Source organism: Peromyscus eremicus, chromosome 16_21 (genome assembly GCF_949786415.1).
Source record: "Peromyscus eremicus chromosome 16_21, PerEre_H2_v1, whole genome shotgun sequence".
Taxonomy (NCBI): Eukaryota; Metazoa; Chordata; class Mammalia; order Rodentia; family Cricetidae; genus Peromyscus; species Peromyscus eremicus.
In genome coordinates, this window is record NC_081432.1 from 1,038,939 (window position 1) to 1,181,074 (window position 142,136).

Genomic DNA, 142,136 nt, shown 5'->3' on the forward strand with positions numbered 1-142,136 from the left:
AAGAGGTCACAGTGATCTGGGTGTTACCACCAAAGAGATGGAAAAGAGGAAGACATGCCCTGTGATAGAGGCCTGGAAGACACGGGTGTGTTCTATAGTGGTGTCCTAAAAGACCTCCCACAGTCATGATCCATGTGGATGCCACTTTGCTCCAATGGTCCCAGAGATTCTCCCAGGTACAGCTGTCTGTGAGTGGACAGATTTCAAAGGCGGTGATCAGGAGCACCCAGAGGTCATTCAGAGGCTTCACCTGCAGTTGGCCGTGCGAGTGCATTAACTTCGAAGCCTCACCCATCACACATTGTCCCCTTTCAGCACTCTGAGATTAGTGACCTGGTCTTGAGCTCCACTTCCCAGACCTGACAGACAGAGGAGACTGCAGGGAAGCCCAGCATGCAGTTCGAGGGGTAGAGGTGCTGGGGCTCCGTGCCCCTCTTGGAACCTCCAGGATGGAACGTCTGCAGAGTCAATGTCACTGTCTTCAGATCCTGAGAAAGGATGGAGTTTGGTTGGGGGGAGCCCGCATCCAGAGTCACAGGAGCTGTGGCAAAATGAAGAAGAGGAACAACTTCAGATCAAGACTTGAGTTTCCTGCTTTTCAGAGTCCCTGGGTGCAGCTGGAGACTTTCCAAGTCCCAGGGCAGCCCTGCGCCTATCCCAGTTTCAAAGTTCTGTTTTCTGAGGCCTGGTCTCCCTTGGGCCAGGCTGCCCTCAGTCTTTCAACACAGCTAAGGATGACTTCTGACTCTTGTCCTCTTCTTTCCCCTCGAGTGCTGATTCACAGGTGTGTACCACTGCCCTCCAGCCTCCTCCAGCTTACCACTCACCCCTAACTTCACCATTCACTGTTCTTTCTTTTTAAATATTTTATCTTTAACCCCGTGTGTATATGTGAATGTCTGTGTGCGTACCCATGGAGGACAGAGGCATCAGATCCCCTGGAACTACAGCAGCTGTGAGCCACCCGAAGTGGGTGCTGGGAATCTAACCTGAATATGTGTTCTTAATCGCTCAGCCATTTCTCCAGCACACACCACTGTCCATGCTATATGCAGATTAGAGCTCCCTCCGGTGGTGGTGGGATCACGGTTCTCAGGTCACAAATGAGTCAAGGCTAAGTCAAATTTTAAAGTGGATTCCCTCACACAGAGAATGATAGCAAGGGACTGAACACACAAAGAGGAATATTCAGAACCTCTTGCCCCACCCCACCCTCTGTGTGAGCTCAGCCATTGAATATGACAGTTGATCAAGGCTAGGAAAGTCTTTATTTGTCTTCTATAAAGGCCTGAGCAGTGGTACTTCTGTCTCTGCTAAAGGTTTAGAAAAGGGGGCTCACTCGAGCTCCTCATTTGTGGTCTCGTCTCAGTCTTTGCTGCAGTGATAATTCTCCCTGGCCTGGGTGTGGGGGCTGGGAGAGATGGCGGATGGGGCAGTAGGGATGACAGAGTGGTCAGACTCATGGGGCTGTGCTAGCGGAATGACCCAGGCCCGTCTTACTCTCCTCTGGCTCCCAGACCTGGTTGAATTTCGACTTTGGAAAATCATCCTTTAAAGAGGAGAGGGGAGTGTAGTGAGAAACTGGAGGGAGACAGTGGTGTGAACTTGAGAAACTGGAGGGAGACAGTGGTGTGAACTTGAGAAACTGGAGGGAGACAGTGGTGTGAACTTGAGAAACTAGAGGGAGACAGTGGTGTGAACTTGCCTATTCCATAGCGGGCATCAGAGCCAAACTGATTTCTTTAAAAGCCCAGTACAGGATAGAAACAGCAACCTGAGTTGTCATCACCAGGCAAGGTGGAACACATCAGCAATCCCAGCACTCGGGATGGATATGAGTTCAAGGCCAGCCCAGGCTACCTGAGTCCCTGTCTAAAATAATCAAAATAGGAGAGCCAGGCAGTTGCTGCCAAGCCTAACAACCTGAGTTCAATCCTGGGGACCCACATGATATGGAATGAGAGAAAGGACTCTCGCAAATTGTCCTTGACCTCCCCATATGTATATACACACCAAACAATTCAATTAATATAATTTAATTTTTTAAAAATACAAATAATAAGTAAATAATAAAAGCATTCTTCCATGGCACATTCCCAGGTCTTTACCACCTTCACCCCTTATTTCTGTGGTTAGCATTATGGGCGTCTCTCAACTCCCTTGAATCAGAAACGCACTCACCCAGTGTTACCCATGGGTTCCCTGCAGGCTGGCAATGACCTCCATCTCCAGGAACTTCCCCATGAGATGTCCTGCTTCTGCCAGAGAGCAATGTTGAAAGAACATCTGTCCCAGAAAACAGGCCCCAAAGTGATGGTAGAATGGATGGGGAATGGGTAGTGGGAGTCCATGGTTTCAATGATCCATTGCCATTTGAGAGAGAGAGAGAGAGAGAGAGAAAAAAAAGGGGGGGGGGAGCCAATGCTCAGAAGGGCTGGTCAGCAGGTATCCTCCAACACAGCCTTTGAGCGGACAGAGGTGGAGGGACACCTGTAGGGCTAAGGATCTGCTGAATGGGGGAGGGGATGACCCATACTCAGGGAGAAGCAGTTTGGAAGGTGGATGAGGTGTCTTCCTCTACCCTATGTCTACTACCCATTTCTGACACCGGAAGTGTGTAAGATTCCAACGCCCTTTTCCTAGCTTCTCCTAACTTTGGACTCTAACCTCTTTCTCTTCTTTCCTTGATCCTGTTCATCTCAGGTGAGTGAAACAGAGAACAGTCATTCAGTTCTGACTGAGAGGGTGTCCTGTACATTAGGAGACTTTCCTGAGGTATTGTCTCCACCCTTCCCTGTCAGGTCAGTACTGTGGATGAACAGAGCATTGCAACCTACAGACCTGGAGGTCCCCTCTCCTCCCTGCAGGAAGACCAGTGTGCCAGGCAAGACTCCTACCTGAGGCAGGTAACTCAGGATTATCTTCATCAAACAGGCACCCTAGAAATTGGCAAAAAATACAAAGTAAACTCAACAAAACTTTTGTCTTGATAAGTGTAAGCTGTAAATTAAAAGCAAACACCTAGCAATCATCAATATTATCAGAACACCTACCACTCCTTGGTAAGTAAGTACAGACTACTTTGGTTTTCTGCATGACAGGTCGAGTGGGTTCCTTACTGGCCACTAAGCTGGACTTGGGAAGTGAAACCCTCCACAAGGTGGGAGTTATGGGACTCAGTATAACTCCTCAACTCCCAGCAACTCCTCTTACACAGAAACTCTGCAGGAGGCAGGGAAGTTCCAAGTTCTGTCCAATCCCTTTGGAAGGCATGAAGTAGTCTCCAGCTATTGGATAAATGAATTTGCTAGTCCGTAACATTTATTGGTTGATTGATTATGGTGTTTGTTTTTAGTAAGGGTCTCACCATATAACCTTAGATAGCTTAGGAACAGCTGTGCAGACCAGGCTAGCCTTGAACTCACAGTGATATGCCTGCCCCAGTCTCCTGTGTGTTGGGATTAAAGGCATGTGCCACTACCCATGAGTTCAGCCAAATTTTTACTATTTAAAATCCAAGGTTGAAAACTGAAGGAGTGGGGCTGGAGAGGTCGCTCAGGGGTTAAAAGCCCTTGCTCTTTCAGATGATAAGAATTCGATTCCTAGTACCCAGATAACACTGTCTCACAACCTCTTGTAACTCTGGCTCTGGGGACTCAGACACCCTCTTCTGTCTGCTATAGAACATATACACTGCACATATACACTCACATAGACATAAATAAAAATGAAATAAATCTTTAACGAAGAAGAGACATTTAAGGTTGGGTTTGGACAGATGCCTCAGTGACTAAGGGTCCTTTTGTTCAACAATAAAGATCAGAGTTTTGATGCCAGCACTCAGGTAACAAGAATCTGGGCATGTTTTTGAGTATGCCTATAACTCTAGCACCATGGGATATGAGGATAGAAAGCCAGGAGTTCAAGGTCATCTTCAGTTACACAGCAAGTTCCAGACCAGTCTGGGCAATAGGAGATCTTGTCTCAAAAAGCAAAAAAAAAAAAAAAAAAAAAAAAAAAAAAAAAAGCTTACCACAATGAAAAGGAATTCTAAACTTACCTGTGGCTCATTATTTATCATTTTTGAGGCAGGAATCTCCCTCAATAGACTGGTCTCAACCTCCAGCTGATTCAAGGCAACCTACTTCCTGATTACTGGACAGGTGCAAGCCACCATGCCTGGCTTTCCCTGAGTCAGGGTCTTGCTCTTCAGACCAGACTGTCCTGGAACTAGCAACAATCCCCCTGCCTTAGTGTCCTAGGATTACAGATGCACACCACTATGACAGGCTTTCAGTTGACAGTATTGGGCTAGAGTCGGGCAGTCCAGGCAGCCTCAGGTGTCATGCTAGGTCCTTCAGTCAGGGTCTGACTCTGGGGTGATAATAACTGCCTGCACATCTGTGCCCAAGGGACTGACCTGCAGCAACTGTCTGGGTGGCACTTGCAGTTTTGTCTTGAGAGACCCAGCGAGCTTCCTGACAGAGGTCAGCGGACAGTGACAGTGTTCCATCTACTTGGCTCCCTCCTGCTCCAGCCAGCCCAGCCTGGACAGGATCCTCCTTCGGAATCTTCCTCAGGAGTTTGAATTCCTCAAGGGTCTGTAGTTTCTCTAGATGCACCCTGGCCTGTGGGCAAGGAGAGGGGACCCAGGGGTAAGTCTGGGGCCTCCAATATCCTTCAAGTCCACTGTTCATTCTCAAGTGTATTTAAAGCTTGTACTGAGCACCAATGCACAACAGTGATCGGGAGGCCAGCCTGGTCTGTGTGTAATGAGATCCAGGCTGGCCAAGGCAACGTAACAAGACACTGTCTCAAAACCAAACAAAAGCAAGCAAGCAAACAACAACAACAATAAATAGTCACCTCCACAAGAACCCACCTGCTTCCAGAAGGCTTCTCAGCTTAGAATCTGCCTTCACATTCAGTGTTCTGGGACATACAAAAACAAAAACAAACAGGAAAAGGTGTTAGGTGCTTTTCTGACTGGGGATTGGTCTCTAGTGAGGACCTAGGAAGTGCAGAGCACGGCTGTAGGTCAGTTACTTAGATTCTAAAACTAGTGTGTGCTTTCCTTATACCTCCCAGGGTAGGTGGAGTAGTAAACTTGCGCCCCTGCTCTGTCACAGACCTCTGTGGCAGGACCACGCAACTCTTTATCTTAATTCACTTGCACATTGCCCACTAAACTGTAAAATGTTAGGGAGCGGCTTTTAGAAGTTCTGAAGATGGGTGTGGTGGTGCACACCTTTGGTTCCGTCTCCTTTATCTCCTACCACTCCTTTAATGAATGACCTTCATGCTACCCCACAAGGCCAGAACCTGACAGGAAAACCACAGGCCTCCTTAATAGGGTCTCTGGTGAAGAACAGTTTTTAAAATAATCTTAAAAACCACAGCTGGGGCTGCAATGATGGCTCAGTGGTTAAGAGCATGCACTACTCTTACAGAGAGAGGAAGGGAGTTTGGTTACCAGCCAGCACCCCCACCCCTTCCATGTCAGTATACCCACATGCAACTCCAGCTATAGAGGATTCAATGTCCTTCACATGTGCAATACTTGTACTCACACGTATATACATATAACTAAAATTAATAATAATAATAATAATATGTTTTAAAAATACAACCATTATAATTAAAGATGCATGGCTCTTTAACAAAAAACATACAGATAGTGTTCATCTATTCTGTCTCATACTTTTAAAACTCAGCATTCATTTGCTCAAGACAGATGCCAAGCCAACCTACTATTGCGTTTGGCTGGTGTCTCCTTTAGTCTGTTTTAGCTTGTTTTATTTCCCCCAGCAAGTTTTGTTTGTTTTTGTTTTGTGTTTCTTCAGATGAGGTCTCCCTCTAAAGCCCCTGCTGGCCTGGAACTTGTTATGTAGGCCAGCCTGGCCTTGAACTCACAGGGATCCACTTGCCTCTGCCTATGGAGTGCTGGAATTAAAGGTTAAAACGGAGGGCTGACATGTCCAGCTAACTGTTTCTTTTTTAATGAAGAAAACCAGTTCTCTCCACTTTGAATTTCTCAGGCTGGTGTTTTCAGATTGTGTTCCCATGGTGTTGCTAATATGACTCTGACAGACCTAGATCCGAAGGGATTCGGGTTTTTTTAAACTTCTTTGTGGACGAAAAAGTAAAGAAACTTTGTATTATTTTAAGGGAAAGTACAGCATAGGATTATATTAATTTTCTATTCAAAATCTGAGTTATTGCATGTCTATTTCTCTTCTTTTATGTCATGTTCAGAAGAAAAAAAACCCTAATTTTTTAGGTTGAAAAATCTTGGGTTTTAGCACACTAACAGCTCATTGTTTAACCCCTGTGCATACAAATGTATAGAATCAAAGGGATAATATTGACACCATTATTGACATGACTCAAACATTTTAAGGTAAATTTTTGTTAGGTTTGTTTTTTGAGATGGGGTCTCACTTTGCTGCCCAGTCTGGTCTCCAGCTTGTAGGCACAATCGATTCTCCTGTCTCAATCTATTTGAATAGCTGGAACTACAGATGCCTACAGGCTCAGATAAGTCACTTAAAATAACTGCCCTCTAGTGTGTAAGCTGCCAATCACCCAGATGGGTTCACTTTGTCTCATTTGTCTGTTCACGGGGCAGCCCCCATTTTTGTCTAATTTAATTAATAAATTAATTGAGTCAGTGTCTCACTACGCAGCTCCGGCTGTTCTGAAGGTCAGATGTAGACTAGAGTGGCCAAGAATTCAGATATTGCCAGTCTCTTGATCTGTTAATCCCGATCAAGAATAAAGACCACTGTCACAGTTTAAAGCCAAATTTGAAGCAAGCTTTAATTAAATACTGGCCAGGTGGATGGGTTCTGGCCAGGTCCATACTCAAGTTCTTGGGAAATGGCCCAGAATCACGTATGGCAAGGGCTTAAGAAGGAAAACCCATAATTCATTGCATTTTCCAGCAGGCCCAATCTAGGGCAAGCATACATCCTGACGTATTTCCTGCCTACGTACCTCCTGCCCACATGTGATCAAGCACATCTGGTGCAGATGGGTCAAACAAACCTGTTTAGGGAAGTGAAAACATGTGACTGTTCTCTCCCATAAACAAATGCCTCCAACATTTCAAGAACTATCTGTCCTTGGACAAGGGGCTTGCAGATCAGAGGCATTTTTGTTTCATGGATCTCTAAGGCGTAGTAGTTAAAACTTAAAATGTAATTTTGGCTCTCACCTTTCCTGGAGTCAGTTTGATTCTGTAATGATTAAGGTGTTAAGGCAAAGAAGAAAGGGCAGCCAGGGTGTTCAACAAGGTGCAAATGGACACTTTATGATGGTGACTTCTCTTATGGTCTGTTGATGAGGTCCGGCTGCTTCCAATTGTCCTGTCACATGGTGCCCTGGTGAGTAAGCATGTGCTTCAACTTTGGAGAGCTCAAAGCTTTATTATAGGTTCAGGCATTTGGAAGAGAAGAAACTTTGGGCCTGTATCAGGTGTAACCCAGGCCAAGCGTTAACCTTACCGCCATTCCAATGCTATGGATCAGAGGTAAAGTAAGGACAGAGGGAGTTGCGGGGGACAGCCATAGAGCTCAGGGTGTTCTGGGCAAGAAACCCGAATAACAGGAAGATCTGCTCAGTGACAGAGGCATGAAAGGCGTAGCATCATAGAAGATGACCTCCCTATGTTCATGATCCATGAACCTACATTCCCTACATTTCCTGGACAGACCCATGGATTCTCCTGGGGGTAGGTGTCTCAGTGAGCAGCTGGCATCGGGAGTCACTTGAAATCTCTTTTCAGATGTTCCCAAGAGACTGTGATTACATCAATGCACCACAGCTCTCCTACAGCCTGTGATTAATGCCTCCCTTACCCACCTTTCCCCCAGCCTGGTCATCACCATTCTACTCTCTCCTTCGGCGTTTCCATGCTGCTACTGCTGCTGCTTCCTCCTCCTCCTCCTCTTCTTCCTCCCCTTATTTTTTGAGACAAAGTCTCATGTAGCCCAGGCTGGCCTAAAACTCACAGAAATCCTCCTGTCTTGCTCTGCTGAGTGTTGGGATTACAGGCACATACCACCACATTCTGCATCATTTTCATTCATTCCTTGCTTGTTTATTATTATTGTTTTCAGATAGTCTCATGTAGTGCAGCATGTTCTTCAACACACTATTAGACAAGGATGGTCTAGTCAGGTGTAGTGGCCCATAGCTTTAATTCTAGAATTTAGGAGGCAGAGTCAGGCAGATCTCTGTGAATTCGAGGCTAGCCTGGCCTACATAGCAAGTTCCAAGACAGCAAGGCTACATAGCAAGACCCTGTCTCAAAGTAAAAAACAAGACAAAGATATCCTTGAAATTCTGATTATCCTGCTTCCAATTTCCTTCCAAGTGCTGAGAACATAGGTTTGAGACACCATGCTCAGCTTCTGAGTTCAGCTTCTTATATTTCATCATTAAATGAAATCATCACTTAGTACGTAGTTACTTAGGATCTCTTCATGTCACTCAAGTCCCAAGAATCACCTCACTTTTTTCTGGAATCCTTGTTCTAAAGTCCTCTTGAGCAAGTATTGTATGCTACACACTGACTAACAGTTCCCTGGAGCCAGTGTTGATAGCCTGGGTATAGGATGGGGTTTATCAAAGGACATACTTCAGAGCAGATAATACCCCACGCTAGGTGTCTCCATTCACAATTTTTAACCATTTCTGTGCCATAATGCTTTTCAGATGCATTTTCTTTCTTGGTCCCCCTACCTGCTGGCTCCCCTAAACAAAACTTTTGATGGTTTATACTACTTTCTTTCCCTCCATCCCATGACTATTTCAGGACCGCCTATCCACAGATAACTTTTGGCCTGGGGAATTACACTTCCAGTTTTTCAGGTATACTTTTAAAAAGAAATGGCCTGATGTGATAGTGGTAGGGGAAGGTAGCTTCCTCCTTCCATAAATGGAAGAGTGAAGTGCAGTCCTATATTGTGAGGCAGGCTCCCCATTGTCCCCACAGGCCCCCTGTGGTCCCCACAGAGACAGCTTCTGAAACACGCTGAGGGAGGACTTACTCATACTGCCAAGTATGGGCAGAAAGACAAGTAACCCAGTCAGAATAACTTACTAAGTACACTGGACATGATAGAAAGGTGACAACCAAGGATGCACAGAACATAAACTCAACAAGGACATCAAAACTGGAATAAGGGCCCGAAGGGCACCGGACCCTGTGTGAGGCCAAGTACGGGTTGGAGAGCGGTGTTCTGAACCTGAGCCTGCCTTGGATGTTCACCTGGCTACACCAAGAGGGAGCGTGACTCTGGGCACCAAGGTCAATCAGCACTTCAGCCAAACAGTTTCTGTGTATCTTCAAAGAAATTGGTAAAGGAATGCAGTTTGTTTAGTTTGGCCAAGTCAGAGAGGGAAAGACTCCCAATTCCTAGGTTTTCTGAAGCATTCTTAGTTTTATATGTGCTTATGCTAATAGTGAATGAGTCTGTCAGAACTGCTCATTCTAGACAACTTAAATTCCTTCTCTGGCTGGCACCAGTCTTCAGCCTTTCCCTCCCCCAGCATGAAGCTCCTGGGGAAATTTCAAACTAATTGATGATTGATGTCCATTGTTCAATAGTCTGATGCCCCCCCTCCAAAAAAAAGCCAAAAAGAAAAAACAAACCACAAGTGTCTCTCTTCAGAGTGTCTCATGTCCTTCAAGGGCCATAACTCCAGAACCGTCAGAGCAGAGGAACAAACAGCCAACAGAGAAAACTCAACCATGGTCTAAAGTGTCAGTTATCAGCTTACATGTGACTGAGAAAACAGCACCGGGATTCATTCAGAACTATCGATCTAGATTTAAAAATCAGAAAGATGGGACTGGATGTAGTTCAGGTGGTAGTTCATGTCCAGCGTGCCAGAAGCCCTGGGTGCCCAGACCTGTCATCTAGACACAGTGGGTAGAAGAAAGTTCAGAAGTTCAAGGTCGATCCCTGCTACATACAGGGTTCAAGGCCAGGGTGGGCTACACGAATCCTGGAGAGAATGGAATAAGCCATCAAACATGTCTCTGTATATTCTTCTTTTTAGAATGGGAGATGGAGCCAGTGGGATGACTCATCCGGAGGACACCTGCACCAAGCCGAGTGAGCCCAGATCTATCCTGGAACCCACAAGGTAGAAAGAGGAATTGACTCTCCAAAGCTATCTTTCAACCTTCCTGGGAGACCATGACATGTGGATGCATACATGCTCACATGCTCACACATACACACACACACACACACACACACACACACACACTACAGAAATGTAAAATAATTAAAAATTTTAACTACAAAATGTGGTGTGTTCTATGTATGGTTCCCCCCTGACTATCACTTAATCTATTCCAGTGGTCACCAGCCTGAGGCTGGAGGGACAGTGGGGGCCAAGGATAGCTATGGATGTGGCCTAACACAAAATTAGAATTTTAAATCAGCACGGGAGGTGGTTTACAATTTTGTTTTTAATTTGCAGGCAGAGTTGTTGAAGATGACAACATTGCTTTGAAGTGTCAAAGGGTTACAGCCCTGATTGTAGCCTGTCCTCATCTACAAACTGGCATTGGCACAGGCCTGGCTGACTCTGTATGTAACCTCTGGACCTCAGACCTCAGGAAAGAATGAGCATCAGATGCTCAAATTTAGAGGCAGTGAAGTGGAGAAAGGGCAGCCAGGGTGCCGGGCATCGCCTTAGACCTGCGTCTCAAGCAGGGTACGTCAGATGTTTTCCAAAGGCCTGTTGATGAAGTCTGACTACTTCCAATCGTGTCGTTTCCCAAAGTGCCGCGATGAAGAGCCTTGTGTTTAGTGTTTGGGGTATTCCACTGTCTTCTCTACTCAGGGAAAGAGGTGTGTGTAGGGTGTGTAGGGTGTGTAGGGTGTGTAGGGTGCCCGAGTAGGCCCAAGCTTCATTTCTGCCACTTGCATCTCATTCAGTCATGAGGGATAGGTGGGGAAGAGATTGAGGAACCCACAGCGGAGCAGCCCTAGGGGCTCAGGGTGATAGAGGAGCGGACATCTCGGAGCCCCAAAATGGGGAAGACCTGTCTGTCAAAAGAGGTTTGGAAGGTATAGATGTGTTTCTTAGTGATGGCATCATAGAAGGTGACTTCTCCACGGTCATAATCCACGAAGACGCCCACTTTCTTAACATGGGTGTAGAGATTCTCCAGGGCTTTGCAGTTGGTGTATGGCTGACATCCAGAGGACGAGATTCGTAGTGCCCACAAGCAGCTCCGGGCACTGTAGTTCTGACTCTGGGACCTCAGAGCCAACTCGTTGGCCACGCCCACCATGCCAGCCTCACCTGATGGCCCCTGGATTTCCACCTCCCACACCCTACAGCCTGAGGAGAGGCCTGGGAAACCCCTTGCACAGTAGAAAGGGTAGAATGGTCGAGGTTTTGCCTGCCTATTCGAAGTGCCTCCCAGGAGGTATAAAGTCGCTTTCTTTAGATCCTGAGAAAAGGTGAGGCTTGGGTCAGCTGAGGCTGTGTCCAGGGTCGTAGGGACTGTGGGAAGATAAAAAAGAGTAAAGAGGGATAGCTGCAGGTCAAGTCCTCCAGTACCCTGCTTTTGAGCTTCTCATGATGCAGCTAGAGGGAGAATTTCTCCATGACCTCAGAGAAGTCCTGACTCCTGCCTGTTTGTTTTGGTTTTCTGAGATGGGGTTTCATGTAACCCAAGTAGGGCTGGAACTCACCGTGTAGCTGAGGATGATATAGAACTTCTCATCCTTCAGGCTGCACCTCCCTAGTGCCGAATTATAGATGTGGGTCACCATGCCCATGCTCTCTACACCACCTCTCTCCAGTACCTCTCCCTACTCTCTATCCCCAGGCCTCAACCTTAACCCCTAATTTTATGAGGTGATGTTCTGTGGGTGCAGAGGAAAGTTCCCCCAGTCCACATGGTGGTGGAATCATTTCAGAAAGTGGCCTTGACCCAAGGTCATAACACCCTGAACAATTTGGATCTTATAACAATGAGGCCATGTCTTTGCTGGGGATTATGCTCATTGTTAATAAAAAAATAAAAACTGATGGGCTGATAGCAGGGCAAGAAGAGCTTGGACAAGACAGCCTGACACAGAGAGAATGATGTGAGGAGGAAGGGCAGAGTCAGGAGAGATATGGGAGCTGCTAACTAGCTGCCCAGGAAGCAAGACATGCTAGGAGACAGGTAAAGCCATGAACCATGTGGCAATACCTAGATTAATAGAAATGGGTTCATTTAAGTTTGAAGAGATGGTTAGTAACAAGCCTGAGCTATTGGCTGAGCATTTTTAATTAATATAAACCTCTGTGTGATAATTTGGGAAGTGGCTGCCCATTATTTGGGAGCAGGCAGGTGGAACAGGAAATGTCCATTTACATATGGTGCCCAACATGGGGTGTACATCCACACAAAGCCTAAAAAAGCTTAAAAGGGGGAGGGGTGTTCTATACACACAGAAATGGAGCCAAGAACAGCCTCCTAGTTTGTGTCTCTCATATGGGCTGCAGTACAGAGATACATTCCCTGGCTGCAGTGTGCAGTCTTGAATGAGTGGCATGGGGAGTTCTGCAGTCTCTCACACAGGACACGGTACAGAGAGGCTTCTCCCAGATGCTGCCTGCAGGATTGAGAGCTCCACCAACACACCTGGTGGGTTTAGGGTTTTTGCTCAATGCAGATAGAAAGGGTTAGAGATAGTAAGGACAGATTTAGACGCAAAAAAAAAGCCTCTAAATTGATCACAGTGTATTTAAAAATGTACATAGGGTTGGGAGAGAGAAGAAAAAGATTTATACAGTCATAGATTTTAAAAAATAGTTTAAAAATAAAGTCCTTAAAAAGTAATAGAATAATAAAAAAAAAACAAGCCAAGTAAAAATGGAAAATACACAGAGAGTCTGGATACTGTATGTTATTGTGTTATCTTTGAATTTTTTGGCTGTTAAAAGACTGATTTATGAAAACTGATAGATTAAACCAACCTATATATTTTAAAAATATCTTGACTTCAAATTAAAATTTGAAGGTGTGTTACTTTGAGGAAGAGGTTATGTTTTTATTTCCATAGGAAATGAGAGGCTATGGATTCATTCTGGGTTAAAGAAAATCATGCTTGATCGAGGAAGACCCTTGAAATATTGACTACAGACATGGGAAAATAAACCTAAAGAAATTACAAGATGCCTGCTAAGATTTGCACAACAGTATGTTTTACCTGTTCAAACACATAATAAAAAATCATCATTGGCTGTGATGTATAGCCTATACTTATATTAATACAGATATGTATGTTAACTTTAAAAGTTTATGTCTTTTCAGAGCAAGGGCAACAGACATCAATAAAAATGGCCCAGATGATCCAATATCCAAAACAGCTTCAAGGCTGCTGACTGAGATGATCCAGCCTCACAGAATACTCCAGCCAAGACTTAACAATTATCCTGATTTTCCCCCATTATTTCTATATCATACCCTCCTTTCTTCTTTCAGGAAGAGATTTCTGAATTTGATTTTTTTTTATTTAGTCCTTTTTTTCTATGACCAATAACAATTTGTAATCAACCCCCCTTAAATGAAAACAAACATTTATAACTAATATTTTGGGAATGTGGGTGTAGTTTTTTTAAACTACTTCCTGCTGATTGGGGCTGCCAGTTATTTGGGAGCAGGCAGATGGAACAGGAGATGTCTGTTTACATGTCTTCTCCATTTTCCCATTTCCTGGTTCTCATATGGTAAACAATTGAGGCTATTGTGAGAGGTCAAGGTTCAGCCTGATTTTCTAAAACTGGAACCAGGAGGCGACTCAGGTGCCCCCAAGCCTGACACTTGATTTCAATCCAGAAACACACAGGGTGAAAGACTGACTTCCCCAAGTTGTCCTTTGACCTCCACACATAGGCACACACACACACACACAGAGAGAGGGAGAGAGAGAGAGAGAGAGAGAGAGAGAGAGAGAGAGAGAGAGAGAAACACATATTAGAATGGAATCCCTCAAACACAGAAGAACAGGAAGAAGTGGATATTCAGAGCCCCTTGCTCTGCCCCCACCCTTGTATTATGGCTCAGGCATTGAATGGCAGTTTATCAAAGCTATGAGAGTCTTCATCTGTCCTACTCAAAGGCTCAAGCAGCAGTGATCCTGGCTCTGCTAAGGTTTAGAAAGGGGCCTCACTCTATCTTCATTTGTTGCTCCATCTCAACCTTCGGCCTCTAGCTCTTCATTTGTTGCTCCATCTCAGCCTTCGCTACAATGCTAGTTCTCCTTGGTTGGTGTGGGGGTTGGGAATTGATGGTGGATGTGGGAGTGTGTATTAGAGTGAGTGGTAGGGGTCACTGGGGTAGGTTAAGGGCATGACCCAAGCAGGCCTTACCCATCTCTGATTCCCAGGCCTGGGAGGCAGGGGGATGGGGACGATGACCCCAGAGGAAGACAGTGGTAGGAATTTCTATGGTCTACCAGGGGGCATCAGAGTCAAAGCAATTAGAAGACCAGGACTGGGTGAGAATAACCACCATCCGGGCTTGTCTTCTGTTTTGTTGGAGGTGCTCATTGCCAAACATGGTGGTGCATACTTCTAATTCCAGCACTTGGGAAGCTGAGGCAGGAGAACTACCATGAGTTGACAGATAGTCTGGGCTACATGAGATTCTGTCTCAAAAACAAAACAAAACAAAATCCAAAAAGCAAAAAAAGGGAGTGGAGATAGCTTGGCTGTGCAAGCATGAGGACCTGAGCTGCCATCCCCAGCACCTAGGGAAAAAGCTGGCTGTGGCCACAGCACACCTGTAACCCTGTGCTGAGAAGTCAGAGGTGGTTGGATGGGTGTAAACCTCAGTAGCAAGACAGTCCAAGCTCTCCAGTGGGCTTGAGGTTCAGTGAGAGATCTTGTCCATGAAACTAAGGAAGAGTGTGAAATAAGAAGGTGCTCAAGTCTAGCTTCCATGAGTACACACATGTACACACACACACACATACTCGCGCACACACACACACACACACTGAGAGGGAGAGAAAAAGAGAGGAGAGGTATATGCATGCTCAAGTGTATGTACACACACACACACACACACACACACACACACACACACACACACATACACACACCAGTCAGAGGGAGAGAAAAAGAAAGAATAAATGACTTGTGAGATGGCTTGGCAAATGCAGATGCTGGCTGCCCAAGCCCAGAACTCACATAAAAAACTCATGTAAGGAGAGAACAGTCTTCACAAAATAGTCCTCTGACCTCCACTCTGTGGCCTTCAGCTCTACTGTGCATAAGTATGCACACACAATAATAACCAAGAAAAAAATTTAAGGGAAAAAGGGAGGGAGGGAGGGAGAAGGAAAGGGAGCCGCCCACAACTCTCCTCAGTAAGGAATCTGCTGACTCTGTCACCTAGAGGTTGTCAGTATGCACAGAGCCAAGGCTCACAACCAGCTCCTCCTCCAGGAACATAGAGTAAGGGGCCCAGCTTTGCTCCGGAGCAACGCTGAAGGTGTTGTTGCCCCACAAATCAGGCCTCAAAGTGGAAGGGGATAGAATAGGTCTAGGCATTAGATGGGTCTAGTTTTATCAATACATTGCCATTTGAGGGACAGGAAAGGAGAAAAGAAAGGTCAGTAGGGCAACAGGTACTGCTGAGCTCCAGATGCAGCAAGCAGTAGGGTCATAGACCAAGCAGCAAAGTACACCTGCACATTGGGGTCCCCTGTCAGAGGCTAGGCCTTTCCCAGGGAAGGTGTAGTTTGGGAAGCAGAAGAGGTAGATGCCTGCCCCTCACTCTAGGTCTACCCATCTCTGGCATCTGAAGTCTACGCAGTTCCACAGTCCTTTCTGTGGTCCCTGCTGAGGTGAGTCTTCCTCGTCTTTGTGATCTCTCTCTTTGTTCCTGCGTCTCTCAGGGGAGCTGAGAGCAATTACTCATGCAGGATGTTCTGCATGTTAGGTAGCTCTTCCTGGGGTCTGGTCTCTAACTTTCTTCTGCTGTATCAGAGCTGTGAGTGGACAGAATGTTTTTTTGACCTGCAGACCCAGAGGTCCCTTGTTTCCCTACAGGAAGACCAGTGTGCCAGGCAGGAATCCTACCTGAGGTGGGCAAATCTGAATAATTCTTCTGTAACAGGTGCCCTAGGAATTGGAGAGAGAAAACAAATTTTAGGTTGACAACAAGAGGTTATAGACTGAAAGTCATATTGGCAATGGGCCGCTGAACCAGGCTTTTATCCTAACTACCCTCATAGCTGAACCACTTCAGATGACATCATTACAGGCTGTTGTCTCAGTGCGTCTCCACGCCTCAGCTTTGTTGAGCTGGCTGGGCCCAGTAGGTCAGCTCCAGCTACAGACTGAGCTACCTCCACCTGAGTCTTGTGCAGCAAAGAAATAAATTTATAAATTTCCATTCATTTTTTAACATTTTTAATTAGTGGGAGTGTCACTTTGATTACCTAAATGTAAAATAATAAAACACTTCTATAAGCTTGTTCTTCATTGTTGTTCACACACACTGGCCCTTCCTTCCTCAATCTCCCATTAAAGAGAGAATCCTCCCCTTTGTATTCCTCACTTTCCCCAAACAGCAGTATTAGCAGCACACTTACATATCTCCATTTCCTTTATATGCAGGCTTTCGAGGAATGCACTTTTATCTTTCTTCCCCTCAGTCTTCAGGTTGTCTGTGAGGAGAGAGTGAAGGAGATGGAGGGTCCACAGAGGTTAAACGGGCAACCAGGACCACACAGAGAAGCACTGATTGAAGATGCGGGGAGATGTGGTACTGGGATTTCTCATAGTCTCAGTGGACCAAGAAGGCAGCAAACAGGAAGCGGTGACCTAGGGTCTCTCTGCAGTGGCTCTCCAGCACAGCTCAGTCCAGAACAAATGTATTAGGAGCCATAAACATGAGCCACTGAATTTTGAATTTTCTAGATGACATTTTGAAAACATGAACGACCAGGGCATGCTGACACTCAGGAAGCTGAGACAGTAGGATGACAACTTTTAGACTAGTCCACAGTATGTACTAAGTTTCAGAGTCTGGGATATTTACATAGTGTCTCAAAAGAAAAGAAAAATGGGGGCTGGAGGAGGGCTCAGTGGTTAAAAGCACCAGTGGACCCAGTTCAGTTCCCGGCGTCCACTGGAACTCCAATCCCAGGGGATCTGATGTGCTCTTCCGACCTCCATGGTCAGGCATACACATGATACATACACACAAAACACACACACAAATAAAATAAATAAAACTTTTTAAAAAGAAATGAATTTAAATAATATATTTTCTTTAGCTCAGAATGTTAAAAAGTATTGTCATTTCAGCATGTAGAATAAAAGGTTTAGTGCTACATGGGCACAGTGCTAGATGCTGGAGTCCCAGCTACTCAGAAGGCCCATGGGAAGATCATTGAGCTCTTCCATAAGAGACTACCGTGGGCAACACAGTGAGATTTTTGTATCAAAAATTTTATTGCTATATTTCTGTTTGTCTTTGTTTTCATTGCTGTATTTTACGTAGTATTTTAATATTAAGTCTTTCAGAGTCAATGTGTATTCTTTACCTACACTATGTGTACATGTTGTATTCTGGTGCCCAGGGGTACATGTGGCCAGCAGCGACCAAACTGGGAATGTACTTCTAGCCCATGTTCACTACCCAGTGAACAAGGAAAAATTCTGAGGTAAGAAGTGCTTTGGCCCTGGGATGTAGCTCAGATTGCAGAATGCTTGTCAGGCACACGCAAAGTCCCCAGTTCCATCCTCAGCATGAAACCTGTTACAACATAGCATGAGAAATTTCTGGATAAGGATGCTTTGAAAGTACTCAGCATTCAGCCCAGCTTCCAACAGGCTCAGGGGCTGGCACCAGTCGGTTCAGGCAATGTCTGGGGTGATGGAAAGCATCCTGAGGCAGGTAAGCACAGGAGGTAACAGCCACAGCTCACCTTTTAATTCCTTCAGGCTTTCTGTGATGGACACATGTCGTGCTTTTGCTTCACTGATTTTTTTCTCCAGGTCCACAGGTAGTGGGGTTGGTTTGAGAAACTGAAATTCCTTACTCCTGTGAAGATATGTTGGTCTGAGTGGTAAGTTCAGGGGATAGAGTGTGGGCAGGAAGGGCCTGTGAGATGGTTCCTGGGGTGGAGGCAGAGTGAGAAATACAGTCTAGAGCCAGGGAGCTGAGTGTCCAGGGGCCAAGATGGGAATATGGGACTGACACTTAGACGCGAGGAAATATGGAAATGAAGATGGGAGATGGGTGCAGAGAAGAGAGAAGAGAGAGGGGGTAGAGAGGTAGAGTAGGAAATCCAGGATTCACCCACTTGATCAAGACGAATTGCAGGGGGAGCTGGGAAATAAAAGACTGCTGTAAAGCTGGGTACTGGTGGAAACTCAGGTTTGGTCTTCCCAATCTGCAGCCTAAACAGTTTATAGCCAAGTTATGGGGGGATGCAAACATATTTGGATATACGTTGAATGTCGTATGTGTGAGTGAACAGAAAGCACAGTGCAGTCGGGATGCCCATCATACCTGCTCAAGGTGTCTTTGATGTCCTGGAAGAGAAAGAGAGAACAACATCAGAACTTGCCTGAGTCACAGGCGTCAAGAACGGGTTCAGACTCTCTCCTCCGCACCCCGTGTGTGTGTGTGTGTGTGTGTGTGTGTGTGTGTGTGTGTGTGTATTTCTGTCTCTCTCTCTCCATCCATTCTGAACTGCTACCCCCAAAACTCCTGATAGAGTTGGGACAGTGTTTAAACCTCAGGAGGAACAGGGTGAGGAGAGAAGAAAGAGGGACATTTGGGAGACGGATGTTGCCTCTGATATGGAACCAGGGAGCTCAACTTGGCAGTGTCGGGACAAAGGTGGAGTGGCTCTCCATGGTGACTTTTTAAAGACAAACAAAACAAACAAATAAACCCTAGAAGCCAGGTGTGTTGGTCCCAGCACTTGGGTGGGCTATTATTCCCCCCTCTCAGTTTTTTTTTTTTTTCCTGGAACCATCTTGTATACCTTGGGCTGTCTTGAATTCTCTGTGTAGCCAAGAGCAGTCTCGATCTACTGCTTCTTCTGTATCTGACCCCTGAATGCCAAGATGACAGACAGGAGAGCACTGTCACATCGGTCCCCCCAACATTAATTTTTACTATTTTAAATCTAAATTTAAAAACTGAAGCATTATAAATACTCTTTCAGTTAAATACAACTTTATTGATTTAGTAGGACTAACTACATTTTACCTCAACAACTGATGATTTAGCATCTACACTGAGATGTGTAAAAATAAACTAGAGTTTAAAGAGTAAGAACTAAACCAACACTGAAGAATGTGAAATAGCTCATAAATATGTTAAAGAGGCTGAAATGACTACATTTGGAATACTGGATTAAATAAAATGTTTAAAGTGCTTTTATTAAAATTACTTTTATCTGATTTTTTTTCCTACTTGGCCTGGAATTCCATATGTAGACCAGGCTGACCTTGAACTCACAGATAACTGCCTATCTCTGCCACCCAAGTGCTGGGATTAAAGGTGTACCACTATATCTGATTCTTTTTTTCCCTTTTTAATGTACCTACTAGAAATATAGCTTGAAATATATTTCTTTTTATTGTGTTTCATTTTTAAAGATTTATTAGTTTTTAAGAATAATATTTAAAAATCTTTTATTATTTTTAATTTTTATTATTTATGTATATTTTTTATGAGTGCTCTGTCTGCATGTATGCCTGCAGGCCAGAGGAGGGCATCAGATCCCATTTCAGATGGTTGTGAGCTGCCATGCACTTGCTGGGAAATGAATTCAGGAACTCTGGAAGAGCAAACAGTGCTCTTAACTGATGAGCCATCTCTCTAGTCCTATTTTATTATTTTTAATTGTGTATATATGTGTGTCTGTGTGTGAGTATGCACATGTGAATGCAGGTATCCTAGAAGGCCAGATCTATCATATCTGCTAGAGCTGGAGTTACGGGAGGAGGCCAAAGGAAAACTTGTGGGAATTGGCCCTGCTCTCCTACCATGTGGGTCTTGGGTATTAGTAGCAAATGCCTTTCCACAGTGAATCTGAGATATACTTCTAAGTAACACGTGTGTCCTACATTACAGTTCTAAACTGCAAAGGATGAGGTAGAAAGACCAGAAATTCAATGTAACCCTTGTTTCCATAACACACTCCAGGCTGCCTGGGCTGCATGAGATCCTGTCTCAAAGAACAACAACAAAAAGCCCTAAATTGTCTGTGGCTCTCTTCTTTTTCTTTTCCTTCCTTCTTTTCTTCTTGGCATGCACGCATGCGCAATCGTGTGTGTGTGTGTGTGTGTGTGTGTGTGTGTGTGTGTGTGTGTGTCCAGGCTGGCCTTGAACTCTAGTGTAATCTAGGGAATCCTCCTACCTCTGGAGTACTAGAATTACAGGGGCTTTGGTTAGGACAGTGGTTCTCAACCTTCCTAATGCTGCTGACCTTTAACACAGTTCCTTATGTTGTGGTGACCCCCAACCATAAAATTATTTTCATTGCTACATCATAACTATAAACTTGCTACTCTTATGAATTGGAATGTAAATATCTGATATTTTCGATGGTCTTAGGTGGCCCCCGTGAAAGGGTCTGTGGACCCCCAGAGGGATCAAGACCCACAGGTTGAGAACTGCTGGGTTAGGTGAAAAACAGCAGCAGTTGGTGGATTAGTTCAGGAAGGCAATAAAAAGTAATAAAAGAAAAAAACGTACCTCACACATGAGGCTTATTAGGAGAAAGAGTGTGGTGAGCACTGGCCTTGGGGTGGAAGGGCGTTAGAGAGGAACAGTACCTTATGTCAGAGACAACATGAATGGAGCCTGTGGGGGACGACGGGCTTCCCTTTAAAACCTGCAGAGGAGCTTTATCAAAAGTGGTGGCTCAAAGTGAGAAGGTCAGGGTCAGGGCCGTGGATCTGATGATGGGATTGATGGGAGTCTCAGAGAAACCCCAAAGGAAGGAAAGTATCTGACTTTCATGTCCTTTCAGGGAGTAGTAGGGGTTCTCACAATTTAGTTTTAGGAGAAAAGGGCATGGAGGAGCCAGATATTAGGAGCTGTTAGGCCACAGTATAATACAGATTCTTAAGTCTCTTTCAGAGAGAGAGAGAGAGAGAGAGAGAGAGAGAGAGAGAGAGAGAGAATCTGGAGAATCTGTTCTCAAAGGACTCACCTCCAGTAGCTCCAAGGATGGCAATTGCAACTTATTCTTCAGGGACTTTGAGAGTTTCCTGAGGGAGGTAAGCTGCTCATTAGTCACAGCGACATACTGTTCCAGCTGCTTGGCTCCCTCCTGCTCCAGCCAGCCCAGCCTGGACAGGAGGAAACTCTCTTCCTCTTCCAGTTGCTGACGCAGGTGCTTGAATTCCTCGAGGATCTTTAGTTTCTCGAGGTGCACCTGAGCCTGGGGACAAGGGAAGGGATGCAGAGATGAGGTGGGCATGAGAGGGGTCCTCCAAGCTTCCTTTAAGCCCACAATTCACTTTATTTATTTATTTATTTATTTATTTGTTTGTTTGTTTGTTTGTTTGTTTGTTTATTGGCAAAGTCTCCCTATATAGCCCTGGCTAGCCACAAACCCACTAAGCACAACAGGTTGGCCTTGAATTCATGAGATCCACCTGCCTCTGTCTCCTAAATGCTGGGATTAAGGGCATGTACCACCTGGCACCATTCATGCACCACCTGGCACCATTCACTTTTAAGAGTATTTAAAGGTAACACTGAGACCAGTTTAGAACAGCTTCCTGGGGCATACCTGTGGGAAAGGACAGGCAAGGAGATCAAAGCACTTCCTGCATTCACAGATTTAAGCTCAATGACATTTTCCCCCCTCATTTTACCTTCAAGGACATCAGCCACATATGTTGGTACACATCTATGCAATCTTAGCATTTGGAAAGTGCAGACAGGAGATTCAGGAGGCCAAGGCCAGCCTCCATTCAAGGCCAGCCTGGACTACCTGAGCCACTCTCTCAACAAACAAAATCACCATCAAAAACCCAGGATGAAGTTGTAGTTCAGATGATAGAGTGCTTGCTTAGCATGCATGTAGCCCTGGGTCCTGTCTTCAGCATAATCTGGGCATGCTGCTATAGCCCTGTAATTCCAGTACTGGGAGAAAGACAAAAGGATCAGAAGCTCAAGACTATTCTTTTCTACATAACAATTTCTAGCTTAAGCTACATAATATGCTGTGTCTAGGAGCTGGAGATATGGCTCGGTAAAGGACTTTGTTGCTCTTGCAAAGGACTTAGATTCAATTTCCAGAAGGCACAGGGTAGCTCACAACCATCCTAACTCCAATTCCAGGGATCTAATGCCCTCTTCTGATCTCCATGGATACCAGGCATGCACCTGGTATGCACACATACATGTAGGCAAAGCATTCATTCACATAAAATTAAATCTAAAAAATAAGTAAAAGATTCTTAAATGTCAATGGAGGAAGAAAACAAACAAAAGAAAAAAGATAGAGAGAAGGAAAGAAAGAGAGAATGAGAGAAAGGAAGAAAGAAAGAGAGAGATAAAGAGAGGGAGGGAGGGAGGAAGGGAGGGAGGAGGGAGGGAGGGAGGGACGGAGGGAGGAAGAAGGCTTTTCAGCCTAACTGCCTTCATACTGAATTTTCCGTGGATGTACCAAAAATAAACCAATCAAACCAACAGGACCTAGAGAGATGGCTCAGGGCTTAAGAATGCTTACTGCTCTTCCAGGGAACCTGAATTCAGTTCCCAGCACCTATGAAGAGCAGTTCACAAATGCCTGTAACTCCAGTTCTTTTAATCTCCGCCAGTATTTGCACACACATGGCTTTCACTCACACAGACACACACATATACACATAAATAAAAATAATAAAAACAACCAAAAAAGAAAAAAGCAAGCAAAATCAGGTAGAGACGTTTGGTGGTGTCATGGTCTCTGTCTTTTCTTACTGTGTAATCAGTCTCTAGTGAAAAAGGGCTTGGGTGAGGCAGTGTGTGGGTGGAGGAGCAGAAGACCTGGTTCACCGGTGTAGCACCCAGGCAGGTAGGTCAGTACAGTTCAGGAGCACCGCTCAGGCACCACACCCTCTGCTCTGCCCCTCACCACCATGCCAGCAGGACTTTGTTCCAGCTTGGGATATAAGGAATGCTAGGAGTTTCAACAGAGATGCCTCAACTTCCTCAGAAGTGTTTCGAATGAATATTTCTTACCCTGAACACCTGGATTGCCCCTTCACCTCGCTTTTTCTCTTCAATTATTCCCTTGTCCTTTTGCCCCAAATCCTGGACCTGTGACTCAATCTGCGCCTGTGGGAAGAGGATGCTTCAGTTAGGCTCTGCCTCTAGGGAGGCAGGGAAGATGTCCCCAGATATCATTATTAGCAGCCCCCCTTTCTTTCCCAGAAATTAAACCAATTTTCTCCTTGTACTATGTGGACCTGAAGGTCAAAATCAGGTCCTCAGACTTGGTGGCAGGTGCCTTTACCCTCTGAGTTATCTCCTATGCCCCCAAAGTACTATTCTGATTCTTCTTCTTGCCTTGGTTACAGACCGGCATTTCACAGAACTTGTCTCTTTCAGCCCACTGGGCCTGGCTAAAAAGTGCCAGTTCAAGCAAAGAATGCAGCAGTGGGTGCCAACCAGCTGGAGCAGGCAGCAGCTTCCACGTCCCCAGGTGCCTACCTTGTAGTTCTGGGCAGCCTCATCTATCAAGGTGATATCGTGGGATTTGTGGTCCTTGGTGTCACGACACACCACACAGAGGAACTCCATGTCCTTCTCACAGAAGTAATGGAGCTTTTCCTTATGAATCCGACATCTTGTCTCGTCTCCTTCTGGTTGGATCTCAGCAGGATCTATAGCCTGGATTTTCTCTGCAAGACTAGCCAACAGCTTATTGGGCCGGAACGTATCCTTACTCACGGGGAGTTTGCAGAGGGGACAAAGGAGTTTTTCTGCAGTTTTCGCAACCTGATTGATGCATTGCAGGCAGAAGTTGTGCCCACAGTCAATGGTGACAGGATCCCGTAGAATTTCCATGCAGATGGAGCAGGTCACATCCTCCTGTAGTTTGCTGGCCAGCCCTTGGCCTGCCATGATGGCGCAAAGGGGCTAATTTGGTATCTGAAAGCCCAGAAGTCTGAGTCAGACACTGGTGCTGGGAAGAGAAAATGAAACAGGAAGCAGAGGTTAAAGGGTCTCTCAGTTAGAAGACTCGAGAAGGACAAATGAAGAGGGGTTAAGTAAACGAACGACTGAAAAGAGCAAAACTTAAATGGGGAATATTGTCCAGAGAAGAAAACAGATGGTCAGTCCTACCTCACTGTCTCCCGAGAACAAACAGAAACTGTGAGTTCTTGCTTCCTATAGAGTATGGCTTCCTGGACCTTGAACTAATTAAACATATCTTTCCAAAGCAGTTGTCTGAGAACAAAAGTACAAAGTGTCGGAGTCCACTCGACTGCAGGTAGGGAGTGGAGCTGTTAACTGGCGGCACCAGGAGGGTGTGCTACCACCATGGAGATCTCTCACCTCCCCCACCTGTCTTCTGGTGGGTTTCCCTCCCTGTCTCTGAGCCATCCTCTCTTCTGTTTGGACTTCTGGTTTCTTCCTCTGTCTCTGTACTTTTCAGACCCTGGCTTACCTGATCTGTTTCCTTTCTCTTGACTAGGAAAGTATCAGCTAGTGTCATTCATGTCCCTTCAGTAACTCAGCACCTCGCTTCATAACCTTCCTCTAGCTCCTCTGTGCCCAGGAATACAGTGCTTCTTCCTTCCTGTCCACCCCACCCCCACCTCTCTAAAAATCCAAACTGTTAATTTTTAAACTAATTAAAAAGTTTTAGGTTTATTTATTTTAATGTTATGTGCACGAGTGTTTTGCCTGCATGTAGGTATATACACAATGTGCATGACTAGTGCTTACAGAGGTAAAAGGGAATGTTGGCTCCCCCGTGGAAACTGGAGTTATAGCCTGTTGTGAGCAGACATGTGGGTGCTGGGAACTGAATCTAGATCCTGTGCAAGTGCTCTTAAACATTTAGCCATATCTTCAACCACAATTTTTAAGTTAATTTTTAAAGTCAGCATACAAAGTAATGGGTTTCCTTATAAACCTTTCCTGCCTCCCTCCCTCTCCACTCCCCCCTCCCCACTCCCCCTCCCCTCCTTCCCTCCAATCCTCTCTTCTCTTCTCCTTCACTTTCTTCCTCTCTGGTGCTGACCTGAACTCAGGACCTTTCCCATGTTAAGCAAGCTCTCTTCCACTGAGCAACCTCTCCAGCTCCTGTTAGGGCAATTTTAAAATGTCTGTCTTTGTACTTGGTTCTTATGCACCCCTCTACCACCTCACACCCACTCATTCTCCCCCACACTAGTCCTTCCTTCACATCAACGCCACTTGTATTTCGTTACCCCCTCTCATTCCCACCACCCACTCCTTCCCTACTGCTCATGGTCTCCCAGACCACTGATTGCTATTTGATATTTAAAATTTTAAGAAATACTTTCATGTATTCATTGATAATTTCATCCATGTGTAATTTTATCTTGATCCACACCCCAAGCACTCGTCTTACTTGCCACAGATCCCTCCAATATGTCCCCCTCCCAATTCTATCCTCTTCTTCTCATATACATTGGTTTTTTGATTTTTTTGTTTTTTTTTTTTTTGTTGTTGTTGTTTTTGTTTTTTGGTTTTTGGTTTTTTTTTGTTTTTTGTTTTTGTTTTTGTTTTTGTTTTTGTTTTTGTTTTTTGAGACAGTGTTTCTCTGTATAGCTCTGGCTGTCCTGGAGCTTGCTCTCTAAACCAGGTTGGCCTTGAACTCAAATCCACCTGCCTCTGCCTACTGAGTGCTGGGATTAAAGGCATGAGCCACTACCACCCAGCTATTTATATGTTTAATAGTTGTTTATTTTTATGTATAGGAGTGTTTTGCCTGCATGCATTTATGTGCACCATGTGCATGCCTGGTTCCCGTGGAGGTCAGAAGAGGGGGTAGGATATCCTGGAACTAGAATTATAAATGGTTGTGAGTCACCATGTAGGTACTGGGAGCCAAGCCTGGGTCACCTGCAACAGGTGTTCTTAACCCTTGAGCCATCTCTCCAGGCCCCTATTTGTGTTTTATAGCACACAGTCCAGGTGGTGGGGAAAAAAACACCCTGACTCCAGTTAGTACTAACCGTATGCAAATGGTGTGGGACCCACTGGAGCATGGCAGCTGCAGTTCCAGAACCCCAAAGGAAATGATTCTCCTTCCCCAGCAGGAATTGGCACCAACAGCTCCTCAGTGTGAGGTGGGTCCATGTGAGCCCTTTCCCTTCCAGGCTGGAATGTTGACCGGCCTGATCTTGTACAGGCAACCATAGCTGCTGGGTTCATGAGCGCAAGGCCATTACCAGGTCACACAAGGGTGTGGATGCTTTTGTGGCTATAGCCCCAACAGTCATTTATTCTGATTTGCCAGGGACAGTCCTGGCTTTACTTCTGTCCTGTTATAAATATCAACGGCACTTCCTCTCATTCTCAAAAGTATCCACCCATAAGATAGTGGCCACCTTGATTGTAGCAACTGCTGAAAGCCATACACTTTCAGAAATAACACCCCTTTCAGACCTGTCTGTTTCAATTTAAAGTTGAATTAAAGTAAATGTCTGTGTAAGATTTTATAGATTTCATTCATACTCAGCTGTCAGATCTAGATGTAAAATTTATTTTTAAATTAAATTATTTCTTTAATTTTATAATTTTATCTTTAGAATGTATTACTATTACTATTTTTTTTTTTTAGTGTGAGCTGCCCCTTTGAGTGCTGGGAATCTAACCTGGTGCCCCTAGAAGAGCAGTAAATGCTCTAATCCATCTCTCTAGCTCCCAGAACTTAATTTCTAGGCAAGTTTTGTTTTGTTTGTATAGTGCTTTATAGTGTTTGTATAGTGCTTTAAGAAACAGTGACTGCAGGAGAAGGAGACCCACATGCCTGCCCAAGGAGAAAACATGGGCCCGCCCAACACGATTATGATGAGCAAATATGTGGTGGAGAGAGCGAGAGAGCGAGAGCAACAGAGACAGAGACAGAGAGACAGAGACAGAGAGACAGAGACAAAGAGAGAGATTTTTTTAAATAGACTTTTTTTTCAGTTCCAAACAAAACAGTAACCTATTGAATTAAAGCTGTGGTTCTCAACCTTCCCAATGCTATGCCCCTTTAACACAGTTCCTCATGCTGTGGTGACCCCCAACCATAACATTATTTCTGTTGCCACTTTAGAAGTGTAATTTTATGGAGGAGCATTGTTTCAGTTCCTAAGATCGTTATAAATATGTGTTTTCCAATGGTCATGACCCACAGGTTGAGAACAGCTGAATTAAAGAGTTTTAATTTTAAATGAAGAACACATACCTAGATTTTTAAAGGACTGATTGAAAGATGAGCTTCTTAAGCACTTGGGAATCTTTGAATTCTTCTTGTCGACTTATGATAAAATATTGACACTGCCAAAGAAAATCTCACAATACACCTTTGTAAGAGGGACTTTAACTATACACAGGTCAGTGGCCTTCAGTACTTGATAAAGAATTTAAGGTGAGTCACTGCCCAAGAAAAGTTAAAATGCCCTGAAATTTCATGTAAAAAAAACTCTGAACAGGTCTGTAGAGAAACCATCCTCTGCAAGGGCAGTATGCACTCTTAAGCACAAACTCTGAACAGGTCTGTAGAGAAACCGTCCTCTGCAAGGGCAGTATGTACTCTTAAGCACTGAACCATTTCCCAGCCCTGTTTTTATGTTATGAGACAGCATCAGGTGTAGTTTAGGACGACCTCCTCATCCTCCTGCCTCTACTTCTCAAGGGCTGGGATTATGGGCATGTCTGTCTTGGTGCCATCTCTCCAGTTCAAAATATTTTCTTATACTTTATAATTTTCTATAAATTTTTCTTATAATTTTTGGTGTGAGAATAACCTCCACTGAATTTATGTAAGAAATGTAAGAAGTAATTGTGGCCCGTGATATACACAGTCTTACACATTGCCCTGTACACTCCCAAAGAAGAGCCTTTTTGACTAGACACTGATGAGACCGGAAGGATTTATTTATCCACAAATTTATGTTGTCCAATAGCCCTACAGGTCCTCTGACTTTGCACTTTAGCCTCTGGTGTCAGGTGAGTTATCAGCAGGCAGAGGTATTCCGGGAAAGCCACTTCTCCATGGAGTCAGCTGGCGATAACTGAGCATACATGCACCAGAGACTTTAGTAAATGCAAGCCGCCGCACAAGCCCTCCTCAACTGCCCTTGGCCTGAACCCCAAATGTCAATCCTTACAAGGGAAAGCTTGGCAAAGGAGGGTTGGAGTGAATCAGCAAGGTTAGAATATATTTTGCAAATTTTACAAAAATCAGATGGCCATGTGAACACCATCCAGGGCCTTGGGAAACACCAGTGCAAACGTGAAGAGGCTGGCTGTGGATACCACACATGGCTGTGGTTTGCTTCGGCCCTTGCTGGGCTCCCACTTCAGGCTGACTCCACTCTCAACCTTACCTACCTCCTCCTCCGCACTTGCCAACTCCTTTCGACCCTTCTAGCTCACACATTGCTCTATTTCAAGGAAGTGTGTAATAGCACAGCCTCATGCTTTTGTTGACATATAGGTGTGTCCAACAAATGAGACTGTCACACCCATCCCACACTCCAGTAACTACAGCCCAGATGTCCACACTCCTGTTGTGCTTTCCAGAAGTCCCCTAAGACTGTAAATAAGAATTGTTTACCTGGTGAATGACTAATTGCCTTAATACATTTTGGGTTGATTGGGCTTTTGTTTGTTTTTGTTACGTGATAACACTTAAAAATCTATTCTCAGCCAATTTGAAGAGACTGTGGTCACCACAGTGATGCACCGCAGCTTCCTGATTGTCTCCCAAATGATGGGATCACAGGCATGAGCTACCATGCCCTGATTCATTTTGTTTTATTATTATTGCTATTGTTGTTTTTGGAGATTGTCCTGTGTAGCCCAAGCTGGCCTCCAACTCACTATATAACCTAGAATGGCCTTGACCTTCTGCTCTTCCTCACTTTACCTCCGTTTTGGTGCTGGGATCACAGGCATGAGCCACCCAGCTTACGTTCAGTTTCTTACACTTCACTCTACTTGAGATCACTACTGAGTGTTTGAGGCTGCTTCCTCCAGGTCATTGGGTAGAATTCAGGGGCTCTTGCCAAGAGCTCTCCTTGTCTCCTGAGTCTCACGAGCTGTCTCATTTTCTGGGATCCTTATGCTCAGACTTAAGTGCCCTCTGGATCGTGTCAGGTATTCAACATGTTGGCTGGTAGTTCCCTGGAGCTGGGATTGCCTCCTGGGCAGAGGATGGGGTTCATCAAAGGACACAGTTCCAGGCAGAGAGGATTTTACACAGGCCCACTTTCCTCCTCAGTCCCCCTGCCTCTGCCCCTTTTGAACTTCTCCTGGGCACTTAAACAAAAACTGTGACAGTTCTGTCTCTCTCCATCTGTATATTTCAGAGTTACCTTTCTTCATCTGTGTGTGTGTGTGTGTGTGTGTGTGTGTGTGTGTGTGTGTGTGTGTACTGACCATGCCATAGCATACATAGCATAGGGACATGTAGAGATCTGAGGACAAACTTCAGGAGTCTGTTTCCACTTTCCACCTTGCTGAGGCAGAGCCTGTCTTGTTTCTGCTTTGCAGAGTACTCCAGGCTAGCTAGCCTGAAAGTTTCTGACCCATTCTCCTGTCTGCCTCCTGTCCTGCCGTGAGAGTGCAGGAAATGCACACATGCACCACCACATCCAGCTTTTTAAATGTGTTCTGTGGATGGAACTGAGGTCATCAAACTTGTGTGACAAGCATTTTTATTCACTGAGCCATCTCTCCAGTCTCAGCCATAATATCGAGCCTGGAGAGATGGCTCAGCGTAAGAGCACTTGTTGCTCTTGCACAGGGCCCAGGTTTGGTTCCTAACACCCACATGACTCACAATTGCCTGTAACCCCAGTTACAGAGAATCTGATACCCTCTTCTAACCTCTGTGGACATTAAGTACAAAGCGCACATACATACATTCATATAGAAGAGAATAAATAAAATGTGTGTGTGTGTGTGTGTGTGTGTGTGTGTGTGTGTGTGAGAGAGAGAGAGAGAGAGAGAGAGAGAGAGAGAGAGAGAGAGAGAGGAGAGACAAAGACAGAGATACAGATACAGAGGCAGAGAGACAGAGAGATGGGGGGAATATGAATGAGGACAGGACGATGGCAGCAGCTTCCAAACCTTAAGTGAGAGTCTGAAGTCATGTCCTATCCTGGGAGGCAGCACCACCTACTGTCCAAATAGAAACATCTGCTGAAATGTTTAGCTGAAGGAGCCTCTCCACTGCTTCATTTTAGGCAGAGTTTCAGGCAATTCAGGCTAGAATAATTTAGAAGGTACACGGAACTTGAGTTGATACGATGACATCTAAGAATGCACATATATGAAGTTGGTAAGGAGATCAAAACAGGAATCAAGTGGGTTAGAGCGTAGGGGGCTTCCAGGCCCTGTGTGGGGTTAACTACAAGAAGAGTGAATTCTGAATGCCTTGGCAGTTCACTTCACTGCAGCAGGAGGGAGTGTGATGTGGTCCTCAGGTGAATTAAATCCTCTAGCCCCCTAGTTTTCCTGTATCAGAAAAGGATTAGGAAACAGAAAGTCTTAAAGGATAGTTGCTTCGTTTAGTTTGGCCAAACCAGAGAAAGAAATACTCTTAGTTCCTACCTTTTCAGAGGCACTCTTATAATTCTATAGCCAAGACAAACAGCCAGGGAATATACATATGTCTATTTAGTAGGAAATGAGGCTGGCAGAGCTGTGCGAATCTCTTTTTCTGAATGGCACAAAGCTTCATCCTTTCCCTCCCCCGGTGTGAGGCTCCTGGGAAAATGTTAATTCTTTGGGGTCTATTAGTCTGGTAGCTGGTGGGTGGGATACCCTGACTCTCCTCAGAGCATCTGGTCTCCCACCAGGGTCAAAGTCCCACGCTGGTTGGAGGTGAGAAAGAGCCAACAGCTAACATAGAGAATCCAAGGGGGACCACTAATGATCCAAAGTGTCAGTCATCAATGTACAAATTAAAAAAAAAATCTGAGTGATGGTGCTGGGGATGTAGTCAGCTGTGGAGTACTTGCCTGGCATACATGAAGCCCTGGGTTCCACCCCCAGCACAGGCGGCTCATGCCTGTAATCTCAAAACTTGGGAGGTGGAGGCAGGAGGATCAGAGGTCAAAAGTCATCCTTGGCTTCACAGAGAATTCAAGGCTAGCCTGGACTACATGAGACCCTGTCTCAGCTGTGACCCTCTCACCCCCTCCCAAAGAGAGAGAAATGCTGCTTGCTGTGGTTGTTGTTAGGGTGACAAATCCATTTTATTTGTATTCTGACGACTTCCACATTTCTCTCATAGGACTGCAGACTAGGGAAGGAAGGCTTACGGTGCTCAACACGAGGATAGGTTTAAAAGGTATGAAATGATGCAAAGATACAGCCCTGCCTCCTGGATGCAGAGTGGGCAGCAGCCTTCAGAAGGAGGAGTGAGTAGAACTCCCTAGGGCATCAGTGAAGAACACCTTTGGGTGTGTCAATAAAGATGTTTCCAGAGAGAAGACCTACCCTCAAGTGGGTGGTATTGTTCCGTGAGCTGGGATCCCAGACTAAAAGGGACAAGGGGAGAAAGTCAGCTGAGCACCACCAAGTATCTCTTTCAGTTTCATGATCCACCGGGGTGTGAGCAAGCAGCCTCGTGGTCCGGCTGCCACAGCTTCCAGCCACTCCTGCCTCCATGCCTTCTCCACCATGGACAGTAACCTCAAACTGTAAGCCCGAATAAACCCCTCTCCCTTGGTCACTTCTTGTCAGGTATTAGGTCAGAACAATGAGAAGAGTAACAAATACCTAATGGCATCCCCCAGGCACCGCCACTGTTGAAGCTGAGACCATTAAGGACAGTAGTGAGGAATGTCCCCAGCATCCCCCGGGTGCCATGGTCCTGTGACACAACCAGAACTTCTGGTTCCACATATGTGGGGTTCTGGGGACTCATTCTATACGACATTTCTCAAGTCCTGTGAGATCTGCTGAAAGACACCAAGACTTTCCTCTTCCCGTCAGCAAATACGCCACACCCTGCAGCAAAGTCCATCTCACCGTTCAGTGAGCCCAGCTCATGGCTGTATTTTCCCGATAATTCAGTGCTGAAACAGAGTGAGTCTCTTCCCCTTCTCCCTATTCTTACTGACATGCGAGTATATATAACTGGCACAATTCAAGAAGAACTGCTCATCTGCTGGCCTTCTCCCTAGGTCTAGAGACCAAGAAAATTACCTGGAGTTGAAAAGGAGAAATTTGAGGTAGGGTAGTAAGAGAGCTATTCTGGGGAGGATGCTCAGACAAGAAGTGGGAGAAGGATCTGGAGGCACTTCCTTCTTTGGGTCATCCTTGGAAGTTGTTTGAAAGAAAGGGAAAATGTAGCCTCAAATATTATTATATGCTCTGTCTGTCTGTCTGTCTGTCTCTCTTTCTCTCTCTCTCTGTTTCTCTGTCTCTGTCTGTTTCTCTGTCTCTCATTCTCACTCTATGTTTTTCTCTCTCTGTATTTCTCTCTGTCTCTGTCTGTCTGTCTGTCTATCTATCTATCTGTCTCTGTCTCTGTCTCTCCTGTTCTCTTTTAGCATAACATCACTGCAGTTTTGGAAAACTTGGTGGTTGATACAGACTTGCTGACAAGGTTCCACCTTAAGTGGTTAGGGTTATCAAACAATAACAGTGAGCTGCTAGTGGGGTAGCAGCACAGGAGGGACACATAAAACTCTGGCTGAGTTCTTCCCATCAGCCACACAGCAGAGAAGACTGTCAGCTTGTCCTTGATAGTTTACTTCTGGCCATGACACCATGGCCTAAAATTTTTTTGAACTTTAAATTTGAACTGTAAAAAGATTCCACAGAAAACTTGCAAAAACAGAATTGGGGTTTGGATTACTTGCTTCCTCCAGGTCTATGAAAAATGAAGAATAATTTTAAGTTTATAAAACACTGTTTCTGAAATTCCTGCCTGGTTGTGTTTCTTACAGCCCAGGCTCTGGCATCTCTGATCCAGGGTAGACAGTGACCTGAAGTCCAGGTCTGAGTCCACTCTATCCTACTGCAGATCAACTTCCACTGAGCCCTATCACCTGAGACTGTCTGGCCTTCAAACGACCCAGTGAGGAGGCCGGTGAGGTGGGGGCTATGGTCCCTCTGCACAAGGACAGCCAGGAGGACATCTGTCCCATCTGCCTGGATCCCCTGAAGGAAGCTGTGAGCACCGACTGCAGGCATCTCTTCTGCCGAATGTGCCTGACCCAGCACATGGATAAGGCCTCAGTCTCTGGGGTCCTCAGCTGCCCAGTCTGCAGGAAGCCCTACTCTGAGGGGGTCCTTGGAGATGGTTACATCTGCTACAGCCACCAGAAGAGGGTGTGCAGTTTCTGTGAGACAAGCAGACATCTCCTGTGTGTGGAATGCCTCAGGTCCCCTGAACACCAGTCTCATACTGAGCTCTCCATTGAAAATGCCATCAGCCACTATAAGGTAAGGCTGTGTCACCCCCACCAGCCCCTGCCACTGGCTCCATGAGTTACTGCTTCTGAGCTTGGCTCCTCACAGGGACTCAGTGACTGACACCTCCTTTGAGTCTTCTTCGCCATCAACTTGGAGTCCCGGTCTTTGCTTTCTGTGTGCCTCGCTGCTAATCTCAGGGTTTCCAGGTCTCTGTATGTCTATCTAGGTGATCCTGCCACTGTGATGGCAGAGTCCCAGGAAGCTTGGGCCCCTGGGTTTGCTCAGCTGTATAGATAATCTACTAGATGATGGGATTCTGTACTAGATAATAAGAACCACTTCTGGACTAAGATTATACGGTTCCCTGGTGGGTGGTTCTAGAACCTCGTCTAGACGTGCAATCAAGATTTATCTGTGCTAACAGTTACCTTTAAAATATTTGAAATCTGAAAAGTTGTACATGATGTCCTGTTTCTCCCTTCCCTTCCTTTGTTGATTATGATTGTTGTTTCTTGTTTTATTTAAATTTTTTTCTAAAAATGACTCACACTTTTGGTAGTAAATTCAGGCAACACCTAAATATTAAATAGCAAAACTAAAAATCTTGCCTCTGGGATAGGAGATACTTGAGGGTAGAGGAGCTTGACACCAAGCTTCATTCCAAGTTCAGTCTCTGGAACCCACATGAGGGAAGGACGGAAATGACTCCCACTGACTGTCCACTAAACTCCACACAAGCTCCACGATGTGTGCTCCCTTCCAAATAAATAAATATAATAAAAATAATAATGAATCTTTTCCTGCCTTCCCTCATTCTTAGTCTTCAGGGGTAACCAGCATTAGATTTCTTTTAATCTATCTTTCCAGAAAAACTGTGTGTTTGAATGTTCTCTTTAAAACACACACACACACACACACACAGAGAGAGAGAGAGAGAGAGAGAGAGAGAGAGAGAGAGAGAGAGTTAGAGAGACAGAGAGACAGAAACTAGAGATGTAGCTCAGTGATAGAGTGCCTGCCTGGCATAAATGAAGCCATGGATTCAATGCCCAGTACTTCAAAAAACTAAAACGACAATGAATGCATGAAGGACTCTATTGACTTATCTATTAGCGTATGTACATGTGGTGGTGGGGGTGTGCCACGGCATGCATGTGGAGGTCCGAAGACAACTTTGTGAAGTCAGTTCTCCTTTACCATGTGGCTTGTCAGACTTGGTGGCAAGTGCCTTTACCCACGGAGCCATCTGTCTGGATCCCTCGATTTTTTACTATATCTTGTTTTTATCATCTAAAAATATGTTTTGGACATTTTTCCACTTTTCCCATCAGTGCATCCAGATCTCTTGAACATCTTTCAACAACTGTGTTCTGTCCAATTCTATGGATAAATCACAAGTTAGGAAACTGGGTTACTCACAGGTTATTGTTTTTAGCTTATACAGGATGTTATGATGAATATCTTTTAGTATGTATTTTGGAGAAGTTAAAATACCCAAGATACTTTGGTGAAAATAAAAGATAGAAAACTAACTTTACCTTTTCCAAATTGTAGTAATTTGTCCCACTACCATTTATTAAATGTTTCATATAGATCCTGTCCTGTTCTACTAGTCTGTATGTTCCTGCCTGTATGCAAACCTCCTCCCCTTCCTTCTCCTCCTCCCTATTCCTCCTCCCATAGTACTAAGGATAAAAATTGAATCTAGGGTCTTACACATGCAAGGCAAGTGTGCTATGCTAATATACAGTCTTCTTTCATACTTTTTATTTTGAGATGGAATCTTACTGTTGATTTCCATGCTGCAGCCTCCAGAGTAGCTAAGACTGCAAGCATATGCCACCAGACTCACCATGTTAAACCGTCTTAAGAATTGTACATTTGTAATATGGACAGGCTTTATTGTTTTTTCTTTTTTAATTTATTTTTATTTTTATATTGTATGCATGTATATATGTGCACCATATGCGTGGTACCCAAGGAGGCCTGAAGAGGTCATCAGATTCCCTGGTACTAGAGCTACAGGCAGTTGTGAGCTGCCATGTGGGTTCCAGGTCCTCTGCAGGAGCAGCCAGTGCTCCTAACCATGAAGCCATCTCTCCAGCCCCATTGTTTGTGTTTCTTGAGACGGGATCATACTCTGTAGTCCCAGTTAGTCTGTAATTGATGGCAATCACCCTGCCTTAGCCTGCTGAGTGCTGGAATTACAGATACATAGCACCACACTTAGCTTTTCTTTTTCCAGTTTCCCCCTGCCCAAAACTTCTTTCTAGGCTACATCTTCTTTCCAAACCTTAGTTCTTTCTTTTTTTCTTCCTTTCTTTTAAAACTATCTTTTAAAACTAGTTCTAGGGTTTGAACTCAAGGCCTCACATATGCTAGGATGTGTCCTTTCCCTCAGCTATGCCTCCACCCCATCACTGGCATCTTCTTGCCAGTTGTTCCAAAGATTAATGAGCCAAAGGCATACCTTGGACACTGACTAATCTGCTAGAGAAACTTGTGTCATCTGGGGATGTTAAAATTGAACAGTTCTGAGACTTCTTAATGATGTCATGCCCTTAGAGTTCTAGTCATTTCAAAGTCTCCTGCACAGTGGCCTCACCGCGTCCTATCCTGATGCCTTCACACTGTGGTTGCATCCTCATCCCTAGGAACCCACTCTTAACACCCCATGCCCCTCTGCTTCGGAAGTAATGAGCAAGTCGGCAGTCACTTGGCTTCCATCTATCTCTGTTCTCAACCAGATCTGCATATTAATGTCTGTGACTGAGAATTACTGTTGCCAGGCAGATACAAAGTTTAAGCATCTGAAGCTTCAGGGATGCCCTGGTGGGAGCCAAAGTGGACCCCTCCCCAACATTCCCAACTGCCCTGTATGTGTGCTTCCCTGTCAGGTCCTCTTATCAATGATGAAAGTTGGATTTTCTTTCTCTCTTTTTCTTTGTGGTGTTGGGGTTTGAACCCAGGACCTCACACAAGCCCGGCAAATGTTCTATCATTGAACTACTTCCTCAGCCCTGAAGGGTAAGTTTCCAAAGTCCTCCAGACAGTTGGCCTTTAAAGAACATTGTCACCGTCTGGAAAGACAAATGAGGAAGTCTAAATCGGAACTGAATGTGGAGAATGATTCAGAAAGCTGAAAGGGCAATGTTCTACTGAATTCTGTACCTACTAAGTGCAGAATGTACAGCAGAGGGGGCGGAGCTTCCCGCTGCCATGAGTCAGGTGTGAGAGGACAGGTCTTCTCCATCTTTGTGTGACTGACTCAGGTCTGTACTCTCAGATCATGAAAGGTGTCACGCACGGCATTGGGAGGAAGTACAAAGGTGATTCATGACTACTGACTTCAAGTCCATATTTAAGTAATAACAGGAAGTGTAGAAAAATAAATAAGAATATTTGTTCATTGTCTCCTGCACATACGTAAAAGAACTGATGACAAACAAAACCAACTACACTTATTAGAAAGGCTGACAAGCAATTGAAAGAACTAGTGTTTGTGATCTCAGAAGGAGAATAATGGGTGACTCTTCTTAATGTGATCAACCAAGACCTAATGGGAAGTGGCATCGAAGCTGTACCAGAACAAAGACTGGGCACAGGGAGCAGATGGAGAAACCAAGTCCAGAGAAGTCCCGTTACTTTGGGAGAATTTATAATCAGGGCTTGTTTAAAATTGCTTTAATTACTTTTTCATGTTAGCATACAAAGCCATGGTTCTGGGCCAGGTGTGGTGCTGTTCATCTTTACCCCCAGCACTTGGAGGTTGGAGGCAGAGGCAGTCTGATCTCTGAATCCCAGACTAGTTTGGGCTACATAGTGAAACCCCCAAACAAAAGAAAACAACAACAACAACAACAACAACAACACACACACACACACACACACACACACACACACACACACAAAGTACGCAGGGCTTGGAGACTTAGTGGTTAAGAGGAATATTGCTCTTTCAGAAAACCTAAGTTTGGTTCTTAGCATCCACACCAGGTGGCTTACAACCACCTGTAACTCTATCTCCATGGGATCTGGTACCTTTTCTGGGCCCCTTGGGTACCCACACTTGTGTACATATTTACACACACACACATACACACACAGATAAAGTTAAATCCTTAAATATGTTTATAAAAACAGGGTTCTATCTTAAATTTTAAACATGGTAAATGATACACCTGCACTGGCCTGGTCTTGTTTCATGCATCTAGAGTTATTGGCATTATTTATATTTACTTTCTTTAAAATTGTGTGTGTGTGTGTGTGTGTGTGTGTGTGTGTGAGAGAGAGAGAGAGAGAGAGAGAGAGAGAGAGAGAGAGAGAGAGAGAGAGAATCTTTGGAAATCAAAAAAGAGGAGGGTGCCAGATTCCCTAAAATGGAGTTACAGCAGTTATGAGCTGCTCAATGTGGGCATTGGGAACTGAGCTCAGGTCTCCTGAAGGCCAGCAACCACTCTTAACTGCTGAGTCCTCCCCCAGAAATTGCTTTGTTTTGTTTTTTGAAACAGGATCTCAATACATAGTCCTGGGTGACCTGGAACTCACTGTGTAAAACAGGCTGGCCTCAAACTCAGAGATCCAGCTGCCTCTGCCTCCCCAGTGCTGGGGTTAAAAGTGAACAGCACCACACCTGGTCTTGGTGTTTATTCTTAGTCTCACCCAAGGGCCTGCTGTGGATTCCCTGGGGTACTGCCTCACAATCCAGTTTGATGATAGCTGTCTCTGTCTCTAGGAAAGACTCATCCGCAGAAGCAGGAAGCTCAGAAAAGACCTGGGGGATCTTCAGCGGCTTAAGGCTCAGGAAGAGGAGATGCCATATGCTCTGCAGGTGGGTGTCTGAGTTCCAGGGATGGTCTAGAGTCCTGAAAAACCTCTCCTTTTGTTGTGGAAAACTGTCCCTGGAGCAATCTGTTGTGGAATTATGATCATATAGGCTGAAAACCTGGGTTTGGGGCTTGGCTCTGAGATTGGTGAACAGAATGACTTGGGACATGTGAACCTTCTGACCTCATACATCCTTTCTCTCAAGGAAAAACACCTATTCTCCCGGGTACATGGTGAGAATTAAAATAGATAGTTGGAAATTACTACACATCTTGTCCTTGACGATCACTTTTCTATCCCTCTCGCTCACTTGGGTGAACTCTCTCCTCACTTATAGGGTTAGAAGCAGACATCAAAAGAACATGGTGTGTGTGTGTGTGTGTGTGTGTGTGTGTGTTCTACTATGGCAGGACCCAATATCTGTAGATGTGCTCGGAACTATGAGGTGGGAAGGGAGGTACTTTGTGAAGAATTCAGTTGCTTCCGCAGTACAATGGCTGATGAGGTAAGACCGTGAAGGAAGAGAAGTGGAGGTCAGTATTCCCATCTAGATGTTCAGTGCATCAAGAGCCAGGGACTCTATCATCAAATCTCAGGGTAGCTCCTCTTTTGTGGTCTCAGGTGGATTGGGAGAGCCACAGGCTAAGAGCTGAGCTGCAGAACCAAGATCAAACCAAAGAACACCAACAAGAGGACCTACCAGCGGAGGTGGCCAAGATGTTTAACTTCTCTGAGGCAGTAACACAGCTCAACATCCTGGCTTCTGGCCTGGAAAGGATGGCCAGGGAACTGGATGCCAGCACTCTGAAGGTATACTTCTTAAGGCACCCCAAAATTCAGGGAGGGATTCTTTGAATAGTAAACAGTCTACCTCCAGATTCCTTCTGGGAGGTGTAAGGGGAGGTACTCCTGGGATATGTGATGATTTTGGGTGCGTATGTGTGCGTGTGTGTGTGTGTGTGTGTGTGTGTGTGTGTGTGTGTGTGTGTGTGTGGTGAGGGTAGCTTGTACAGGGCTACACCATGATACAACAGAGTGAAGAGCAGAAGAAAGGTGCTGTGCCCTCCAGCTCTCACGGTGGCATGCAGAGTGGCCTTCAGGCATGAGCTAGGAAGGGCATTCAGTGGCAAGAACATAGTAACTGACTGAGATTGTCACCCTTTCTCTCCCAGGATGCCAGTGACTTACTGGACAGGTATGATCCCCTCTCCCTCTGTCCCACACTTGAAGACACATGCGGATCCACATGACACAGATGTATATATGGGCAAAATTAAAGTCAAGGAGACATACTTGGTACTTTCACACTACATGAGCAGTGGAAGATTCAGTAGAATGTATGTTAATTTATGAATGATTTCTTTGTTTTTAGGAGTGCGCCACAGAAATTAGAAGGACTCCTCTCTCATCTTCCTCCAGCCAGCCCAAACCTCAATTAGTTCTTCTGGTGTGTTCTCATCCCCATAACTCTCACCTGAAGCCTTAACCTCTGACACTCAGACACAGTCTCCTTCCTAAGCCAGACTTGAGCTTGTGGCTCCTTGTGGCCGGGCATTTCAGATCTCTATTATGTCCAGGGCCATTTGTACAATCTCCAGATTACCAGTGATCTAGGGGTGGCACCTACTTTCCATGGTCTTATGTGAGCATCAAAGCATCTAGATGGCACAGGTCATCAGAGTGAGGCCATCTCAGCATATGGAGCTTGGCAGGTTTATTGGGGTAATATTTCTTCTGATTCTGATAGAGCCTCCTGTCTGTACTGCCCACATTGTTCATTCATTATGACGGTTACAGACGGATCCAAGGGTGATTTCCACAGTCCTCACCCTCATGTTCACGTACCCGCGTAACCTGGTATCTGTGACATGCTTCTCATCAAAGGAATGTAGCAGCGGTGACGAAGGTCACTGAAGTGACCACATCTCCTTCCACTGAACTCTTGCTAATAGATGCATTTCTAGAGACTCTTCTTGCCAAAGTTAGTGGCGCTGAGAGGGAGCGATACGTGGGCAGCTCCTGGTTTCCTAGAGCAGCCTACATCCTCCCGCTGACATGAATCAGGGGGCCTGGTTTTACAGTAGCAAGAGAATGAATTCTGCCAACACTGTGAGTAAAGCTGGAAGTAGACCCTTCCTCTGGGAATTGGTAGTGCCCCAGCTTCTTACCTGCCTCTGCCATAGTTCCCATAAGGCCTGAGAAACGGTAGAAAATTTCTTTTTTCTTATTTCTACATTTGTTTTTATAATAAACTTTCCTATTTAAACTAACTGGGATGGGTCTCTCTTCTTTGCAATGGAAAGCTTTTATGTCATAAGTGGGGAAAGGTAGGGAGTTAAACCTGTGGGTGTCTGGTAAAGCATGTGGCACTTCTCTGGGGTCTGGGAAAGAGGAATTGGGAGGCTGCAGATTGTAGCTCTTCAAGGGGAAGCAAATGGAGTCCAGCTCCAGCAAGAACAGCCTGGAGGTGGTTCAATGGTTACCTCATGGGAAGTCATCAAATCCACCCCATTTAAAAGGAAGTAAGCTTCAAGGTGCCCTAGGGAGGAGCATATGCTGGTGGGTCAAAAGGAGTATCTTCACTCACTAGTAGTGTTACTTCTTAGCTTAAGAAATACAAATTAAGGCCAGGCAATGGTGGCACACGCCTTTAATCCCAGCACTTGGGAGGCAGAGGCAGGCGGATCTCTGTGAGTTCCAGGAAAGGCGTAAAGCTACACAGAGAAACCCTGTCTTGAAAAACCAAAAAAAAAAAAAAAAAAAAAAAAAAAAAAAAAAAAAAGAAAGAAAGAAAGAAAAAAAGAAAAAGAAAAAGAAAAAGAAATACAAGTTATCTTTCAGAATGGCAGTCACTTATAGTGAGCATAGTCAGCCTCAAAAAACTTACCAGGGCCACACAACCACCAGTTTCCAAATAAAACAGTTCAGAATACTGTTTAAGAGCTCAGAAGTCAGATATGAATTGTAAAGTCCTGGCTGTACGATCATGGGTGAGCAAATAACCAGATTTCACCAGGCCCCAGCTCTCCCCTCTTCCTCTTTCTTATTCACCTCCCCCGACACACACACACACTTTTTCTCTCTTCTCCCTTTCGACAGGGATTAATGCAGCTCAGGCTAGCATCAAATTTGCTGTCTTACTGTGAGACAGAGACTGACCTTGAATTCCTGATCTTTCTGCTTCTACCTACTGAGACATGCATACACTACCACACACAGCTGTCTCTTTCATGCTGAACAGGGCATAAGAAAGACCAGGGAGATGGTTCAATAATAAAATGTCTGCTGTGTAAACATGAAAACTGGGGTTCGGGTCCCCAGAACATGGGCAAAAGCTGAGTAGCTGCCTATAATCTCAGCCCTTGCAGGGAAAAGTCAGAACCCACAAACCAACTATAGACTAACTAGAACTGGTGAACAACTCCGAGTTTAGCAAGAGACCCTACCAAACAAGTAAAGTGGAGAGTGATTGAGAAAGACATCTGACATCGACCTCAGCCCCACCCCCACATATGTGTACATAAAATCATACACACGTGTACCCACACATATAGCCATGCATACACATATACAAAACACACATATAAAAAAAGGAAAAAGGGAGATGATAATAGAATGTATCTCATAGAGTTACCAAAATAAGTACCATAAGGGACATGATGCCTTATAGCAGGAAGGGAACTTCATATACACATACCTTAGAGGTTCATGGTCATTTTAAATACTCAAGTAAAACCAGTACAAAGAAACAGAAAAACACAGTCCATTTTCTAGTGGAACACGAGGCTTAGGGCCTGTGGGTGTGTTTTAGCATTAAATAGATACTTGTACATGCCATTATTTTTCAAACATATATTTTACTGGGAATATTGAACACCCTGGAGAAAGCCACCGAATACTCTCTGATCTCTGCCCCTGACTGCAAGGCCTTTTCTATCTGCTGAGTGGAGGATTGACACCGGCCTTTGAAGGTGATTCCAAGCCTGGGCCCAAGGAGCCTGGTGGCCTTTCCCTTAGAGTTGCACCATGGCTGATTTGTCTTCTCATAGATGCAGTTTATGTCTGAGTAGAGTAAGACTATTAAATAGGCTGTCAGCACAGGGCAGGTTTAGGTAGAATGGAGTGTAGACCCAATAAGAACTAGAAAATTCATCATAGCCACTCTGTAAAGTTAAGAAAAAATGTTTTTATAATGCATAAAATTTTAAATACCACTTTGAGATGATGTAATGGGACACAGGTAAAGCCACAGAACATGTGGTGGTACATAGATTAATAGTTATGGGTTGCGTTAAACTATAAGAGGTAGCTAGCAAGAGGCCTGCCATAGGCCATACAGCTGATAATTAATATTAAGCCTCTGAGTGATTATTTTATAAGTGACTGAGGGACCACAGGGCCAGACAGGACCTGAGAAAACTTACAGCTACAGTGTGTCATTGAGGGTAGGTTTTGAGGTTTTAAAAAGCCCACACCATTCCCAGTTAATCTCTCTCCATCTCATGCTTGTGGATCAAGATATAATCTCTCAGCTCCTGCTCCAGCACCACACCTGTCTGCCTGCTCCATGCTATCTACCATGATGGTCATAGTCTCTGAAACTGTAAGCCCAGATAGACTCTTTCTCTATAAGCTGCCTTGGCCATCGTGTCTTATCATTGCAATAGAAAAGTAACTACGAAGACAATTTGGCTTTTGTTTCTTGCCAGAATTACTTGATCCTGAAGGTCCCTTTTTTTAAAAAATTGAATTCAATGCTTTTTATTTTTATTTGACATTGAACAGACAAGGTTAACACACTCAGATAGCCCAGTTAGTTTTGCTCACACTGGTCTCACTGGGGACAAGACCCTAAAAACACATCTTCAAGATGCACTGTGCCTGGTTCTGGACTCAGAGCCTCTCCTTGTTAAACCAGGTATAGATGGCTCTAGGCCTTTGCCCTCCCCATGAGGAGGCAGGAAAGGAGAGAAATAGCATGCTTTGCACCACTTGACAATGTTGTGAGGGGTCTCCAGGACTGCTGGCCTCCATAGCACCCCTACTTCCTAGACAACTGCTAGTACAGCTTGTGCACCTAGTCATCCCATTCTGTTTGGTAAGACGTGCCGGCCACAGGGGCTCCCCAGGGGGTTCTTCCTGTGGAAGACTGCCACCTTGAACTTGCCACTGTGATCTTCAGACCTGTTGCTGAAGATGGGTTTGTCACTCTCTCGTGGCTTATCCTGTTTTGTACACCAACCAGATGTAGCAGCGGAGGCCAGCATCACTGGTGGGCCCAGAGCCCACATAATCCGAAAAGGACCATGCCACTGCTGATGTCATTGTCTTTCATATTGGCCACCAGAAAACTCCCTGTATTTGGGGTCCTTCCTGCTCAGAGCCTCTGAGTCTGTGAGGACTAAGGTGTCGAGTTTCCCTGGGTCAAGGCCATCCCACGAAATGTGCTTGGCCTAGGTGGGTGGGCATCAGCACTTTGCCCAGCTCATCCACCTCCACTTGGTGCTGGGGCCAATCATCTACTGGTTTCAGCAGCTCTGCCCACTGGCTGATGTTGGTTGGCGTGAAGTTGGCAGAAACAAAGGCACACACTGGTCCTGAAAGTCATGTGAGGAGCCGTGGTGAGACGCCATGTCAGGTGTATGCCTCATGATGGTAGAAAAAAGAAGATGCTTCCTTTTCAAATAATACTCTATTTATTCTTTCAGAATTTCATTCATGTATACAGTGTATTTTGATCATATCGACTCCTCCAGAATTTTTCTTGAAGATATGAATAAATTAACTAATATTTTTGAAAGAAAACAAAATGAAGAGGTGAAGTGTTTTGCTTGAAATCACGCAACTGGTTGATGACTGGACTTCTGGAATCCAGGTCTTCAGGCATACAATCCAGCACTATTTGTACATCTCTAGACATTAATGACAATGGTGGGAACAGCAGCAGCCGGTCCTAGATACCCTGACCATCTGATGGGCACTGGGGAAAGAGCTGGGCAGTGAAGAGACTAAAGGTCCTAGCACCTTGTCCCTTACTGACACATGCCATCCCTATTGTCTAAGGCAGTCATTTTTGTGCCTGGTGACCCAGCCAAGGGTCAGCTCCCCAGGGTGCTTGATTCCAGCTTTGTACTCAGAGGAGGGAAACCGCACCTTCTCGACAGCTCAGGGAAAAACTGGACCCTCTGCCCCAGAGTCCAAACAAGGGAAAGATCTCCCGAGTGAAGGAGGCGGTGAAGGTATAGATATGTTCCTGGGTGACAGCATTGGCAAAAGTCACCCAGCCTACCTCATAGTCAAGCGATACCTGCACCTTCCGGGGTTGCTCCTCTAGGGCCAGCCTTGTGGGGAAGGAGCCCAGAGCGGAGACAAAGCCCCAAGCCAGTCTCACGGCCCAGATTCCTTCCTCCGGTCTCAGCCGCAGCTCTCCTTTCCTCCGCACGTCCTCTCTCACCACCCCTACCGTACAGCTGCCTCCGTGGGCCAAGTCTACACTCACCACCCACGTGTGCCTCCCTCCTGTAAAGCCACGCTGGGCCAGGACACAGGTGGCCCGATCGAAACGCTGCGGAGTGTCCGGTGAGTTCTGCCATTTGTAGGAGAACCGAGCCCTCCGGTGATCTTCGGACAGGAGGAGCTTGGGGTGGGAAGTCTGGGGGTCTAGAGCAACGTGGGCTGTGGAGTAAAACGAGGAACGAGCATGTCAGCGGATGTGTTATGTCTTGCTGGGATGGCCTAAACGCTTCCTTCCATCCCAGCCTGCTCGCGTTAAACCATCTGTGTGTACCGGAGCCTGGGCATCATCAAGGAACTGGTCAGACCTACAGTCTAAAAGTCTGCGTCCTAAAAGAATGCCAAGGGAACGCACGTCACGTTAAAGCCAGAAAAGTCCGTCAGAGACTCCACTGCCCTCTAGAAAGCTATACAGCTCTCGGTGAGCAGTCAAGCCTCCTGCTGGTAAAAAAAAAAAGGGGGGGGGGGCTCCCTAACACACAACCTGCCTCACACATGGGCACCCTCACACACTGCCTCCTCATACACAGCACCCCCACACACTCTATACCCTTACACATGGCCTCCCATCTCCACGGCGTCCCCTCAGGTACAACTTCTTTGTACAGGGGCACACTGGTACTGACACAGCCACTTTCACACATATCCTCCTTACAAGCACTCTCTCACACTTTCTCTCTCAACTCCCGGCCACCCTCACACACAACCTCCTTCATACACAACCAGCCTCACACTGACCTTACACAACCAGCCTCATACTGACCTTACTCACCCAGCCAATCATATATCTGCATGCACACCCTCCCTTCACAGTCTCCTCTCACACACAGCCTCCTTTAGATATGACCTCCCTTCACAGAGCCACCCTCACACACAGCTGCGCTCACGGCCCTACATTCAGCCTCACATACGGCCTTCTCACACACAGGTGGCCTCACGCAGCTTCTATACACAGTGTCCCTTCACACTTTACATACCTCACAGGTGCCTCCCTCACACACACCTTCCCTTTACACCTTCCTCATACGTGGATGCCCTCACACCTCCCTCACAAACAGCCCTCCTGATAGCTTCCTATAGAGTCACCCTCCTACATAGCCTCTCGTGTACACACCGTCTTCCTCATACAATACCTTTTCACACAGTTTCCTCCACACAGCCTCTTCCTGCAAGGCACTCTCACACACGGGCACCTTATACCTAGCCATTTGATGGCTTCTTCACACACTGACACTCATGCACAGCCACCATTACAACTAACCTCCCTCACATACAACTCTCTTCACACTGACACACACACACACACACACACACACACACACACACACAGAGTACTCCCTTATACAAGCACCCCTCACACACAGCCTCTCTCACATACAGTTTCCCTCACACACAGCATTCCTTCACACAAGCCTTTCTCACATACAGTATCCCTTTAAATAAGCACCCCTCACATTCAATGGGCATCGTGCACAGTCACTCTCTCATACACAGACTCCCTTACCCAGCCTCCTCCACACGTGTCTGCCATCATACACAGCGACTCTCATGCATAGCCTCCTCAGATAGCGTTCTCTACCAAACAGCTTCCTCATACACGGCCTCTTCATCACATCCTTCCACACACAGCCCCCTTCACACACAACCACCCCATACACAGACTCTCTCATGCACAGTCTCCTCATTCATAAGTACTCCCCCACGCAATCATGTTTATGCACAGCCTGCCTTTATATACAGCCTCTTCTCATATATACCGTCCTCACACCATTTTCCTCAAGCATAGCACGTCCCCCACACAGCCGCCTCTCACATGTCTACCTTCATACTCAGCCTCCTCTCTCACACAGCCTTCCTCACACAGTCTCCATGCATAGCTTCTCCTTCAGCCTTTTTCTCTGAAGCAGACATTTTCCTCCTTTTGATTCCAACCTAGAGTTTCTTCCCTGCTTTGGTTGAGGATACTATGACTCATTTGTACAGCCTTCCCTCCTCTTCACCTTGGGGTCATGCACTCTCCTTCAGTCATTTTAAACTGTTGGACTCTGACTGCCACTTTTTAGACCCCCCAACTCTCCCTATACATTATGTTTAATATTTCTAAAGTGAAGGAAGTTGGGCATGGTGGTGCATACTTTTAGTCCCAGCACACAGGAGACAGAGACAGATGGATCTCTGTGAGTTCAAGGCCAACCTGGTCTACATAGTGAGTGCCAGGACAGCCAAAGCTACATAGTGAGACCCTATCCAGAAAACACAAACAACAACAACAACAAAACTTCTAAATGGAGAAAACTATACATGCAGACTTACCCATGGGTTAGGGAGCTTTCCCAACAGTTCCACAGCTCTCCTGGGTCTTTGGCTGGCTCATGGGGAACTAATAGTATTAAAGGGGTTCTTTCTGTTCATTCCTGTCTCCCTTGTAAGCGGATCTGTTTCTATAATTTAAAAACTAACATCTGAGAGGGAGTAGAGGTTCCTGATGGTTCTGAGAAAGTGACTCTCAACCCAGACAAAAGTTCCCTTCACCCAGAAGGGGCATCCCTGACAGACCATATTCATTTTTTTGGTCTAATCATTCTGTCCACTGTACATGTGCAGATCTGGAGACCAGATTTATCAGGGATATGTATGTGCCTGTCCTCACTTCACGGCTCTCCTAAGGGCTGTATACAGTCATACCCCAGTATCTGTGAGGTATTTTTTCCAGGACCCCCTTGCATACTAAGCTTCACAAAAGCTCATGTACATCATGTTGAACGGAGTATTATTTACGTGTAAACTACACATACCCTCCCAAATACTTCAACTCATCTCTAGGTTGCTTATGTTACATAATACAATGTAAATGCTACGGGAATAGTTATTATCCTACATTATTTAAGGAGCAATGAGAAGGGGAAAATCTCACCATATTCAATACAAAGCAGTGTTTTTCTATCTGGGGTTGACTGTGGAACCTATAGATATGAGTGTGTATGTATGCTTACAGACACAAGTCACGTGTGTGTGTGTGTATGATGTGTGTGAACGTCTATATAAGTATTTCAGCGCTCAGTGCAGGACCCAGAAGCTTCTCTATTCTCCCCATCCTAATGTGGGCTGCTTACCTGGCTCATAGTCCAACTCAAAGCAGAGTTTTTCTGTAAGAGAGAATAATGACAAGATGATATTTCATTAATCTCAAAACCACAGAACACTCAGTGATGAGGAAATGGAGGCTCAGAAGAGGGAAGGAACAGAGAGGAGAATGGAAGTTGGAGTCCTCTCGACCGGTGCTTCTAAACATGTGCTCGCACCCAAACCCCTCATTTCAAATCCAGACACTCTGGGACAGGGCTGCAGATGCGCATTCTCACAAGCTCCTAGGGGTTACTGATGCTCCTGGCCTGGAGCCCCCTGAGAAGCCTGCCACTCTGCCCGTGAGCAGACAGGCACTGTGCCTGCCATGCTACCTCTCTATCTTTACACACATCTACTCAAGGAAAAGATCAGTGGGTTCACTTTGTTTCCTTTACTAGGAAATAATGTTTGGGCTGGCCAAAAGTCCGCCTTTGGTTAGAGTAAAATCCCCTCTACTGTCTAGTCCATGGGAGTGCTTGCAGGAAGCAGGATTCAGGAATGTCCTCCCAGGGGCATGTTTCTGTGGGTGTGACACTTAGAAATAGGTGGCATTGTTCATGATGTCACAGTTCATGGGGAGCAGAAAGCCACAACTTACATTTCTAACTTTCCTGGCTGGCTGCCATTATGACTCCTTCTGGGAAAGGAGTGGGGCTCAGTTCCTATAAGGATGGCTCAGTTAGTCAGCTAGACCAATAAAAAGAAGTGGAGAAAAATGCTGGGGATGTGAGTCAGTGGTAGAGCACTTGCCTACCATACATAGGCCCTGGGTTCAACTTTCAGTAGTGAAAAAAAAGGAGGGACTGGAGAGATGGCTCAGAGGTTAAGAGCACTGGCTGCTCTTCCAAAGGTCCTGAGTTCAATTCCCAGCATCCACATGGTGGCTCACAACCATCTGTAATGAGATCTGGTGCCCTCTTCTGGCCTGCAGGGATGCACACAGACAGAACATTGTATAATAAATAAATAAATAAATAAATAAATAAATAAATAAATAAATAAATAAATCTTTAAAAAAAAGAAAAAGAAAGAAAGAAAGAAAGAGAAAAAACAGCAGAAGGAAAGCAAAAGAGGAGGGAGAGCCAGCTTCTGCAGTTAGGCAGACACTGTCACTAACTAACACTAAACATCAAAACACACGGCAGTGCACATACTGCTGAGAACGTTCGATGATGGAGAGTGATGGATGTTGCTAATCATTATCCTTTCTACTACTTCACGTCAGTTGGTCACATTTGTTTAACAGGTTGATCCCCCCAGCCCCCAAATCTTCACTTTTATTATTTCTCCTCACTGTGACGTCATCCTGAGCATCAGATTTTACTGGACTTGGCAAATAAGAAAGGTAAGGCACTGAAGCAGATAAGCCATGCTAAAATACATAGTCACTGGCAGTGGAGTCAGGAGGCCATTCCCAAGCCCAGGCTGTGTGCACAGCAGCATGCTGTGGAGGCCTGGGGTCTCCTTACCCAGAAATGTCTTCATCTCCTGCTGCAGAGGGATGGCCTGTTGGGGGAAGTCCCGGATCCTCTGGCCCAGCTCTGGAGATATAGCCTCGGGTTTCCGGCACTTTCTAGTTTCACATCTAGGGCCACAGAAATGACAGAGTCTGGGAATTATTCTTTTTTAAAAATTACTTAATTGTATGTGTCTGGGTATTTTATCTGCATGCATGTATGTGCATCACATGCATTCAGTGTCTGTGGAGACCAAAGGGTATAGGGTCCACTGGACCTAGAGATGGGTGTGGGTTCTGGGAACTGGGTCCAGGGTCTTTGCAAGAGCAACACGTGCTCTTTACCACTGAGCCATCTCTCTAGACCCTAGAATTATTCTTTTCTAATGGTGTCTCCAGGCTGCCATCTTCTTCTAACAAGGCCTGGATCAGCAACCTTCCATCCTCTCAGATGGAACCCACGGCTACACAGTGAGTAGATCTACAGCAGCCCATGAGAACACATTAGGGCGTGTGTAGATTTACACATGGCTGTGTGCCCTTCATGTGAGAGTGTGGTTTATTTGCATGGCAATCACTAGGTGGGTGGAGCATGGATGGCTATCTATGTGAAAAAGAGAAATAGGCGTTGTATCACTAACCTTATTAGAGTGCTTCTGATATCCTGAGAGAGAGAGAGAGAGAGAGAGAGAGAGAGAGAGAGAGAGAGAGAGAGAGAGAGAGAGAGAGAGATTTAGTTTCTGGATTTTCTCTTCTACTTTCGTCATATCCACAAAACACCCCAAATGCCACATTCCTAGCCTTGGACAAATGGGGACCAGAAACCAGCACCCGACTCCTTTGTCTCATAGACAGTGGTATGACCAACTTCTAGTTATAGGCAAAAGTAAGCAAGTTCTGCACCAAGGTCTCCTATTTCCCAGTATCCAAAGCATCCCCCTAAATCATGTTGCTGGAACCCCAATAACTCTCCTCCAGTTCAAGGACGTAATACAGCTTAGGAAGAACTTCCTGGCCAGTGGAGGGGACATTCAAGTTCTGAAAAAAATGTGCTTTGGAAACAGCACCTGGCAGTTGTTCGCACAGTGCTCGGAGCAACTTCTACCTCATTTTACTTTTGGAGCCTCATCTCTTCCCATCTTATAGATGGCAGGAAAGAAGACTGAGGCCAGAGAGCACCATGACCAGAGAATTCTTGAGGAAGCACAGACTAGAATCAACCCCCATGGCCCTGGGTTCCACATCCCATCTGGGATGCAGAGACATGTATATAGGAGGTACCAATCAGGCAATGATCCCAGAGACCTCGGGGGTGAGGGCAGGCTAGGTCTCACCATCAGGAGGCCCCTTGCTGGCCGAGTGTTCTTCTCCTCCAGCTCCTCGATCAGGGCGCTGAACCGACAGATTTCCCCTGTGGCCAGGGAATCAAACTCTTCCTGTTGCTTCAGGATGTCCCCATCTAACCTCTCCAGCTGTGCTAAAAGGACATTCTGTTGTTCCTCTAGGAACCGGCTCAGATGTGCAAACTGGGAAATCACCTGTTGTCTCTTGGTGGCCACCTGAGTCTGAGAAGGAAAGATGAGAGCCACATTGGAATCTTCTCTTCCTCCCCACCCCACCCCCAGTCCTCCTCTCCCCACAGCAGCAACTCATCTCCTCCTACCTTCCTTTCCTTGCACATTCCCACTTCCCTCTTGATCCATACCCACACCTCCCAAGGTTTGGTGGCAAAATCAGAGCCCCCCACTCCCACCTGTTCCTCGACCCCCATATGGATGCGGAGCTGCAGCTGGAGTTCTTCCTGCCTGTCACCCCATTTCTCATGAAGCCCAGCATTCCCTCATTGTCATTACTGTGGCTTCTAAAAGGGGCTCAGAAACACCGGAGATGCCTGGCCTCTTGCCCCACAGGAAGCACACATTGTGCACACACCACTAAGCTGTTAGAGGCAGGATTACACTAATTCCTGCAGCGATTCAGTAAGGAAATGGATCTTAATCTCCATTTCACAGGTGAGTAAGCTAAAGTTAAACAGTCACTCAAGATGGAAGAGTTAACATCAGAGTCAGGATTCAAACTCAAACCGCCTTCAAGTGTCTGTCTGTCCTGTGGCCTCAGACTGGAGAAAAGGGCTGGGCCTGGGGAGGTGGAGACCTACCAGGAGCACTTGTATTCTTTTGTTTTCTCTTGATTGGATTTCTTGAATCTCCTCTCTCTCTTTCCTTAGACACATAAGACACTTCTGTATTTGTTCCTGGGGAGAAGGAGTATAAAATACTAAGACAAAGTAACTACAAAGGGACCTTCAATCTGTAGAAGTGGAATGCCCTGGAGATGAGTGTGAACCTCAGCACCTTGAGAGACTCAGGGTCTCCTTCCTATTCTGATTTTGAGACTGGATTTCATGTAGCCCAGACTTACCTCAAACTCAGAATCTTCCTGCCTCGGGTTTCCAAACATTAGGATCATAGGTCAGCACCACCAGGCCTGGCCTTGAGTCTTGGTCCTCTTGCTTTGTGCTCCAGAGATTTTGACCAGGGTTTACCCCCTTCTCATGAACCCTTCTTCAGGTTAAACAACTACCTTGTTTTGCATGTGGCAAGTATTATCTACGATCTGAGCTCTGTGTGATCTTTGCTGAAACTGAAATTATGTCACCCAAAGGAAATACACGCAAATAACATCTTCCTTATTTACTAGAACCAGTAATCTAGAAATGATACGATGTGAGAAGAAATTTGGATACAAAAATAATTGAAGTACTATTTTATAAATTGTTCTAGAACAGAATTAGGAACAAGTAAACACTTAAATATCCATGTGTGTGTTTAAAAATACCCACAGAAAAGCTGGAGATGTAGCTCAGTCATTAGAGTGCTTGCTTAGCATCCAAACCCTGGGTTCAATTCCCAACACTGCATAAAACATGTGTGGTGGCACATGCCTATAATCCCAGTGTTCAGAGCATAAAGGCAGGAGAAATTCAAGGTCATCCTAGGCTATATAGTTAGTTTGAGGCAAGCCTACATTAAGACCTGGCAGAGAGAGGGAGAGAGAGGGGGGGAGAGAGAGACAGACAGAGAGAGAGAGAGAGAGAGAGAGAGAGAGAGAGAGAGAGAGAGAGAGAACAGAGAAATCCCACTATCAAAAGATCATTAACAAATTGCTACATCATACATCTAAACACTTGTTTGTAACAAAATATGTGGGAGCCCACAAAAGTTTCCTAGTGAGAGCTGAGCTCGCTTTACACCACAGGGCTGCATTAAGGGATGGCTTGACCACATGCATGGTCACCAGGTGTCTGGAAGGGTCTGCACTTGGCTGTGCTGGGGGGAGGTCTTTTGCTCCACCCCTTGGCATTCCTTTAAACATCCTTTAGCAGAGACAGAAGGGACTGGTGGGTTTTGACCCAGGTCCTCTTGAGGCTATCCTGTTTCTGTCTGTCTCTCTCCTCTATATTCCTATCTAAATATTTCTCACTTCTCCCTCAAGAGTACCTTGGGGGAAAAAGTGGGAGCTGGTCTCCCACAAAAATACAGTATAAAAGCAACTAAAACCAGCAATACTCATTTAATGAAAAATAAAAATACATGCCACATATATTCACCCAACTAGCTTATTCACAACAGGAACATTCAGTTACATGCTTCAAATACAACACACTCTGACCACTCCTCCATACACAGGTCATTCGCTCTTGTAAATATACAAACAAGCATGATCATTCCTTAAAATACAAACCTCAAACACACTTAGCTGATACAGGACACACACAAACACACACACACACACACACACACACACACACACACACACACACGTTTGATGGTTCATTTGTTCAGAAAGGATTTACTGAGCTCCTACCATCTATGGTCCACAAGGAAACCACACAGAACTCAATCATAAACCTGTGCTTAAGTCTACTGCCTGTGTGATCAAATCAGTAGGAAAAAGAACTTGAAGTCAGGATAACCCCTTCCACCCCAGAATCCACACCGCCTTTCTACTTCCCTTGGTCCAATCCAGCTCCCACAAGGGTCTCCCAGAGCCCTTTCCTACCCTGCAGGGATCTTCTCCTACCCTGTAGGGACCTGCTGCATCCTCCAGGAAGCGCACAGTGTGAGTCCTATGCTGTCCAGCCTCACGGCACACCACACACAGCTGTGCCTCATCCTCCTCGCAGAAGAAGTAGACTTTCTCCCCGTGTTCGGGACAGGCATCCTCCACCTCCGGGCCTCGCGTGGATGCCAGCTGAAGGCGTTCGATGTTCTCTACCACACTGGCTAGCTGCCAGTTGGGCCGAAAGCTCCCTGGGCGGAAAGGCTCTTTGCAGAGTGGGCAGCTGAGGGACTCCTCCGATTCTGGGCCCGGGATCTCACAGTAGCGAGTGAGGCAGCCTCGACAGAAGTTGTGGCCACAGTCAATGGTGACTGGCTCCCTTAGGGTGCCCTGGCAGATGGGGCAGTTGACCTCATCTGCGAGGCTAGTCACAGAAGGAGCTGAGGCCATGTCAATCCTACCGGTCCTTCTGCTTCCCGGAAGTCACCATCTCTGTGTGGTGGGAAGAATACACTCCACACGCAAACCGTGCCCGGGTACAGACATACTCTCACACACACTTGGACAAGGGGCCCAATTGCATCTCTGGCACCAGCGGCCCTTTGTCTTGCTCTCCCAGGAGCAGACACACTCCTGCCAACAGCAGAGATGAAGAAATAGAAGAGAAAGGCCTAGGAGTTCACAGCATCATCCAGAGATGCCGAAGTTACTCTTTGGACCAGTTCCCATGGCCTGGGGCTCACCGTCCCTTTCTGTCCGCCCGAAGCTGCTCACAGAAAGATGAGAACGTTTAGTCTCTCAGCAGTCCACTGTTAAAAGAGACCTTTCTTTGGGGGCAGGGAGGAGCCTGACTCACAGAGGGCTGTTGCCACCCCAGCTTTGCAACACAGCCACCTGCCTCTAGGGAGATTGGAGGTATCAGCCAGCACAAGGCCTGACAGTCAGGGAACAGGGGCGTGTGGGGACTCAGATAAGGCTCTTGAGCTGGGATATGCACACACAAGCAACCGTGGTGATGCCTCCATGGGCCTTTGACAGGCCTTTAAAGAGGGCTGGAAAAAAACGCATGGGGGAGGAAACATAGAGTCACAGCCAGCACCTTTTACCATGACCTCATATCTAGTGATAGAAGCACTTTAAATGATTTATTTATTTCACCTCTGCTCTATCACATCTTGCTGCTTGTACCTTCATTTTGCACGATCCACCAGGTCACCTCACCCCATCCACGGTAAACAAATAGAGCACAAGTGACTGTGATCCACCTGCAAGCCAAAGCTATGAGTCTTCCAAGTAATGCAGTCTACCAGAAACACAAAGTACAACAGGCACGTCAGTACATGCCTGTGCTCGCAGTGCTTGGTAGAGAGAGAGGGTAAAATCAGGAGTTCAAGACCCACCTCCACTTGCATAGTACCTTGGGGGCTAGCCTGGGCTACATGAAATGTGCCTTGAGAAAAAGAAAAAGAATTCAGTGAAAGCCACATATCGCACACATGCAATATAAAATTGTCTAGTTGTCAATATGAGCTGAGCCACAAAGGAACAGAATTATGAAGGGATGTTATTGGGACAACTGGATATTTTGAATATTGACATTACTCACTAATAGATTGCTAAATTTTTTCTTTAAATTATCTAGTAATTATTAATGTGTGTGTGTGTGTAGTGGGGTATGTATGTGGGGGTGCTGAAATCCCAGCATAAACATATTCGTGCTAATATTCCTTCACAGTATCAATAAGTTTGAATGTTTCTCATAATAAAAGTTGAGAAAATGTAAAAAAAATGAAAAGAAAGATAAAATAAATATTAACAGTATATTTATTTCAATGTTTCCAAAATATTATCCGAACACATAGTCAACATAAAACACTAGCAATATTTCACATTTCCCCGTATTTATGTGAAGTCTTTTATATATACAGCACACTTCAGCCAGAGCTGACCACACACCGCTGCTCAACCAGAATTAGACAGCTGTTCCGGGGTGTATTACTGAGGGAGTAGGCAGGGCAGGAAGGGGGCTGTGGAACATGTGAAGTAGGTAAATGCCAAGGGCTAGTGAGTAGGAGGGCCTGGCTTTGTCCACAGGGACCCTGGCAGCCTGACCTTGGTCTCGGCGATGGGAAGAGCATAGGGCTGGAACCCAAACACTCCAACTGTCCCAGCCTTGTGGCTGTCAGACTCGGACCTCTAGAAATCCTTTTTACCTTTCAGTTTGTATCTCCTTCTCCACACTTGTCCTAGTGGATTGCTATTAAATTGGATGTAGTTCTGGAGTAATTGCTCATGGGCTGAATGCATATTGCTGGAGCTGGGAAGATGGCTCAGGGGTTAAGAATTTGCTGCTCTTGAAGAGGACACGGGCTGGGTTCTCAGCATAGTAACTCAAGGGGATCCAATGCCCTCTTCTGGCCCTTTAGGCACTGCACACAGCGGTGCAATTGACATAAGGGCAAACAAAACAATCATATACATAAGAATTAAAAATAAAAAATTAATGAAAATTTTAAAAAAATTAAAATTGAAGGGCTGGAAAGATGGCTTAGCCATTAAGAGTAGCAGCTGAACTTTCAAGTAGCAGGATGTGAATAACTCACAACTATCTTCAACTTGAACTTCAAGGGATCCATCTGAGAGAAATTACACATGTGGCACACATACACCCCAACACACACACACACACACACACACACACACACACACACACACACACACACACCACTACACTACACTTTTTTCTTAAAAGAAAAAAAAAACAAACCTAAAATTGAAATCCAGTATCACCCAGGTTCTAGGTGGTGCTCAGTCAGCATGGGTATTAGGAAAGATCGCTCGAGCAGGAGATGCAGTCGAGGAAAGGAAGGGCCAAGGAGAGGAACGTGTATGTGGGCCTGCAGTTCTGTTAGTCTCAACACCACAGGCTGGACTTTGATGCTACCACAGACCTCCTAGCCTGAAATTTATGGCTTTCACCTGCTCAGCGTGACAGGAAGCAGCTCCTCCCCAACGGTCCCACCCCTCTGTGGCCAAACGATTCCTGGAAACCCCATTTCCAAGTGACCTCATGGTGCTATACGCTGCTCCCCACCCTAGGGACAGAAGACACAGAAGTGGAGAGCTAGGTCACCTGCCTGCCACTGGGAAACGCTGGGTAGTCAAGGCACCCTGGAGTTTGGACCTGCTTAGCAGCTGGGTGGTGGCCCAGGGTTCTGGGCGTGCCTGGGGCCGAGCCAGGTGACTTCGCTGAGCTGACATTCCTGCTTTTCTTTCAGCCCCGGATTCCTCTGCCTCTGTGACAGTGACGCACTCAAAAGTGACTCAGTTTCAGGGAAAGGAAATTGGAGTGGACAGAGGCTGAAGACTGTGTGGACCGGTAGGGAAAGGCACGGTGATGCCCTCAACCCGGTCCCTACGGGGACTCCACCAAGTAGCCTGTCCTGCCTGCACCCGGCCCCTGCGGGATGCGGTGACCATAGCCTGCGGACACAAAGTCTGTCTACTCTGCGTCCCGCGCACCCCGATGGGGGCCAAGCTGCTATGCCCGCTCTGTCAGGAGGAAGAAGAGGAGCAAACCCAGGCCGCAGTGGCCCTGGTACCCCTGGGTCCCCTGGGCGAGACCTGCTGCGAGGAGCACGGAGAGAAGATCTATTACTTCTGCGAGACAGACGCGGAGCTGCTGTGTGTGTTCTGCAGAGAGGGCCCCGCCCACCAGGCGCACACCGTGAGGTTCCTCGATGAAGCCATCCAACCCTACAGGGTAAGGAGCTCAGGTGCTGCTTCCAGGCAGGCAGGACAGTGACCTGCCGTGGGTGGGTGAAAGAAAGGGGGTGGAGATTTGCGGTCTAAAGACCTCTCAGCCCTCCTCTTTGGTCCTGTCTCCCTGTGGTACCCACACTACACACTTTTCCACCTCCATAGTGCCACCCGGTCCACTTTCTGTCCAAGATGGTGATATGGTGAAGGTCAAGGATTAGGCCTCTGTCAGCTTTGAGTCCCTCAGCTCTGGTGGTTCATCCACAACACAGCACACGGTATGTGCCAGTTGGATTTTTCACGGACTCTTATTCCCTCTGCTTTCCTCTCTCTGACAGGATCGTCTCAGGAGTCGGTTAGAAGCTCTGAGAAAGGAGCGGGACAAAATGGAAGATAGGAAATATCAAGAAGATCAGAAGCTCCAAGAGCTCCTGGTAAAGGCCACACTCCTGTTCCTTTGTTTTGTTTGTTTAAACTGGCCTCAAATTTACTACTTAGCTGATCCTATTGTCTCTACCTCCCAGGGGCTGGGATTACAGGCATGTGCCACCATACCCTGTTTATGCCTAATGGGATATCCAGTCCAGGGGCTTGTGCATGCTAGGCACCAACTAAATTGTTTCCCCATGCTGCTCCCTTGGGGGTTTCCTTCAAAGACTCCTAGTTTGTTACTGGACTGAAAAGAACTTCAGGATTTTCTAACTCATCTTCTTGCAACTCACAAAGGCTTCTGGTGTCTCCGGACATGGAGGCTGGAGGTGTTCCTGATGTCTTTGAATCCAAGACATACTTTATTCTTCTCATACACAGGGGAGAACTGAGGTCTATAAAAGCAGTGCTCCTAACGCCATGTGAGGAAATGACTAGAACTTAGGTCCCTTGACCTGTGTCCATGGCTCTCCTGGCCCAATATATCTACTGGAAACATCACCTTCAGCTGGGAAGCCTACGATAGGTCTCCATTAGTGTCTTGGTTCAGGCTCTGAGGACAGCAGATGAATGAAGCAGCTAGATTTGGCTGCTTCCCACCACTTCCTTCATGATGCAGTAATCAAGAGGAAAATTCACACTATGTATTTCTGGTACTCTGACCAAAGAGAGTATTGAGATAGAAAGCTCTCTCCAGCATCTCTCAAATTCCATCAAAACATGCTTCATATTTCTGATCATGATTCCCTTTTGCCTTAATTTTTATCTAAGAGATTACTGTAATTGGGCTGGGTACATAGTTCAGTATGAAGTGATTGCCTAGAATACATGGAGCCCCAGGTTCAATCCCCTAGCATTGAATAAAATGGAAGTTGTGATACACACCTGTGATTCTAGCACTTGGATGGTAGAGGTAGGAGGGTCAGAAGCTCAAGGTCATCTTTGACTACATCGTGAATTGAGTTTGAGGTCAGCCTGTTATACATGAGACATGGAAACATATCTCAAGAAAAGAAAGATGTTACTACAGTTACTCCATATGAGTCTAAAGAAGATATGGTAGGTGTGCTGGTTAGTTTTTTGTTAACTTGATACAAGCTAGAGTCATCTAGGAAGAGGGGACCCTTCCTAAATGAGGAACTGAGAAAAAAATAAAGCAGTTGAAAAAATGCTTCCATCAGATTGACTGTATGTAGCAAGACTATGGGAAATTTTCTTAATGAATTATTGATGTGGGAGGGTCCAGCCTACACAGGACAGGTGGTCCTGGTTACATAAGAAAGAAGGTTAAGCATACCATGGAGAACAAGCCAGTAAGCAGCATTTCTTCACAGCCTCTGTTTCTAGGTTCCTGTTTGAGTTCCTGTCCTGAGTTCCCTCAGTGATGGGATGGGATATAGAAGTATAAGATGAAATAAACTCTTTCTTCCTCAACCTAGTTTTTGTCATGTTTTATCATAGCAGCAGAGAAGAAAACTGAGAAAAAAAAAGTAGGGTATCATAGCTATGTCTCTAAGAGTTCAATATATTATTACAATCGTTGGCTAAGACAACAGCAAAGCTCTTATCATCAGCAAGTCTATCTTGAGACCTCTTTCTACCATTGTATTTGTAGAAACGAGTCTTGAAACTGCTTATTCCTTGTTTCTTTTAATTAAGTGCACAGATGATCCTTCTGGGAGCCAGTTCTGAGTCCCTCCTCATATCCTCACAGATGCAGGTTGAAAGCAAGAAGCAACAGGTAGAAGCTGCCTTTGAAAGGCTGTCGCAGGAGCTTGGAGACCAGAGGTGCCTCCTGATGACCAGGCTGGAGGGGCTAGAACAGCAGATCTGGAAGGAGAGGGAAGAGTACATCACAAACATCTCTCAGGAGGTCCATTGGTTGGGCACCCAGGTTGAGGAGTTGGAGGAGAAGTGTCATCGACCAGCAAGTGAGCTACTGCAAGTGAGAGACACTCCACAATCCTACCACCCTGTGGGACAGCAGGGGGTTTCACAGAAAGGGTGGTACTGTGTTGCAGCTGGGAGGTGATGGAGAGAGGCAGAGGAAAGGGAAATGGGGAATTATCTCCATTGATAAGGCCTGAGGGAGGGTGTGCTTTCTATGGCCCAAAAGACTACAGAATCTGCTAAGGCATGCATGAGGATAATGTAAAGATGACCAGAACCAGACAATCTAGAGTTTAGTGTCAGTTTCACTATGTCACTTGGGTGAGTTTCTTAGCTTCTCTAAGCATGGGATGATAATAGTTTTTTTTTTTTTGGAGTTGTAAACCATGTAAGAAATAACCCATGTGTGGTGTTCAGCATGGCCTCCAGTGCACAGGAAGAGCTCCATCAATGGCCTTGTGGTGCTTACCACAATCCTGTCCTACATCAGTTCCAACTTGGAACTCAGGCTGGTCTCTGCTCTCCACTATCTCTTAATCACTGGAGGCAGAACCCATTTAAGGATACAGCTGGAACAGAACAATCAGAGCAAAGAAATTGGCTGCAGAGTCCTATACTAGTCAGGAACACAAGGAGAGCAGTGAAATGCATAGTAAGTAATTAAGGGGCTCCAGCACTCTGGGTAGGACCTTTTAGCTGATGTCAAGACAGAAAGATCTATTGTCCCTTATGGGAAAGGCCATGTGGAAACTAAGTTCATGTTTTTGTGTTTCTTCTGTAGGATGTCAGACTCAACCAGAGCAGGTAAGGCCCTCTCCTGTCTTGCCTCCTTTATGTGCATCTTGAAGACACTGCAATTCATCTGTCCCCTTGTGGATGGCCACTCAGAAAAACACTGAGGCCACTTGTTCTCTAACAGCTCAAACTCAGTAAACAGATGGGTTGAAACTGGGCATGGTGGCTCATGCCTTTAATCCTAGGGCTTGGGAAGCTGAGGCAGAGGGATCACCATGAGTTTGAGGAAAGCCTGGACTAGAGTGAGACCCTATCCCCAAATAAATAAATAAGTTGGTATGTTGGTTTCTGAGACATACTTCTTCATCTCAAAGCAAAGTTATATATAATAACCATGGCTTTAGAATGATCCAAGTTTTTTTTTAAAAATTTGCATTTTATGTGTATGGGCATTTTGCCTGCAAACATATCTGTGCACCATGTGCATGCCTGGTACCAGAGGAAACCAGAAGAGGCTGGCAGATCCCCTGGAACTGGAATTACAGTTGTGAGACACCATGTAGATGCTGGGTACTGAACTCTGGTGTTTGGCATGTCCAGCTCCCAGAAGTTATTTTTAACCCATAAAATTACTGGTATTTTATTCAGTACCTAAAGCCATTGGAAAGTATCTCCAAACATGCTTCTTAAAGTGTTAGAACTGAGGTCAAGGATATGGTGGGTCTTACAATGTGATGGGAAGCTGAGAGGAGAATGGCCAATAGCCAATGAGTAATGAGGACTGCAAAGGAACAGAACCAGGGTTTTTTCACCCACACACAAATAAAATGAAGGATTTTATTTTTGGAATTTAAGTTTGATTTCCAACTTGTCTGCAGGTATGAGCCAAAGACTTTTGTGAGTCCAGAGGCCATTTCCTCCGATCTTGTTAAGAAGATTCGAAACCTCCACAGGAAAATACTCGGCCTCCCAAAGATGATGAGGACATTCTCAGGTAAAGGGACTCCTCTATCTTCCATCTGTCTCTATATTTCCCCAACTTCAAAACCTGGTTCAAACCAAGCATGGTAGCACATGCCTGTAATGTCAGCACCAGGGAGCTTGAGGCAGGAGGATCCCAAGTTTCAGGCCAGCCTGGACTATGTAGTGAAATTCAAACAAAAATAAGCAAACACCTTGGGTTAAGCATCTCCCCTCTCTGGAATTTCCCACAAGACCTCACTCTATACAGCTGGGTGATGGTGGTGCATGCCTTTAATCCCAGCACTCAAGAGGCAGAAGCAGGCACTCTGTGATTTCGAGGCCAGCAGCCTGGTCTACAGAATGAGTTCCAGGACAGCCAGGACTGTTTTCACAGAGAAACTCTGCCTCAAAAAACAAAACAAAACAAACAAAAAAAGATCTCATTCTACTGAGAGAGCAATCCCCCAGATTTTGGCCTCCTCTGTCCAAGGCACTGGGCTGAGAGTCCAGGAAAGTGAGGCAATTTCTCTTCTGTCCCTGCCCTCACACTGTAGCCAGGATAGCCCCTTCTTGGGAGTATCTGTAGGAGATACTAAGCCTCACAGATCTCTCTTTCTGCTTTCCTCAGAAAACTTGATGCATCATCTGGAAACAGATTCAGGTAATCAGCAAGGGCTCTTGGGGGTGGGGGGTTCCATTTAACCATTCCACCCATAGCCATAAACAGCAATGAAATGTATTCACCTGGACCCTGATTGCTTGGGATCTTGGGTCTATTAAGCCTTTTCTCCCCACCATAGAATGTAAACAATAACAGAACCTACACTATAAATCCATGTGAGGATTAAATAAATTAATTTACACTAAGAGCTCAGCACAGTACTGGACACAGTGATTGATGCATGTTGTCAGCTACCTGTACAGATATTCATTCAAAATATTAAGCCCCTGAGCTTTGCCTAGAATTATGCTAGAATATCTGTAGATTTGAACAAATATTGTATATTATTAAAAACTAGCATTTTGCTGTGTGTGGTGGCACAGTTACAATCCCAGAACTAGAGGCAGTCAGATTGACCGCCACAAGTTCGAAGTCAGCCTGAGCTTTGGAGTGAGTGCCAGGCCAGCCTCAGCTACTGAGACCTTTTCTGGAGGGGGGATGGGAGGGGATGGGTTCTAGGGCTGTATTAATAGCTTTCTGCTAGAGCTTGCTTGCCTAGAATGCATAAAGCCCCAGTACCACAAAAAAGGGACTGGGAGAGGAAAGGGAAGAGCAAAAATAACATTTGATTTCAAATCGAAGCCTAACTGCTCCCACAAGCACTTGCCTGTTCTTTTATTGATCCCTACTTCAACTTGCTGTAGAAACATCATCCAGACACCTGGTTAAAATGCAGGCTTTTGTTTGGTTGGTCTAGGGTGGGGCCCAAGATTCTGTCTTCTAACAGGCTTCTAGGCACTGTGCTGTGGTCTGGCCACCACACTTTAAGAAGCAAATTCTCAGGCTGAGTTGTCACATCTGTCTTCCAGAAATAGAGGCCTAAGAAGCAGGCAGCATGGACGATGCTCCATCCTGGAAGTGTGTGAGGTCACTCTGGACCCTCAGATTACGAAGACATAATGTCCACCGGAGTGTCAGCTGCACCGTGGGAGTGGCCCCTGAGGTGGCCAGGCTAAGGGGAGAGCAGGCCCTGGGCACCAAGGGCAGCGACTGGGCCATGACACTCTTGCTCTAGCTGGCTAGCACCTACATGTACTGAACCAGGGGACATAGCTGTCCTTCACAGTGTAGATGTGGCCTGGACTACCAGGCTGGGTGAGAGACCCTGCAAACATTCCATACCCGGGCACCAATTGCCAGCTTTCTCTCCACTCTACCTCACCTGGAAAGCAAGTTCCTGCCTGACTTTGAATGACTGTGGTGGAACCAGGAAGTGTGGCAGAGACACCCAGCACCCTGGAACCCAGCCCTGTCCCTAGCATACAAAAGTGAGACTGGAGTTTAGTGTCTTGGGATCTTGTAGAGTGTTTCTTAATTGATGTGTTGAGTAAACTAAGCTCCTTGTAGTCCTGTTCGTGGACATGGTGTTCCCTCTGAGCGGAGAGCCAGAGGCAGGCAAGGTAGGCTACACCCTAGACATCAGTAAGCTATGAGCCAATGGGGTTTAGAAGGGAAAAACAAACAAAAAACAAAACCCCATAAAAGCTTCAAAATGATCACTATAGGGAAACCAGGACTGTTCAGCTTGCATTAATTTATAGGGACTTTTGGACACAAAGCTGGATATGCTTTGGGAGCTCATCAACTGTGGGTGGGCCCCAAAGACCCCTCAGGTCATTTATCTAGGTTTTCAATGTCCTAATAAAGTAGGTAACCCACTGGCCTTTGTGTTTTGTGTCTATTGTGACAGTTCTGATGTTCAAGGCCTCTGAACGATCCGTGTTAAATGACTGGTCCGCAGGGTGGGATGTCTTGAGGTCACTGGGGTGTGCTCTGGAAGAGGACTATGGGAGCCTGGTTCATTGTTTCCCAACTGATGAGATGTGTGACTTGCTCTGTCAAGCACACCTACCAGGATATGTTGCCATGACAGAAGCCAAAAGCACTGAGACTACTCACTGATCATGGACTGCACCTTCAGAACTGTGTGAGCCAAAATAAACTTTTCTAGGTTGCCTCAGGTGTTTTTTTTTTTGTTATTTTGTTTTGTTTTTTATAATTTTTCCTTCCCCTAGGTGTGGCAGCATAAGCCTTTAAATCTGTGAGTCTGAGGCCAGCCCTGACTACACAGTGAGTTCCAGGCTATCGAGGGCTACATGTTGAGATCCTGTCCAGTCCCTTAATTTTATGTACGAATGTATGTTTTGTGTGTGTGTGTGTGTGTGGGGTGTTCAAACATGCCACTCATTGTGGAATGTGCTAGTATGTGGAGTAAGGATATAGATAAGATTTCCAACCCTCCCAACCCCCTGTAAAACAGAAACAGGCCACTGGGAAAGATCATGAGGCAGAGTGCCCCATGGGAATTCTAAACCGGAGTTAAAGGCAGTAAAGCAATCTTCTGACATTTTGAAGGAAAACTATTTTGAAGACTCTTATAGCCAATCCCTTAAGTATACAATTGAGATAAACACTTCTAGATACTGAAGATTTAAAAAAAAAAATTGACTTCCACACTCACCTCAGGAAGTTATCAGATAATGTGTGACCAATTGGGAGAGGAAACACAGGGTCCAGAAACAGGGTCATGGGTTGGGGATGTAGCTGAGGGGCATGTTTGCCTAGGATGCATGAGACCTGGGTGCAAGTCACCAGCATAAACTAGGCATAGTGGCACTGACCTGAAATCTCAGAATTTGGAAGGTAGAGGCCGGAAGTTTAAGGCCAGCCATATAATGAGACTGAGGCTAGCCCCGGCTACAGGCCTCAGGGAGCAAATCCAGAACCCCAAGTCTGATGACAAAAGGGGGTCTAACAAGGATCACAAGGGATCAATCGACGACTCGGGTTCAAGGTCACTTCAGAGGCATCAAGATAAAAGGAGACAGCACCGATGACTGTCTTGAGATTGCTGATCACTAAAAAGAACTTGTAGTTTATTAGTAATAAAGACACAGGAAATGAATTAAAGGAGAAGGAAGAGAAGAGTGATGATTAATTCCAGGAAAAACAAAGGGTGGTGAGGGAGCCACTGTGTATGTACTAGTGACTCAGGCATCGTGTGATATATACAAAGTGTTCAGTCTTGAGACAGTGTGGTGACTCTAAGGCCACCAAGATCCAGAGTCTGGGAGCAGCCTCTCAAGAGTAAAGAAGAGCTTGACACCTGGACAGGCAGAGGAAATGTGGAATGTTTAAGGATAAGAAGAGGGGCATCATTTTGGCTAAGCAGGAGCTGGTGTTCAACTGTGGGCACTGGGTGACTGGACAGAGGGGCTGGTGCTGGGTCAACAGAGAGACACTACAGGGCCTCTCCTCACAGTAAGACCTGGAGTGGGAGTTCTCCAGATTCCTCAGGACTGTCTTCCCTTCTCCAATCCATATCCTAAGAAAGTGATTTTGGACACTCCATGGTGCCAACAGCAGAGGCCTAAAGCTGTTCTGGAGATACTTGCTGGAGACTCTGAAGCAGGGGTAGTTCTGATCTCCTGGGCCTCAGTGTTTTTAGACCCACTAATCAAGAGCAAGATGTTCAGATTGTTTTAAAAACTCTCTTCACAAGGTCTACTCTGCAGAGGTAATCTATTGACCACAGCTCCTGCCTGAGTCACAGTACCTGGATGCTTTTGGAGATACAGATGGCCCTGGGGAGTCCCACCCCTTCTTCAGCTCTGGATTTGGAGGCCATGAGCTTTGCTAATGACACCAGGAGATGATTTCACCAGCACTTCAGGACACAAACTTACACAGCCTTGGATCTTGACTATGTTCAATCCTGCTTCTTCAGATATTTAACTCTGGTGGGGTAGGAAAAGTGAGTTTAAGAAGCCAGGGAAGGTAGGCAACAGAGTGGTTTTTGGGCAAGAGAAACCTCAAATTTGAGGACAGCCAAATGGCTTCAGATGTCACTGATGGTCTCTTTCAATACCTGTGAGCACTGGACAACAACTGAATGAGAAAATGCTGCTGCTGCTGCTGCCCCTACTCAACAGAGAACACAGAGCCAAGACAAACGGGTTCTCAGGAAGGAGGGAGTCATCCCAGAGGAAATGGGCAGGAGAGTGAGAAGTTCAAACAAGAACTACAGATGAAGTGACACACTGAGAGAGATCCTGGCCATGACTGTGAGGAGATGGGTGCCATTTGGATGTGAATGTCCCTCCTCTCTCCTCCTCCTGGTTCTCTGACCAAGAATGTTCATCCATCACACAGTCTTGGGATCCCAGAGAAAGGAAGTTTCCATGGGTACAGTCCAGGCAACCCTTCTTCATCTCAGAGTCCTCGAATCTCAGAGAACTGAAGATTCTGTAGTGTGGCCCAGGCAGGTTCTGGAATTCAGGGTCTCAGCAGGAGGCGTGTTCCTGGCCACTTGAGCCACAGGAAGGGAACCAGGCGCCGGCTGAAGGTGGTCGTGAAGGTATAGATGAGTTCCTGTGACTCTGCATTGGTGAATGTCACAGTACCCCCTTCATAATCCAGGGCAATGCCCACTCTCCGGGGCCGCAGCACTGGGAAGAGCTGGGCCTCGGGGCTCGTGTTGGCCCAGATACCTGAGGAGGAGAGCCGAAGGGCCCACACACCATCCTCTGGTCGCAGGGAGAGGTCCCCTTTCCTCTTCACAGAGTCTTTGGCCACTCCCACCATGCAGCTTTCCAGAACTTCCTCCTCCTCTTCCTCTTCTTCCTCCTCTTCCTCCCCTAGTGATTCCTCATCCTCATCCGTTTCCCAGTCTTCATATCCATCCTCATAGCCAGCCTCCTCCTCTTCTTCCTCCTCTTCCCCTTCTTCTTCCTCCTCCCCCTCTTCCTCATCCTCTGACCAGCCTTCTCGCTCCAACTCCACTTCCCAGTATACCTTGCCCCAGGTGAAGCCCTTGCTGCCCAACACCCCCGGCTCACAGTCAAACTGCTGGGGGTGCAGGCAGTCACTTTGGTACTGGCTGGTATAGGTCACACACTTCCAGTCCTCTGAAAGCTGCAGGTACCCGCTGGCCGACTGTGGGTCCAGGGTGACACTGACTGTGGGACAAGGGAGGAAGTAACAGTGTCAATGGCAGGCTGGGAAGAGGCAGCCAGTCTCCACTGTGCAGGGCTGTCTCACTGCACAGTCCAGAGTGCTATCTACATCACTGTCTCTGTGAACTGTGTCCTCTGGGGGTACTCAGCACACACAGCACAGGTCTGGGCAAGATGATCTCTGGCCTTGGGCTACCACTGCTGTTTGCTTGAAAGGACCATGTGGTCAGGTAGATGAGGACTAGAAATGTAGTCAGAAATGTAAGGGGTGGGGCCACCTTTGGACAATACCAGTGAGGATTCCACGGGGGTTGTTTTGTTTACTCACCTGTCTTATACTCCAAGTCTCTAAGCAGCTTGCCTAAGGATGAAAAAGACAGAACTGAGCTTCAGACCAGCAAACTCATGAACCCATTTCTTACTTGGCATTAATTATGAGACAAGGCTCTACTGGAGATCCCAAGGAGAAAAGATACAGAAGCTACAGCTCTTTGGAAGGATGAGATGGGAGAAGATGAGAAGCCAGGAAACTTTCACATGTGGTCCAGCCTGACCTCCAGCCTGGTGCTGTCCCCAGTGCTTACCCTGGAACTGCCTCAGGCCTCGCTGCAGAGAGAGAAGTTTATCTGAGAATTCTCCTGCCTTTCTTTTAACCATGTGAGGGATGGCTTTCCCAATCCAGAACTTCTTCCGTGGGTACCTGAAAACGTGATGGACACAACAGCCTGTCATTTGGCTCTTGTGCTTTTCTGCCAGTGTTCATGATAACTATAAAGTGAGCAGGAAAGGTTTGATTATCCTTCATCAAGAGACAGAAAAACTGGCCAAAGACAAAACTAGGACATAAGACCGCCAGCAGATCCCACAAGTGAGCACTCTGTCTACCAAGCCAGGCTCTGACTCTCCCACTGTGCTTCAGGTGAAGACAGTGAGGCCAGTTGGACTTCAGAGACCATGCTGGGAGAGAACAGCCTCTAATCCCCAAAGATTGCTCTTTCTTAAAAGCCATGGGATGAGACACGGGCCGCCTTGCCTTTGGCTTCCTATCACTCCCCATCATTTACACAGACCATGGCCACAGAAGTGGGGAGAGGAACAACGAGCAAATGAAACTCTTACCTGTTGGCAAAGTCCTTGGTGTCCTGGCAAAGGAAGAAAACACAGGCACCAAAGTGAATTAAGTAAAACTGCATCTGTAAGTCAGTACCACAGAACAGACAGGCACACAACAGCAAACACAACATACATGGCTTCCTCCCCAAGGGACTGACAGTCTGGTGGGGCTAGAAAACAAGCAATGGGCTGGAGCGACGGCTCAGTGGCTAAGCCATCTCACTGGCTGCTCTTCCAGAGGACCCAGGTGCAATTCCCAGCACTCACATGGCAGGTTACTACCAGCAGTAACTCCAATTCCAGAGAATCTCATGCCTTCTTTTGGCTTCCATAGGCACCAAGCATACAAGTGGTGAACAAACACACATCCATGTACAAACAATATAATATAAAATAAAATAAAATCGACAAACAACGTAACGTAAGGGCAGAAGTAAGCAGAGGTGGCAAGTGACCTGGCCTCTCCAAGGAGACACTTAGCTAAGGTTTGAAGAACGATAAAGTACTAGCTGAGTGCAGACTGATAAGAAATGGGAAAGGCCTTAGAGAGGAGGCAGAGCCAGAGCACACCAGGCAGGATGGGGTGATGGTGGTGAATTTTATTCTATGCACAGTGGGATAAAAGGCAACTATCTCTCAGCACCCATTTTCCCTCCTCTCCACTTTTAAATGTGTGTGTGTGTGTGTGTGTGTGTGTGTGTGTGTGTGTACGCTATATCACAATGTATGTGGAGGTCAAAGGACAACTGTGGGAGTTGGTTCTCTCCTTCCACCATGTGGGTTCTGTGGGTTAAACTCAGGTGACCAGGCTTGGTAGCAGGTGTCTTTCCCTGCTAAGTCATGTTACCTGCCTTCCCCCTTCTTTATAATGCTAAACTCCTTAAGTTCTGGCCTGATAAGTGTCCAGTCAAGAAACTATATTTCCCATATTCCCTACAATCAAGTCTGGTCATGTGACTGAGTTCCAATGGGATTCAGGGGTGAAAAGACCAAGACTTCTCACTCTTTGTCCTTTAAAAAATAAAATAAAATTGCTTTCTAGTTCCTTTCTTTTCGTTGGCTGAATTCTGAACACAGTGATGAATCCAGCTCAAATTGCAGGGCTGAGAACAATATCCCCAAGACTAGATGGTCAGCTAGAAATAAACCAGCTCTTGGATGACTTTATGGATGTCTCTAGACCCACACCTCTGAATTGCTGCAAAGACAGAAAAGGAATTTCTTCTCTAAATGAGTATTGAGCAGAAACTAGCAGAAACCCTAGGTGACAAATCACTTGGCTGCTCCCTGGCAAACAGTTGTAGGAGGCAATGGGAACAGGGGAGGTCACCCTGGTGGCTGCTGTGGAACAGGGAGCTGGAGATGGCAGCAGGGGCACAAGAGAGAAGCTGAGCATCCCAAGACTGTTTTAGAGCGACTCAAGTGGATGTGCTGGCCAAGGATCACTACGGATTGGCACCTTGTGCAGGAGGAAGACAGTGGTGCTGTCTAACAGAGAGGCTTGGAACATCTTGTGAGATGATGCTCTGGAGAGTCTGAGAGCCCCTGAGAGTTCTCGTGTTGACTGATTTTCATCTTCCTTTCACTTATTCCACAAACCTTTGCTAAGTGATTCCTTGTGCCAGGCAAGCACTGATCTAGAGGTTTGAAGTAGCAATAAAGACAAATCCCTACCTGTGTAGAGCAGGCATCCTAGCAGAGGGAAGCAGACAAGAGAAGGGGAAAAAATCACCATAAAAATATATAACATCATACCCTGTTAGTGACAGGTGCTACGGGAGTCAGAGTGTGAAGGGGGATGGGCAGAGGGACAGGCTGGCTTCTGAGAGAGGTACAATTTGGAAAACAAAGGCAATCTTCAAATAGTGGCTGTTAAGGACTGTTCCAGAAGGTTCAGGAGCTTTGCTCCAGGAAACCCAAATACAGACAAAGTCTGCTAACACCAGCATTTTGTGTCATGGCTTTAAACAGATACCCCTATTTTCTCTCCTCAGCACACCCCACCATGGGAGCTTCAGGGGCAGAGCCCTGAAGTACAGACTGGGGCTTCTGCATTGTAGCTCCTCCCAGGGTGGATCAGGGGAAAATGCTCTCTAGACAGACACATTCATGACAAACCCCAGTACTCTCAGCTACACCACTCACAACTCATATCTACACATCCACACACAGAAGGGCTGCTGGGAGTCTGATGTGCTCCTTGAAGGCTAAGAAAGAAGTGGGACAGGGGAAAGGAGACAAGTGACCTAAAGTCTGATAAAGAAATCTAGAGAAGAGGCGATGCCCAGAGCAGCGCAAGGAGACAGGAGGACAGGGGACAAAAGAGAATAGTACAAAGCCTGGGAGCATTGAGCTGGACCTCATTCCTCATCTGCCCCATGGCCTGGACCAGCCAGTCCTCTTACATGTGGACCAGCCTGCTACAAAGAGAGGCCTCCTGTTTATGCAGCCTGTGCTAGGGACTGGCATCACCATCCCTGCCCCCTACGGCTACTCATGTGTCCTGCCACTGGCCTGGAACCCCATTTCCTAGACACCTTTGTGTGTCCTCTGCTGGCAGAAACGTGCATTACCTCAAACCACAGAGTCAGAGGAAATTAGTACAGCCCTTTTCCCAGCTTATCAGGGAAGGATGGAAAGAAAGTCCAGCCCTCACCCTTAAGCCCTTTCAGGGTGGTGATTCCCCTGGAAAGTACTAAGAGGAAGAGGTGTATCAGTGCAACCTGACAGTCTGCTCTCCCTTCGTGTCCTGAGGCACCACTCATACCTGTCAATATGTTTTCTAGGATGATGCTCCGATGTCCAGAAAGAACCTCCCAGCTACCTTCCTTCTCCTCCTGCCCTCCCCTTCCACGCACTTGACAGCCACAGTGCAGCCTTTCCTCAGTCACCTTCTTCACCTCCAGAACCATGTAAGGCATCTGCCAAGTCAGTACCTGCCTTAGCCACATCTGTAATCCCAGCACTCGGAAGGCGGAGACAGGAGGACTGTCTTTAATTTGAGGGTAGATAGTATGGCACAGTCAGGCTCTCTCAAAAACAACAAACACCTGCTTTGTAACAGGGAGATCTCATGGTGTGGAAGGAGGATGGTAACAAACACCTTCAGCTCTATGGCACTTTAAACATTTTTAGACACTTTTTGTAGATGATGATTGTTTTTCTAAAGTGATTCCATGTCAGTGTTTAAGCTTATGTGGAACAGACAAGGGGGATAAAACTGCCATGCCCATTTATTTATTTTAGACAGTAAAACCGAGGACCCAGGAGGAGGAATTTCTTCAAAAGCCTGAGTGGCAGACCGGGTGCTACGCTGTCTCCCATTGGCCCGGCCTCTCACCTGCATCAGCTCTGCGGCGGGCTGCCGTGCCTTGCCTTCCAGCTCGGAGATGACCAGAGTCAACCGGCCAAGCTCACTGACGCCCCGGGTCTTGAACTTCTCCCTGCCCTCAGTGAGGAGCTGCTCCAGGGTGGACAGCTGGTCTAGCAGGTGCTGTTCCCGCTTCTTCAGAAACTGGTGGCCCTGCTTAAATTCCGCCACAATGTACTGTCTCTGCTCCTGCAGCTTCGTCTGTAAGGGCAGAGGGTGTGCGTGTGAGAGACACCTCTAGGAACTGGGGCCCACTCAATACTCTGGTGACTCTTGCTTGTGAATCCTAGTCCTTGAGGTAGGAAGTCACTGGGGTGCTCCTGCTCCACTCTCTTCTCCTTGAGACCTGTCAATCAGTCTATTCCCTTCACTGCTCTCAAAGCCAACCCTGCCTGGCTGCTCTGTCACCATCTGTTCTAGGTGACCAGTATGACTTGGAGCAAAAGGTACCCGATGTGTCCCATTAAGGGCACTTCACCCTTCTAGAAATTATCCATGTATTGCCTCTTTCAGGAAGCTCTGCTTGAGGGATAAAGTCCAAGCTCAACCATTCCCCGCTCCAGCACCCCGACTACTCTGTACACAGTAAGTGCACCCTATCCCTTCCATGTGGGACTGTGCCCTCTCTCCACGGTAAGGCTGGAATGTGAGTACTCAGGGACCAAGTCCTCTCTTGTAGGCTGGAGTCTGCCTGAGTCCTCAGTCCCTCTTGGAAGTGAGGGCATTCAAGCACACCAGGACCTAGAGGTACTTTGTGATCTTGAGCTCTCTCTAGCTTTACTCTCTCTCTCTCACAGCCTGACTACACACTGCTAGGCCTGACCCCAGAATCCCTCCTCTGCCCATTTTCCCAACACACATACTCCCCAAGAACTGTACCCACCTTATCAGCTGTCCCTGTCTAATCAAGAGCACACAATGTGCTACCAGTCTTCTGTACTGCCCATAGAATGCCTGAGTCTCACTAGACAGCCTCAGTCAGAGCTGCTCGGGCCTTCCTTGTCCCCTTCCTCTTGGTCTCTACCCTGAAGTTAGCGACACCCTCCCAAGCACCCCCATCTGCCCTCTCCTCAGGAAATCACATATTCTCTCACTCTTAGAAAGAGAGGAAAAAGTCAGGTTCCTCAATTCCTGTAGGGACAGGGCAGGCCAAACTGCCCTATCTTTGGGTAAGCCCCAGGTGGCCTGAAGCCAGGCCGGCACTTCATACCTCCTAGAAACACTTCCCACCTGCCTGGTCCCTCCCTGGAACACACATCACCTCTCAACCACGACTTCCACGTACCAGCGCAGCCAGAATATCAGCCTCTCCCTTGGCCTGAAAGCCCTGAATTTTTTCTTTGTCCCTCCTTAGGGTGTTCAGGTGGTTCAGGATTTTTTCCTGGGGAAAGACAAGCAGTGGAGAGACATGAGTGTCCTGAGCTGTGGCAGGAGGAACACCAGACAGAACCTTCCCTCTCAGGCCTGAGGGGGCCTGCAGTGTCTTTCTGCCTAAGGACTTACTCTGTGAGGCAGGGCGGCCTTCTCCACCAGGACTGCAGTGTGGGGCCTGTGCTCCCGGGACTCTCGGCACATCACGCACAGCAGCTTGCCGTCATCTTCACAGTAGTAGTGCAGCTTCTCCTGGTGCCGCTCACACAACTTCATGTCCTGTGGCTCTCGGGCCAGCTCTCCCGGCTGCCTGCCATTGTCCACCTTCATCCGCTCAATGTTCTCTACCAGACTGGCTAGCTGCCACACGGGCCGGATGTTCTCCTTCTTAAAGGGCTTCTTGCAGAGCGGACAAACTGGTCGGTTCCCAGATATGGGGCGGATATCACCTGTGCAGCTGCGGCAGAAGACGTGGCCACAATCGATGGTCACTGGGTCCCGCAGATAATCCAGGCAGATGGAGCAGGTCACCTCCTCCTCCAGGCTCCTCAAGGGGGCTGATGCTGCCATTGCACCCTTAGCTTGGGGGTCTCTGTTCCCTGGCAGGGTTTTTCTTCCTCAGAGATCAGACCTGGAATCAAGAGCAGGCTCAGTAAAAGAAGAAGAGCAGCACCCTGCCCAAGACTGTTCAAGCTGAGAACACAGAGGAGCCAGGAAGCGAGGAATCTTCTGTGGCTGTTCTGGGCTGTGCAGCCTCAATTTATCCATCCATAAAATGGAAAGAGAGAGAGAGGCCTACAGGGGATTCAAATCAAATGATTTAAAAGAATTCTGTTGGGGCTGGAGAGATGGCTCAGAGGTTAAGAGCACCGACTGCTCTTCCAGAGGTCCTGAGTTCAATTCCCAGTACCCACATGGTGGCTCACAACCATCTGTAATGAGACCTGGCACCCTCTTCTGTGTACATAATAAATAAATCTTAAAAAAAAAAATTCTGTTGGAAACACTGAGCATAGGCCTGGTTCATAGGAGGAAGTCGGGGAGAGAACCCAGACTCCTGGATCCTCAGTCCCCTGGATCTAAGAACTGAAACTAAAAGTGGCACCGAGAGTGCAGGGTCCTGGCCACCCTGCTGGGCAGGGAAGGTGGCTCTGATATGGATGCACGGAGGTGACCATGCAGGTTTTGCAATGCCAGGACAGCAGCACTATCACTGACAGGTACAATGGGAGAGCTCGGTAGACTCTGCTAACAGAGAGGGTAAATACACAGACATAAAATGCAGCCCATATGGCCCAAGGAGAATACAATGTTGATTCCCTAAGGATCTGGTGTGGTGACATATAGAAGTGTTCTGCAGGGGACAACACTACACAAACATGAGGAATTATACTGCTGAGCATATGAACTAAAACACCCTTGGGTTTAGACCTGTGTGACTTTGAAAAAAATGTAATGAATAAAAAATGTGTATATGCCAACTTGAAATGAAATTCAACTGGCAAATGAAGATGTATCAAGCCCCCAGAATGTTAGCAGAAATGTTCAGGGTGTCTGATCTAATCCCTTGGTTTGCTCCTGAGGAAAAGGGTTGATGCAGTGTTCTCAGTTTAACACACTGCAGAGGCCTGACAATGGGGAAGAGGTGGAGCTATGGGGCTCCTGTGGACAGAAGCCCTTTCTGGCCACCTGTGGGATGCCCTGGAAGTTTAAGGGCCAGGCCAGCTCTGCGTTGTTTTCGTTCATTTGCTAGAGAGAAGAGGATAGCTCTAAGGACAGAATTTACAATTTCCTATGAAGAGCTCAGCTACAAGTCCTTTTTCACATAAACTATGACGCCTTCACCACTAGAAACGCACATTAAACCAGATCATGCTGGGTCCAATGGGTCTTTAGATCTCTTCAAGCTGAATAAAAAGTACTATGTACATTAGAGTTTACACTGCAGGGCTTACAGAAGATCACTGGGTAATCGCTGGAGAAGGGTTAACAGAACTAGATACTGAGGCATAGCAAGACAGCACCTGATTGGTATTCTGTTTAGAATTAGTAAGGCCCCCTTGAGGCTCAAGGAAGTGGGGAGAAAATATAAGCATTTTGCAACTGCCACTGTAACAACACAAATGTCACCAACAAATGTTAAGGCCATTAGGTGAAGGTTTGGGGCAGTCCCCACTGTGGTGGTATTGTGTTCCCCCAAATATTGTACACCCTAATAAACTTATCTGGGGTCAGAGAACAGAAAAGCCACAATATTAAACATAGAGGTTAGGCAGTGGTAGCACACGCCTTTAATCCTAGCATTCCAGAGACAGAAATCTCTCTGGATCTCTGTGAGTTCAAGGCCACATTGGAAACAGCCAGGCATGGTGACTCACGCCTTTAATCCCAGGGAGTGGTGGTAGAAAGCAGAAAGGTTTATAAGGCGTGAGGACCAGAAACTAGGAGCATTTGGCCTGGTTAAGCTTTCAGGCTTCTAGCAGCAGTTCAGCTGAGAGCCATTGGGATGAGGACACAGAAGCATCCAGTCTGAGGAAACAAGACCAGCAGAGGAATTGGCAAGGTGAGATAGCTGTGGCTTGTTCTGTCTCTCTGATCTACCAGTATTGACCCCAATAACTGGCCCCGGGTTTGATTTTATTAATAAGACTCTTTATCATTCATGCTATACTCCACAATGCCACAGTGAATTATTTCCTGATGCCTCGATCTGGGAGCGATCCAGTGGTCACCTTAACCAAGCAACCAAATGAGCCATCACTAAACAGAAACAGTCCCGCACTGGTTTCCTGATGAGTTAAGCAGCATCACCTGGGGCTGGAGAGATGCCTCAGCAGTTAAGAGCACTTGCTGCTCTTCCAGAGGTCCCAGGTTCGATATTCCTAGCACCCATATGGCAGCTCACAGCTGTCTATAGCTCCAGTTCCAGGGAATGTGACAACTTGCCTCTCCAGACATATGGTACACCGACAAAATGCAGGCAAAATACCACACACACAAAAAGAAATAAAGTTAAACAAAAACAAACACTATCATCTATGACGTTTTCTTGCCAAAAATATTTGACTTGACTGACCTTAATCAAGCCTTTAGATTTAACTTCCAGTTTATGGAAAACATACGCAATTTTTAAAAACACTGTGCTAAGTTATCCCAGAGAAGGTGCCAATGGCACCAAGTTAAACCACACCGTGGGGAACAACCAGACAACCCAGAACTGGGGCACCCGCAGAACAGCCCGTCTTTTTAATAGTGAGACGGCTTGGAGGTAAAGGCAACTGCTGCCAAGACTGACAAGTTAACTTGAGTTTGATCCCTAGGATCTACATGGTAGAAGGAAAGAACCAATTCCTGCAAGTTGTACGTACATACACACATACATACACACACACACACACACACACACACACACACACACACACACAGCAATAAAACTAAAAAAAGATCACAATAATAACAAGCAAGCACAAAAGATAAATCTAGCTTGGATTAATTATGGCTTCAAAAGGTAGTTATAACAATCCTTCAGGGACTATCAAGAAAAATAAATGGAAATAATCTTAATGGCATTTACTGAAACTATATGAAAACCTCTGCTTTTTAGCAATGGATGCTACAATATTTAGAGCTTCATAACTACAATTTACATCAAAATGGTTTCACAAAACTATACAAAAAAAAATTGGAAGAAATAAAGGTTATGGTTTTCTGTTGCATTAAAAAGCTCTGTAACTACCAGAATTGTTGAAACCAGATTACCAAAAACCTAATGCTCTGCTGAACTAATGTGGGGTCAGAACAACCAAAGCCCATGCTGACTGTTCAGGGTCTTTTGTTTCTAGGTCACCATAACCTGACAGTCCAACCCCACTGACTGGCTACAAAGACTCCTCTTCATGCTATATGTAAGACCAGAGGTACAAACTCAAACCTTGAATAATCCAGGCTCAAAGTTCAGGTTCTAGAATCCAATAACCAGGTGACCAATAATTTCAGGGCAATGGAATCTGCCATTTATATGTGCTATTTCACACTCAGGATACTCTTCTGAGGAAACTGAGGCTTGGCCCTGTTAACCACAATGCCAAAGAGCATAGGGCTGGGAAGCAGCCCCAGTGCCAAAACTTCAGTCTGATCCACTCCACTTCCTGACCCCAGCACACTGTGGAAAGGGCCCGAGAACAGTTCAGGAAGGGGGCGTGTGTTCTTCGGATGTGGTTGAAAGCACCCTAGCCTTCACTACAAGCTGGCTCCAGCATTCCTGTTAGACAGCACTTCTTGCTTTTCAGTGGTGGAAGCTCAAGCTTGCAGAATTAAGAGAAAAATGCTGGGGTGAGGGTGGAAAGCAGACCACACCCGTTCTCATACCTATTCTGTCAGGCCAAAGGCAAACTGCCCTCCACAAAATCTTGTGTTTTGTTTGATGAGGCGGACCCTCGGTAGTAAGCATCTCAGGCTGGCCTTGAATGCTCTATCCTCCTGCTTTTGCCTCCTGAGTATTGGGATTACAGGTGTGTGCCTCTGCTGGGATTCTAAAAATACCTTTCCCAGGTACCACGATCTCCCATTTTATCATATATACTTGACCTTGTTCTCTCTGATCATCTCCACAGGTTTCTACAATAAGATACAAACATTATGCTCCCCTCCATTCCTGGCTTCAGGTAGACAGAAACCATAGAAAGACAGAGCCACAAAAATCCTAAGTGAGCAGTCCACGTCTTGTTTTATATTGGCAATCTGACACAACCTATAGTCACCTGGAAGATGGAACCTCAATTGGAGAACTGCCTAAATAAGACATGTGGGCATGTCTGTGAGGAACCATCTTAACTGTTTACTGCCACTGTGGGCAATCCTATCCCTAGGCAAGGAGTCTTGGGCTGTACAGCTGAGCATAATTAAGTGAGCTAGTAAGTAGTGTTCCTTTAAATTCTTGCTTTCTTGTATGGATGTACTGACTTCCTTCTGTGATGGAAGGACTGTGACCTGGAAATATAAGCTGAAATAGATTCTTTCCTCAAGTTGATGTGGTCAGAATGTTTTATCATAGCCTCAGAAAAGCAAATCAGAATAGTTCACCACCACTCTCTTTACTGAAATGAGTGTTCTGAATCCACGGAGGGCTACTGCACATTACCTTGTACCTGGTCATACACCCCTGCTCCTGGAGCAGCAGATCTCTAGCCCCTCCAGTAAGCCAGAAACCAGCTACAATTCCACAGAAGCAGGAAGATGCTACGAACAAGGCCTGCAGTATCCTGACACTCAGAGAGAGCTGGGGATGCTCTCTATGCATTGCTGAGTCCCGCTCTGTCCCTTACAAAGTTGAGGCTCTCATAAATACCTAACCTGCAACACACTGGCGGGTGGGGAGGGTGACACTGTGACTTCTGGAAACACAGTGGATCCTGGGCATGATTCTTGGCTGTGAGAATCACTGTGAGCTGCAAACACTCTAAAGAAGTGTCACTGTGAAGGTTCGCACCTCTGAGGCAGACACTCCTGCTACCGCCAGCCCCAAGAGGGATGCATCCAAGCTCTGGCCCCACACTTTTTCACAGCCACTCTGCTCTAGGTGTTAAATCCTCCTCCTACACCTGTGATTTCTTCTGCCCCACATCTACCACCTTACTTCCTGCCTCCTCAAACTCTTACAAGCCAGAGAGAGATCCTAGAAGACAATGAATCCCCAGGTGTGGACTCTAGTGCCCAGCGAGGCAAGTAGAGGGGCCTAGTTTGCAGTCTGACCCTGAGGGTTCTTTCAGTTGCCCTTGCATCTCCTCAAACAGGTTCCTGGGCCTCCCAGCAGGAGCCCCTTCTTCCTGTCATCCCAGAATACTTAGCTTAAGGCTCCATGTCCTGTGAGACTCCCCACTTAACTGTTCACAGGGTGCAGGTTAAGACCCATTTCTCAATCTAAATTAAGTAAATTCTTCCAGAAGTAAACTTCAGCTAGCTATCTCTAACAAACCTGGAGAGGCTAGACTTCAGGGCAAAAAGCAAGTGATCTGGCTATGTGAACTTGAGAAATGGCCACACCCCTGCTGGCTACCGAATGTGATGTACCCCAATATTATAGCCCTAGTTATGGCTATGGGCTGGGTGCCAGGCTGAACTGGGAATCCTGGTGACCATGGTCCCACAGCCCAAACAATGGTGTTTTGAGAACAGTGTAAGGCACTCATACCACCAGGGCAAGGCTTTGACCAGGTTCACTACAGTGGAAACTCCCACAGGGCTCAGACACAGCTGCCAGCTGAGAGACAAGGCTTTAAAATACCCAGTTCTACAACTGACCTCTTGTGTGCCCTGACTTAGGAGAAAGCTGCAAGTTCTTTGTGTTTGTGATTGGAAATTTGTCTCCCATCTCTTGCCTACGACATTCCCCAAAGCCGTCTGGGCTCTGTACCAATACTTATAAAAGGAACCCTTTATCATTGAGGAGTGTCAATACATACCCCATCAATTGGATCTCTGGAGATCAGCCAGGTTTTGGTTAAAAAACAAAAAACTGACAAAAAACCCAAAAAACCCCACAAAAACTCCCAAGGTGATTCGAATGTGTGTCAGTGATGGGGACTCTTGCCTAATCATTAATTACAAGTGGAAAAGTGAAGTTAGAGCCTTGGCTTGGTCTACCAGATGGCAAAGATGATGAGAGACACTTCTCAGTCTGGAGGTCCTTCCACCTTCCACTGCTGCTCTTTATGGCCTGGAAAGTGGACATCCCAGGGAGTCATGTGGAGGAAGAGGCTGGAAGACTGAAGAATCAGACGGCCCAGAGGGAAAGGGTGGTGGGGTGGTGAGCTGGGCATTATAAACACAAGTGTGGATAGGATGGGACACAGGGGCTGAGCAGAGAAGGACAGAGAAGTAGAAACAGATTAAAAGAGCTGGCCGCACTAAGAATTCTGGAATCTATTGGAGTGTGGTAGCATACACCTGTCACCCCAGCACTCGGGAGGCTTAAGCAGGAGGACTGGCACATATTCAAGGTTACCCTGGGTTACACAGCAGGACCCTATCTCCAAACAGAAACAAAAACGACTCCCTGCACTCCCACTCTCCTCCCCTGGCCTTGTACTAACTGTTCCCTCAGGCCCAGCTCAGCCACATAAAGAATTCTGATTTTCATCTGAGCACTCTTGGGAAACCACGGAGGGTTTAAGCATGATTTATCGAGTGCTCACTGTTTCAGGAACTGAGGTAACCTGGAGAACAAGAGGCATCTTGTTCTGAACTGCCATCTAGAGCTGCCATTTCTCCAGTGCCTGCAGCAGTAAGACTCAACATCAGGGACTCTAAACCGAGAAGGGCTTCTCTTAAACCTCTCTCCTCGGCTGGCACTGCTCCACTTACGATGGCCGTCCTCCTTTTTGCCCCTCAAACATACCCAGCTTAGTATAAGTGCCAATGTGCTCATGGTTAAAGCCCCCAAAATGGCTTTCTAGCACCCCAGAGATAAAGTCAAAGCTCTTTCCCTTCCTTTTCTCTAAGAGCCTGCAGTTAACCCAGGCCTACATGTCTCCAGCTCACTTCCTGCTACTCCCACCTTCAACCCCATCTCAATCAGAAGTGAAACCGAGCCCCTCAGGCCTTGGAGTACTGACCTCTTCCCTGCCTCACCACTTTCCTTTCCACTTTGACTCCTTTCCCTGCTGGAGTTCTCAGCTGAACACCATCCCCTCTGGCAACTCCTGACCACACCAGAGCAGCTCTATGTCTCTATCATCAGTTCAGGTATCCGAGGTTCATTCTAGGAGGGTTCAGGAACTAGGTGAGAAAATGGCTGAGGAGGAATCAACTTATTATAATGGTGATAACTGCTCTCTCTCCCTTTTCTTTCACTTTGGACTACGCATCCATAACCAATGTGTGTCCCCACTCCCACATACGCCCTGGTTTTCCATTTCAAAGAATGGAATCACAATTGGAGACAGTCCATTCTGTTTACACTAACATGGCAGTGAGGTTCACTCTTGGGACTGTGCTGATTTTGCTCATTTTCACTACTGTTCTGTGACTATAATTTTTTACTGTTTCTACTTCTGATGGCCATCTGGGTTATTTACAGTTTGGACCATTACAAACACCACCCCTATAACCCTACATGTACACACAGGCACATGGCCATACTCTCAATTTTACTAGAAAGGTCCAAGACACACCAACACCTGGTACCGCTACCTTTACAAATTTAGCTGAGTTGGTGGATAGGAAACAGAATCTCATCGTGTGTGCATAACATGAAAAGAGATACAACATGAAAACAAACAGCAAGAGAGAAATAGTTACAGAGCAAGGAATTTGAAAGCAGGGAAAGACATTGTGCCCTTTGATCTACTAGCAAACGTGGTTTAAAGTTTACCCTCTGGTGATCGGAGGGGCCTACGACCTTCCATTCTTTTTTTCCTGTAGTAACTTTCTCCCCAGTTCATTTCTGGGGAGTCCGTGCTTAGGGTGGAGCTCTCCCTCAGTTCCAGGGTGAAGCAAAAACATCAGTCTTAGGTATATTAATAGCCCACACCCTTTGGTTCAGGGGAAAAACACAAGTTCATTGCAAGTCACAAGGAGACCTAGCTGGGAGAGGGGAAAAATTCTTGTTTTCTCAGGAATTTGCAAGACGTAAAGTCATTTGGCTTTCAGCTCCTAGAGCAATCATCCTGCTGTGCAGACGACTAATCTCTCGATAAGTAAGCCAATCCAGGGAAATGAAGGGGGAAAAGCATTATCTTGACAGCACTATGTAAATCCTGTGCCCAAAGCTAGCCCTACCCTTAAACCTGTTAGTCCCATGAGCCAATATATCCTATTTCTGCTCTACCAGTTTGGACTTGTCCGTCATCTGCTTTGTTTTGTTTTTAAGGGGTGGAGGACCTAACTGATACCAAGAGGAAGTTGCTGGGCTGAAATACACAAACGATTTATTAAAAAAAGCACCTGTCAATTGACTGAGACAGGTGAGCACAACCTCTAGAACACAGCAGCCCTCCAGCCTGCTCTGGGACATCACAGCTCTTCCTGTGGCTCCTAGAATTCTGAGTAGGGAACCCAAGCTTCATCTTCTATCATCCTCTGCAGTTCTCAATCAAAGCCTGTACCAAAGAGTCCTAGTCAGCCACTTGGATTTTCACCCAGCCTCAGCTACACTGTTGTGAAGTACAAAGCTAGAGTTTTGACTTTCCTGGACTTCCATACCGTCATGAAGAAACAAAGGTGTGGATTATGGAGCCATTCACAAAACAAACTGAAAGTAAGGTTCAGCAGGTATACCAGCATATTTAATGTATAAAGGCATTGTTATTATTAGCAGCAACCAAAGCAGAATAAAGATGGCTGAAATCATTGGAGCAGAAATTTGGGGAGGAAAGGTGTGTTTACTTTTCACAAATTGGTTATCAGGCAGGACCATCAATGTAGCGGGGGGTTTGTTGTTGTAGAACAAGGTTTTGTCTGTTCCATTGTAGCCTCAAACTTGCTATGTAGTCAAGGCTAATATTACACTCCTGATTCTCCTTTCTCTAACTTTCAAGTGAGGGGATTCCAAATGGGTGCCACCATACCCAGCTAAACCAGTGTTTCTGAAATTACACGATGGCTTCCTCACAGTTAACGACAGGTTGCTTTCCTATTCTGTCTGTATAGAAAAAGAAGGCAGAGTAATTCTATCCCATGTACACCTCAGTCCAGGCTACTGTACCTAGTCTGTATTGTGAATGGGGAGACCCTGGGGTGTAGGGATCACAACAGAAGGTATGGCACAGCGGCACACAACTTTAATCCCAGCGAGGTGGTGTTAGGGGGCAAAGGCAGGTGCAGCTCTGAGTTCCAGGCCAGCTTGGTCTATGTAAGTATTCTAGGCTAGCCAGGATCTAGTGACACCCTGTCTCAAAAATAAATAAACACAAATGGAGCCAGTGAACTCAAAATCCACCCATAGGTAAGTATGATGAGAAAGTTCTGACTATTTATATAGTGTATGGGGTGGGTAGGTGGGAGAGCATCTAAGCAAGCTAATAGGGAGTTACTATTTTTCAAAGTTGAGAGACCTATAATATTATATCTTGGCATCACTGATATGTGATCAATGTCACATATCAATTAACTGGCAAAATATTCTTCCATGTGGAACATAAACTAAGGATATGTAAAGTAACTGAAGCAACATATTTTATGAGGGGTGGTGTATTAGGGTTCTCTAGAGTCACAGAACTTATGGAATGAATCTTCCTATATCTAAAAAGGGATTTATTGGAATCCGGCTTCAGTTCAGCTAATCCAACAATGGCTAGCTGTGAATGGAAAGTCCAAGATCTAGTAGTTGCTAAATCCCACAAGGCTGGATGTTTAAGCTGGTCTTCTGTATATGCTGGACTCCTGAAGAAGGCTCCAATGACAGTGAAGGAATGGATGTGCTAGCAGGACAAGGGTAAGCAGGCAAAGAGCAAAACCTTCCTTCTTCTATGTCCTTATATAGACTTCCAGCAGAAGGTATGGCCCATATTAAGGGTAAGTCTTCCAGCTTTAATATTTGTATGAAATATTAAAGACCTCAAGACCCAAATTAAAGGCCTGTATCTTCCTGTCACAAGATCCAGATCAAAAGTGTGTATCTTCTACCTTTCAGGGTCCAGACTAGAAGTGGATTAACCCCCTTCAAACCAAAGGACAGCTCAGTGGGTAAAGGCGCCTACTGACCTACACCCACATGATGGAAGGGCGCGAGCTGACACCTGCAAGTTGTTCTCTGACCTTGACACATGCCATGGCACATGTGCCCGTTCACATACTAAATAAACTCCTCTGGGGGAGAGGGGATCTGGCCCAAATTTACACATCCAGCCCTCAATCCTGCTTCGCCTTGCCTAGTTCTCCATAGTCAGAACACAGGGAGAGGCCCTTCAATTCCCATACTCCTCCTCTGTCCTTGTGCATTCTGTTCTCTCAGGCTCAGCTCAGCCTTGAATGAAATTGTTCCCTATCTCTGCTCCTTCTCAGTTAGTTCTGTACTTCTATGATAACTCTATCACACTGCTTTATAATTGTTTTTTTTTTCTTTTTTTTGCTAGGGGGTGGGTAGTCTCGCCCAATCAGAATGTGAAAATCAGAGTTATACCTCAACGATCTTTTTAGCTCCAGTAGCTGATCCAAATCATGGAGTCATGTCCATAAAATGTCATTCCCAGATTCTAAGTCCTACTAGCTTTTCTACCAATTTTCAGGAAACTCTCAGATTCCCTCTTTACAATCCTGCTTCGACAGCAAGATCTGAATATTAGCCATCTTCTGCCACAGTCACCCAGATTTTCTCCTACCCACCCCTCTCAGGGAAGGTCAGCATTCCATTATTATGTTGTGGAATATTATTTTAAGATGTATTACATTTGTTTACACTGTGTTGTTTAATGATGCAAAGCTGTGCTGCATTCTTTTATGTGGCATTTGTTTAACTCTGTGAAGCTGTGTTACTGCGCCTGTCTAATAAAGAGCTGAACAGCCAATATCGAGGCAGGAGAAAGGATGGGCAGGGCTGGCAGGTCGAAAGAATAAATAGGAGGAGAAATCTGGATGTAAGAGAAGAAAGAGCAAGAGAACAAAGGACACTAGGGGCCAGCCACACAGCCAGCCACGGAGTAAGAGTAAAAATAAGGTATACAGAGGTAAGAAAAGAAAAAAGCCCAGAGACAAAAGGTAGATGGGATAATTTAAAGTTAAGAAAAGCTGGCTAGAAACAAGCCAAGCTGAGGCTGGGCATTTGTAATTAAGAATAAGCCTCTGAGTATGATTTATTTGGGAGCTGAGTGGCACACCCCACAAAAGAGCAAAAACTAACAACAACAATATTCTATTTCCATCAATGTGGCCAAAGTCTATTTTATCCTAAATGCCAATCTTAAACTAATCCTTTGTTTTCTACAAACAACTTCTTCCCATGTATTTTCTATTTTGATTCTGGGCGTGTAAGTAGGATACCACTTCCAGAAGCCTTAACTCAGAAAGTTCCACCTGAGGTTTGCAGAGTTCTGTAGTAACAGATCCAGTCTCAGTCCTGCTTGTTATTCTCCTGTAGAAAGTAACACGTCACCCACTACCCTTGTGCCTTAGTTTCCTTAACTTTTTTTTTTTTTTTTTTTCCGAGACAAGATCTCACTATGCATCTTTGGCTGACCTGCCATTCTCTATGTAGATCAGGGTAGCCTCAACCTCACAGAGACCAGCCTTTCTCTGCCTTTCAGGTGCTGAGATTACAGGCAATCACCATTCTGGCTGGTAAGATTCCGTTTCCTTACCTCTTCCTCTTGTTCTTTAAGTTTTTAGATTGATTTCGTGTGTACAAGTGTTTTGTCTGCTTGTATGTATGTGCACCATGTGTGTGCAGTGCCTGCAGAGTTCAGAGGAGGGTATTAGATGGTTATGAGCCACATGGATGCAGAAAACTGAACCTAGGTCCTCTGAGAGCAACAAGTCCAGTGAACCAAGGATCCAACTCTCCAGCCTCGGCTTTCCTTATCTCTTTGACAAGAGGAAATTGTTTGGCTAAGTTTACCAACTAGTTTGAAGTTTGAAGGGTCACATAAATAAAAGTGTTTGAATGCCCAATTAAGAGAGGAGGGACAGAGAGGCAGTCAGCTTCCAATAGTCAAAGCTGCACCAATTTGAGCAACAAAACAAAGTACAACTGGACTATAATCCAATGTCTAAAACCAGTATCTGCAAGTCCATACTAATATAAATAAATGGACGGATAAATTAATGAAGGGGACACATTTCCCATACAGAATAATTTAAAATCCAGACCTCTCTAATTCCTTAGATGAGCAGAGTGATGTCCTTCCAAATAATACTATATGCAAAGGAAGAAAAAACAGTGCAGAACTTGATGTTGCAGAAAACCAACACACACTCAGCTGGGTGAGGAGATCAGTATCATCATAAATCCTGACAACATGAAATCCTTGCTAAGGTGTTCTGAATATGGTAACCTAATTCCATCCTTTTAACACATACGCCCAATCTTAAGAGTAAGACATAAAACAGGAGGGTACTATACAAATACAGTTTACATCATAATGCGCCTCGCAGGTCCATGTGAGAAAGGCTTGTTCCTTGCATTGGCACTACTGGAAAACAGTACAAACTTTAAGCAGTGGGGCTCTTTAGGACACTCAGAGAGCATCACAGGAGGAGACTGTGAAACTCTGATGTATTCCTCTCTCTCTCTCTTGCTTCCCGGCTATGACAAGAGTGTTCTGTTCCACTGTACACTCCTTATTATGAGCTGCCTCACAGAGGACCAGATCAACAGGTACCAACGGATCATGGATTAGAACCTCCAAAGCTGTGAGTATCTCTCAGAACTTTGAAAGTTCACACAAAGTCTAAAAATTGTCACAGCCAACCAAATGCAATGCAGTAACTTGGATGAGCATACGGAGGGATAAGTATTTGTGTAAAAAGGAAATGTGAATAAATATACTGTGGACTTTGGCCAATAACAATGTGTAAGATGTTAATGAAAGAGCAATCAGTTTGTGGTTATATAGGAAGTCTACAGATTGTTTTCTCAATGTTTCTGTAAACCTACAACTGTCGTAAAAAATAAAGTGTATTAAAAATTACAACCAGGCATCCTAGCAGATGCCTGTAATCTCTGTGATTTAAGCATTCAAGAGGCAGAAGGCTAACATGGGCTGTCCGGCCACTTTCAGGCCATTCTTTGGATACATGGTAATATCCTGTCTCAATAATAATAATAAACAAGTTGCAATTTTAAAACACTAACGAAAGCTTGCTTTTAGAAAAGGTGTTTTGTTGTTTCTTTTTAACTTGGGAGGCATACTCCAGGGATCATGATTTCATCTAACAAAAAGAGGTTCAGGCATGCATGAACACATGTCATTCTTCCCTTTTCTGAGGCACACACAAATGGCTGCCCTGTCAAAATCTGGAATGTACTGGAAATGGTTTAAGTGTCTCCTCCCATTCACTCCACAAAGTTAAATTCATACACTTTTTACCTTCTTTCCTCCCTCCCCTCCCTTTTTTTCCTTTTTTGGTCTTTCGAGACAGGGTTTCTCTGTGTAGACCTGGCTATCCTGGAACTCACTCTGTAGACCAGGCTGGCCTTGAACTCAGAGATCCATCTTCCTCTGTCTCTGCCTCCCAAGTGCTGGGATTAAAGGCGTGCACCATCACCACCCTGCTTATACACTTTTTTTGGCCTTGAACTCAGAGATCCATCTTCCTCTGTCTCTGCCTCCCAAGTGCTGGGATTAAAGGCGTGCACCATCACCACCCTGTTTATACACTTTTTTTGGCCTTGAACTCAGATATCCATCTTCCTCTGTCTCTGCCTCCCAAGTGCTAGGATTAAAGGCGTGCACCATCACCATCCTGCTTATACACTTTTTTGGCCTTGAACTCAGAGATCCATCTTCCTCTGTCTCTGCCTCCCAAGTGCTGGGATTAAAGGCGTGCACCATCACCATCCTGCTTATACACTTTTTTTGGCCTTGAACTCAGAGATCCATCTTCCTCTGTCTCTGCCTCCCAAGTGCTGGGATTAAAGGCGTGCACCATCACCATCCTGCTTATACACTTTTTTTTTTCCTAAAGCTAATTAGTTAGTAAATCATCAGGGATAATATAATACACAGCTTCGGGTACAAGTGGCTAAGCTAATTTACTCTGAAATAAATAAATAAATAAATAAATAAATAAATAAATAAATAAATAAATAAATAAATAAATAAATAAATAAATAAATAAATAAATAAATAAGACAGACCTGCCTTTGGTCATGCAAGGGCCCCAGGCCACCAGGAAGAACGGAAGAACGTCATTCGGGTTCCACTCACTTCTGGATCTGAGGACTAGCAGAGACTGAAGTCTGGGCCGGACCTGAAGAGCAATGAACACAGCGAGCTCAGGGCGAGAGGCCCAGAAGCGAGCCGGGGACGCGGCGGGCACCCGAGCTCGCCAACCCGCGCCCAGGCCTGTCCAGCTCCGCCTTGGGCCCGCGGCCGCCTTCGCCGTCCCCACCCAGGTCGCGCGGCGGAGCCGCCGTGTCTCACCAGTGCAGGCCGCACTCACCCGCGCCGGGCTCCGGGCCCGCTCACTCGTCTCCGTCAGGCTGCTCCGGGTGTAGCTCCTCAGCTAGCGGCTGGCACCACAGCCTCCCCGCCCAGCAATCTCCCGGCGCTCGGTGCCCTCCGCCGAGATTGCTCTGGGGCCGGCCCTGGGATTGGCTCTTGCCGAACTCTGCCCTCCAATGGGAACTCCAGCCTGCTTGACGTCACTGATCACCGGGCAAATCCCCCAGGCAGCCTCGGTGGAGGTGAAGCGGCCGGGCCCGAGAAAAGGAAAGTGAAATCGGAAGCGGCCGGTGCGTCATGGTAGTCGCCCAGCTGCTGAGGTCGCGCGAGGCCTTGTGTGGGTTAGGGTGCAGGAGCTCCTCGACTTTCGAGACCCCGTTTCTGACTCCCGGGGCTAGGGGTGGTCGGCGGTCTCTGCAGGGGCTGGGTTTTAGATAGGGTTTCTTCGTTATGACCTGCCGGTGTCCAGGACCAGACCAGATATCAGTCTATGAAGTATTTCCAGGATCCATTTACAAAAATGACCATTTCCAAAGCTCCTACCTAGGATGAGGCACTTACTTGGCAAAAAGCCTTCCACAAAGAGGGTGCTGTTCCCACTGGACAGAACAGTACACACACAGACACGCACACGCACAGGGACCGTGATAGTTCAGCGTGTAAAGGCGCTTGCCGCCAAGTCCGATAACTGGAGTTCGAGTCCCATACCCTACATGATGGATAGCGAGAACAGGCTCATTCAAGTTGTGCACTCTAATACGTACACCCATCCCCTACACTAAAATAAATGTAAAACATTTTAAGATACTGGCACTAGGGAAACGGAGGCAGAAGAGTTCAAAACCTGCCTGGGCTACCGAACGAGAATTTGTCTAAAACGGAGAAAAACTACAGAACCTGCAAAATCCGGTTCTAAGGCCCTCCGCAGGAGCCTTGTGAGCCTGCAGCTCCACAGCTAGGGACTCGACCGCGCCCACTAGGCTGAAGGCTCAGCCAGCGCAGGGCTTTCCGCTCCGCCGGAAATCGGCGACCAGCCCCGCGGAGCAGCTAAGGCTCTGCAGGTTTCCCGGTTCTGCTGCGTCTAAAGAGGTGGCCTAAGCTGCCCACAGCGGGCAGGATGTTTGGAAAGAATGCTTCGAGTTTCCTGTGAGCTGGTGGAGGGGGTGGGGCGCAGCTCTGGCTGCGTGTGCTTTGGACATCTTAAAATCACTTGCTACCTGTTCTTGTAGTTGGTGGGGTTTTTGTTTGTTTTGGTTTGGTTTTTCAAGACAGGGTCTTACTATGTAGCTCTGGCTGTCCTGAAACTCGCTCTGCTAGACCAGGTTGGCCTGGAACTCAGAGATTTGTCTGTCTCTCTCTCCGGAGTGCTGGGATTAAAGGCATATGCTACCACGGCCTGGCTTTTTTAATTGGTGTTGTAGGAAGGATCGATGTTTGAAATGTGTTAAGCTCAAACCCTGGGGCAAATGACCGAGGTTTATTTGACATATCAAAGCAGGCCTGGCTGCCAACTTCTCCCAGAATCCCTCAGTCCCTACCTGTTACAGGGTATGGCTGGCATGCCCTGATCCTCCACCCGAAACCTGCAGCCCAGGGGCTGGGCTGTCCTTCCCGAGTGGCTCTTCCCTATCTAATCCAGCCATTTTGGTTGCCCCCCCTTTTTTTATCATTATTATTATTATTATTATTATTATTATTATTACCTTTTGCCCTCTTGGCTGCTACACTTGGTTCCCCTCTCTCTCCTCTTCCTTCCCCTCCTCCTTTTCTCACGTGGCTCAGGGTCATGTCTGCTCTGGACTTTCCCAGATCTCCGCCTCTGGCTATGCTTTCCCTTTTATCCACATTAAACGTTCTCGTCCAACATACCTAGGAGCAGTCACGTCCTTTTTTTGTTCTTTTTTTTTTTTTTTTTTATTCAAAATGTTACTTCAGTAACGTGAGACTGGCTGTCTCTGTCTGTCCCCAGAAGGCACTTGCCCTACCTACAGGCTGTTCTGTGCAGGCTCCCTCGACTCCGGCCTCCCCGGGGTGGTCCATCCAGTCCATCTACCTAGCACTCCTGTTGTTTGAGGCAGGGTTTTGCTCTCCCTGGCCAGCCAGGTACTCACGAAGTAGACCAGCCTGGTCCGAAACTCACTGTTCTTTGGCCTCCACCTCGGGAGTGCTGGGACTACAAGTATGAGCCTGGCGTTTTCAGTCCTATAGAGCTGCATGGAAGGCCTCCATATAGCCTCGGGGCCGACATGATTTTCTCCTTGACCCCTCTTGCCTCTTCGTTAATGCCCACCATCCCAGTCCTGAAATTCTCTGCCTCTGGCAGGATGCTCTGTCAGACATGGCTGCTTAGTTGGCATATTCAAAAGCTCTCCCTGTAGGGCTGGAGCAGTTAAGAGCACTGGCTGCTCTTCCAGAGGACCCTGGTTCGCTTCCCAGAATCCTCTTGGAGGCTCATAAATGACTGTAATTCCAGTCCCAGGGGACCTGTTGTCCTCTTCTGGCCTCCATAGTGCGCAGACATACATGCAGGCAAAATACCCTTAAGCATAAAATAAAGGGGAAAAAAATAAAGGCCACTATCACTGACTGGTCTAAGGTCTCAGAAAGACTGGACAGATGGCTAACTGCGGTGCCCACTAATATCCTAAAGCAGTGCTGGCTAGCCTCTTAATACTGGTGGCTCCTCCCAGCACTTCTCACCCCGCCCCCTTGCCCTAAATCCCTCCCTCCTAGGGGTGGGGCTTCTGCTTCCCTTCCCCAGCCTGATCCTTACATGACTTAGCCATTTTAGTCACGCTGGTTTCTTGGTCAGCTGCTCCCCTCTTGTTCTCCTTCCCCCTCTCTCCTTTCATGGTCTGGTTTAGTCTGCTTGCCATGTTCAGCCTGGACTCTTCCCCCCTCTGCCTGCTTTCTCCCTTATATATCTACAATAAAAATCTCCATATTTTAGAAGTAGTCATGTAGAGTACCTTGGCTATTGGGGCCAAGGAATGCTGCAAAAATCACACTCCACAACAGACCTCACAAAAGAGATGTATTAGGGGGAGAGGATGAGAGAGCAGCCTGTGATGCTGTGGGCTATATGAAGGGGGCTGTATGGAGCATGCACAGGGAAAATACACCACAGTGGTGATTGCTATTTATTAAGCAGCACTGTTTACCGTCTGAGAGAAACCATGAGGCCCAATAAAACCCACTATAAGAGTTTATTAAGGAGAGGGAACAGAAGGGGTGTGCATAGGCCTATGGAATGACCGTGCAGAAAGAGAGGAGGGGTAATAGGTGGAACCTGCTTTCATAGGTTCCCCCACCCCGCCCCCGCAATGCACATATGGGCTTACATAGCTCCGCCACACATGTGCATAGATTACATGATCATGCTGTGCACGGATTTTGTAGGATGTTAGGCCCTGGGATGGCTAAGCATCTTGCCTGGCTACTGGACAGCGCATACTTGGTCATGTAGCTGTGGCAGTGGCTAGGAATTCTAACAGTGATGATGATGATTGAAAGTGGGGTGGAGTGAGGGGGGAGCACTTGGCTCTGGAATGTGGGTGGTTCTTGGTTGACTAACACTCCTTTTATTTCATTTCTTCATTCACTGTCTAATGGATGCTCCATCACTTACTAATCTGTTTTGATTTCTTAATGTATTTATCATACATTGATAGTATCATTTAAAAAGATTTGGGTCTGGAGAGATGGCTCAGTGGTTAAGAGCGCTTGTTCTTGAAGAGGACCTGGTTTCCATTCCCAACAACCACGTGGTGACTCATAACTGGCTTTAACTCCAGTTCCAGGGGATTCTAGACATTTTCTGACTTCTTTGGAAATCAGACATGCAAACAGGTGGTGCCCATGCATACATTCAGGTGAAATACTCACATATAAAATAAATAAACAAGCCAGCCATAGTGAAGCATGCCTTTAATCCAACTCTTAGGAGGCAGAGGCAGGTAGATCTCTGAGTTTGAGGCTAGCCTGGTCTAAAGATAGCTAGGACTGCACAGAGAACCCTTGTCTCAAAAAACCAACCAAACAAAACTAACTAAATTTAAGTTGGTATAAAAGATTTATTTTTACCTTTTGTGTATAACTGTTTCATCTGTGTATACATATCTACATACATCATGTTTGCATGCCCAGTGCCAGTGCACTCCAGAAGAAGGTGTCAGATTCCCTGGAACTGGAGTTACAGACTGTTGTAGGCAGACATATGGGTGCTGGGAGCCAAACCCGGGTCATCTATAACAGTAGCACATGCTCTTAATGCTGAGCCATCTCTCCAGCCCCAGAACCATCTTGTTCATTTCTTTGTAACTGGGTGCATTGTCTATCCTCCTCCCTTTTAATGTAGCCTCATGAGAATTGAGACATGGCAGTCTTCTGTGTACATGGTTGTCAATAATATAGCTACACAACACACCCCTTATCTCTGAAAGACTCTCATGTATCTGCAGTCCTGTCCTGTACTAAAGGGGAAGAAGGTCACAAAGCCATACACCAAGAGAACCTAAACAGGCTGTAATATACCCCCGCCCCCAGTCATCACCAGTTTATCACACCTCTTCTCCTCCAATTGTACTCCACATTACTCCAGAGAAAAGATGTATCTGCCTGTGTGGTGGCACATATCAGTCACCCTAGCACTTGGGTGGCAGAGGCAAGAGGATTTCAAGTTCAAGGCCAGCTTCGGTATATTTCAAGCAAGCCTGCCCTGTATGGTGAGACCTGGTCTCAACACAAAACAAAAGCAAAATAACAAAACCTCATAGGTCTCCTCTGACTTCTGCTTGTTTGTTTGTTTGTTGTTTGTTTGAGACAGGATCCAGTATGGCCTTGAACTCAAGATGTAGCCCAGGCTGGCCTCTAACTGCGTATCTAGTGCTGGGATTACAGACATATGTCACCATATCTGGTATCTCAGTCTTCATTTCTGAAGGTCCCTGTGTAAAAAAACCCATAAAACGTGGGTTTTATATTTTTGTTTTTCTCATATTAGTATATCTTTTGTTTCAGTAGACTTGGCCCTGAACCTTGTGATTGTTGCAGAAACGATATTTATTTTGTTCCCTACACTTAGTTTAAGCTTACTGAGTTAAAAATAAATTTCTAAGAATCTCGAAGTTTGGACTGAAGATGTAGTTCAGTTGGTAGAGTTCTTCTATAGCATAAACAAAGCCCTGAGTTTAGCCCCCTGTGCTGTATAAAGTGGGCACACTGGATACTCCCAGCATGTGAGAAGAGGCAGGAAGACCAGAAGTGGAATTTGAAGCCAACCTGGGATACATGAAACCCTGTCTAAGCATTAAAAAAAACAAAACCCACAACTTGTCTCAAACATGTTAGGTGCTCAGAAGGGGCCTCCAAACATCTAAGGTCAAAACTATAAGCTTCCGGTGGGAAAGAGGCCGAGGCTCTGCCTGAGACTGTGTCAAGAACATCCTGGTATTTAGGGCCAGAAAGAGTGAACAAGCATCTCCAAGAGAAAAGCTAAACACTCCATGGAACTGACTTGGGTTTTAAATCTGTATTTCCATTTTCTAGCAGAGGTTTAAACTAACAGCTTTTCAGCTTCTATGAACTGGCAGCTTTCATGCTAAGAACTGGCAGCAGGCTTTAAAATAACAGGTTTAACTGTCCCCTTTAAAAGGAAAAAGGACATTTTGCATTCAAGTGGCGTTAACTGCTGGGTTTGGAACAGAAAGACTGAGCCAATCTCTTATGTGACTGGGTTTGTCCTTTTAAGTACTTTGTATTTCAAATATGGTGACTTTTATATGAAATATCCTTTCAGTTAAAAGTCAGCACGAATGCATTGTATAATATACAAAGACAAGTTAGCCTAAAACTTATGTGGTGATGGTACAGTTGTCCCAGAATGTTAAATAAAAAATATCATAACATTTTTAAGTAATTGTGGATGAAAATAAATAAAATTTTAAATTATTGTAAAAAAATTAAACCTACACAAAAATAAATATTATGAACCACTTGGCTTCAACCATTTGCCAACAGATTTTTCTCTTTGTTTCTCCATTCTGATAAACTAGGAAAAACTGAATATCTAAAAAAGATTGCTAAACATATTCCACACCATCTACAAATGTGTCCATATACTTTTCTAATAAGGACTTAGCTTATATAACAAAACACCATGATCAAGCCACACAAAATTATTCATATAATCACTCAATAATTTAATAACAGAATTTAATACCAAGTTCATATTTGAATTATCCGATCTTACTGAAGACGTTTTTACAGTTGAAATATCAGAATTTTTTCTTTTAAAAATTATTACTATTATTATATTATTATTTTTTATTTGTTTGTTTTTGAGACAAGGTTTCTCTGTGTATAGCCCTGGCTGTCTGAGAACTCTCTCTGTAGACCAGGCTGGCCTCAAACTCACAGAGATCCTCCTGCTTCTGTCTCCCAAGTGCTGGGATTAAAGGCATGTGCCACCACTTCCCAGCTTCTTTTAAAATTTATTAAGCTGGGTGTAGTGGCACAGACCTTTAATCCCAGTGCTTGGGAGGCAGAGGCAGAGACAGATGGAGCTCTGTGAGTTCAAGGCCAGCCTAGTCTACATAATGAGTTCCAGGACAGCCAGAACTACATAGTGAGACCCTGTCTTAAATACCCCCCAATAAAATAAAATAAATGTGTGTGTGTGTGTGTGTGTGTGTGTGTGTGTGTGTGTACAGTGCCCATGGAGACTAGAAGAGAGGATGTTAGATTCCCCTAGAACTGGAGTTACAGGTGGTTGTGTTCCTCTTGATGTGAGTGCTGGGTACTGAGCTTAAGTCCTCTGGAAGAGCAGCAAGCTCTCAACCACAGAACCATCTTTCTAGCCCCCAAGTTGTTAGAATTTCAATTCAAACAGTTAATAGGGTCAAGAAAACAACAACAACAACAAAACTCCTCAAACTTAGAAACACACAAATAACAACAGGATGATGACTGTATGTCCTTTCTGTGTGATATTAGTGTATTTCCCACAGGGCCACCCAAGAATCAACCAATTCTCTTGGTGTCTTTTCTTTGACTTACTATAGTAAAATATTTACCTCTGGATACCCTGAATTGATGCGCGCTCTCGCTCTCTCTCTCTCTCTCTCTCTCTCTCTCTCTCTCTCTCTCTCTCTCTCTGACAAGGTTTCTCTGTGTAACAGTCCTGGCTGTCCTGGATCTCACTCTGTAGCCCAGGCTAGCCTGGAACTCACAGAGATCCGCCTGCCTCTGCTTCCCGTGTCAATGTTCATGAGGGAGATTGGTCTGTAACTCTCTTTCTTTGTTGCATCTTTGTGTGGTTTGGGTGTCGGGGTTCCTTCTGTTTCTATTGTGTGGAACAATTTGAAGAGTATTGGTATTAGCTCTTCTTTGAAATTTTGGTAGAATCTGAAACCATCTGGCCCTGGGCTTTTGTTGTTGTTGTTGTTGTTGTTGTTGCTGTAAGACTTTTAATTACTGCTTCTATTTCCTTAGGGATAATAGGTCTATTTAAATTGTTTTTCTAGTCTTGATTTAACTCATGTATGTGATACCTATCCAGAAAATTGTCCATTTCTTTTAGATTTTCCCCTTTTGTGGAATACAGGTTTTTGAAATATGGTTCTCTAAATTTCTTCAGTGTCTGTTGTTATATCCTCCTTTTCATTCCTGATTTTGTTAATTTGGATATTCTTTCTCTGCCTTTTGGTTAGTTTAGATAAGGATTTGTCTATCTTGTTGATTTTCTCAAAGAACCAATTCTTTGTTTCATTGATTATTTGTATTGTTCTCTTTGTTTTATTGATTTCAGCCCTCAATTTGATTATTTCCTGCCATCTATTCCTCCTGGGAGAGTTTGCTTCTTTTTGTTCTAGAGCTTTCAGGTGTGCTGTCAAATCACTAGTGTGAGATTTCTCCAACTTCTTTATGTGGGCATTTAGAGCTATGAACTCAACACTGCTTTCATTGGGTCCCATAAGTTTGGGTATGTTGTGCCTTCATTTTCATTGAATTATAGGAAGTTTTTATTTTTTTATTTCTTCCTTGGCCCAGTGGTAATTCAGTTGAGAGTTTTTCAGTTTCCATGAATTTGTAGGCTTTCAGTAGCTTGTGTTGTTGTTGAACTCTAACTTTATCCCATGGTGATCCAATAGGATACATGAGGTTATTCAGATTTTTTTCTATCTATTGAGATATGCTTTGTGACCAAGTATGTGGTCAATTTTAGAGAAGGTTCTATGAGGTGCTGAGAAGAAGGTATATTATTTTGTGTCTGGGTGAAATGTTCTGTAGATATCTGTTAAATCCATTTGAGTCATAGCCTCTGTTAGTTCCCTTATTTCTCTGTTAATTTCTGTCTGGCATTCCTGTCCATTGGTGAGAGTGAGGTGGTGAGAATGGGGTGTCAAAGTCTCCCACTATTAATGTGTGGGGTTTGATGTGTGATTTAAGCTTTAGTAATGTTTCTTTTATAAATGTGGATGCCCTTGTATTTGGGGCATAAATGATCAGAACTGAGACTTCACCTTGATGGATTTTTCCTGTGATGAATATGAAATGTCCTTCTTCATCTCTTTTGATTAATTTTAGTTTGAAATCTATTTTGTTAGATATTAGGATGGCTATATCAGCTTGCTTCTTAGATACATTTATTTGGAAAATCTTTTCCCAACCCATTGCTCTGAGGTAATGCCTGTCTTTGAAGTTGAGGTGTGTTTCTTATATGCAGCAGAAGGATGGATCCTGTTTTTATATCCATTCTGTTAGCTAGTGCCTTTTTATAGGTGAATTGAGTCCATTGATATTAAGAGATATTAATGACCAGTGATTGTTAATTCCTGGTTTTGTTTTGGTTTTTGGTTTTGGTGGTAGTGGTGGTAGTGTGTGTTTCCCCTCTTTGCTGGTGTGAGATTATCTATTGCCTGTGTTTTTGTGGGTGCAGATAACTTCCTTGGGTTGGAGTTTTTCTTCTAGTACTTTCTGTAGGTCTGGATTTGTGGATAGGTATTGGTTGAATCTGGTTTTGTCATGGAATATCTTGTTTTCTTCATCTACAGTGATTGAAAGCTTTACTGAGTATAGTAGTCTGGACTGGCATCCATGGTCTCTTAGTGTCTGCAAAATATGTGTCCAGGACCTTTTGGCTTTTAGAGTTGCCATTGAGAAGTCAGGTGTAATTCTGATAGGACTGCCTTTATATGTTACTTGGTCTTTTTCCTTTAATATTTTAAAGGAAATTTCCTTTAAAAAAAATTTCCTTTAATATTTTTTCTTTATTCTGTATGTTTAGTGTTTTGATTATTATGTGGCAAGGGGACTTTGTTTTGGTCCAGTCTATTTGGTGTTCTGTAAGTTTTTTGTACCTTCATAGGCATGTCCTTCTTTAGGTTGGGAAAGTTTTTTTCTATGATTTTGTTGAATATATTTTCTGTGCCTTCGAGCTGGAATTCTTCTCCTTCTATCCCTATTATTCTCAGGTTTGGTCTTTTTATGGTGTCCCAGGTTTCCTGGATGTTTTATGTTAAGAATTTGTTGGATTTAACATTTTCTTTGACTGATGAATCTATTTCCTCTATTGTATCTTCAATGCCTGAGATTTTCTCTTCCATCTCTTTTATTCTGTTGGTGATGCTTGCATCTGTAGTTCCTGTTTGCTTACCCAGATTTTCCATTTCCAAAATTCCCTCAGTTTCTGTTTTCTTTATTGCCTCTATTTCAACTTTCAAGTCTTGAACTGTTTCCTTCACTTGTTTGATTGTCTTTTCTTGGCTTTCTTTAAGGGATTTATTGATTTCTTCCTTTTTGTTGTTGTTGTTGTTGTTTGTCTTTTCCTCGATTTCTTTAATGGAACTTTTCATTTCCTCTTTAAGGGCCTCTATCATCTTCATAAAGTTGTTTTAAGGTCATTTTTTCTTCTGCTTCATCTGTATTGGGATGTTCAGGTTTTGCTGTTGTAGGGCCACTGGGTTCTGGTGGTGCCATATTGCCCTTTATGGTGTTGACAGCCAAACTTAGGCAGTGAAGGAAACTATGGCAAACAGAAAGCTAGTGGAGATATAATTGAACAGGGAGGCCATGTTCCAGCCCCAGTAAGCAGCAGAACTTAGCAGCTTTAGCCATGTGGTTCTGGCTTTAGAGTCAAGGATAGAAGAAAGGAGTTATGGAATCTCTCTGTGTGACTAAGGAAAGCTGCTGAGTCCAGGCATGCATGTGTCAGGCTATCCCTGAATGAAGGCCTAGAGGCATCATTGAGTGAAGCTGTGAATTGCCTTGGATACTCCAAGGTGTTGGAGATGCCAGAGTTGTGGGATACCTGCCAAGAAGAGCTTCTAACAATGAGTGGAACCAGCCCAAGAGAGAGAAGTGTGTTGTGGTCAGGAAAGCTGAAAGGATTTGGAGATCTAGAGAGTGTTTTGACACCAGACATGGAGATGCAGAGTTTGGAGTTTGCCCAGCTGGCTTGTGGTCTTTCTTTGGTCCAGTATTTCTTCACCATGCTCCCTTCCCTACATTTTGGAATGATAATGTATATCCTGTGTCATTATATATTGGAAATATATGATTCACCTTTTGATTTTAATTTTACAGGGGATTACAGTTAATTGCATGAATCTCAGAAGAGACTTTGAACTTTAGACATTTAAGTAAGTTTGGGATTGTGATAGACTACTGGAACTTTTGAAGTTAGACTGAATTCATTTTTACATTATGATATAACAAGCCTTTGTGGGGCAGAGAGTGGAATATGGTAGCTTGAAAAAAAAATGGCTCCCAAAGGGAGTGGCACTTTTAGGAGGTGTGGCTTTGTTGGAGTAGGTGGGGCCTTGTTGGAAGACGTGTGTCACCATTGGGGCAGGCTTTGAAGTCTCTTATGCTCAGGATACTCAATGTCTCAGATCACTTCCTATTGCCTGGGAGATCAAGATGTACAAACTCTCAGCTCCTTTTAAAGCACCATGTCTGCCTGCAGGCTAACTTGCTTCCTGCCATGATGATAATGGACTAAACCATTGAACTGTAAGAGAGACACCACAATTAAATGTTTCCCTTTATAAGAGTTGCCATGATCATGGTGTCTCTTCACAGCAATAGAAACTCTAACTAATACAATGACCTTTTTTTTGATATGTTCTTGGATTTAGTTGCCATGTATTTTATTGAGAATTTTTTGTACCTATGTTCATAAAGGAAATTGTCTGTAATTCTCTTTCTTTGTTGAGTCTTTATGTTGGGTATCAGTCATTAAATGTTCCCCAACCAAAAAATAAATAAATAAAAAACAAACTTAAAAACAAACAAAAACACAGTGCTAGATGGTTTTAGGGAAATATTCTACCAGACATTCAAAGATGAGCTAATGCTAACACTCCTCAAATTATTCCACAGAATAGAAACAACAGGAACACAGTCCAATCTGTTTTATGAGGCCACAGTTACCTAATACCCAATATAAACAAGGCAGCATGCAGGTAGATGTGATGCTGAAGACACAGCTGAGGGTTCTTATCTGCTCAGTCTGTGTCTTAGTTAGGATTTCTATTGCTGTGAAAAGACACCATGACCATAGTGACTCTTACAAAAGGAAAACTTTAATTGGAGCTGGCTTACAGTTCATAGGTTAATTCCATTATCATCAAGATGGAAAGCATGGCAGCATATAGGCAGACATGATGCTGGAGAAGGAGCTGAGAGTTATACATCTTGATCTTCAGGCACAGAAGGAGGCTGTGTGCCACACTGGGTACAGCTTGAGCATATAAGACCTCCACAGTGACACACTTCCTCCAACAAGGCCACACCTCTTCATAGTGCCACTCCCTATAGGCCAAGCATTCAAATACACGAGTCTATGGGAAACATTCCTGTTCAAATCACCACAGTCTGTGTTACCTTACTTGTATGTGTGTTTTCAAGGCTGACCATTGGATAACCAGCTGGTGTGCTCTTCTCTGAGGAAGACTATTCCTTCTACCACAGCTCTCCTTAGGTGCCCGTAGTTCTTTGTATGGGGTTGAGGCCTTGTGCACTTTTCTCTACTCATTTTGGCATGTCTGTTGGTATTGTCCTTGTTCAGCTCATGTTTGGGCAGTTATGTTGGTATAACTTTATGAGTATAGCTATGAACATTCTTAAGAGACACAATCTCACAACAAATTCCCTGGCTCTTACAATGTTTCCACCCCTTCTCCCTTCCAAAATGCTCCCTGAGTGGGAGTGTCTAAGTTGCTTTTTTTGTTGAAGTGTTTTATCACATCAACTGGAAACAGTCGCTTTACTCAAGGTGCCTCTAACAGCAAAGGTGAGTCCAATCTCTGCTAATTATGTAGGCAAATTGTTCCATCCCCAGTGTCTGTATATTACAGGAAAACTAACATCAGAAAGAGTGCTCACAATATTAACATGTAGAACTCAGTAACATTTTTAAAGATTTATTTATTTATTTTGTACACAGTGTTCTGCCTGTATGCATGCCTGAATGCCAGAAGAGGACACCAGATCTCATTATAGATGGTTGTGAGCCGCCATGTAGTTACTGGGAACTGAACTCAGGACCTCTAGAAGAGCAGTCAGTGCTCTTAACCTCTGAGCTATCTCTTCAGGCCCAGAACTCATTAACTCATTAATGTTTTTTCTTTTTCTTTTTTCCTTTCCTTTCCTTTCCTTTTCTTTTCTTTTCTTTTCTTTTCTTCTTCTTCTTCTTCTTCTTCTTCTTCTTCTTCTTCTTCTTCTTCTTCTTCTTCTTCTTCGAGACAGGGTTTCTCTGTGTAGCTTTGTGCCTTTCCTGAAACTCACTCTGTAGCCCAGGCTGGCCTTGAACTCACAGAGATCTGCCTGCCTCTGCCTCCTGAGTGCTGGGATTAAAGGTGTGCACCACCACTGCCTGGCAGAACTCATTAATATTAACAGTGATTTCAGAATTTAGGAGTGTTTTAACCATGCATAAGACCTGCCCCATGTCCAGAGTCTTCTAATCCCTCTCAGCATGAAAAACCCTTGTTTAGTAACTCCCAGAAAGTGAAAACCCTGCACATGGAGAAGTAATATGCATGTTTAAGGTGTTCCTTATACGTGGTGCAGGCTTATTTTAAACCATTTGATTTATGCTCCAAAGTGATCACAATCTATCATTAGTACAATAGCAGATTGTGATGAATATACACTTAATTGTATGTTTAAAGTTGCCATATGTTCATGTCTTTAAGTCTGGATGTCAGAATTCAGACCATCTTTGAAATGGTGAATGTCTCTTTAATATATTGATTAAAAGCCAAAAAAAATGTACTCAATAAGCATCTCAGTGTACAAATACCATCAGATTTATTGGTTTGTGGTCTCCCTCTCGTTTTCAGTTTGCTAGAAGGTTCAGGAATTGCTCCTGTTGTGTGAGAAATCATTTTCCTGCATCTCAGCTACAAAGAACGGTCCCAGCCCATTAGCTATGCTCATCGCCAGCTGACCCCGAAGCTTTGCCAGTAGAGGGCAGTAGAGCAACGCAAAGGGAAGGCATCGGGTTTATGACGTGAAGGCTCCTTGCCAGGTTCCTGCAGTGTGTGCCTGGTTCTTCCAGCATCTGTTCCCATAGCACCAGAAGCAGCTGCAGCATCCAGCACCCACAGTACACAGCAAACCTAGAAACAGCATCTTTCCCAGATGCACTCCTGAGGTCTCATTCTGGAGTGGCCCACCGCGAACAGGTGTTGGTTGAATCTACCACAGCAGAAGTATCTTGAGGTCCTTGTTATCCCCTGCTTAGCAAGGCAAAACCCCAGCTCCTCTTGTTTCTCAAAAGCTGGCTGTGATGGTTAATCTTCATTGTCAATCTGAGTGGATTGAGGGTCATCTAAGGGACACACTTTGGGCATGTCTTCAAGGGCATTTGCAGAGAGGTTTGACTGAAGGAAGGGCGCACCATACCATAGGCTGTGCCCCCAGACTGAATAAAAGGGGGGAAAGAAAATGCCTGTGAGCACCGTATCCTGGTTCTTAGTGTCCTGATCTGCAGAGACGGGCAAGCAGCCTCACAACCTGCTGCTGTGGAGCTGCTCATCATCTTGCCCCCCTGCAGCGACAGACTTTCTTCCAACTGTGAGCCAAATAAACCCTTTCATCATAGGTTATTCTTGTTGTATATTTTGTTATAGCAACAAGAAAATTAATTAATAAACCAGCAACCATTTTTCTGAACTCCACATTCAGTGTCAGGACCAATTAGGTCAAATTTCACTATTAATCTCCCAAAGTATATTTTTCACTCCTACATCAAGATTAGTTGCAGATCTGTACACTAGGATCAAAGATGGGAAAGCATCCTTTGGGAGTCTTGGTGGTTGTCATGACAAAGGGAGAGATAGTAGGTGTCTCATAAAGATTCTGTCCAGAAACAACAGAACCCATGCCCACTCACAGGTTATTAGCCAGTGTAACACATGACCACACATATATCAAGAGTTTGAAGCTAGGTCTGAGCTATACATTTCCAGATGTGTTGATGTATTCCTTTAATCTCAGCACTCAGGTGGCAGAGGCAGGTGGATCTTTGTGAGTTTGCAGCCAGCCTGGTCTACATAGTGAGTGCAAGGACAGCCAGAGCTACAAAGTGAGATCCTGCCTTCAAAAATAGAGAGGAGAGAGAGTAAATAAAAATCCTTTTGTAAGCCGGGCGGTGGTGGCGCACGCCTTTAATCCCAGCACTCGGGAGGCAGAGCCAGGCGGATCTCTGTGAGTTCGAGGCCAGCCTGGGCTACCAAGTGAGTTCCAGGAAAGGCGCAAAGCTACACAGAGAAACCCTGTCTCGAAAAACCGAAAAAAAAAAAAATTATAAAAAAAAAAAATCCTTTTGTAAAGCTATTTTAATAAATAAAGCCTTTTAAAATGTCTCAATAACTGGCATAGACACAGATATTAAGACACAGAACCACCAGATGAATAATTATTTCCCCAAGAACCATCTCCTACTGATGTGCACAGTCTGGACAAGTCACTTCCAGTTGGCCAGGCAAGGGGCTGGGAGGAAAAATGACTTCCTTCTTAATAACATAAAGCATTAATCAAAGGCAAACCCAGGGTGGACCAACTAATCAAGCAATGCCTACCTCCCTTCAGACCTCAGACCAAACATAGAGGTCAAGACAGTTTTTGTTTTTGTTTTTGTTTTTAATGCACGTATGTGTGTGGTGATGTGCACTTGTTAGTTCAGGTACCCACAGAGCCCAGAAGACAGTGTTGAATCCCCTCCCTCAACGTGGAGTTATAGGTGGTTGTGAACTGCCTAACATGGGCACTGGGAACCCAACTCTAGTCCTCTGGAAGAGTAGCAAGTGCTCTTAATCACAAAGCTATCTCCCCAGCTCCCATGGTTTTGTTTTGTTTCAATGAGACAGTTTCAATGTACCCAAGCTGGCCTCAAACTCACTATGCAATAGTCAACTCCAGAGTGCTAAGATTATAGATATTGATACCACAGCTGGTTGTGCTGTCTGGGGGTCAAACCCAGGGCTTTCTGCATGTTGGGCGAGCACTATACTGACTGACACTCCAGTTATATAACATTTCAGCCCACAACCCCCTTGTAAACCTATATGTTGGATTCTGTACCACAATTCAGTCTATAGTTCATAAGGTGAATTAAATATCTGTCTTTCATAAGACCCCAGGATAAGCCTGATTCCTTAGCAAGTGCCTGCCACCTTTAAAAGTTTGTTTTTATTTTATGTGTATGGATATTTTGCCCGCATGTACATTCAGTGCTGTTGGAGGCCAGAAGGTGGCAACAGATACCCTGGAACTGGAGTTATTTACAGACTATAGTTGAAGAAGAGAAACATTAAAAAGACCAATTATTAGATACTCTTACATTGATTTATTTAGTGATTTACTTAAAGCCATGTGTGTATTGCTCCTTTCCTTTCCTTTTTCTTTCTTTGTTGTTTTGTTTTGTTTTTAAAGATAGGGTTTTTCTGTGTACCTCTGGCTCTCTTGGAATTCACTCTGTATTCTAGGCTGTCCTCAAACTCAGAAATTCACCCATCTCTGCCTCCTGAGTTCTGGGATTAAAGGCATATGCCACACCACCCAGCTTGTATTGCTCATTTCTAAGCACAAAATCACTTGCTACTTGAAACAGAGTGTGGGGGCCCACAGAGGTTTCCTAGTAAAATCTGAGCTTGCTTTACCCTGAAGTGCTGCATTAGGGGATGCCCTGACCATATGCTTGGTTACCAGGTGTTTGGAAGGGTCTGCACTTGGCTGTGATAGGGGGAGGTCTTTTGCCTCACCCCTTTGCGTTCCTATAAAAAGCCCTTTTGAAGAGACAGAAGGGGCTAGTGGACATTGGTCCCAGTCCTCCTGAAGCTATCCTGTGTTTCTGTCTGTCTTCTCCATACTATCTTTCTATCTACAAGTTTCTTATCCCTCTCTCCTTAAGAGTACCCTGGGAAAAACTGGGAGCTGGCCTCCCACAGGTACCCCTGGCTGGCCTGGAACTTGCTCTGTAGACTAGACTAGGCTGGGCTCATATTCACAGAGATCCACCTGCCTCTGCCTCCCAAGTGATGTGATTAAAGATGTGCACCACCATGACTGCTAGCTTTTCTATTAATGTGTACAAATCAGTGAGCTTGTGGATATTGCACACTAGGACAAGCTCACCACCACCAAGGCCATGTCATAACACCCTCTCCACCAGATCTTTGCACAACTGATGCCGTGTTAGAGGCACCAAGGCACCATTCTGACCTAAGAACCATCATACAGACCCCAACACCTGCGAAAATGAGAACAAAGACCAAATTCATCATAGCACAGTCCATAGTTCTGGGAAAGTCCCTAAATGTACTAACATTATATTTTGGATTCTGTAGCTCCAGTTATTGCTAACTATTCTTGCTAACTGAAGTGTGTCAACAAGGATATAGTTGTTGTGCACACAAATCCAAAAACAGTAAGACTTTTGGTTACATGATTTGGACAATTTCCCTGTGTAGTTTGCCAGCTGACCAATTCAACTTTAAGAGTCTGTGTATACTCTGAAGGAGCTACCTTATAACAATACACACACACACACACACACACACACACACACACACACACACACACCCCTTCCTGAAAGTTTATTCTATCTGAGTTTATTATGGCTACTGGTTTTTGCATGTGTTGGTAAAAATATTATTAAAATTTACCTTTATTGGAAAAATTTTGATATGGGTTTGTTATGTTGCCCAGTCTGTCTTTAAACTCAACATTACTCTAGCCTAAACCTCCCAAATCTTGGATTACAAACTCGTGCCATACCCAGCTAATTTTGCAAGGAAATATCTTACTTGCGTGTGTGTGTGTGTGTGTGTGTGTGTGTGTGTGTGTGTGTGTGTGTGTGTTTTTATTTGTGCACATGCTTGTGTGTATGTGTGTGTTTTGTGTGTGCATGTGCACGTGTGTGTGCACGCGTGTGTCATTTGTTTATTTAATACATGGGATTGAATTATGTCCTCAAGAATGTTAGGCAAGCCTCATATTTGCAGACCTCCTGTTTTCAATTTCTTTTCTTTGTCTCCCTGGCTCTCTTGCAACTCACTCTGTAGAACAGGCTGGCCTTGAACTCACAGAGATCTGACTGTCTCTGCCTCCTAAGTCCTGGAATTAAAGGTATGTGCCATTACTTTAAAAATTTTTTAAGGATATTCCATACTTTAAAAAGGGCTGTACCAGCAGTGTCTGGAGGCACACACCCTTAATCCTTGTACTTGGCAGACAGAGGCAGGCAGATCTCTGTGAGTCTAGTCTACACAGTGAGTTATAGGACAGCCTGTGTTACATAATAAGATCCTGTCTCAAAAAAAAAGACAAGAAAAAATTTACCAATTTATAGTCTCACCAATTTTTCTCCACATCCTCATCAACACTTGTTAATTTTTAAAATAGCTATTCAGACAAGTGAGAGGTGATGGTTCAAAAGCTTTAGCACGGCAAGTTCTTGGTAAAGCCACCTTTGGAATTTGATTAATGTCTTAGTCAGTGCTGTATTGCTATGAAGAGATGCCATGACCATGGCAACTCTTATGAAGGAAAACATTTAACTGGGGCTTGCTTTCAATTTCAGAGGTTTAGTCCATGTCATTTTGATGGGGAGCATGGCGACATGTAGGCAGACATGGTGCTGGAAAAGTAGCTTGAGAGTTCTACATCCAGATCCAGAGAAGCCTGCTAGAGAGAGACACTGGGTCTGGCTTGAGCATTTGAAAAGCCCACTCCCCAGTGATACACTTCCTCCAATGAGACCACACCTAATGACCAAGTATTCAAATCTATGAGCCTATAGAAGTCATACCTATTCAAATTCCACAGTTAACAAAACTCTTTTTCTGTCTTAAGTAATAACACTGGTTTTGTTGTTGTTGTCTGTTTTCAGCTACTGTGCCAAAAGAAGAAAAAAAACACAGATTGGGTAATTTATAAAGTATAGAAATAAACTGACTTGAGGGGTTATTTGTTGTTGTTGTTTGGTTGTTTGGTTTTTTGCTTTTTCGAGACAGGGTTTCTCTGTGTAGTTTGGGTGCCTGTCCTAGATCTTGCTTTGTAGACCAGGCTGGCCTTGAACTCACAGAGATCCCCCTGGCTCTGCCTCCAGAATGCTGGGATTAAAGGCGTGTGCCACCACTGCCTGGTGAGATTTTGGGGGATAAGAAGCCCAAGGCTTAGGTGCTGATACTGGAGAAGGCATCCTACTGCATCATAAGATGCAAAAGGCATAGATTAGATCTCCATGAGTAAACTGGAGGTGAGGTGGGGCAATAGAGGGTAGTGGATGGGGGATGAGAACATAAGGGAATGGGACGGTCGAGTTGGATGGAACAGGAATGGAGTGGGAGAGCAATGAAAGAGATACTATGATACAGGGAGACATCATGGGGATGGGGAGAAACTTGGTGCTAGGGAAGTTCCCAGGAATCCACAAGGATGACCTCACCTTAGACTGCTAGCAATAGTGGAGAGGGTGCCTGAACTGAACTGGCTTACCCCAGTAATCAAATCAGTGAATACCCTACCTGTTATCATAGAGCCTTTATCCAGTAACTGATGGAAGCAGATGCAGAGATTCACAGCCAAGCACCAGGTTGAGCTCCAGGAGTCCAGTCGAAGAGAGAGAAGAGGGATTTTATAAGCAAGGGGCATCAAGATCATGATGGGGAAACCTACAGAGACAATCAAACTAAGCTAGTGGTAACTCATGAACTTTAGACCAACAGCTGTGGAGCCTCCATGGGACTAGACGAGGCCCTCTGCATAACCGAGACAGTTGTGCAGCTTGATCTGCTTAAGGGTCCCCCTGGCAGTAGGATCAGGATCCACCCCTGGTGCGTGAGCTGGCTTTTTGGAGCCCATTGCCTATGGTGGGACACCTTGCACAGCCTTGATGCAGGGGGAGGGGCTTGGACCTGTCTAAACTGAATGTACCAGGCTCTGCTGACTCCCCATGGGAGGCCTTACTTTGTCAGAGAAGAGAATGGGGAGATGGGTTGGGGAGGAGGCTGGGGGGGTGGGAGATGTGAAAAGTGGGGCATCTGCGGTTGGTATGTAAAATGAATAAAAAAATTTCCTAATAAAAAATGTTTTAAAAAGATGCAAAAGGCATCTCATTGACTCTGAACCTTGCAGCTGTCTTCAGCAGGGGTCTGGGTCTGAACTAGCTCTGAGTCCTCCCAGACCCTGCACTACTGTCCAAGGCACATAGGTATTGCCTTAGATTGTTATGAAGGGAACATAGCCTTTACCAAAGCCAGAACTCAAGAGTTTAATCCATGAATTCTCAGCTTCCTTCATGGGGGATGGGGTGGATTTTTCCTTTCTTGCGGCTTAATGGCATGAGAACCAAGCTGACTCTCAAGTCCTGAGGGAGCTTCCTTGGTATGCCTGCCCCCCGCTTTTTTTTCCTCATTTCTTTTTTTTTTTTTCCTGTTTTTTTTTTTTTTTTTTTTTTTTTTTTTTTTTTTTTTTTTTTTTTTTTTTTTGAGACAGGGTTTCTCTGTGTAGCTTTGCGCCTTTCCTGGAACTCACTTGGTAGTCCAGGCTGGCCTCGAACTCACAGAGATCCACCTGGCTCTGCCTCCCGAGTGCTGGGATTAAAGGCGTGCGCCACCACTGCCCGGCGTTTTCCTCATTTCTTATTCCTTTCCATGACCCCCACTTTTCTACCTGGATACACAGCCTATTGGATTTCTCACTCTGGCTGACTGGCAGGTGAGGCAGTTGAGAGGATCTTATTCTCTGCTTTGCTGCTAAAATGGAAATGAAAGTACTTGCTTTGCTTAATCAGTCAGACAGGAGTTTTATTTCTGAAGTGTTTATTAAAATGTGCCCAATTATTAATAATCTGATGCTATTGTCTTTATTTGGTCCTTATCATCTGCCAAGGAGACGTATGTAGGAGAGGGAGTGACTGTAACAAGGGATTGTAGCCTCTGTACTCACCATTAATACCATGTCCATATGAATTTCCTGCCTCCTTAAATATTTCTGCCACCCTTCTATACATCTGGGTAAACAGTAACTATTACTATGCAAATCAGACCATCTGAAGTATTTTATCTTTACACATTCCAGTGTTGTATTGGTAGAGATTGGTAGATGGATATCAACTATGTTCTTAAAAGTTTTACAATAAGAGGCCGGGAAGGCAGGGTGGCTCATGCCTGTAATCTCAACACTTGTGATGCTGAAGAAGGAAGATTGCTGTGAGTTTAACGCCAGCCAGAACTACAGAGAAAGGTTGTCTCAAGAAGAGGAGGGCAGAGGGAGGGAAAGGAAAAGGGCAAGGTGGAGTTAGTAAACCTTCGTTTTGGAAGTCCCTTAGCCTTTGAGAAAATCTTCTGTTGGCTAGTTTTTGAAATGATAGAATGTTTCATTTAAATTTCTAGGCTTAGCTACCATAAGAAATCAAATCTGATTAATTTTGGCAGGAGGGAACTTTATCAAACAATATCGAGGGTAGCAGAATCTAAAGAAAAAGAGATCCATGTCTACCTGTTTGTAAACTTGCTATTTTGTTGCTTCGAGAGCCTGAGTCAGAGCAGGAGCTGAAGCGAGTAAAGTCAGCAGAAGCTGAGTGAATATCTGGTGTACTAGTCAGGGTTCTCTAGGGTAGCAGAATTTGTAAAATGAGTCTCTCTCTATATATAAAGAGGGAATGTATTAGAATGACTTAAAGCAGTCCAGCTAATCCAACACTGGTAAATGTAAAGTTCAAAAATCCAGTAGTTGCTCATTCCACAACGTTGGATGTCTCAGCTGGTCTTCAGTATATGCTGAAATCCATAAGTAGGCTCGAATGACAGTGAAGGAATTGACTTGCTAGTTAGGCAAGATCAAGCAGGCCAAGATCAAAGCTTCCCTCTTCCACGTCCTTGGATAGACTTCCTGCAGGTGTGGCCCAGATTAGAGGTGGGCTTTTCCAACTCAAAAGATCTGGATTAAAAGTGTATTTTACTAGCTCAAAGATCTAGATTAGAAGTAGATCTTCCTACTTCAAATTAAGCTAAAGTATTTCATACACATGTCCCACATTTTTGGGTTTTAGTTAATTATGGATGTAGTCAAGTTGACAACCAAGAATATCCATCCCATCTGGATTGTGGTCACCTAAACAATAAATCACACAAGCTAGTGTTCTTGAGTTCTAGAGATGTTGACTCTTACTTCTTATTTTCTGCTGCTATCACAACATATTCAAATCCAAATAATTAATAAAGACATTTATTTTGCTCCCAAATTTGGAAGTTTGAAGGTCAAGGTCAAGGGGCCACAACACTTGCTATTGAGGGCTTTGTTCTACATCACAACATGGCTGAGGGTATATCACATGGAAAAACCAAGCATGATAGGTAGAGCTCTCTGTGTCTGTGTCTGTGTCTGTGTCTCTGTCTGTCTGTCTGTCTGTCTGTCTGTCTGTCTGTCTGTCTCTCTCTCTCTCTCTCTCTCTCTCTCTCTCTCTCTCTCAGAAAGGGTCTTATATGGCTGTGGTTAGCCTTGAACATATCTCTAGGTATCCAAGAATGATTACCCTTCTGCCCTCACTGGTGTGCTGGGATCTAGGTATATCCTACCATGTGTGGTTTATGTAGTGCTGGGGCCTGAACTCCAGGCTTTCGGCGTGCTGAGAAAGCAACTGTTCCCACTGATATATATCTTCATCCTTTTTAAAAGACAGAGTTTCTGTCCATATTTATCAGGACCCCAGGAAACATATTTTGGGTTAAGAATGCAAATATTCCAATGATGATTTTATTTACAAATAAATTAAAAACACAATTTGAATGAGTAGTTAGAGAATAATAGAACAAGGCTGTGCTCTACCTGCCAGTGCTGACTCTGATGAAGACACAGTTCCTCTTCAGAGTCTTTTTTGGAGTAATATTCTAACATTGATGCACTGGTCAAAAATCAGTACATCTTAGGCTAGAGAGATGGCTCTGCAGTTAAGAATACCTGATGCTTTTGTACATGACCTGGGTTTAATTCTCAGATCTCACACACTGGCTCAAAACCATTCATAACTCCAGTTGTAGGTGATCCAAATACCCTACTCTGACCTCCACAGGCAATAGGTATACACACACACACACACACACACACACACACACACACACACACACACACACGCTTACATACAGATGTACATACATAAGGCAATACACTCATACATCTAATATAAAATTAATAAATTTAAATTTAAAAAAATCATTGCATCTGGGAAGGAACATTCTCAAACTGGTGTCCTAAACCAGATGCCCAGCACTTCTTGCCTGGCCCCTGCACCTGCAAGGGGCAGAAAGAGGGTCAGGATCTCATCCCGCTTCACCCTCAGGCTCACACTGCAGTATATCTACACCCTCTCGTGATAGGTAACAGGTGATGGACAGTGTGAGTGAACAGGGAAGGTGACAGTTTTACTAGAGGACTTAGCTTGGCCTCAGTGTGAGGGTGAGCTGTGAGCTATGAGGGAAGATTCGCAGGACATGAAGGATTCCTCCAGCTAGGCTCCAGATCAGGAAGTTTCATAACTTCTCCCAGGAGACCACCATTAGGGACCAAATGAGCAAACTATTGAAACAATAGGGACTTTTATCATTCAAACTTTGTTCTGGCTTTTATTTTAGTTTTGTTTATTTGATCCAAGCTTGAATTGCCTGGGAGGAGGAAGCTCAGTTGATAAAATGCTCCCATCAGATTGCCAGTAGGCAAGTCTGTAGGGTGTTTTCATGAAAAATGATTCACGAGGGAGGGCCCAACTCATTGTTCAAGCAGAAAGGGCGGGAAAGTTGGTCCTGGATGATATATAAAGCAGGCTGAACAAGCCAGTTAGCAGCATTCCTCCAAGGATTTTGCTTCAGTTCCTCCTTGAGTTCCTGCCCTACCCTCTTCAGTGATGGAATGTGTCCCTGGGGTTTGTCAGATGAAATAAACTCTTCGTTTTGGTTATGGTGTTTTGTCAGAACAATTGAAAAGCAGAGTAATACAAACCACTGTTGGGCATGTATGACAACTTCACAACTACTCAAATTTGTTTTTGACAGAGAACACTGGTTTTTATGGTTTATTTTTAGTTTTTACTTGTGTGTACATATGTGCATGTGAACTACATGCCAATCGATTGGAGGTGCCTGTGGAATCTAGAAGAATCTAGAAGAGGACATCAAATCCCATGGAGCTTGAGTAACAGGAGGCTGTGTGTGGCCCGTTGGGGTGTTTAGAAATGAACTCAGGTTCATTGTAAGAGCATTCAGCACTTTTAACAACTAAGTAATTTTTGATGCCCGGGGGACCAGCCGCAATCAGCCCAGGGCTCAAAGGGAAGTCAGGCAGTCAGCATGTATTACACTTTTCCATCTGAGGGAGTAAGGGAAAAAGACACTCACAGTCTCTCTTGATGGTTTCCGTCTTTTTCTCTATTCTTTATTTTGTGTTCTATATTCTCTTTTCTTATCTCTATCCGGAAATGTCCCTTCTGTCTCTCTTGAGGTTTTCCTTCTCCTTCTAACTCTCTTGATGCTCTCCTCCTAATTGTCTCATTCTGGATGTTTTCCTTCTAACTCTCTCATTCTTCATATTTCCCTTCTAACTCATTTTAACTCTATTTTCTTTCCCTCACAGCTTATATGCCCTAGCAAAATCTTTCAGAAAACATAAAAATTACAATGTGGTTATATTCTGTTTTTCAAGTGAATGAATACAGTGAATACAAGCAAAAAACAGCATGTTTTGCATATCCTTTATATGATTAGACATTTTAAGTATTACAGGTGAAAAACAATTTATCCCAAAAACCCACATACATTCATACGCAGGCAGTTTGTGATAGATTAACTAAGCAGGCAAGCAAGATATTCTTCTCGGTCAGGTCTTTTACTGGCAGGCTGCATTTTACAGTTACAAAGAAAGGGCCAATTACTTACCTAAAGGTAATCTTATAAGGAATCTTAAAGGAATCACAAACCTAAACATTTATACATGAAAAAGAATCAGTCAGCTCTACTTTAAACCTTTAGGGTGCATACCCACTCATCAATAGTTTTTTGTTTTTTTTTTCTTATATCAGGAGGTTGAGGGCAGAAATCAGTATAAGGGACTAATCACTACCTTTGATCATCAACCAATCTTAGCAAGGATGATATGTCAGCTAGTAACAACTGGGCAGCTTTGTTCTTGTTCCCTGACCTTAATGAGTTCCTCATTCAACTATGTGCCTTTCTAAAACTTTAGGTTGTCTTCTTGGGTTTTTCACCTCAAAGCTATTATCAAAACATCTGATCTACCCAGAAGTTATTATAAGGCTTTGTTTTAGATAAGGAATGCACTCTGAAACCTGTGAACACATCTCCCAACATTAAGGTTAAAAGAATTTAAGCTAGCTGGCATATCAGTATTCAGTTGTTTTTCTTAATCATTACCCTAAGCCACAGTCTATGTGACTCCTCCATAGAAACTCATGTGTTCTGCTGTGTGATACTTCCTTGTTTTATTTTTAATCATCAAAACTCTATTTAAACTAACATTATTATTATCAATTAGTCAGTATTGCTTAGGAAGGAATCATCTTCATAATAATCCACAGATAAAAATGAACACTAGTATAGGATGTATTCATGAGATAAACACACTACATTATAGGCAGTGGGCATCTTCCCACACCCTTTCTCACCTTGCCAAATACCAGAGAACGATGGCAGCAGCAAACGTGTAAAGGCACAGCAGAAGCAAAAGATATTCTGGAGTCTGTGGTGCAGGGGCCTCTCCTATCCAAGATTATAAGGGATTTTCATCCTAGTGGGCTGACACCCTGAAGTCCATTGCCACCTGCTGCTCCTCTGACAGGGCCATAAGCAAGACATCTTTTCAAATCCCAGGATGGTGATTTTTGCCTGCTTTTCATTTCTGTTTTCCAGGGCCTGGAACAAGGCGATCCACATGGCAGATTCTCCATCACTTACTGAGCAGTAAATCTGAGAAGCAGATCCCCTAAAATTGGAGACTAGAGAAGGAAAGGCAAGTTGTTTATTCATGTGGTGGAGATCTTCTCCTGTGTGTGTGTGTGTGTGTGTGTGTGTGTGTGTGTGTGTGTGTGGCATCCCATCCATTCCAGGCCAGCAGACCTTAACCCAGTTAATCATAGAACCACTTCTCCACCTGAAACACAGCACCAAGTCAATGGACAAGAATTAAAATCTGAGCCATGTAGTGGTATTGTGTTCCCCGAAATATTGTGCACTCTAATAAACCTATCTGGGGTCAGAGACAGAACAGCCACAATATTAAACATAGAGGATAGGCAGTGGTAGCACACGCCTTTAATCCTAGCATTCCATAGGCAGAAATTCCTCTGGATCTCTGTGAGTTCAAGGCCACATTGGAAACAGCCAGGCATGATGACTCATGCCTTTCATCCCAGAAAGTGAGCCTTTAATCCCAGGGAGTGATGGCAGAAAGCAGAAAGATATATAAGACGTGAGGACCAGAAACTAGAAGCTTTTGGCTGGTTAAGCTTTTAGGCTTTAGAACAGCAGTTCAGCTGAGACCCATTTGGATGAGGACTCAGAGGCTTCTAGTCTGAGGAAACAGGATCAGCTGAGGAACTGGTGAGGTGAGGTAGCTGTGGCTTGTTCTGCTTCTCTGATCTTCCAGCATTCACCCCAATAACTGGCCTCAGGTTTGTTTTTATTAATAAGACCTGTTAAGATTCCTGCTACAGAGTCACATCTGACCTCACAGCCTCTGGAGACAAGAGAGAGAAGGCATCTCAGGTATAGAATTCCTCCCCATCCAGCATGCCTGTTGTTTTCCATCTCTCATCTGTCCAAGCCACAGTTATGCATCATGTGGATTGCCTCATGCCATAGCCCCAAATACTGTCACCAAAACAAGATCAAAACTAAGGAATGATGACTGTAAGGAAACAGATGAGGCAAGAGAGGCCACATCTGTATAGGACTAAATAAAACCATATTAAGAAGGATACCTGGGTCCTAAGTCTCACAGATATGAAATGGTAGCCATTGCACTCCCAAGTTGGGTAATATCATGTGTTTAGATATCCCCATGGGTGTCCAGAGAATTGTGCTTGATACTTGGGTTGGGGGTCTGTGGGGGGATCAGTCTGGTGCCAAGTGGAGATATTGTGCTGATGTCTGAGATGGGAATCATTAGAGATCTGTCAATAGCACATTATCCTACTCAGCTCCTGCCTCTTCTACTCTATGTTCTTTTGGACATAGACTCTATGACCTCCGAGACAGCAGCCAACTCCCATCCAAATTTCCTTGCCTCCCTCAGACTTCTGTGAGATAAGATCACCAGGAAGCCAAGGCTTATTGCTGTGGACTGACCTGGGCAGGAAAGAACCATGACATAACAGTGAGGAACCCCAGATCAGGAACCAGAGCTGGACACTTTAGTGATAGATGACATAGGTCTTTGGTTTCCTTTGCTTCCTTGATTCTGCCAGCCAGATCAGCATCTGGGCTAGGATTCAAAAGCATGTTGTCAACAAGACAATTACAGGTATCAGAGTAAGCAACTTGTCTCCAGACACTGCTCCCAGGATACAACAGCACAGAAATGGATATGCGGTGAGGAAGCAGGGCTCTAGAGATTCCTCTTCCAGTAGTTAATCTTTCCATGGCACTTCTGGTCTCTGTCACTCCCATTGGTATTTCATAGAGAAGCCAGTCAGCCTCATCCTGAATATGAGAGTGGTAAAGTGATTAAGGACCACTCTGCACTCATTCTCTGCCAATCATTTAGGATATAGATTCATATAAATATATGCACACTGATGAACTTGGTCAATAATATTCTAATTTTGAAAATAAAATTTAATAACACAAAATGCACTCAATGAGCATGATTCTCCTATGGACATGGATGCAGCAAACTATGGAGGGTTCAATGGTATTTTAAGTTCCAGAATGTAAGTAACACCTGAATGAACTCAGTGAAGTATCAAAGATGAACATCTCCAGTGAGCAGAGTATGGTGGGACATGGATTTATCAGTACTCAGGGGACAGAGCCATGTGGATGTCTGTGACTTCCTGTGACTTACTTTTAAAAAAAAAAAGTAAAGAAAAAAGTAAAACAATTTGAAGATGTTAATAAAAACACTCTCCCCTGTGTATGGAGAGATGACTAAACTGTGTAGACGACCACAGTTCGAGTCCCAGAAGTCTCTGAGGTCACAACCTCCTGGGCCTCTTACTTCGGGGTTACTAAGAGCCTCTTCTGATCTCCACAGACTACTGTACTCCCAACACTCACACACCCATACATGAAGAAGTATACACATAAACAAAAAATAAAAATAGGTCTTAAATCTATTTTCTCTGTACATTTTTGTTAAGATACATTTCCTACACTGTCTATAAAACTAAATGTTAAAAAGGAGAGTCAGAATCCAAGATATGTCTTGTAGGAAAGATGAGGATAAGTAGAGGCAAACATGTAAATATCTGTTAGTCTTACAATATCATTGTATTTTGGAAAATAGTCATTACTTTTTGTAAACATTCTGCTTACATGCACTTTGTCATTAATGCTCAATGAAGCAAATGTTTTAAAATTCTCAGTTCCTAATGTAGTGAATGTGGATTGATACAATCCACACAAGCATAAGTACCTTTGAGGGCAATTAATTTCTAAGACTCTGTAGACATCCTGACATCTCAGATTGAGAATTACTGACTCAGTGGCTTCTGGTCTGGACTCAGAAGGATATTTTGACCAGGATGAGACGGACAACAACCAGAGTAAGCAACTTGTCCCCATACACTGCTCCCAGGAACCCAGGTCCCAGAGCTGGAACTGAGCCAGGAAAGCAGGGCCCAGGAGATTCCTCTTCCAGGAGTTCATCTTTCCATGACCCAACCACAATGCTCTCTATCACTACCATTGGGAATTCTTAGAGAAGCCAATCAGCCTCATCCATATCAAGATTATAAACTGAACACACACTAGCAGAGACTTAGTGTCCACTCTTCAAGTAGGATGAAGACCTTAGTTCCCAAGGCTCTTCTCCTGCTGCTCCTGGCCAACCTGACCCTGACCAGGCATCCAAAGGGTGAGTGTGGGTGTCAGGAGGGAAAGGACCTAACCTGGGAGATGAAAGGACTCCACCCCTGGGGCTGCAGCACAGGAAAATCTGTCTCTCCCCTAGCACAGCCAGGACTTTCTTTATTTATTTAATATCACGGCCCCAGTCCCTGCTCGCTTCTCTTTTAGGAGAAATGTGGGGAGCAGCATAGGGTACTAGGAGGGAGTTATAGATCTAAAGATCCAATGCACTTAGGTTCAAACTCCCTGAGCTATTTGCAAACTCTCCTCACCTGGCCTGACTTGCTGGAGCCCCAACTCATCTATGCTGTCTACTTTAATGACATTCGTATTGAGAGATTCAACAGCAGAGAGGAGCCTCCGAGACTGATGCACTGTGCACCATGGGTGGATCAGCAGGAGCCAGAGTACTGGGACCAGAGGACAGAAGAAGTTCTGAGACTGATGGCAGCATACAAGTACATACTGAAGAAAATGCTTCACATCTACAATCTAATTGAAACTGGTGAGTGGACCCGAATCAGAAATCCCAAATTTCAAGCTTCCAGTGGCTTTGCTCCAGTTCCCCATATCCAATATTTTCCCGAGCAAAATGTAACTCACATAGACTAGGCTACAGAGAGCCTTGGGACACTGACCTGGTTTTCTGCACAATTTAAGCTCAAATGTGGCCATTTACAAAGGCCAAATGGGAGGGACTGAGTCACTGGAGGGCCCCAAGGGACCTGGCCCTGTGAGAGTGGCTGACAGTATGGGCTTGGATAGGTAATTACACAATCCAGATCCGGATGGCCTGCGATGTACTGCCTGGAGGGAACCTCAGTCGTGTACAATATGAATTCATCTTCAATGGCCATGATTACGTTGTGCTGAACAAGGACCTGAGAAGTTGGACTGCAGTTGGCAAGGCAGCTGAAGTGTTGAGGCAAAATTGGGAGGCGTCAGGTTTTGCAAAATCTTTGAAGAATTACTTGCAATATGAAGGTGTGAAGTTGGTCCTCAGACAGCTGGTCTATGGGAAGGAGATTTTGCTGAGAACAGGTAAGAAAAGAACTGCCAACCCTGAACTGAGACTGGAGCCCTTGTCCTCCTCAGCAGGGAGAAGCTGGATACTAACTCAGTCTTGCATCAAAGGGGAAGAGTGTCGTGGGTTTCCTAATTCAACAAGAGAGAGGGACTCTCCAGAGGGCTAAGCCTTCACTCAGGATAGATCAGTCTGTCAATTAAGCAGCATTTCCCTTCCATTTGCCTTGTGAACCACGATCTCTGTCATGCCTGTTCACTATCCATGTACTGTGGAGGTCTGAGCCCAGTGTTGCTGAATCTCAATCTCCATCCAGTCAGAACCAGAAGTTCATATTCATAGAGGGAGATCCAGAGTCCCCTGCTCTGTGCTGGCTCATGATGATTCTGAAACTTTCCAAGGAATAGATTAACCTCACCCTTATCCTGAGATTAGGCTGATGTGTGGGGTCAGCATCTCTCCTTCTAGCCAACTCTCCCATCCATTCAAACCAAGGTTACATGCACAGTGATGGATATTCAGGAAGAATGCAAAAAGCCTGAATTTTCTAATTTATTCTCTTCAGATACCCCTAAAATGCATGTGACCCGTAAGGTCAGAGCTAATGGGAAAATCACTCTAAGGTGCTGGGCCCTGGACTTCTACCCTGCTGACATCACCCTGACCTGGCAGAGGGATAGGAGCAACCAAAGTTTGAATATGGAGGTGATAGAGACCAGGCCTGCAGGAGATGGAACCTTCCAGAAGTGGGCAGCTGTGGTGGTGCCTTCTGGGAAGGAGCAGAGATACACATGTCATGTAAATCATGAAGGGTTGCCTGAGCCCCTGACCCTGAGATGGGGTAAGGAGTGAGTGTGGGCAAAGAGCCTATTACACAGAGAGTGGGAGGCTTTTGGCAGAAATGGAGCAGGGTCATGACTGATAGCTGGAGCTCAGAGGACTCACTGTTCCTTCCATTCTCTGTCAGAACCTCCTCAGCCCTCTGTCCCCATCATGACAATTGTTACTGGCCTGGTTCTTGGAGCTGTGCTTATGGGAGCTGTGGTGACTTTTCTGATATGGAAGAGGAGGACTAAAGGTAAGGAAAGGACAGGGTCTGAGTTCAAGTCTCCATGGGAATATCAAGTCTAGCTGAGAGTGTGCTCTGGCACATGAGAGCAAAGATTCCTCCACACAGTTGCTTATTCAGCCTTGTGCTGATGTGCTGACATTAACTCTATTGTGAAGCATAAAGGAAATAATGAACAGATTCATCACTTCATCAATACTATGATAAAGGTGGCAGAGACCTGATCCTCAGCTCTCAGAGGTCAAATGGAAAGGTTCTTACTTAGAACAGTTATCCAGGAGTCCAGTCAATCCTGTTCGTGTACAATCTACTATCAGTTTTCCTCATCTTTCTCTAGATCTGCAGTCACAGTTTTAGAAACTTCCCTGAGATAAGGACAAGAAGATTTCTCTAGGCCTTGAAGATACTGATGCTCCCAGGAGCTCTAAGAAAAGGGATTATTTCCAGGGGTAAATGGTGAGGCAGCCTTGTTCAGGCTTGCCAGTCATTATACTAGGGACTCTTCCCTGAGACACTTATGGTAGTATATACAGGAGCCATGAAGATTCTCAGCTAGCCCATATCTCCTCATTACTTCCATCTTCAGAGGCTTTGATCTGCTCTTGTATTACTTTCTACTTGGAGGTAAAGTTTCTAGGATGTCCATCCTTCTGTTATATCTTTAAAAGTGACATCCTAAAGGGCCTGATGTGAGACAGGGAGAGGTTAGAAGATAGAACCCTGTGATGTGGGGACTCCTGAGATTGGGACAGTTTGAGTGTGTGATGAGCTGTTCAGAATGTCACCATTTAAGACATTGATCTGAATTTCTTCCTTGTTCTTTTCTTCTACAGGATGAGACAGCTGCACTGAACCTAACAGGATTTATTCTGTTTTCTCTTTTCCTACTGTGGCCTCCAAAAATGATGACTTCTCTTCCTGCATCTGACTGTGACTGTGTGTCTGCCTCCTGTGAGTACAGTGTGAACAGGTGATGAGTTCAGCTCTGCCCGAGCAGCAGTAAGTCCCATCCACACACTGATCATTATTCCTTCCCCAGTCATCATTGCTGCTCCAACAGAGGCTGGGCTGGCAAACCTCCACCCCTGACTGAACTTTAGTTTTCACTGAGCTACATCTTCATTCATCTTTCTTGAAATTAAACTTTTTTATGATTATGGCACTTCTCTCAGAGTAGATTTTTGATTAGTGTGGTAAAGATGAGTAAAACTTGATGGAGAAAATAAAGTCTCCGATCCTTAGTGAATCGTGTGTACTGTGCTAACTCCGTTGTCTGTAGTGATAGTTGAAGGCTATGTAGAGACATGTGAGGCCAGTGTGTGCACAATTGTTGATCCTTCCACCCTGGGCTCTCACACAGTCCCTTTCCTCCTGTGTCATCTTTAGCTCCTAATCCCTGTTCTTTCAAGAAACCTGTTCACCAGGACATGTGAACAAAACATCTCAGGCATTTGTAGGGTCTGTCCAGTGTCTGTGCTGTTCTTTCATGTTGGCAGTCATGATTCTGATATTCCATCAAGAGATGTTGAGATTCATGGTACTACAGGATTTACATTTGTTCTCAGTTCTGTGTTTCAATCTGGTGTCCTTGTCTTCTCTTGTTGATGGTCACTGACATAGCTAGGAATGTTTCTTTCATTGTCTAATCATGGATGTCTGTGGTATTCTCACCAAATTTGTTAGAGTCCAAGTCCAAGCCTGGTTTCTGACAGCCTTTAGATGCTGTAATATGTCAGTAATGCCAGCAGGAGGAGCTCTGCCAACAGGAGATTTGCAAGTTCAAGATCAACCTGGGCTACATCCTGAGACCCTGTCTCCAGGTGAAGTCATTAAAATCTGATAAATAAAAAAAGAATTAAAAAGATAATTTAAAAAATCGTAAGTATTGGACAAAGCTGTTCTGCGCTACTGCCATTCTACAGATATCTTAACTAAGTATTTGAATTTCAGACAGGAAATAGGTTTATGTAAGGAAAGTTATGTGGAATTTACAAATTGGGTACTACCTGTTGAAAAACTGCTTAAATCCCTATAGGATTTCATAGTAGTCACTAAAGCATAGGCATAGGATTTCAGAGCATCAAATCACTTTCAATGAAACTGGAAATCCTTCAAAATGAAGTAAGGGAATCCTATGTTAACACCTGTCTACAGAGAGGGTCACAGAGGAGAGATCAAGAGGAACGGTGTAGACGAAATCAATAGTAATCTCTGTAAAACTAAATTAATTGACAGTCTAGACACTGTCTACAATTCCTGAGGGATGGAGATTTTGCTCCAGTTCCAAAAGAACATTAATCAAGGGAGAATGTGTTTGTGGCCCTAAGGCACAGTTGAGCATTGTCTCTTGTGTGCTTCTCTGGATCCCAGAGGAAGTGCACATGGCAGATTCTCTAACTCTTGTTAAGCAGTACTAGGAGAAGATCCCCTAAAGAGGGGAACATGGCAAGGAAGTCAGGTTTCTGAAGCATGTGATGGGGATCTTCCTGCATGTGTGTCTGTGGAACAGATACCTGCCTCAGGCAAGGAGCACATTTCCTAACAAACACTAGAGTCTTTCAACAACAGGGCATGGCAGCAATTCTCTACCTAAAGTTTCCCCATATCCTGCCATCTCTGTAGGGGGTGTCCTGATCCTCTTTTTCTACCTGTGTGTAGAGCTTACATATCTCTCTTCACTGTTCTGCTGATTCCTTTCAGCATCCTTGCAAACTTGACATACTGGCCAATATATCTTTTACCAGGGTCCAATCTGCAGGAGAGTCAGGAACTAACTGGCCTCACAGAGCCCCAGAACTCACACTCCATGTCATATTTCAGCAAGAAAGCATCCAAGTCTGGCCTCTGGGATTCTTCTTGGATCACAGGCCCTTCAGACAAGGAAGTGACTCCCCTGAATAAGCCTCAGATGCAGTGAATGGAGCATACTGGTCCTGGGGACAGGGAGTTGAAGAAGAAGGTCGGCTAGAACCATTGCTCCAAATTCCCAAAGTGTCTGAGATCTCAGTTCTGCTAGTAGAAATGGATTGGTGTCTCTGACATGATTGTCTTCTAAAGACAATCATAAGGATAAGAATTCTCAAGCCCTGCATGTCTCCACTGATAAGAACAAATGTGTATTGATCCTCAAATAAAACTTCTGATCCCAGGTTGCCATTATTTGGCATTATCTTCAACAAAGTTAGAATCTCAACATTCTCAGTTCCTAAAGCAGTCAGTATGGATTGATATATGTCATGTAGGCACGTTTACCTTTAGTTTCACATAATTTCTAAGTGTGTGTAGACATATTGAGATCAAAATGCTCTAGAATAGCTTACATATTGCCCACTGTGTTGGGACTCAGAAGAACATCTTGATCAAGGCCAGGACACAGATCAGGGTGAATCAAGTTGTCCCCAGACACTGCTCCAGGGATACCAAGACAAAGAGCTGGGTCAGAGTGAGGAGATGAATATTCGGGATTCAGGGTTCCCAAGAGTTGATCTTTCCATCACATGACTAACCATTTTATTCTCTCTCTCTCTCTCTTCTATTGGTAATTCTTAGAGAAGCCCATCAGCCTAAACCAAATCAGGGTCATAAAGTGAAGAGAGACCAATACTGACTCAGACTCCACTTAGAAAGCAGAAGGGAAGCCCTGACCCCGTACCTTTCAATTGTTAGTACTGAAACTGTCTTTGACCCAGAACCATCTATGGGAGTTCAGAGTTTATGAGGGAAAGAGCTTCTGCACAGAGGACAAAGGACTCAGACTGTCTGGTGTTCACCATCCCAACATCTGCATTTTTGCCTTAACTCAATGGCACTCTCCTGTGGTGATACTTGTACTTTAACAAATTGAGCGTACCTGAAGTTCAAAGAGTGGAGCTAGCCACTAGATAGCCATAGAGGACAGGCAGTGGTGTCACACACCTTTAATCCCAGCACTTGGGAGGAGTTAGCAAGAAGATCAGGAATTCAAGTCCACCCTAGGATGGAAATCATTAGGGATATGTCAGCAGTACATTATCTTTCTCGTCTCACAAGATCGATCCAGTCTGAAAGAAAAACATAGCCAGGCAGTGGTGGCATACACCTTTGATCCCAGCACTAGGGAGGTGAAGACAGGAAGTGATATGGCTAGGCACAGAGAGGAATATAAGGTAGGTGGAGACAGGAGCTCAGTCTCCTTTAAGGCTGACGATTCAGTAGAAGAAAGAACTCTAGTGGGTGGCTGCTCTGCTTCTCTGATCTTTCAGCTTTCACCCTGATATCTGACTCTGGGTTATTATTAAGACCAGTTAGAATCCATGCTACACTGTCCTTTCACCCATAGTGGAAAACTGGACTCTAAAGTGATCACATATATATAACTGATATTTGTTGAGGACTATTACAAGGCCAGGCACTCGGTAGATTTTCCAACATTACCTAGGGAGTGTAGCCTAGAGAAGGAAAAGCAGGTTTCTTGTTCATGTGGTGAAGACCTTCTTTCTCACGTATGTGAGACATTCTATCCAGCTCAGGCCTGGATACCTTCCCCCAGCAAGTGCTAGAGCCCCTCTACACCTGGACACAGCACCAAGCCTCTGGCCAAGTGCTGAAACCTGAGCCACATCTGACCTCACAGCCCTTGGAGTCAGCAGGGAGGGACAACTTAGGTAGAGGAAGTCTCCCTCCTTCTGCATGTCTGATGCTTCCCATTACTCCCCTAACCGTGCAACAGCTATACAGCCATGGGAGCTGCTGCTGACCACAGACAAAAACTATGGCACCAATATAAGATCAGAACTAAGCAATGGTGTCTGAATGGACACAGATGGGGCAAGAAGAGGCCACATCTGCATAGGACCCAAGGAAAGGATAACTGGGTCCTTCATCTTAGAGATATTAAATGGTGGCCATAACATGGGTTTATGATTAAAAGGCTTTAAAAGGCTTCTCATGGGTATACAGAGTATTGTGATGCATGTCTGGGTCTTGAGGGTCTGTGGAGGGTCAGCCTGGTATCATAGGGAGACACTGGGGTGATTTCTGCATTGGAAATCATTAGGGATATGTCAGCAGTACATTATCTTTCTCGTCTCCTTTTGCTTCTACCCATGGCTTTCCTTGGGCATGGTGTGCATGGCCACTGACAGAGCAGCCAACTCCCATCCTAAATTCCTTCATCTTCCCTCAGATCCCTGTGATCTCTGATCATCAGGAAGCCAAGGCTTAGTACAGGTGCCCTCAGCTGGCCAACAAAAAACTGTGACACAACAGTGAGGCAATGAACCCCCTGAATCAGGGCCAGAGATGGACACTTCAGTGAGGTACATAGCCCTTTACTTTACTTTCCTTCCTTGATTCTGTCAGCTACATCAGCATCTGGGCTAGGACTCAGAAGGATGTTGGGAACAGGACCAGTACAGAGATCACAGTAAGCAACTGGTCCCCAGACACTGCTCCCAGGATACCAGGCCCTAGAGCTGCTGGGTTTGAGTGGGGAAGCAGGGCTCTAGAGATTTCTCTCACAGTAGTTAATCTTTCCATGACTCAATCCACCACATCTCTGTCACTCTCATTGGAAATTTTTAGAGAAGCATCATACTGAAGATCAGAGTCATAAAATGGATAAGGACCAGTCTGGACATCCTCTAGCTATGCTATTTATCTGCTCTTTCCTCTGAAGCTGGCCTCCTGTGATCCTGACCTAAAATTTACAGGTTTGATTGCCTCTGCCTCCTGAGAGCTTGTATTAAAGTCATGCACCACCACCACCTGGCTCATTTTTATTTGCATATGAAACATTTCTCAGCATGTATTTCTGTACACTATGTTCATGCTCAGTGGCTGGGGAGGCAAGAAAAGGTCTTTGGTTATCCTGTGACTGGAAAGAGATGGTTCTAAGTTCATGGCTGGGTGCTAGGAATTGAACCCAGATTTACTGGAGGTTGGCCAACGCTTTTAATCACTGGGCTATGTATCCAGTGCCCTTTAAATAATTGTTCATGTTCGAAGTATGGAGATATTCTAGGGCTGCCATATACAGGGCTCTGGAAAATCCTTCTCATAAGGTGAGGGTTCACTATAAACACCCTAATCCTACTTTAGGAACTCAGGATTTTTCCTGTTCTGGTTTGTAAAATTTCCCTCTTTAAGTTGCTGATATTTTTAAAGATGTTTGGTCATCACTCACAGCTTCTGATAGCTGCTCCTGAAATTGAAGAGTATTTCCTGTAGATTCTAGGGGACTGTTGCTGTATGTCCTGTTGTCCTCCATCCTGAGGAAGTGGGCATCCCAGACTCATCTGTTTTTGTTTCCTGTATCTACAAGGAGTGAGACCTGTCTTCAGTGCTGAGCATGAGTCTGGTGTGATTCTCCCCAGGTGTCCCTGTTTCTGACAACAGAGGTGTTTCTTTCACTGTCTTACAAGGCCCATGGACCCCTGACCAAGGCATCTCCGTGCTATTATCATGAGATATTTTAGGGTCAAAGCCTGTTTTTTGACAGCTATAATCACGTGCAATTGTGGCCAACACAATAAGGAAACTAATAACACAAATACAGTGAAAATTAAAGAAAGGATGTTTATTAAATGTGACCACAGTGGGAAGAGGAGCAAACAGGTCCAGTGACTCACTCTGAGTCCCCAGTTTCATCTTTAGCATCCTGACATTGAGGTTCAGGTTTAAATACGGGGAAAGAGGACTTTCCCCCATTTTTCTCTTTAATTTTCCTTTTTTACTTTGCTAATAAACTAGAGCTTTCTGGTCATTACTCACCTCTTCTCAGTTACCAGACTTTTCCCAGTTTATTCCCTGGAGATTCTGCCTGTGCCTGTGTGTCCTCCTCCATCATGGGTTTCTTATCCTTGAACTCTGCATTTTCCCACTCCTAACTTCTAAGTGCTGGCATTACAGGTGTGTTCCATGACACACAAATCTTCAGAGAAGGTTTAAAGTGTGTCGTCTATAAGTGTTGTCAGGAATTTAGCAAGTGACATACAGAGGTAGGAAGTGTACAGTTACTGTGTGCACTTTTGTTGTGGTTATTGTTGTATTTAGACAGGGTCTCATGTAGCTTTGGGTCATAATCTCCTGATGTTTATACCTCTTCTTTGAAGTGCTGGGAGTAAAGGCATGTAACTAACATGTTCTGTTCTAGCATAAGAATTTTGTTAATAAATTTTTAGAGAAATTTTTTCAGTAAAATATGGGTTAAACTGTGTTATAAGCATTTAGAACCTAAATTTCAAGTAATCAATTCTGTGTAAATAATCAATTGCAGAAAATTAGAATTGCTTACACTGGGAATGCCGTGGACTGAGGTTCATGTTCACCTCTCATAAATTCAAGCACATCAGGATCTCTGAACTCCTATTCACAGTGACTGAATGGCATGCCGGGAAACTGCACACAAAGAAATTCCCTAAAAACAAACACTTGTGCAAAATAGAGACCATGCAGCCACTGCCCTGTACAACTGATCATTCTCTTCTTCCTTCTCATGAGACTGGGGAACTGAGTTCAGGGGAGCTGAGCGAGAGGTAGAGACCTGCAGTTAACCTACCTGTTTGCCTGGCTGGATTCTCTCTTCTTGATTGTGCTAGCCATTTCAAGTTCCTACCCTGACTTTCTCACAGTGATGGACCAAGACCTAGAATTGAAAGCTGAAATAATCCTCTTTATCCTCTAAGTTGCTGTTTAAAGTTTTTAATTTTTAATTTTTTGAGATTATATATAATTACACTTCTCACTTTCCTTCCCCCTCAACACTCTCCCATACACCCCTCCTTGTTCTCTTCCAATTTATGGCTTTTTTTAAAAAATTGTTATGTTCTTTCTTTTTCTATCTCTCTCTTTCTCTCTCCCTTTCTGCCACACGCCCCTCTTTTTCTCAAATATAACCTGCTCAGTCTGTGTCTTAGTTAGGGTTTCTATTACTGTGAAAAGACACCATGGCCATAGCAACTCTTATAAAAGGAAACATTTAATTGGGGCTGACTTAGAGTTTTAGAGGTTTATTCCATTACCATCATGATGAGAAGCATGGCAGTGCAGGCAGACATGATGCTGGATAAGAAGTGAGAGTTCTACATCTTGATCTGCAGGCAGCAGAAGGAGGCTGTGTGCCACACTGGGTGTAGCTTGAGCATATAAGACCTCAAAACCCACCTCCACAGTGACACATTTCCTCCAACAAGGCCACACTTGCTAATAGCATCACTCTCTATAGGCCAAGCATTCAAACACATGAGTCTATGGTAGCCGTTCCTATTCAAACCACCAGTGAGTATTACCTTACTTATGTGTATGTTTTCAAAGCTGACCATGTGGTATTGGATAACCAGTTGGTGTACTCTTCTCTGAGGAAGACTGTTCCTCCAACCCCCAGCTTTCCTTAGGTACCTGTAATCCTTTGTATAGGGTGGAGGCCCTCTGTACTTTTCTCTACTCATTTTGGCATATCTATTGGTATTGTCCTTATTCAACTTATGTTTGAGTAGTCAGGTTGGTGGGACTTTATAGAGATAGCTACTAACATTCCTAAGAGACACAATCTTGTGGCAAACTTCCTGGTTCTTACAATCTTCCCACCCCTTCTCCCTTCTGAAATGTGCCCCGAGTGGGAGTGTGTTGTAGAATGCTATTTTAAGGTGTATTACTTTTGTTTATGTTGCATTTGTTTAACTCTATGAAGCTGTGTTACTATTCCTGTCAAAAAAAACACATAATGGTCTAATGAAGAGCTAAATGACCAATAATGAGGCAGGAGAGAAAAGCCAGGCGGGACTGGCAGGCAGAGAGAATATATAGAAGGAGAAATCTGGGAGAAGGTGAGGGAGGAGCCAGAGAAAGAAGAGGACTCCAGTGGCTAGCCACTCAGCTACACAGCAAGCCATGGAGTAAGAGTAAGATTTAAAGCAAAGGATAACCAGACTACAACCCACAGCTCCAGAGAAGCTAGCTAACAAGGAGGACCCAAAGAGGGATGCATGGATCACCCTGGGAAGGGGAAATAGATGAGATCTCCATGAGTAAAATGGGGAAGACAGAGGGTGATGGAGGGGAGAGGATGGGGAATGAGAACACAAGGGAACAGGATGGTCCAGCTGGAGTAGGGATGGAGTGGGAGAGCAATGAAAGAGATACCATGGCAGAGGGAGACATCATGGGGATAGGGAGAAACTTGGTGCTAGGGAAGTTCCCAGGAATCCCCAAGGATGACCCCAACTTATACTACTACCAATAGTGGAGAGGGAGCCTGAACTGCCTTACCCCAGTAATCAAATTGGTGAATACCCTAACTGTCATCATAGAGCCTTTCTCCAGTAACTGATGGAAGCAGATGGAGAGATCCACAGCCAAACACCAGGTTGAGCTCCAGGAACTCAGTCAAAGAGAGAGAAGAGGGATTCTATGAGCTAGGGGCATCAAGATCATGATGGGGAAACCTACAGAGACAATCAAACTAAGCTAGTGGTGACTCATGAACTTTAGACCAACAGCTGTGGAGCCTGCATGGGACTGGACTAGGCCCTCTGCATAGCAAGACAGTGATGTAGCTTGATCTGTTGAAGGGCCCCCCTGGCAGTAAGATCAGAATTCATCCCTAGTGCATGAGCAGGCCTTTTGGAGCCCACTTCTATGATGTGATACCTTGCACAGCCTTGAGGCAGGGGGAGGAGTTTGAACTTGCCTTTACTAAATGTACCTCCCCATGGGCGGCCTTACCTTCTTGTAGGAGGAAATGGGGGATGGATTGGGAGAAGGAGGCTGGAGGGGCAGGAGGAGGGAAGAGGGAGATCTTTGATTGGTATATAAAATGAATAAAAAAATTCTTAATAAAAAAGTACATGACAAAATTTAAAAAAGATGAAATAAAAAAAGAAAAGATTTACAGAAGCAAGAGAACAGGAAAAACCCACAGGGAAAAGGTAGATGGGATAAGTTAAGGAAAGCTGGCATAAAGAAGCCAAGCTAAGGCCAGCATTCATAATTAAGAATAAGCCTCCATGTGTGAATTTACTTGGGATCTGGGTGACAGGCCCCCCCAAAATGAGAAAAACACCCAAAACAACAGGAGTGTCTAAGTTGCTTTTTGTTAAATTGTTTTATCACATCAACTGGAAACAGTCGCTTTACTCAAGGTGCCTCCAACAGCAAAGGTGAGTCCAATCTCTGCTAATTATGTAGGCAAATTATCCCATTCCCAGTGTCTCTTTATTACAGAAAACTAACATCAGAAAGAGTGCTCACAATATTAACATGTAGAACTCAGTAACTTTTTGAAGATTTATTAATTTATTTTATATACAGTGTTCTGCCTGTATACATGCCTCAGTGCCAGAAGAGGACACCAGATCTCATTGTAGATGGCTGTGAGCCACCATGGGGTTGCTGGGATTTGAACTCAGGACCTCTGGAAGAGCAGCCAGTGCTCTTAACCTCTGAGCCATCTCTTCAGAACTCATTAATATTAACAGTGATTTCAGAGTTTAGCAGTGTTTTAGCCATGCTGGACACCTGCCCCTTGTCCAGAGTCTTCTAATCCCTCTCAGCATGAAAAACCCTTGTTTAGTAACTCCCAGAAAGTGAAAACCCTGCACATGGAGAAGTAATATGTATGTTTAAGGTGTTCCTTATGCATGTTGCAAGCTTATTTTAAACCATTTGATTTATGCTCCAAAGTGATCACAATTTAACATTGGGACAATAGCAGATTGTGATGAATATACACTTAATTGTGTGTTTAAAGTTGCCATATGTTCATGTCTTTAAGTCTGGATGTCAGAATTCAGACCATCTTTGAAATGTGTGAATGCCTCTTTAATATACTGATTACAAAGCAAAAAAAAAAAAAAGTACTCGATAAGCATCTCAGTGTACAAATACCATCAGATTTATTGGTTTGTGGTCTCCCTCTCATTTTCAGTTTGCTAGAAGGTTCAGGAATTGCTCCTGTTGTGTGAGAAATCATTTTCCTGCATCTCAGCTACAAAGAACGGTCCCAGCCCATTAGCTATGCTCATTGCCAGCTGACCCCGAAGCTTTGCCAGTAGAGGGCAGTAGAGCAATGCAAAGGGAAGGCATCGGGTTTATGACGTGAAGGCTCCTTGCCAGGTTCCTGCAGTGTGTGCCTGGTTCTTCCAGCATCTGTTCCCATAGCACCAGAAGCAGCTGCAGCATCCAGCACCCACAGTACACAGCAAACCTAGAAACAGCATCTTTCCCAGATGCACTCCTGAGGTCTCATTCTGGAGTGGCCCACCGTGAACAGGTGTTGGTTGAATCTACCACAGCAGAAGTATCTTGAGGTCCTTGTTATCCCCTGCTTAGCAAGGCAAAACCCCAGCTCCTCTTGTTTCTCAAAAGCTGGCTGTGATGGTTAATCTTCATTGTCAATCTGAGTGGATTGAGGGTCATCTAAGGGACACACTTTGGGCATGTCTTCAAGGGCATTTGCAGAGAGGTTTAACTGAAGGAAGGGTGCACCATACCACAGGCTGTGCCCCCAGACTGAATAAAAGGGGGGAAAGAAAATGCCTGTGAGCACCGTATCCTGGTTCTTAGTGTCCTGATCTGCAGAGACGGGCAAGCAGCCTCACAACCGGCTGCCGTGGAGCTGCTCATCATCTTGCCTGGCTGTCATGACAGACTGTAGTGGTATTTGCTCCACCTATGACCTTGGGCTATATGGCCCAAAGGAGGCGGTGTTTCCTGCCCTTATATGTGACCTCTTAAAAGGAGTTGGAGAAGTGTCACATGCCCCTTTTCCCTGCTCCTGCCTGCAAGGTGGATTCACTCTCGGTCAGATCAGAGGATGACTTCAGCCTTCTACTCTGTTTTGTTTCCGTGAATGTACTTCCTCAACTTATATCTTTTTTTTTTTTTAAGATTTATTTATTTATTATGTATACAGTATTCTGTCTGCATGTGTCCCTGCAGGCCAGAAGAGGGCGCCAGATCTTATTATAGATGGTTGTGAGCCACGATGTGGTTGCTGGGAATTGAACTCAGGACCTCTGGAAGAGCAGTCGGTGCTCTTAACCACTGAGCCATCTCTCCAGCCCTCAACTTATATCTTAATAAATTCTGTTACTCATTTAATAGACTCACATGGATTGATCATAAGTGGTGCTCAAGTGACAAAAAGACCCCACACTCCCTTTAGCTCCTGCCCGCAGCCTTTGCAGCAGCAGTGACAGTTGGTTCAGAGGCTTGTGTGCTCACTGGAGGTCAGCCTCGCTAGCACTCCCGAGCCACTGGGTCCCAACCACGTGGATCTGAACCCCAAGCGAACCCACTGGGGCTCCTTGTGTGACCAAACCCTAAGACACTCAGGCAGCTGCTAGTGAGTTTCTCAGCCCTGCAGAACCCGTACAGCTCAAACTCCCAGGAATGGCCTGACCCCTGCTCAGGTGACCAGCTGCAGCATACAGCAGCCCTGTGGGGAGCCTGTAGACCAGGCAGCTCACAAGATGTGTGAGTCACTTTCTGGCCAGGTGACTCACAAGGCAGTGGTAAGAACCACTGCCTGAAGCATGTGCGTTCTTAAGCAGGTAGAGTACCAGAGGAAGGTGCCCACAAGAGGCACCTTTCTAGTTCCATGCTTGTAGCAGCCAGAACAGGTTAGACCCCCACCTGGTTAGAGACTACCAGCAGTCTATTCCTTTACTTTTAAAACTGCTCTGTGTAGCTGCTGCCAACTCCACCTTTTGAAACTCCTGCTGCCGCAGTCACCACTTTGTGCACAGCCAGTCCCTCAGAGTGTCTGCAGGTGTTCCAGGCAGCACTTCTGATTGTTTGGTGTATTGCCTCATCTGTTGCGATCCTGGCAGCTCTGCCCAGTACTCACGGGTGGGGGTTGCCTGGGTTAATGTTTGATCCACAGAGCTCATTCAGAGACCTGAGTCAGCTTGCACCAGACCTGTTTTGATGCTATACCTGCGACACCTACTGGCCAAGTAATGATACTACATCCAAAAATCATCGAGGGAACCAGCCCTTCTCTTAACCTGATCAATTACATATGGGACATCTGGACACTCTTTTGAGGATTTTATCTGAGGTAAATTTCTTGATAATTTTACACTTTAAACTGATCGATAAAATAACAAATTAATAAAATTTTCTTTACAAATTTGGAATATTTCTCAAAAAATTGGAGGAAAATATTACACCTCAGGAATTTAAAATTTGTTTTGCTTGTATGATGAATGAATTTCTACAGGACATATATGACCTTCCTGGGACATATATAATATTCACTGTTATGGCAATTTGCATAATAAATCACATCATATCATTGAAAAATTGGCTCAATATTAATAGCAAAATGAGGCACTAATGGGACTGATACAGGCTTTACAATGTAGTAATGAAGACTTAGATGAAAAGATTCTTTCTTTGGAATCTGCTAACTTACTACAAGAACTTCAGGCTTTGCAGATTAGTAATGAGGATTTAAATAGAAGGATCCTTTCTTTGGAATCTGCTAACTTACCACAAGAATTTCAGGCTTTGCAGAGTAGCAATCAGGATTTAAATAGAAGGATTCTTTCTTTATAATCTGCTAACATACCACAAGAACTTCAGTCCATTAATAATAACTGTATAACCACATTTAATTCTATTGATGATAAATATCAATACTTAATGGATAAAACAATAACTTTCCAGAGCAATGTTACCACTATTCAGATAATTTATAAGGAGGAAAGATTATCACTAATTGATAAAATAAGGTCTATGGAATCATATGTTTCAGAAGAACATAAAAAGTTGCATGATTCCATGAAGTCTCTAGAATCCTTTACAAAAGAGGAGGTTCAAGTGCTGAAATAGACTGTAGTTGCTCGATTACAAGAATCAGTAAAGATGACAAAGAAATTAATAAACAGAAGGGCAAGGCCATACAAGTCGTAACATCACCAGATGGCTCTTATACAATGGCTTATCCTGTCACCATCCATGAAAAGCCAGCAGATGACAGACATCCTGAGCTTTATGTGGAACATATTTTGCAACCTATTCATATGAGAGATTTAAAAGCCATTAAGGAAGTGGTGGTCACCTATGGCATACATTCAACATATGTAAACCAGATGTTAAATATGTGGTCTTCCACAAATACAATCATACCAGATGGCTGGAATCAGTTAATCTCAGCTGTTATAGCATACGGCCAGCAGCTACAATGGAAAAGCTGGTTGAGAGAAGAAGCTAGAAGACTGGAAGAACAGGATAAGGTCAGAGGTTTTGAGATCTCCCAAGATCAAATTCTTGGTGAGGGACATTTCACTGATAGAAATGTACAAGCTACTTTTGATGAGCACAGAATATCCCTATGTTGTACAGCAGCTTTAAATGCTTGGGAAAAAACTCCAGAACCAGGGAAACCAACTGCGCTGTATACAAAAATTTCCCAAGGACGACAAGAACCTTTTATTGATTTTATATAAAGGTGGACCACAAAAATTTTCTAAGGACCACAACAGCTCTTTACCGAGTTTATACAAAGGCAGACCATGGCTGTAAACAAAGCAGTGTCAGACTCACAATTAAGACAAGTATTAATTCAATCTTTGGCTTTTGATAATGCTAATACAGAATGCAAAAGAATACTTACACCTTTAAAGGTCAGGTCAGCACCTTTGGGGGTATGGATTCAATATACAAATGATTTTGAGTCTCTTAACTATGGTTATGAGGCTTAGATAGGAGAGGAAATTTCCAGAGGAGGACGAAGGCCTCAAGGTATCAAATGTTTTAAATGTGGTACACCAGGTCATATGAGAAGAAATTGTATGCAAGGTGCTCCTAGAAGCAATACTTCTTCTAGAAATAACCCAAATGGGAGACCCCAACCTTCTGGATTATGCAGAAGATGTGGCAAAGGCCAATATTGGACCAATGAATGTAGATAAACAAAAGATATATTAGGTAACCTTCTACTAGCAGGAAACACCTTGGGGGGGGGCCTCTCACAGGCTCCCAAACCAAACGTGATCCAAATATTGCCAGCCACTGTGAAGGAAATTTCTCTTCAGGACAATTAAATAACCCAGTGTCTAGGGTAAAAAGTGATATTGCACTGGGTGATAGAACAGCTCTGATAGATGGATCAAAAATTCCAAAAAACACCATAAAACAAATTTTTGGCAGACTTCCATAAGTTAACAAAGACCAAAGCTTAGAGTATGAATTAATAGCGTCATTCTGGAGGGCCTGGTAGACACAGGTGCAGATGTGACTATAATTACACCAAAATCGTGACATCCGAATTGGCCCCTTCAAGTGGTAAATGTCCAGTTTCTAGTGATTGGAATCCTATCTCAGATAAAACAAAGTTTGAGATGGGTTTAATGCATAGGACCAGAAGAACAGAGAGGAAGGCTGAAGCCATATGTGGCAAATGTAGCAGTGAATCTTTGGGGCTGAGATCTGTTACAGCAGTGGAATACCCAGATTAAAATTCCTACAGTCTCAGAAATGGAATACAGACTAGTTCATGTTTCTAGAAATAACATTATAAGATACTATAAAAAAAAACAGCCACCAAACATTCATAAACAGAGGCTGTACATAAACAGAGCACACCTGCTGTCAAACTCTCAGGAGTACCAACAGCCCTACCTTTAACATGCCTAACTGATGAACCTGTCTGGGTTGGACAATGGCCTATGACACAGGAGAAACTACAAGGTTTAAAACAGCGGGTTCAGGAGCAGTTAAATGCTCAACACATTGAAGAATCTACCAGCCCTTGGAATTCTCCTGTATTTGTTAATAGGAAGAAGTCTGATAATTGGAGAATGCTGACTGATCTGAGAGCCATGGACAAAGTAATTCAGCCTATGGGCTCCCTACAGAATGGGATGCCCTTGCCCTCTCTGTTACCCAAAGAATGGCCTATTATAGTTATTGACTTAAAAGACTGTTTCTTTACCATACCTCTACAAGAAAATGATAGAGAAAAATTTGCCTTCACAGTACCAGCCAGTCAAGAGATATCAATGGAAGGTCCTCCCACAGGGAATATTAAATAGCCCTACCCTGTACCAATATTTTGTGCAAAAACCATTGTAAATAATTCATGCAAAATTTCCACAATTTATAATCTACCATTATATTGATGATATATTATTAGCTGATCCAAAGTTAGATACCTTAGAAAACATGTTTGAAGAAGTAAGGAAAGTTTTGCCTCACTATGGATTACAAATTGAAGAAATACAAAGAGGAAATTCTATTAATTACTTAGGATATAAGATAGAACTACAAAAAATTAGACCCCAGAAGGTACAACTTAGGAGAGATTGATTGCAGACTCTTAATGATTTTCAAAAATTGTTAGGAAGCATTTCCGACTTACAGGCTATCATTGGAATACCTAAAAATGGAATATTAAATTTGGCTAATACCCTAAAAAGGGACAAGGACTGAAATAGTCCAAGAGAATTATCAGCTGAAGCTGAGAAAGAATTGGGTCTAATAGAAAAGACAATATGAGTGGCACATGTAGATTGTGTGAATCCAGAACTTAACTGCATTCTGGTCATACTCCCCTCCAGACACTCCCCAACAGGGATTTTGATGCAAAGGAAAGATATTATATTGGAATGGATATTTCTACCATGTAAACCAAGTAAGAAGTTAAAGACTTATGTAGAAAAGATATCTGGGGTTTGTTTATTTGTTTGTTTGTTTGTTTGGTTGGTTGGTTGGTTGGTTGGTTTTTTGAGACAGGGTTGCTGTGGGATGGTCTGTATGTCAAATGTGTTGCTGATTAGTCAATAAATAAATCACTGATTGGCCAGTGGCCAGGCAGGAAGTATAGGCGGGACTAACAGGGAGGAGAATTGAGAGAACAGGAAGGCAGAAGAGAGACACTGCCAGCCACCACGATGACAAACAGCATGTGAAGATGCCGGTAAGCCACGAGCCACATAGCAAGGTATAGATTTATAGAAATGGATTAATTTAAGCTGTAAGAACAGTTAGCAAGAAGCCTGCCACGGCCATACAGTTTGTAAGCAATATTAGTCTCTGTGTTTACTTTGTTGAGTCTGAGCGGCTGTGGGACTGGCGGGTGAGAGAGATTTGTCCTGACTGTGGGCCAGGCAGGAAAACTCTAGCTACACAGGGTTTCTCTGTGTGGCTTTGGAGCCTGTCCTGGAACTCACTCTGTAGGCCAGGCTGGCCTCAAATTCACAAAGATCCACCTGCCTCTGCCTTCTGAGTGCTGGGATTAAAGGCATGTGCCACCACCCCTCGGCAAGATCTCTGATTTGATTCTAAAAGGAATATTGAGACTTCATTGGTTGACAAGAATTGACCCAGCAGAAATTGTAGTACCTTTAACTAATGAGGAAATATACTCATTATAGAAAGATAATGAATACTGGCAAAGAGCCCACAGTGACTTTTTGGGAGAGATTAACAAGTGCTATCCCAAAAGCAAGAGGATAGAATTCATAAAGAGAACTGAATGGGTCCTTCTTCATATTGTATGGCAAAAAACAATCTCTGGAGTCCCCACATTCTATACCAATGCAAATAAATCAGAAAAGGCAGGATATAAATCAGGAGATTTAAGTAAAGTGGTTCAAAGCTCCTACAATTCTGTACAAAAGGCAGAACTGTATGCCATTTTTACAATACTAATGGACTTTACAGAACTTGTCAGAATAGTTACTGACTCTCAATATGCAGAGAGAGTTGTTTTACATATTGAAATTGCTGAATTTATTCCTCATAATACAGAATTAACTTCATTATTTATACAATTACAGGAAATCATCATTAATAGGAATATTTTATACATATACATACATATACATATATATATATACATATATGTACAACTGTAAGTATGTGGTCCCATATGGGTCTGCCATGTCTTCTAGCACAAGGTAATGATGAGATTGATCAGTTATTAATAGGTAATTGCTAGAAGCCTCAGAATTTCATACACTATGTAAATAGCAAGGATTTGAAGGATTTCTTCATCACTTAGCAACAAGCCAACAAAATTGTAAAAAAAAAAGTCCTACTTCTTCCTTCTATAACCAAACTCCATTACCTGCAGGAAGCAACCCAAAAGGTATACAAAGAAATGAAATTTGAGAGAAGAATATATTTCATTTCATAGAATTCAAAAGATTAAAATATGTACACCATACCATTGACACCTATTCAGGATTTCAATGGGCAACTCCTATAAATTCTGAAAAGGTTAACTTTGTGATTACACACCTATTAGAAGTTATGGCCATCATGGGAATACCTGTACAAATTAAGACTGACAATGCTCCAGCATATGTCTCAAATAAAATGAGACAGTTTTTTGCTTATTACAATATAAAGCATGTTATAGGTACACCACACCATCCCACAGGCCAAGCAGTCATAGAAAGATCCAATCGAAGTTTAAAGGGTATGCAAAATAAATAGCAACAGGTAACGGCCGGGCGGTGGTGGCGCACGCCTTTAATCCCAGCACTCGGGAGGCAGAGCCAGGCGGATCTCTGTGAGTTCGAGGCCAGCCTGGGCTACCAAGTGAGTTCCAGGAAAGGCGCAAAGCTACACAGAGAAACCCTGTCTCGAAAAACCAAAAAAAAAAAAAAAAAAAAAAAAAAATAGCAACAGGTAACAATGACTCCTAGAAATAGATTACATAATGCTTTATTAACCTTGAATTTTCTCAGTGCTGATGAGAAAGGAACAACAGCTGCAGAGAGACATTGGAAAACAGAAAAAACTCCTGAGCTAAACCAAATGGTTTACTTCAAAGATGTGTTGACCTTGGAATGGAAACCAGGATATGTCCTAAGTTGGGGAAGGCTGCCAGCTGTCTCTGTCTATTCTCGCAAGAATGTTGGTAATTGCTTGTTTGCATTTTCTATTTTCTCAGGTATTATTATGTTTCTTCTCAGGTCTTTGATGGAGTTGAAAACTAAATAGTTACAGTTACAATCTTCTTGTATCTTAGCTAGAACATATTAGTACTAGAGTTAGAATCTTCAAGACAGGACAGCTATTGGAGTAATCTCAGTAATTCATCATTTACCCATGTTCTGGACATTTATGGATATTTAGCATGTCTTTCTTGTTTGATGTTAGTCTTGTTGGTTGTAGTTCCATTTTTGTTTGTTATTACCCTTTGTTTATCCTGGACAATATTTGATAATCATTATTGTTGTATATAGTTTGCATTAAGATTAGAACCTTCTTATTTAGGCAAAAAGGGGAAATGTAGTGGTATTTGCTCCACCCATGACCTTGGGCTATATGGCCCAAAGGAGGTGGTGCTTCCTGCCATTGTGCATGACCTCTTGTAAGGAGTTGGAGAAGGGTCACATGCCCCTTCTCCCTGCTCCTGCCTGCGAAGTGGATTCGCTCTTGGTCATATCAGAAGACAACTTCTGATCTGTCTACTCCATTCTGTATTCGTGAATGTACTTCTTCAATTTATATCTTAATAAATTCTGTTACCCATTTAATAGACTTGTGTGGATTGATCATAATAACAGACTGTTCCTTCCAACTGTGAGCCAAAATAAACCCTTTTATCTCAGGTTGTTCTTGTCATATATTTTGTTGTAGCAACAAGAAAATTAATTAATAAACCAGCAACCATTTTTCTGAACTCCACATTCAGTGTCAGGACCAATTAGGTCAAATTTCACTATTAATCTCCCAAAGTATATTTTTCATTCCTACAGTATTCAAGATTAGTTGCAGATCTGTACACTAGGATCAAAGATGGGAAAGCATCCTTTGGGAGTCTTGGTGGTTGTCATGACAAAGGGAGAGATAGTGGATGTCTCATAAAGATTCTGTCCAGAAACAACAGAACCCATGCCCACTCACAGGTTATTAGCCAGTGTAACACATGACCACACATATATCAAGAGTTTGAAGCTAGCTCTGAGCTATACATTTCCAGATGTGTTGATGTATTCCTTTAATCTCGGCACTCAGGTGGCAGAGGCAGGTGGATATCTATGAGTTTGCAGCCAGCCTGGTCTACATAGTGAGTGCAAGGACAGCCAGAGCTACAAAGTGAGATCCTGCCTTCAAAAATAGAGAGGAGAGAGAGTAAATAAAAATCCTTTTGTAAAGCTATTTTAATAAATAAAACCTTTTAAAATGTCTCAGTGACTGCCATAGACACAGATATCAAGACACAGAACCACCAGATGAATAATTATTTCCCCAAGAACCAACTCCTACTGATATCCACAGTCTGGACAAGTCACATCCAGTTGGTCAGGCAAGGGGCTGGGAGGAAAAAATTATTTCCTTCTTAATAACATAAAGCATTAATCTGAGTCAAATCCAGGGTGAACCAACTAATTAAGCAATGTCTACCTCCCTTCAGACCTCAGACCAAACATAGAGGTCAAGATAGTTTTTTTTTTTTAATGCATGTATGTGTGTGGTGATGTGCACTTGTTAGTTCAGGTACCCACAGAGCCCAGAAGACAGTGTTGAAACCTCTCCCTCAATGTGGAGTTATAGGTGGTTGTGAACTGCCTAACATGGGCACTGGAAACCCAATTCTAGTCCTCTGGAAGAGTAGCAAGTGCTCTTAATCACTAAGCTATCTCCCCAGCTCCCATGGTTTTGTTTTGTTTAAATGAGACAGTTTCAATGTACCCAAGCTGGCCTCAAACTCACTATGTAACAGTCAACTCCAGAGTACTAGGTTTATAGATATTGATACCACAGCTGGTTGTGCTGTCTGGGGGTCAAACCCAGGGCTTTCTGCATGTTGGGCGAGCACTATACCGACTGAGCTACATTCCAGCTCTCTATTCCCCTTTTAAACCTATATGTTTTGGTTGTATACCACAGTTCAGTCTATAGTTCATAAGATGAATTAAATATGTCTTTTGTGAGTCCCCAAAATAAGCCTGATTCCTTAGTAATTTTCATACACACACACACACACACACACACACACACACACACACACACACACACACACATATATATATATATATATATATATATATATATATATATATATATATATATATATACCTGTACACCAAATGCATGCAGTGCTGTTGGAGACCAATAGGTGACAACAGATACCATGGAACTGGAGTTATTTAAGGACTTGTTGAAGAAGAGTAAGATAAAAAAAGACCAATTATTAGATACTTTTACATTGATTTATTTAATGATTTACTTAAAGCCCTGTGTATATTGCTAATTTCTTTCCCTTTCTTTCTTTTGTTTTGTTTTTCAAGATAGGGTTTCTCTGTGTACCCCTGGCTATCTAGGAACTCACTGTGTAAAACAGGCTGACCTCAAACTCAGATTCACCTCTCTCTGTCCTCTGAGTGCTGGGATTAAAGGCACATGTCACTACCGCTCAGCTTGTATTGTTTGTTTCTAAGCATGACTTCAGTTCCTACTAGAAACAGAAAGATCTGGAGAAACAGCTGAAACAATGGGTCACTGCCCTTAACATCCCGCTGACTGTCACATATGCTTCTGTAGAATCTCACTTGTCTGTCTGCCACACATTGTGGCTTCAGGGTATAAAATGAGAGTGAAAACTGGGCCAGAGACAGAGGCTTTTCAGAAGCTGTAGCTAGAGTTTTTCTCTCTGGGTCCCACCAAGCCACAGCAGTCCCATAGCCCACTTATAAAATAAACATACAGATGCTTATAGTATTTAAACTGCTTGGCCATTAGCTTAGGCCTACCATTGTCTAGCTCTTACTCTTATACTCAGCCCATTTCTGTTAATCTATATGTCACCACGTGTTCCGTGGCTTTACCTACTGCCTTTACATCATGTCTCCACCTCTCTGCCTTCCTGTTCTCTCAATTCTCCTCTCTTCTAGTCCTGCCTATACTTCCTGCCTGGCTACTGGCCAATCAGTGTTTTATTTATCAATCAATCATCCACAGCACTTCCCCTTTTTCTTTTTTTTTTTTTCAGAAAGGAAGGTTTTAATTTCAATATAGTAAAATTACATATAACAAAACAATTATCAAACAAGAATTACAGTTACAATATTAAAGAAGATATCCTATCTATCTTATATTTGTGAGTTTAAGGTTTTATATCTAACTTATCTTTTATCATAACTGAGGAAATTATAACTATCTAGTCTTCAACTACATCAAAGACCCCAGAAGGATATACTATTACCCGAGAAACAGGAGAAGGATGTAAGCAACTTTTGGGAGTCTTGCAAGAGTAGACAGAGACAGCTGGCAGCTGGGACAGTCACCTAATGTTCCTCTGTAACATTAGGTGTTGTTGGGGCATCTGTCTTCAGCCCACAGGCCTAGAGTCTCTCAGTCATTTCTCTCTGTGTCCTGTGGAATGTTTGGCAGTTTCCTCTGTGAAGCAGGAACCTGAAGGACCATTTTGTCAAGCAAAATTCAGTGGTCACCTTCCTATGGGTCCTGTATGTCCAGTTGATCAAGCAGTCCAGGCAAGAACAATTTCTTGCCCAAATGGCTATTTTTGCCAAAAAGAAGATAAACTCCTTATGGAGTGTTTTTGATGCCCATCTTCCTCTCTGAAGTAAATCGGTGCTGTCAGGAGCAGACATGTCTCATTATCCAGAAAGTCTAAATTTCTAAAACATTTTAAATGCCATATTCTGTAGGTCTTTGAAGTGTTTGAAGATTACCTACCTAATTGAATTATATCTATGTATACCTAGAAAACTTAATTAACATGCTACAAGTTTGACTATCATAGAAGGCCAATTATTAGTCTGTATTTCTTAATTATCCATTACAATTTAAATAAGTTACATAAACATAATACCTCAAACGAGAATAGAAATATATATACAATATAACAAAATTAAGGTTAAACTTGTATCAATAAATTAAAATCCATACCAATGTAAAACATTTTAAACAAGTTGCTCTTTAAAAGTAGATTCAATAATCTACCCTTTCATCCTATCATATCTATATCGTATCCCCTTTTCTTCTTTAGAAAGAGATTGCATTTATAATCAACCTGATTTAAATAAAAATATTGGTTTTTCTCTGTCCCACACCAGAGGGCTCTTCTGATATGGGACAAAAGAATTTCTTAACTTTTTTTTTTTTTTTTTTTTAGCAATATGTTTGGGTTTAGAGAAGGAGTGAGCCAATTCCATCTCCAAAGCCAGCTTGGTATATTTGGGAATTTGGGCATAGCTTCTCTTACTACTTCCTGCTGGAGGGGGGCGCTGTATCTTATGGGGACACAAAGAAAATTTTAGGATTATGGAGTAGTCTGTGAGGGTGTATCACCTGAGCCAGTTGCCTTGAAACCGTTCTGGATGTTGGATTATCTGGGCCATGGTGTCATCGGAGACTTTTCAGGGGGTCTTGGTTGGTCAAATCTGATGTATCTTAATCTGGAACAAATCCATAGCCTCTGGCTCTCTGTGGAAATAAAAGCAGAGCCTCCTTTCCAAAGCAACATATCCTTACATCCA

General features: G+C 44.6%; 6 protein-coding genes, 1 non-coding gene and 1 pseudogene across 9 annotated transcripts; 4 read left to right on the plus strand and 4 right to left on the minus strand.

Moving 5' to 3' along the window:
• Window positions 1-11,008: 11,008 nt before the first annotated feature.
• LOC131926198 (E3 ubiquitin-protein ligase TRIM31-like) lies at window positions 11,009-24,124 on the minus strand. The gene is made up of 8 exons (XM_059281493.1): window positions 23,711-24,124; window positions 23,240-23,335; window positions 21,216-21,446; window positions 18,554-18,576; window positions 17,967-18,082; window positions 16,626-16,700; window positions 16,111-16,152; window positions 11,009-11,532 (listed from the first exon to the last, which is right to left on the minus strand). The coding sequence occupies exons 1-8, from the start codon at window positions 24,122-24,124 to the stop codon at window positions 11,009-11,011; spliced, it is 1,521 nt and encodes a 506-aa protein (XP_059137476.1).
• Window positions 24,125-33,310: 9,186 nt separating this feature from the next.
• On the plus strand, window positions 33,311-39,888 carry Trim40 (tripartite motif containing 40). Of its 2 annotated transcripts, none has more exons than XM_059244099.1 (5): window positions 33,311-33,652; window positions 38,358-38,453; window positions 39,071-39,259; window positions 39,622-39,644; window positions 39,822-39,888. In XM_059244099.1, the coding sequence occupies exons 1-5, from the start codon at window positions 33,311-33,313 to the stop codon at window positions 39,886-39,888; spliced, it is 717 nt and encodes a 238-aa protein (XP_059100082.1). The 2 variants fall into 2 exon arrangements, with proteins under 2 accessions (XP_059100082.1, XP_059100083.1); XM_059244100.1 differs by having other exon boundaries at window positions 39,071-39,157.
• A 3,602-nt stretch (window positions 39,889-43,490) lies between these two features.
• On the minus strand, window positions 43,491-44,498 carry LOC131893759 (phosphatidylethanolamine-binding protein 1-like; annotated as a pseudogene).
• Window positions 44,499-44,582: 84 nt separating this feature from the next.
• On the minus strand, window positions 44,583-54,066 carry Trim10 (tripartite motif containing 10). The gene is made up of 7 exons (XM_059244016.1): window positions 53,628-54,066; window positions 51,703-51,798; window positions 50,879-51,109; window positions 50,186-50,208; window positions 49,558-49,673; window positions 48,076-48,108; window positions 44,583-45,124 (listed from the first exon to the last, which is right to left on the minus strand). The coding sequence occupies exons 1-7, from the start codon at window positions 54,054-54,056 to the stop codon at window positions 44,583-44,585; spliced, it is 1,470 nt and encodes a 489-aa protein (XP_059099999.1). The 5' UTR covers window positions 54,057-54,066.
• Window positions 54,067-56,746: 2,680 nt separating this feature from the next.
• On the plus strand, window positions 56,747-61,599 carry Trim15 (tripartite motif containing 15). Its single transcript, XM_059281966.1, has 5 exons — window positions 56,747-57,369; window positions 57,704-57,799; window positions 59,509-59,739; window positions 60,466-60,488; window positions 61,298-61,599. The coding sequence occupies exons 1-5, from the start codon at window positions 57,004-57,006 to the stop codon at window positions 61,488-61,490; spliced, it is 909 nt and encodes a 302-aa protein (XP_059137949.1). The 5' UTR covers window positions 56,747-57,003; the 3' UTR covers window positions 61,491-61,599.
• On the minus strand, window positions 61,243-88,155 carry Trim26 (tripartite motif containing 26). 2 transcript variants are annotated; one of them, XM_059281938.1, is made up of 10 exons: window positions 88,009-88,153; window positions 87,704-87,816; window positions 73,045-73,543; window positions 72,827-72,922; window positions 71,512-71,742; window positions 69,846-69,863; window positions 68,178-68,200; window positions 67,643-67,758; window positions 67,387-67,419; window positions 61,243-67,061 (listed from the first exon to the last, which is right to left on the minus strand). In XM_059281938.1, the coding sequence occupies exons 3-10, from the start codon at window positions 73,480-73,482 to the stop codon at window positions 66,379-66,381; spliced, it is 1,638 nt and encodes a 545-aa protein (XP_059137921.1). In that variant the 5' UTR covers window positions 73,483-73,543; window positions 87,704-87,816; window positions 88,009-88,153; the 3' UTR covers window positions 61,243-66,378. The 2 variants fall into 2 exon arrangements, with proteins under 2 accessions (XP_059137921.1, XP_059137922.1); XM_059281939.1 differs by lacking the exon at window positions 69,846-69,863 and having other exon boundaries at window positions 88,009-88,155.
• Window positions 82,512-82,645, plus strand: LOC131893986 (small nucleolar RNA SNORA51). The gene has a single exon (XR_009374781.1). It is a non-coding gene; the product is annotated as a small nucleolar RNA SNORA51 (small nucleolar RNA).
• A 27,983-nt stretch (window positions 88,156-116,138) lies between the features above and the next one.
• LOC131893760 (class I histocompatibility antigen, Gogo-A*0201 alpha chain-like) lies at window positions 116,139-118,754 on the plus strand. The gene is made up of 5 exons (XM_059243854.1): window positions 116,139-116,606; window positions 116,835-117,104; window positions 117,365-117,640; window positions 118,189-118,464; window positions 118,591-118,754. Exons 1-5 carry the CDS (start codon window positions 116,534-116,536, stop codon window positions 118,752-118,754), a joined length of 1,059 nt encoding a protein of 352 aa, XP_059099837.1. The 5' UTR covers window positions 116,139-116,533.
• The last annotated feature ends 23,382 nt before the right edge of the window (window positions 118,755-142,136 follow it).

What these genes read in the sequence shown, in the direction of transcription:
- LOC131926198 (XM_059281493.1), bottom strand. Translation starts at nt 24,124, where the DNA reads ATGGCAGGCCAAGGGCTGGCCAGCAAACTACAGGAGGATGTGACCTGC. An exon ending in AAGCCTGAAGGAATTAAAAG is followed by an intron (nt 16,701 to 17,966) that starts GTGAGCTGTGGC and finishes CTCTCCTCACAG; the next exon opens with ACAACCTGAAGACTGAGGGG. An exon ending in TTCAGATTTGCCCACCTCAG is followed by an intron (nt 11,533 to 16,110) that starts GTAGGATTCCTG and finishes ATCTTCCCACAG; the next exon opens with TCCCTACGACCCTGGACACA.
- Trim40 (XM_059244099.1), top strand. Translation starts at nt 33,311, where the DNA reads ATGGTCCCTCTGCACAAGGACAGCCAGGAGGACATCTGTCCCATCTGC. An exon ending in TGGATGCCAGCACTCTGAAG is followed by an intron (nt 39,260 to 39,621) that starts GTATACTTCTTA and finishes TTTCTCTCCCAG; the next exon opens with GATGCCAGTGACTTACTGGA. An exon ending in GCCAGTGACTTACTGGACAG is followed by an intron (nt 39,645 to 39,821) that starts GTATGATCCCCT and finishes CTTTGTTTTTAG; the next exon opens with GAGTGCGCCACAGAAATTAG.
- Trim10 (XM_059244016.1), bottom strand. Translation starts at nt 54,056, where the DNA reads ATGGCCTCAGCTCCTTCTGTGACTAGCCTCGCAGATGAGGTCAACTGC. An exon ending in ATGCAGCAGGTCCCTACAGG is followed by an intron (nt 51,799 to 53,627) that starts GTAGGAGAAGAT and finishes CCTTCTCCCCAG; the next exon opens with GAACAAATACAGAAGTGTCT. An exon ending in GGAGATGAAGACATTTCTGG is followed by an intron (nt 48,109 to 49,557) that starts GTAAGGAGACCC and finishes TCTCTCTTACAG; the next exon opens with AAAAACTCTGCTTTGAGTTG.
- Trim15 (XM_059281966.1), top strand. Translation starts at nt 57,004, where the DNA reads ATGCCCTCAACCCGGTCCCTACGGGGACTCCACCAAGTAGCCTGTCCT. An exon ending in AGAAGCTCCAAGAGCTCCTG is followed by an intron (nt 57,800 to 59,508) that starts GTAAAGGCCACA and finishes ATATCCTCACAG; the next exon opens with ATGCAGGTTGAAAGCAAGAA. An exon ending in CAGCAAGTGAGCTACTGCAA is followed by an intron (nt 59,740 to 60,465) that starts GTGAGAGACACT and finishes TTTCTTCTGTAG; the next exon opens with GATGTCAGACTCAACCAGAG.
- Trim26 (XM_059281938.1), bottom strand. Translation starts at nt 73,482, where the DNA reads ATGGCAGCATCAGCCCCCTTGAGGAGCCTGGAGGAGGAGGTGACCTGC. An exon ending in AGGCCGCCCTGCCTCACAGA is followed by an intron (nt 72,923 to 73,044) that starts GTAAGTCCTTAG and finishes GTCTTTCCCCAG; the next exon opens with GAAAAAATCCTGAACCACCT. An exon ending in CTGATATTCTGGCTGCGCTG is followed by an intron (nt 71,743 to 72,826) that starts GTACGTGGAAGT and finishes CTGCCCTTACAG; the next exon opens with ACGAAGCTGCAGGAGCAGAG.
- LOC131893760 (XM_059243854.1), top strand. Translation starts at nt 116,534, where the DNA reads ATGAAGACCTTAGTTCCCAAGGCTCTTCTCCTGCTGCTCCTGGCCAAC. An exon ending in GGAGATTTTGCTGAGAACAG is followed by an intron (nt 117,641 to 118,188) that starts GTAAGAAAAGAA and finishes TATTCTCTTCAG; the next exon opens with ATACCCCTAAAATGCATGTG. An exon ending in GCCCCTGACCCTGAGATGGG is followed by an intron (nt 118,465 to 118,590) that starts GTAAGGAGTGAG and finishes ATTCTCTGTCAG; the next exon opens with AACCTCCTCAGCCCTCTGTC.